The sequence below is a fragment of the Ranitomeya variabilis genome, chromosome 3 (assembly GCF_051348905.1).
Source record: "Ranitomeya variabilis isolate aRanVar5 chromosome 3, aRanVar5.hap1, whole genome shotgun sequence".
NCBI classification, from domain to species: Eukaryota; Metazoa; Chordata; class Amphibia; order Anura; family Dendrobatidae; genus Ranitomeya; species Ranitomeya variabilis.
In genome coordinates, this window is record NC_135234.1 from 617,363,707 (window position 1) to 617,507,885 (window position 144,179).

General features: G+C 45.0%; 1 protein-coding gene and 1 long non-coding RNA gene across 3 annotated transcripts; both read right to left on the reverse strand.

Moving 5' to 3' along the window:
• Nucleotides 1-8,259: 8,259 nt before the first annotated feature.
• LOC143818438 (uncharacterized) lies at nt 8,260-11,511 on the reverse strand. The gene is made up of 4 exons (XR_013224545.1): nt 11,412-11,511; nt 10,903-11,084; nt 8,900-9,085; nt 8,260-8,581 (listed from the first exon to the last, which is right to left on the reverse strand). It is a non-coding gene; the product is annotated as an uncharacterized LOC143818438 (long non-coding RNA).
• Nucleotides 11,512-31,285: 19,774 nt separating this feature from the next.
• Nucleotides 31,286-114,483, reverse strand: LCP1 (lymphocyte cytosolic protein 1). Of its 2 annotated transcripts, none has more exons than XM_077297375.1 (16): nt 114,370-114,483; nt 108,134-108,221; nt 103,321-103,484; nt 100,272-100,401; nt 98,371-98,503; nt 95,003-95,084; nt 78,521-78,686; nt 77,522-77,664; nt 70,647-70,742; nt 68,793-68,988; nt 64,610-64,688; nt 53,028-53,142; nt 49,401-49,534; nt 48,706-48,829; nt 32,502-32,626; nt 31,286-31,674 (listed from the first exon to the last, which is right to left on the reverse strand). In XM_077297375.1, exons 2-16 carry the CDS (start codon nt 108,195-108,197, stop codon nt 31,545-31,547), a joined length of 1,881 nt encoding a protein of 626 aa, XP_077153490.1. In that variant the 5' UTR covers nt 108,198-108,221; nt 114,370-114,483; the 3' UTR covers nt 31,286-31,544. The 2 variants fall into 2 exon arrangements, with proteins under 2 accessions (XP_077153490.1, XP_077153491.1); XM_077297376.1 differs by having other exon boundaries at nt 108,134-108,216; nt 114,370-114,431.
• Between the last annotated feature and the right edge of the window lie 29,696 nt (nt 114,484-144,179).

Consider the following 144,179-nt stretch of genomic DNA (forward strand, 5'->3'; position numbering starts at 1 on the left):
TTCTGGACTGAATTCTATCACATTGCATAGTCTCAGGTGCCTGTTCAGAAGACACCGCCAACTGGTGCACGGGTTTGCGCTCCCGTAAACGCCGATCAATCTGAATGGCCATAGCCATCGACTCATTCAGACCTGTAGGCGTAGGGAACCCCACCATAATATCCTTAATGGCCTCGGAAAGACCATTTCTGAAGTTAGCAGCCAGGGCGCACTCATTCCACTGAGTAAGCACCGACCATTTCCGAAATTTTTGACAATATATTTCCGCTTCATCATGCCCCTGAGAGAGGGCTAATAAAGCCTTTTCAGCCTGAATCTCCAGGTTGGGTTCCTCATAGAGCAATCCCAATGCCAGAAAAAACGCATCCACATTGAGCAATGCAGGATCCCCTGGTGCCAATGCAAATGCCCAATTCTGAGGGTCGCCCCGCAGGAAAGATATTACAATCTTGACCTGTTGAGCAGGGTCTCCAGAGGAGCGAGATTTTAAAGAAAGAAACAATTTACAATTGTTCCTGAAATTCAGGAAGGTAGATCTATCTCCAGAAAAGAACTCTGGAATAGGAATTCTAGGTTCAGACATGGGAGTGTGAACAACAAAATCCTGTATGTTTTGAACTTTTGCCGCGAGATTACTCAGGCTGGAAGCCAAACTCTGGACATCCATGTTAAACAGCTAATATCAGAGCCATTCAAGGGTTAAGAGGAGGTAAGAAGCAGCTAGACAGCAATTAAGGGCTAGGCAGCAAAACTCTGAAGGGAAAAAAAAAAAAAAAAAAAAATTTCCCTTAAACACTTCTTTTTCTCCTGCTTCAGCCCAAACAATTAACACTTTGTAGGCCGGCTATACTGTCATGAATCCCAATGGCTAGGGATAGCAAGGGACAAGCAAAGTAATACAAAATATCGGACGAGCTCTAGGGTGATGGAACCTGGGCTGACCGCTGCCCTACGCCTGACAAACGCAACTAGAGATAGCCAGGGAGCGTGCCTACGTTGGTTCTAGACGCCACGCACCAGCCTAAGAGCTAACTAGTACTGCAGAGAAAATAAGACCTCACTTGCCTCCAGAGGAATGAACCCCAAAAGGTATAGTTGCCCCCCACATGTATTGACGGTGAAATGAGAGGAAGGCACACACATAGAGATGATATATATAGGTTCAGCAAATTGAGGCCCGCTGTAAACTAGAAAGCAGAACGATACAAAAGGGGTCTGAGCGGTCAGCAAAAAACCCTAATCAAAAAAACCATCCTGAGATTACAAGAACCCATGTGCCAACTCATGGCACATGGGGAGAACCTCAGTCCACTAGAGCTACCAGCTAGCATAGAGACATAATAAGCAAGCTGGACAAAAAACCAAACAACTGAAAAGCAGCACTTAGCTTATCCTGAAAGATCTGGGAGCAGGTAGGCAGGAACCAAACAGAGCACATCTGAATACATTGATAGCCGGCAAGGGAATGACAGAAAGGCCAGGTAAAATAGGAAACACCCAGCCTCTGATGGACAGGTGGAAACCAAAGGCCGCAACCCACCAAAGTCACCCAGTACCAGCAGTAACCACCAGAGGGAGCCCACAAACAGAATCCACAACACATGAGGTGTCCCATCCCTTGCTCCCTACTGTTAGGGCTTTCCTGTCCATTTTCCATCCCGTCATATTTATGTGTTGTGTCATCCGCCGGACTTACCGTGTCCGAGCTTGACATTATTACCGACCGTACCATTTTTTATGAGATGCTATGGCTCAAGTGGAGGCTTTTGCATGCCTGATCTAGATCCTCTTGGATGAGGTTATGGAGTTTCGGTCACAGGTGGTGCAGCAGCTTCAGCTTATGTCTGGATTCTTGGTCTCGGCTCATGCCCAGGCTCAACCGGGACCTCTCCCTGACATGTTCTCTGGAGGGAAAGATAAATTTATGGTTTTTAAGGAAGCCTGGAAATTGTACCTCAGGTTCTGACCCCATTCCTCAGGGAGTGAGAAACCAGGAGTGAGGATTGTTGTCTCCTTTCTTAAAGGTGATCCCCAGTCCTGGGCCTTCACCCTGCCGACTGACTCTCCATCTTTGCGGTCGGTGGACGAGTTTTATGCAGCTTTGACGCTGGTGTATGGGGATCCTGATGGTGTCTCCGTGGTTGAGTTCAAACTCCATAAGATCAAGCAGGGGGGCTGGCCAGTTGAGGAGTACTGTTCCGGACATAGGCCACTGACACTCAGTGAAATGGCCTTGCCCTTAGGATTCATTTTTGTCAGGGTCTGTCTACATCTAGATAGGTTCCCTGAGGGGTCTAGTTTCCAAAATAGTGTCACTTGTGGGGGATTTTTACTGTTTAAGCACATCAGTGGCTCTCCAAATGCAACATGGAGTCCGCTAATTGTTCCTACAAATTTGGCATTCAAAAAGTCAAATGGCGCTCCTTCCCTTCCAAGCCCTGCAGTGCGCCAGAACAGTGGTTTCCCCCCACATCTGGGGTATCGGCATGCTCAGCATAAATTGCAGAACAAACTAAGATTTTTTTTCCTGTTTCCCTTGCAAAAATAAAACAAGTTGGATCTAAAGTAAATTTTTTGTGAGAAAAAGTTAAATGTTCATTTTTTTCTACATTGCAAATATTCCTGTGAAGCACCTGAAGTGTTAATAAACTTCTTGAATGTGGTTTTGAGCACCATGAAGAGTGCAGTTTTTAGTATGGTGTCATTTTGGAGTATTTTATGTCATATAGACCCCTCAAAGTCACTTTAAATGTAATGTGGTCCCTAAAAAAATAGCTTTGTAAATTTTGTTGGGAAAATTAGAAATCGCTCGTCAACTTTTAACCCTTATAATTTCCTAGCAAAAAAAATTTTGTTTCAAAAATTGTGCTGATGTAAAGTAAACATGTGGGAATTTGTTATTTATTAACTATTTTGTGTGACATATCTCTCTGATTGATTAAAGGGTATAAAAATTCAAAGTTTGAAAATTTTAAATTTGCACCAAATGTCCATTTTTTTCACAGACTAACACAAGTCATATCAAAGAAATTTTACCACTATCATGAAGTACAATATGTCATGAAAAAAGTTCTCAGAATAAGTGTGTTCCGTTGAAGCATTCCAGAGTTAATACAGTACCTTGCGAAAGTATTCGGCTCCCTGGAACTTTTCAACCTTTTCCCACATATCATGCTTCAAACATAAAGATACCAAATGTAAATTTTTGGTGAAGAATCAAAAACAAGTGGAACACAATTGTGAAGTTGAACGAAATGTATTGGTTATTTTAAATTTTTGTGGAAACTCAAAAACTGAAAAGTGGGGCGTGCAATATTATTCGGCCACTTTAACTTAATACTTTGCTGCGCCACCTTTTGCTGCGATTACAGCTGCAAGTCGCCTGGGGTATGTCTCTATCAGTTTTGTACATTGAGAGACTGAAATTCTTGCCCATTCTTCCTTGGCAAACAGCTCGAGCTCAGTGAGGTTTGATGGAGATCATTTGTGAAGAGCAGTTTTCAGCTCTTTCCACAGATTCTCGATTGGATTGAGGTCTGGACTTTGACTTGGCCATTCGAACACCTGGATACGTTTATTTGTGAGCCATTCCATTGTACATTTTGCTTTATGTTTGGGATCATTGTCTTGTTGGAAGACAAATCTCTGTCCCAGTCTCAGGTCTTTTGCAGACTCCAACAGGTTTTCTTCAATAATGGTCCTGTATTTGGCTCCATCCATCTTCCCATCAATTTTAACCATCTTCCCTGTACCTGCTGAAGAAAAGCAGGCCCAAACCATGATGCTGCCATCACCATGTTTGACAGTGGGGATGGTGTGTTCAGGGTGATGAGCTGTGTAGCCTTTACGCCAAACATATCATTTGGCATTGTTGCCAAAAAGTTCGATTTTCGTTTCATCTGACCAGAGCATCTTCTTCCACATGTTTAGTGTGTCTCCCAGGTGGCTTGTTGCAAACTTTAAACGCCACTCTTCCATAAAGGCCAGATTTGTGCAGTGTACGACTGATTGTTGTCCTATGGACAGACTGTCCCACCTCAGCTTTAGACCTCTGTAGTTCATCCAGAGTGATCATGGGCCTCTTGGCTGCATCTCTGATCAGTCTTCTCCTTGTTTGAGATGAAAGGTTAGAGGGACGGCTGGGTCTTGGTAGATTTGCAGTGGTATGATACTCCTTCTATTTCAATATGATTGCTTGCACAGTGCTCCTTGGGATGTTTAAAGTTTTGGAAATCATTTTGTATCCAAATCTGGCTTTAAACTTCTCCACAACAGGATCACTGACCTGCCTGTTGTGTTCCTTGGTCTTCATGATGCTCTCTGTGCTTCAAACAGAACCCCGAGACTATCACAGAGCAGGTGCATTTATACGGAGACTTGATTACACACAGGTGGATTATATTTATCATCATTAGGCATTTAGGACAACATTGGTTCATTCAGAGATCCACAATGAACTTCTGGAGTGAATTTGCTGCACTAAAAGTAAAGGGGCCGAATAATATTGCACTCCCCACTTTTCAGTTTTTGAATTTCCACAAAAATTTAAAATAACCAATAAATTTCGTCCAACTTCACAATTGTGTTTCACTTGTTGTTGATTCTTCACCAAAATTTTACATTTGGTATCTTTATGTTTGAAGCATGATATGTGGGAAAAGGTTAAAAAGTTCCAGGGAGCCGAATACTTTCGCAAGGCACTGTACCTCATAAATTGACACTGGTCAGAATTGTAAAATTTCGCCTGGTCATTAACGTGCAAACCACCATGGGGGTGAAGGGGTTAAACTTTTAAGCTATCTTAATTATATAAGTAGTCTAAAAATGGAAGCAAATGCATGCATTGCTGTTGTTTCTAGACAGGTGGCGTAAACAGACTAAGTAGTGGTATTTTTACATGGATGCAACAATTATACCTTTTTAGGGGGGCTAAACATTTTGCACTTTACTAAGTGAAGAAGTGTTAGCTTTTTCTTAAGCCATCCAAAAATTATCCATTTCATTAAGGAGACAAAAAGACTTTTTATGAAGCTGTTCAAAAATTATCCTATTTTTTCTGGAGACAAAACAGTTGCACTGTCTTGAACATAAATAAGTTATGGCTTGTTGTGACCAAACCTGTTAAAAAATTAGCCCCACATTGAGAGCTGTTTTTTGAGGATACAAAACCATGAGCTTGTTAAACCCTTGATTAGAGAAGGGGATTTGGATAGAACAATCCTTCAGAAGGAAGTCGAATGGACTTTAGGGTCCAATCCTTGAGCCCCAAGGTACTCAACAAACAGATCCTATATACATGTTTCTTGTAAAGAGTGTACCTTGCTGCTACTTTTTCTCCCATTAAATAATGGATCCTATTGTTTCACCTGAAGCTGGAATGCATCACCTCATGTGATATCTCTATTAAGAGCCTCCTATCTATATCTATTTTTGTTTTACACTACTATGTGGTATCTATGACAATGAACTGCAAGAAAACCTTGGCCCTAATAAGCTTTATTCCACCCCCTATGCTTTATTTGATAATCAATCATTAGGCTCCTCTACGACCCACCCAGTCCTGAACTAGAATGTGCTGGGAATGTTAGTGACTTGTGGCATAATCCATCGTTGCTCAGGGACTGACACCTGAGCTATGGACCTATCGCTACCCTCTAGACACCAGCACTGTATTCTGCATCTGCACGGCTTCTTTGATCGGAGTGATCACCCTCTCCGGCGCTATATACCAGGGCGCTCTCTACTATGCGTTCCAGCCTTGAACACAACTCCTTCCAACAATCAGCGGAAGTGTGAACTCCTTGTGCATGCGCAGTAAGCGTTTCAACCTGAAACACAGACACTTCTGGGTCCCGGCAGATGCTGTATACCGACACAAAAGTATGATACCATTGCATATCGCTCTGGTCCGGTGCCTTATCAAATAAATATGTGGGAGAGGTATGGGCTACCCCAGCATCGACTTTACCAGCAGGTATTTCAGTGTGTGGTTGGTACAAATATGCTATTATGATTTGGGGAAGAGGCTCATTAGACAAATCAAACCTCTCCATGTCCAACTAACCTACAGTCTTCTAGATGGTAGGATATGCATGGACGTATTATCTCACACGGTAGGTGGTTACTTAGTATGCTGGGTCTTATTTAAGAGTGTTGCATAGCCCAGGCAAACCACCATGAACCGCTAATCATCTTGTAAGCATCTATAACTCTTATGAACACACTAGCCTCCTGATGAATCACCGAAGGAGAAACGCATCAAGGCAGAAGCATAGCAGCATCTTATATCCATGTACATCAGAATTATAAGTAAACTTCTATCTTTTTCACCCCATTCCCACTTTTAGCCTAGTTGTTCATTGTCTGGTCTAGGCTCCCTGCATATACATCAGCACAGGACCTGCAGGGTGAGTGAGGGACAACCACTTGGGAGCGGGGGTTCCAAATATCCCTTTCCAAGGTGCCAAATTATGTGCTAGGCCTCTCAGTTTTTTCCTATTATCCCGAAGCAGTATTGCTATTCATATTTCATATATTTCATATTGACATGCTTTAGCACTACAGGGTGCAACTTTTTTGTTTATTGTATATGGAGATGGCTGCTCCTAGTATGCAACTGTTCACACTAACTTGGAAGTGCCAGTCAGTCTTTTGTCATCCATAATTAAAAATAGCATTAGGCTGATGGGAGGAGCTCAGGTAAATATGGAGGCAGTCACCACCTCCAATAATATGCTACAAAAAAAACTACTGACCATCACTTCAGAATAAAGCAAGTGTGAACACGTGCACTGACTGCATAATATACAAACAAAAGAATATGGAAGCACTATGTATATGATATGCATGCAAACATTGCATATATGAAATTTAGATTGCATTAGTGAACAAATTAGCCAATTCATTAAAGTCCACCATCCACAACCATAAACATGTTATAAAACATGCCTCTCCTGAGCTAACAGCCTACAAATTTACAGGGCAGTTAGGATCCAGCACCAATAAAACAGAGCCTTAGGCTGATAGGTGGTGAGCTCGGCCAAATATGAAGGCAGTCGCCAACTCCAATAGTATTTAAAAAAAAAAAACTGACCATCCCTTCAGAATAAAGCAAGTGTGAAAAGACACAAGCTGCTAAGGCTACTTTCACATTTACGTCTTTTAAAATCCGTTGCAATGCGTCGTTGGAATAAAAAAAGCATCCTGCAAAGTTGACCGCAGGATGCGTTTTTTTCACATAGACTTGTATTACCGACACATTGCGACGTATGGACACACGTTCCATGCGTTGTGCACTGGATGCGTCGGTATTTGGCGGGCCGTCGTAGCGAAAAAACGTTCAAGGGAACGTTTTTTCGTATTTCGTGTCCTGCATTTTAAACTGCGCATGCGCGGCCGGAACTCCACCCCCTCCTCCCTGGGACTTCACAATGGGCAGCGGACGCGTTGAAACACGTCCGCTGCCCACGGTGTGCAAAATATCGCCAATGTCTGTCGGTACATCGCGCCGACGCTTAGCGATGGCCGCGTACCGACTGAGGTGTGAAAGAAGCCTTAGACTGCATAATATGTACACAAAAGAAGAATACAGCAGCATAGCTGCTATCTATCTCTCTATCTATCTAATATCTATCTATCTATATATTATCTATCTATTTATCTATCTATCTCTTTATTTATCTATATATTATCTATCTATCTCTTTATCTATCTATATATTATCTATCTATCTCTTTATCTATCTATATATTATCTATCTATCTCTTTATCTATCTATATATTATCTATCTATCTCTTTATCTATCTATATATTATCTATCTATCTATCTCTTTATCTATCTATATATTATCTATCTATCTGTATTTGTACACTATATCATGTTATACATTGAAGCATGTACGCAATTAAAAACTTACATACTGTACATGGCTGTAATAATGCATTTTTAGGTAAAAAAAACGTTACATACTCCAAAGAAAGTTTTCTAGCTGGTGTTCATTTTCTGTGGATGCTGTAGTTGATATTTCAAGTGCACTCTACAGTAATAATTATCTGGCTAGAATAGTGATATTTGCAACCATCGTGATTACAGTAGCAGCAATGACTAACCTACCATTGTAGAAAATTACAACATATCAGAAGATAAGTATTCAAAATCAATTATACCTTCCTGCATCATCATTACTGACACATAATGTTCTGGAAATGTTTCTTTACTGACAATATATCTGCATTTTATAAAGAAAAAACTTACCAAATCCCTTGGAATCACTTCTATGGGCAGTCAGTTTTTTCCAGATTTCTGCTCTAAGACATCCTGTCTGAACAGTGACAATAGCTGAATACAGAGCTTTGTTTGCAATAGACTTCCATTAGGATTACATGTATAGTACGCATAGAGTTGGGCTTCAGGATTTTTCCACGGTGTTGTATGAGAGCAACATCATCCTCCATGAATTCTTCTGTCTACTATGAACAGTGCAGAACTTTCCTAGACATCTAGCAACCTGACATCCACTTTGATTGTGTTAGGGTCGATCACTGGACTTATCAGCATCGGGGTGGAGTGTATCTGTCTGCCTACAGCAATAAGAAGCCCTCCCTGTAAGTAATTTACGTAGTATGTAGTGTTCATGGATGATTCATCTGAGTGCTCAAGGAACGGTTTTTATGTCATCAATGGGGCTTTTTAAAAGAGATAGATAGTACAAGATCATTGAAGCGGAGTAATATAATAGTCTTTACTAATCACTAATTTTCTCCCTGTATGCATCGTTACAACATACCAGTACTTTACTACTTATAAGAAAATGTAAATATTTTTTCCAGGGGAACCTTTTTAAAACTTCTACCCCAAACGATATCCCTACAAAAAAGGTTCTTACAGTCAGTTCTTACCTTCCAGGAAAATGCTAGATTTTGTGGAATGCATAGGCTTAGGAGCTGCTGAAATAATGCTACTGTGTGTACAGATGCATACAGTGTAGGACTGGAGCACCAGGATGATTCTCAGTTGGGCCCCGGGTCCTTGGTGAGCCCCTTAGCAGGTCGTGGATGAAGCCCGCTGTTTTTCAACTAAATATACTGTAAGTCCAAAGATGCATATTCAGTTGAAATGTATTACTGTACAGTAGTTAACATGGCCGCTGCTGTCAGCTGCCAATCTCTGAAAGGTCAGCGGCCATTTTAACACAAACGCGCTGGATCTAAAGGAAGAGAATGCTGCACGGCGCCGGGAGCGCAGGCAGGTAAGAGAACAAGAGAGATATGGGCCAGGACAAGGGACATGGGCCCATGATGGGGACAAGTGGGCCCAGGATAAGGGACATGGGCCCAGGGCAAGGTTCATGGGTCCAGGACAAGGGACAAATTGACTTGTAGCCAGGACAAGGGACATATTGGCCAGGACAAGGAACTTGGGTCAGGACAAGGGACATGGGGCCAGAATAAGGGACATATGGGCAAGGACAAGGGACATGGCGCCAAGACAAAGGACATAGGAGCAGGACAAGGGACAAATGGGCCCAGGACATGGCTGCTGACATCAGCCGTCAGCCTCTGTAAGGTCAGCAACCATTTTAACACCAAGGAAGAGAACATCGCATGGCATCGGGAGCACAGGCAGGTAAGAGGACAAGGGATATATGGTCCAGGACAAGGGACTTGGGTCCAGAACAAGGGACAAATGGGCCAGGACAAGGAACCTATTGGCCAGGACAAGGGACATAGGGGGCAGGACAAGGGACAAATGGACCAGGACAAGGGATATATTGGCCAGGACAAGGGACATATTGGCCAGGAGAAGGGACATATTGGCCAAGACAAGGGACAAATGGGCCAGGACAAGGGACAAATGGGCCAGGACAAGAGACATATTGGCCAGGACAAGGAACAACAGGGCCATAACAAGGGACCTATGGCCAGTATAAGGTACAATGGCCCAGGACAAAGGACATATTGACCAGGACAAGGGACATAGGGGCCAGGACATAGGGGCCAGGGCAAGGGATCTATTGAGCAGGACAATGGACACATGGGCCAGGTCAAGGGACATATTGGTCAAGACGAGGGACCTATTGGCCAGGACAAGGGACATAGGGGGCAGGACAAGGGACAAATGGACCAGGACAAGGGACATTTTGGCCAGGAGAAGGGATATATGAGCCAGGAACAAGGGGCATGTGGTCAGGACAAGGGACATTTGGGCCAGGACAAGGGACAAATGGGCCAGGACAAGAGACCTATTGGACAGGACAAGGGACATAGGGGCCAGGACAAGGAACAAATGGGCCATGACAAGGGACCTATTGGCCTGTACAAGGTACATGGGGCCAGGACAAAGGACATAGGGGCCAGGACATAGGGGCCAGGACAAGGGATCTATTGACCAGGACAAGGGACACATGGGCCAGGACAAGGGACATAGGGGCCAGGACAAGGGATATATGAGCCAGGGACAAGGGACATGTGGTCAGGACAAGGGACATATGGGCTAGGACAAGGGACAAATGGGCCAGGAGAAGGGACATATTGGTCAGGACAAGGGACAATATTGGCCAGGACAAGGGATATATAAGCAAGGACAAGGAACATGGTGCCAGGACATAGGGCAAGTGCAAGGGCCAAATGGGCCAGGGCAAGTGACATGGGAGACAGGACAAGGGACATAGGGGCCAGGATGGGGCACATGGAGGCCAAGATGGAGCAACATAGGGTCCCTGGATGGGGAACATTATTAATTAAAGGGGCCATGAAGAGGGTCAAATACTGTATGAAGTCCAACATGAGGAAGATACATTATTAGTTTATTGTGGCAGGTGGGGGGACATAATTACTGTAGGGGCCAATTGTGGGACATTATTACTGCTGTAATATCATTTACTTTTAAGAATACTGTTTACCATGGGGGGAAGAAAAGAAAGGTTCTGTTACTGTAAAGGGTGGAACTATGTTGCTTTTTTCTTCATCTGGCATCATATACACAGTAAGTCCGGGAATAAGTAGGGAATGTGCTCTGGAAGCGATCATTTATTGATGACTGTGTGTTCTGAATCCTGGCTGGAAGAATTGATGGTGGTCTGTGCTAGATGAAGAAGAAAAGCAAAGATGAAGGACTTCACCTAGAGATGTCACTGGTAAGTCAGTGTGTTACCTGTATACTTGCACTATACACACAGCCCTTATGTATAATGTCACTGATGATCCTCCCTGTATTACATGTATACTATACACAGAGCCGTATTTAGAGTTTATGCTGCCCTAGGCACTTTTCGTGCTGCCTCCCCCATTGGTGAGTATGATTAATGCAGACACTGTGGCAGTGACTTAGGCTACTTTAACATCAGCGATTTTAACCATTCTCGGCAGATCCAGCAGTTTTTCCGCATTTGCCGCATAACAGATCACTTACGGCAACACTGCGTTTGGCCTCATTCATTCCCTATGGGACTTGCGGACATGTGCGGCATTGCAGTGCATTATACCTGTGCAGAAAGCTTCTTACACCATGCTCTTTGCATGGTCTAAATAGCTTTCCGTAGCTTTGTGACCCGGGGGTCACCACGGCAACGATTGGTCCCCAGCAATGATGTCACATGAGTGCCGATCTGAAGGCAGAGGGAGCTCCCATCCCTCTGCCTGCCTCCTGAATGTTGTGATCGTTCGTGATCACTGCATTTATGGAATTAACAGCTAGGGTCACCCCTCCTGGTTATCAGTGCAGGAGCAGATTAGGGCAGATTGACTGACCACAGGCCCTGAGTGAGGGGACAGACAGCATGTGTCTCTGCGCATCAGCTGTCTGCACTGAACTATCACTGCACTGCGTGTTTACACGCAGTGACAGTTCAAAGTTGAGACGGGCACATCATGGTGTGGGAACTGAAACCCTCTCATGACATGCTATGTCCATCATTGGACATAAAGGGGTTAATTAGAAAACTATGGTGAGTCTACAGTGCCCGATTACAGACATTTTTAAAATGGGAGCCCCTGTCGGGCAGAGGTAGTGCCATAGATGTAAATCAGATAAACCTCCAACGTAAATCAGGCCTCTCCATTCTTGTTCATGGAGGGGGATCCTAATTAGAGGCAAATGACCAAGATTTGCCTTCAGGATACAACGCCTTCAGTACTTGTTTTAATTCCCGGAATATAGATTTTAAGAAATAAAGCTTAAAGGGAACCTGTCATGTGAAAAAACCTGCATATAGGGGGTTAATCTACAGGTTAATGGTGTCCTGAAGCTACGCTGCCACCACACTGAAAGTCTGGCTGCTTTAAGCTTTCAGTCACGGCTCAGAACATAGCGAGCTGCGGCTATAACCATGTCCTGCCCTGACAGCTGGCTTTGCACTGATGCACTGCTGAGCTGGCTGTCAGTCACTGCAGGAGCGTGCTGTCAGCTGCCGCTCACTACATACTGAGCAGTGACTGAAGCGGAGCCTCTACAACTGAAAACCCAAGGCTGCCGGGAGGAATAAAGTTAATTTTCTCCTGGCGGCTGAGCCTTCAGTGTGGCGACTGTACGGCTTCAGAGCATTATTACCTGCAGATTACAGCACTTTTTCACAGCCAGGATCTCTTTAACCTCTTCCCCCTCATTGTCTTTTTATCCTCCCCATGTTCCAAGACATATACCTTTTTGATTTTTCCTTTTACATAGCCTTATGAGGTTTTGCTTTTGAGGGCTGAGCTGTAGTTTTGAATGACATCATTCATTTTATCATACAATGTAGTGGAAAATTGGAGAAAAAAAATTAAAGTGAAGTAGAATGGGTAAAGAAATGCAATTCTGACATTCAATGTTTTTTATTTATGGGTTTTTACCATATATATTAATTTTATATTTTGGAGTATCGGACATTTATGGACATGTTTATTTTCTTTATTTTTAAAGGGGGTTAGTTTTTTTCTGTATTTTCTAGTTTTGCTAGGGGGATTTTAATGAAAAGATGATTTGTTGGCAGCTGGATTCAAATGAACACATCACAGTTTCATTCTGTATGTAGGGGGCGTTTGCAGATATTAGAAATTAGCTCCTATTGAAGTGAATAGGAGCTAATGTGAAGTAACCTATAAAGTGGTCTTCTTGAAGACATCATACTCACCCCTACTCCAGCGATGCCTGCAACTCCGATAGTCTCAGCGCCGGCAGCTCTTCCTGTGCTCAGCGGTCATGTGGTACCACTCATTAAGGTGATGAATATGGACGTGACTCCACTCCCATAGGTGTGGAGTGCATATTCATTACTTTCGTGAGCGGTATTATGTGACTGCTCAACACTGGAAGGAGCAGCAGGCCCCGGGATGAAGCAGGGAAGTGCAGAGACCGCGCCAGGAGGGTGAGTATAATGGGGGACGGTGAGCCATGAGATATTCACTGTCCCTGTTCCACCACCGGGCTGTGTCTTTCACATCCTCTGGCTGTGATGTTCAGGTCGGAGGGTGCGATGACGTGTTTAGTGCGCACCCTCTGTCTGAACAGTCACTGCAGAGACCCAGAAGACACAGCGGCGCACGGCGGTGGAACGGGGACAAGTGAATATCGCAAGTGCCGGGGTCCTGAGCCAGTGGCAACTCCGGCACCTGGCCCCCATAGCATGCCAGTGTCCCCGCCTGCTCAGGACACCTGGCCAGGTGAGTATGTCATTTTTTTTAATCGCAGTAGCAGCATATGAAGCGGCCCCCAAAACGCAGGGCAGCGGGGTACTTGGTACCGGGTCCCTCGGTCTCGGTTCTAGGGGTGTCACAGTGGCCTGACCCGGTCCGTGGCCCTGCTAAGGGGCGCCCAAATAAAGGTGTAGGTGAAAGTTTGTCAAGTGTTCGTGACGCCACCTGTGGTATTCGGTCAGGGTGACCGACGCTGCTAAGTGTCCACTGGGGTGATGGAATGGCAGCTAGATGGTGTAACTTCCCACAGGTGAAGTGTGTCCCCAGGGCTTCCCTTGATGAGTAGATGGTAATGGTGTAGGTCGCAGTAAATGACGAGGACACAGGGTTGCAGTCTCTTTACCTTTTTACTGAAGGCTTCGGCATCCACAATCCAGAGCACTGCTAACAGGGCTGGCTGAGACCGGACGGTCCGAAGGCATATCCAGAGTTCCCTTTGCAGGTGGAAATCAGTAGCCTTCCTACTAGCGCCTGTGTGTTGTAGTATTTCCCTGCTGAGCACCACGGGATAGTCCTCACAACTGTCGTGTATGTTTCTGTTCTTTCTCTCCGTCCCCCAGATGGTTTGGATAGGACACACCCGTATGACTGGGTAGGCCTGGAGTTATTTTATAGGGACCCTAGAGACGCCCCTCTCCCACAATTGCCTCCGTTGTCTTCATTAGGTGTAAAGGTGAGACAGCCAACCTAGAGTTAATTGCCCTGCCATGGTTCAAATTAATGCGTAGAGCCTATTACTTCCTCGGCGTTCCAGCCGCCGGCTACGCGCCTCAGAAGGATGTTGCCGATCTTGGGGCATGACTCCTCCTGGTTCTATCTCTTTTGTGCTGTGATCTCGTTTCTCACTTCTCCACAATATACTTTGCTTCGTGTCCTTTCTTAGGATGCCGCCACAATGAGGTGCAGGCACGGCTCCGTAACGATCTGTCTCGTGCTAGGCCATTGTCAGGATCCCACCCCTGACAGGGACCTCCCTGAGTCTTCCCAAGCAACTCTCTCTCTCACTAGATGTTACCTGGGCAAAACCCAGTCAGAGTGTGAGGAGTGGCCTAATACATAGAACCCTTTGCTCCCCCTGGTGGCCGGAGTGTGAAGTGTAGTGTGTGACTGTGATACCTGGTCAGGTGAACTCCTTTAGTGCCAACAGACGTACCATCACTCCCCCTTGTGGAAGAGCGACAATACTGCAACGACCAGGACTCTGGGGCGCTGCACATACAGGGCATATTATTCTATGGAGCATCTTATGGGGCCATCAACCTTTATGGAGCAGCATATGGGGCATATTATTCTATGGAGCATTTTATGGGGCCATCAACCTTTATGGAGCAGCATATGGGGCATATTGTTCTATGGAGGATCTTATGGGGCCATCAACCTTTATGGAGAGCATATGGGGCATATTATTCTATGGACCATCTTATGGGGGCCATTATTAACCTTTATGCAGCATTATATGGGGCATATTATTCAATGGAGCATCTTATGGGGCCATCAACCTTTATGGAGCAACATATGGGGCATATTATTCTATGGAGCATCTTATGGGGCAATCAACCTTTATGGAGCAGCATATGAGGCATATTATTCTATGGAGCATCTTATGGGGCTATCATTAACCTTTTATGCAGCATTATATGGGGTATATTTTAATATGGGGCATCTTATGGGGCCATTGTTAACCTTTGTGCAGCATTATATGGGGCATATTTTTTGTATGGAGCATCTTATGGGGCCCATCATGAACTTTATGGAGCATTATATGGGGCGTATTTTGTATGGAGCATCTTATGGGGCCCATCATGAACTTTATGGAGCATTATATGGGGCATATTTTGTATGGAGCATCTTATGGGGCTCCTGATTCAATATGGATATTCAAAAACATTTAACCTACTGATGTCTCAATTAATTTTACTTTTATTGGCATCTATTTTTATTTTTGAAATTTACCAGTAGCTGCTGCATTTCCCACCCTAGGCTTATACTCGAGTAAATAAGTTTTCTCAGTTTTTTGTGGCAAAATTAGGGGGGTCGGCTTATACTCGGGTCGGCTTATACTTGAGTATATACTGTAAGTCTCATGTTTTTATTTATGTTAGGACTTGGAGCATTAGAGGGAATGTCCAGGTTTGTAATAAGTCTGCATTCATTCTTTATGACTGCAGGCTTCTGAATTCTCACAGTGCGCACTGCACGCTGTCAGGATTCTCTCATGCTGGCGATTTACGTACATGCAGTCATGCGCTGACTAGACATGTGTGGCCTCACTCAATGAAAATGAAATGAGTGAGGCTGGGCACGTCTAGTCGGAATGTGGTCAGACGTATACAAATCACATGCTTGTGCTGACATGACTATCCACTGGCAAGGGAGAATCCTAAAAGTGTGCAGTGCATTAGTTGTGAGAATTCAGTAGCCTGCGATGCCAGGATTCAGCTCTTATTATTCCCATATGTAATAATTATAGGGGATAACTCAGGAGACTCTTTGCATGGAACAAGACAACTACAGGACACAGTTTTATAAGTGGTAAAGTCTATATTATCACACGGTGATTCAAACAGGTGCAGAGAGAAACTCAGGTCCACAACACTTGGTGTAAATATTAAACGCAGCTTAGCAGTCTAAAGGAAACTTCAGAGGCAAATGCAATCAAGCAGAAAGTCTATGAAGCACAGTTATTCTTGAGGATACTTGACACGAATAAATCCTTGTCTTAGTCCAAACACAGATAGATAAGCTTATAAGGCAGTTTAAATCATATCTTAGCTCAACCAGGGAGGCCTGGTTAATAGTCTCAGGTTTTTGCAGAGCAGAAACAGCTTACATGTCCAGCAAATGCAGATGGAAGTAAACACGAGCAGCAGATGAAGGAGGATTACTGGAAACTGGTGTATGCAGCAGGAACTCAGAGCAGAGTAGCAGGATCACCACACAGGTTCACAGGAGCAGGTATATAGCCAGGGAGTAATCAGAGGTCAGGAGCTGGATGCAAGGCAGAATACTCTAGCACAGACTGAAGGCTGGGGTGGAGTTTTATAGCAGGAAGACACAGTGCACATGAGACCAAAGACGCCATCTTGGAAAAGGGCAGTAATGCACAAAAGGTAAAAAATGTTCAGAGTCCTGACACCATAGTCCTAATTAGAAAAGGCTGCAGTCACTTCAAAAATACAGCAATTACATATTCAAATATGGAATACCACAGAAGAAAAGAAGTGAAGAAGGAATAGTATTAAAAAATTATGTATTTATTTATAAATATTTTAAAATAAGAGTAAATTGTACAAAAAGACACCAAAAAGCGGGGGGGGGTTGAAACCACCAGACTAAGAGAGGGGATAGCACTGCACAAATCCACCAGGTTAATAAAGTAAAATTAACCAGATAATATCATAAAAAGATGAAAATTATGATGATATAGAGTGAAATCAAGAAGCAGGCAAAGGTACACAGCAATCATATACATGCACCTACAGGAAATGAATCAAAACCAAAATATCCCATTCGTTCGGTCTTCCCAGTAAGGAAAGTAGATATGGAGGGTATGCCCAGTAATACAACATATGGTTGTTAATAAACTGGGGAGTGAAAACACTATATACGCCAGAAAGGAGAAGTACCAAGAGGGGGAAAGGATCCCGTATCATAGGCTGATAACCTGCAGTGCGGATGTAAGTCTGGTGGTGCCTTGCGCTGTTTGTGGAGTGCCAATGCTATTCACCCACGCCCAACAAGCGCCGTTTCACCGTAGCTTCTTCAATAGGGGCGAGGACAAGTTAAGAAGGCATTGGGGTATTTATATAGAGGATGCCAAATGGCGCTGAATCCAGAAAATGTTACAGAGAGGTTCGTAGCCGCGTGCGCATTACAGGGCCGTCCCACCTTACCAATGGGACTTCCGGGATTTTACTTTATTTACCTGGTGGATTTGTGCAGTGCTATCCCCTCTCTTAGTCTGGTGGTTTCAAACACCCCCCCCCCCCCCCTTTTGGTGTCTTTTTGTACAATTTACTCCTATTTTAAAATATTTATAAATGCATACATCATTTTTTAATACTATTCCCTCTTCACTTCTTTTCTTCTGTGGTATTCCATATTTGAATATGTAATTGCAGGATTCAGCTCTGCAGGTTCCAGTAGTCATCACATGGACACGTCACTCATATGCAATTTTCATACTTGTGGTCCTGTGACAACGAGCTACTCTTCCTGCTTCTCTCAGTTTTTCACTGAACATTGAGAGCATTAGGGAGAGGAGCTTGTGGGTACATGACTAAGTGTGCAAATCACATATGTCCTTGGGAAGGGGCCAAAATGAATTTGTGCAAGAAAACCTAGATACTCCTCTGCAGGTACTGCGAGCGGTGATTACTGGGTCTGGTGGAGGGATGTCTGTGCACAGTGCAGCACAGGCAGTGAGGCAGGGACTGAGCGTGTGCACAGAGAGAGAATGGGGACCCGGAGACTGCCCATCCCAGTCTACACTGTAGCCTGGAGTCCTCATTATCATAGGAATATGTAAATTAATAAATTGTTTTTCTAAAGCTTTATAGTGTAGTTTTAGGTCAGGGAGGGATGGTTAGGGATGAGCTAGCAAGGTGCAGGGACAGATAGTGATGGCTACTTGCGGACTTGTGCGGCTCTTGCGGTTTTGCACTTGCGGTGAGACAAAAATACACTGCTAGCAGCATTTTTTTTCCATTGCTGCAAGTACCGCATTTGCCGGATCGCTTTGCTTTACGGCCGGCACTGACACATTCAGTGCAGGAAGCTCTGAGCAGCAGCGCGTAACCCTGTGGACGCCGGGGGACGTGACAGACATCAGAAGGTGAGTATGTACTGGTTTTTTTTTTACTTTTACAATGGTAACCAGGGTAAATATCGGGTTACTAAGCGTGGCCCTGCGCTTAGTAACCCGATATTTACCCTGGTTACCATTGTAAAACATTGCTGGCATCGTTGCTTTTGCTGTCAAACACAACGATACACGCCGATCTGACGACCAAATAAAGTTCTGGACTTCTAGCTCCGACCAGCGATATCACAGCAGGATCCAGATCGCTGCTGCGTGTCAAACACAACGATATCGCTATCCAGGACGCTGCAACGTCACGGATCGCTATCGTTATCTTTGTAAAGTTGTTCAGTGTGAAGGTACCTTTACTCTCCACTGTGGGCTCTAACACAAGCATCCGATCTCAAGGCTTAATTCGTCTCACTCAAGCCGAAAAGTTACTCCCCCTGGATTTTGCCTCTTGGGCCTTGAGGAAGTGCTCATTTACTTGGCCCCTCACTTTGGTCCCTTGACACAGCAGATCATTATGTCTGGTAAATTGAGGAAAACCATCGGCTCCCAGGGAACACTATTTAACACACTTACATTTTCCAGAATACCTTGTACCGTTAAGGTAGATGGGTAGTTCCAAGTTGTCCTGGGACTCCTCCAGGTCAAGGATATGGGTTTCAGGGGATGCTTCTTTATCATCCTTTCTAGCCAGTACAATGAAATGAAATTCACCTTTTACATCATGTGACCTTGTTACTATAGCTGACTCCTGGCGGCATACTGGACTACTTGGTGCTACAGCTTTAGCTAATAAGCCCCAGAATAAAGGAAAAACTTGTCTGATAACAATAGCGTGAAACAAGTCCTTGATCGCTCCCACTTATGGGACGCGGAAAACAGTCTATGCGTAAGTCGAACTGTGCCATGGGATACTTCTTTGTCTCCATGGATACACCTTACCCCGTCCTTTTCCCAGGGACTAGCAAATGCAGAAGTGTGTCCCTTACCAGAGTCATCAACCTGCCTGAGTCCAGAAGTCCCATCACTTGGACACCATTCACAGTCACCTGGCATGCTTGTGGCCTCTCGCCAAGATGAGGAACAGCACTGCATGAAGTATGAGTAGTGCCTATGATGCAGTTCTGAGAAACACAGACAATGGGCTGATATATGACCTGGGGCAAGACACCTCCAATAGACAATGGTACGAGATGTACCCCTTGAATCCGGCTATGACCCCTTCTGGGTCCTTGAACGCTCCTCAGATGTGGTCTTGTGCCCCTTCTTTCGCATATCCCAGGAAGGTCCACAGCCAAGTATATTTTCACAAGGCTCACAAGGTCATCTGCAATCTGTGGATCTCCTTGGGCAACCCAGGATTGCAGAGATTTAGGTGTTGAGTAGATACATTAGTCTACCTACACTCTTTCCAACATCTGTGCCAGATACCAGGTTTCAGGCTGCAACCATTTTTGTACCAGATGTAACAGGTCGAACATTTGGGACCTGGGAGGCTTGTCCCTTTGGTATTGCCAAAGGTGCCCTTGTTGCGCCCTAACAGCCAGGGTGACACTCAAACATGCCATAATTGCCACTGTCAGCTTGCCATACTCCTTGGCATCCTGCAGGGCAAGGTCATAGTACACTTTCTGCAGTTCCCCAGTAAGTTACGGAGTGAGAGCCTCAGCCCATTGGTCTGGGGAGCAGTTTCTCCCTGTCTAATACCCTCTCAAAGACAGTCAGGAAAGCCGGAAAGCCATCTTCCACAGTCATTTTCTGCCCGGCCTAAATCGTACTGCTTGCCTCACATAATTACCTTCACTTTGGCTGGTGGAAAGTGCCGTGTTCCTCACCCAGACAGCTTCTATCAAGAGAGCCATCAGCTGCTGAAACTTGCCGCTGCTGTATTTCCTGCTGCGGCTGCTGCTTCAATACCAATTGCTTAACAAGCTTGTCCATACTTTCAGACTGTATTTTCAATGTTGTAGCTGCCTTTACACAAAACATTCAAAGTTTACACTGTAATCACCTGTGCTATTTGGGACGGTGCCCGCATTCTCCACCAATTGTAGGGATTGATGGAGGTAGGCACTAAAGTTCACATGGGCACCAGATCCTTGTGTCAAACCAGTGTGTGGTTTATTGAACTTCATAAACTTGCACAACTCTTTAAATGAAAACAGCCTTTTTCTGGAACATACGTAATAACAAAAATCCCAGGCCATTTCTAATTAAGGCAAAACAATAACAGTGTCTCACCCAGATAGCAATTCAGGTCCTGCTTCGGGCTGAGTGGGCTCACATTCACTGGTGACTCAGACGTGGTTGAGCAAGTTCCAGTTCAGTCCCACAAAATGGCTGTTGTCCATAGCAACGAGTTATACTTGCAGTTTGGTGCACATGACCTCTGCAGTCTCCTCTCAGAGAGATTCTGGCTTGTCTCTCTGCAGCTCCACGACAAAACACATTCTGCTCAGCTTCCCCAGCTGACTGACTAAAAATGATCACAGGGCCTGGCTCTAGACATAGCTAGCCAAGTGCACATATTCTGGACCTCCAGTGCTAGGTTTGAACCCAGTCCCAACTGGCATTCCTACACTACTTAAATGTTTGGTACATATAAAAGATGTCACGAAGTTGTCATAAAAACTGATACATATTACGTAGTACATGGAAGATAGATAATGTGAATGGTTTTGTTCCCCTAAATGATTTTTTGTTTAACTTTTAACCCCTTTCTGACATTAGACGTACTATCCTGTCGAGGTGGCGTGGGTCCATATGATCAAACATGATCGCAGTGTTCCGGCGGTATAGGGAAGCATCGCGCAGGGAGGGGACTCCCTGTGTGCTTCGCTGAGACCCCCGGAGCAACGCGATGTGATCGCATTACTCCGAGGGTCTCTTACCTCCTCCTCCCTGCAGCAGGCCCAGATCCAAAATAGCCACTGCATCCGGGTCCTGCAGGGAGGTGGCTTCACAGCGCCCGCTCAGAGCAGGCGCCTGTAAAGCCTGGAGCTGTGCACGTCAGATCGCTGATCTGACACAGTGCACAGCAAAGTGTCAGACCAGTAGCGATCTTACACTATAACATGATGCCGCCCCCCCCCGGGGCAATGTTATAGTGTAAAAAAAAAAATATTCACATGTGTAAAAAAAATAAAAAAATAAAAATTCCCTCCCAGAAAAATATATTGCTCCTATAAATACATTTCTTTATCTAAATAAAAAAAAACAATAAAAGTACACATATTTAGTATCGCCGCGTCCGTAACGACCCGACCTATAAAACTGTCCCAATAGTTAACCCCTTCAGTGAACACCGTAAAAAAAAAGAGGCAAAAAACAACGCTTTATTATCATACCGCCAAACAAAAAGTGGAATAACACGCGATCAAAAAGACGGATATAAATAACCATGGTACCGCTGAAAACATCATGTTGTCCTGCAAAAAACGAGCTGCCATACTGCATCATCAAAGAAAAAATAAAAAAGTTATAGTCCTCAGAATAAAGTGATGCAAAAATAATCATTTTTTCTATAAAATAGTTTTCATCGTATAAAAGCGCCAAAACATAAAAAAAATGATATAATTGAGGTATCGCTGTAATCGTACTGACCCAAAGAATAAAACTGCTTTTTACATTTTACGAAACACGGAACAGTATAAACACCTCCCCAAAAGAAATTCATGAATAGCTGGTTTTTGGTCATTCTGCCTCACAAAAATCGGAATAAGAAGTGATCAAAAAATGTCACGTGCCCGAAAATTTTACCAATAAAAACGTCAACTGGTCCCGCAAAAAACAAGACCTCATATGACTCTGTGGACCAAAATATGGAAAAATTATAGCTGTCAAAATGTGGTAACGCAAAAAATATTTTTTGCAATAAAAAGCGTCTTTCAGTGTGTGACAGCTGCCAATCATAAAAATCTGCTAAAAAAAACCAGCTATAAAAGTAAATCAAACCCCCCTTCATCACCTCCTTAGTTAGGGAAAAATTAAAAAAATTTATTTATTTCCATTTTCCCATTAGGGTTAGGGTTAGGACTAGGGTTAGGGCTAGGGTTAGGGCTAGGGCAAGGGATAGGGTTAGGGCTAGGGTTAGGGCTAGGGTTGGGGCTAGGGTTGGGGTTAAGGCTACAGTTAGGGTTGCGGCTAAAGTTAGGGTTAGGGCTGGGGCTAAAGTTAGGGTTAGGGTTTGGATTACATTTACGGTTGGGAATAGGGTTGGGATTAGGGTTAGGGGTGTGTCAGGGTTAGGGGTGTGGTTAGGGTTACCGTTGGGATTAGGGTTTGGATTAGGGTTTCAGTTATAATTGGGGGGTTTCCACTGTTTAGGCACATCGGGGGCTCTCCAAACGCAACATGGCGCCCGATCTCAATTCCAGCCAATTCTGCGTTGAAAAAGTAAAACAGTGCTCCTTCCCTTCCAAGCTCTCCCGTGCGCCCAAACAGGGGTTTACCCCAACATATGGGGTATCAGCGTACTCAGGACACATTGGACAACAACTTTTAGGGTCCAATTTCAACTGTTACCCTTGGAAAAATACAAAACTGGGGGCTAAAAAATAATTTGTGGAAAAAAAAAGTTTTTTTATTTTCACGACTCTGCATTATAAACTGTAGTGAAACACTTGGGGGTTCAAAGTTCTCACACCACATCTAGATAAGTTCCTTGGGGGGTCTAGTTTCCAATATGGGGTCACTTGTGAGGGGTTTCTACTGTTTAGGCACATTAGGGGCTCTGCAAATGCAATGTGACGCCTGCAGACCAATCTATCTAAGTCTGCATTCCAAATGACGCTCCTTCCCTTCCGAGCTCTGCCATGCGCTCAAACGGTGGTTCTCCCCCACATATGGGGTATCAGCGTACTCAGGACAAATTGGACAACAACTTTTAGTGTCCAATTTCAACTGTTACCCTTGGTAAAATACAAAACTGAGGCTAAAAAATAATTTTTGTGGAAAAAAAAAGAATTTTTATTTTCACGGCTCTGCGTTATAAACTGTAATGAAACACTTGGGGGTTCAAAGCTCTCACAACACATCTAGATGAGTTCCTTAGGGGGTCTACTTTCCAAAATGGTGTCACTTGTGGGGTGTTTCAATGTTTAGGCACATCAGTGGCTCTCCAAACGCAACATGGCGTCCCATCTCAATTCCTGTCAATTTTGCATTGAAAAGTCAAACGGCGCTCCTTCCCTTCCGAGCTCTCCCATGCGCCCAAACAGTGGTTTACCCCCACATATGGGGTATCAGTGTACTCAGGACAAATTGGACAACAACTTTTGGGGTCCAATTTCTTCTCTTAGGCTGTGTGCACACATTGCTGATTTTTCGCGGTTTTTTGTGTTTTTTCGTGATAAAAACGCTATAAAACCGCAAAAAAACAGCATACAATATGCATCCCATCATTTAGAATGAATTCCGCATGTTTTGTGCACATGATGCGTTTCTTTCCAGGAAAAAAACTCATCGCGGTAAAAAACGCAGCATGTTCATTAATTTTGCGGTATTTTTGCGCATTTCCCACTATAAAATGCATTGGGAAATGCCCGGAAAAAACGCATCAAAAACGCACCGAAAATGCGGCAAAAACGCAGTAAAACGCGGCAAAAACGAGCAAAAAATGCATGCAGATTTCTTGCAGATTTCTTGCAGAAAATTTCAGGTTTTTCTCAGGAATTTTCTGCAAGAAATCCTGAACGTGTGCACATAGCCTTACCCTTGGGAAAATAAAAAATTGGTGGCGAAAAGATAATTTTTGTGAAAAAATATGATTTTTTATTTTTACGGCTCTGCATTATAAACTTCTGTGAATCACTTAGTGGGTCAAAGTGCTCACCACACATCTAGATAAGTTCCTTATGGGGTCTACTTTCCAAAATGGTGTCACTTGTGGGGGGGTTTCAATGTTTAGGCACATCAGGGGCTCTCCAAACGCAACATGGCGTCCCATTTCAATTCCAGTCAATTTTGCATTGAAAAGTTAAATGGCGCTCCTTCGCTTCCGAGCTCTGCCATGCGCCCAAACAGTGGTTTACCCCCACATATGGGGTATCGGCGTACTCAGGACAAATTGTACAACAACTTTTGGGGTCCATTTTCTCCTGTTACCCTTGGTAAAATAAAACAAATGGGAGCTGAAGTAAATTTTTTGTGAAAAAAAGTTAAATGTTTATTTTTATTTAAACATTCAAAAATTCCTGTGAAACACCTGAAGGGTTATAAACTTCTTGAATGTGGTTTTGAGCACCTTGAGGGGTGCAATTTTTAGAATGGTGTCACACTTGGTTATTTTCTATCATATAGACCCCTCAAAATGACTTCAAATGAGATGTGGTCCCTAAAAAAAATGGTGTTGTAAAAATTAGAAATTGCTGGTCAACTTTTAACCCTTATAACTCCCTAACAAAAAAAATCTTGGTTCCAAAAATGTGCTGATGTAAAGTAGACATTTGGGAATTGTTACTTTTTAAGTATTTTGTGTGACATATCTCTGTGATTTAAGGGCATGAAAATTCAAAGTTTGAAAATTGCAAAATTTTCAAAATTTTTGCCAAATTTCCGCTTTTTTCACAAATAAACTCAAGTAATGGCAAGGAAATTTTTACCACTAAGGGCTGTCCCACACGTCCAGATAATTCCGGTACCGGAATAAATCGGTACCGGAGTTATCCGTGTCCGTGTGCCTGGGAACTCACGGAGGCCATACGTGCGGCACACGTGTGCCGCCCGTATGGCGAGTGGGTACCACACGGAGCGTGTGGTACCCACTCTGCATGGTGCTGAAGCTGCTGAAGCTGCGATTCATATCCTCTCTGCAGTAGCGTTTGCTGCAGAGAAAATATGAAGAATAGTGTTAAAAATAAAGATTTAGGTGTCCGCCGCCCCCCCACCCCCTGTGCGCCCCCCCGCTGGTCAGAAAATACTTACCCGGTGTAACAGGCCAAAGTAACCCCGTCCCAGATTAACCCCGGGTATAATTTGGCCTAGGCCAGAGTATACCCCGGGGTATAAACTGGCCTAGGCCAAACTATACCCAGGCATAAAATGGCCTAGGCCAAACTATACCCCGGGGTGTAAAATAGCCTAGGCCAAACTATACCCCTCCAGGCCACATTATACCCCCCAGGGTTAAAGTGGCCTAGGCTACATTTAACCCTGGGTATATTTTGGCCTAGGCCAAACTATACCTAAGGATGTAAAACAGCCTAGGCCAAACTATAACAGGCCACACTATACCCTCAGGCCAGACTATAGCCTTTTACTGGTTGCTATGGGATTTTACATGGCCACTTTATCCTAGCAACGCCCTGGATACGGTTGGAAAAGGGGTTTATCTACCTTGGGGGGCACCCTCACAGCACTGCGGGGAAGCCGGGGAACCCTTTTACTGGTTGCTATGGGATTTTACATGACCAATTTATCCTAGCAACGCCTTGTATACGCTTGGAAAAGGGGTTAATCTACCTTGGAGGACACCCTCACAGCACTGCGGGGTGGGTGGGGATCCCTTTTACTGGTTGCTATGGGATTTTACATGGCCACTTTATCCTAGCAACGCCCTGGATACGGTTGGAAAAGGGGTTTATCTACCTTGGGGGCACCCTCACAGCACTGCGGGGAAGCCGGGGAACCCTTTTACTGGTTGCTATGGGATTTTACATGACCAATTTATCCTAGCAACGCCTTGTATACGCTTGGAAAAGGGGTTAATCTACCTTGGAGGACACCCTCACAGCACTGCGGGGTGGGTGGGGATCCCTTTTACTGGTTGCTATGGGATTTTACATGGCCACTTTATCCTAGCAACGCCCTGGATACGGTTGGAAAAGGGGTTTATCTACCTTGGGGGCACCCTCACAGCACTGCGGGGAAGCCGGGGAACCCTTTTACTGGTTGCTATGGGATTTTACATGACCAATTTATCCTAGCAACGCCTTGTATACGCTTGGAAAAGGGGTTAATCTACCTTGGAGGACACCCTCACAGCACTGCGGGGTGGGTGGGGATCCCTTTTACTGGTTGCTATGGGATTTTACATGGCCACTTTATCCTAGCAACGCCCTGGATACGGTTGGAAAAGGGGTTTATCTACCTTGGGGGCACCCTCACAGCACTGCGGGGAAGCCGGGGAACCCTTTTACTGGTTGCTATGGGATTTTACATGACCAATTTATCCTAGCAACGCCTTGTATACGCTTGGAAAAGGGGTTAATCTACCTTGGAGGACACCCTCACAGCACTGCGGGGTGGGTGGGGATCCCTTTTACTGGTTGCTATGGGATTTTACATGGCCACTTTATCCTAGCAACGCCCTGGATACGGTTGGAAAAGGGGTTTATCTACCTTGGGGGCACCCTCACAGCACTGCGGGGAAGCCGGGGAACCCTTTTACTGGTTGCTATGGGATTTTACATGGCCACTTTATCCTAGCAACGCCTTGGATACGCTTGGAAAAGGGGCTTATCTACCTTGGGGGCACTGTCGCAGCATTGCATGGAGGCTGGGGAACTCTTTTCCTGGTTGCTAAGCGATTTCAAATGATCAATCTAAGGTACTTACACCATGTAAAACCCTATAGCAAGCAGGGTGCCCCCAAGGTAGATAAACCCCTTTTCCAAGCATATACAAGGCATTGCTAGGATAAAGTGGTCATGTAAAATCCCATAGCAACCAGTAAAAGGGTTCCTCGGTGTAACAGGCCAAAGTAACCCTGTCCCAGATTAACCCCGGGTATAATTTGGTCTATGCCAGAGTATACCCGGGCATAAACTGGCCTAGGCCAAACTATACCCCGGGGTGTAAAATAGCCTAGGCCAAACTATACCCCTCCAGGCCAGATTATGTAACTAATCTGGGGTTAAAGTTGCCTAGCCCAATTTATACCTCTCAGCTCATATTATACCCCAATGAAATCATTTGCATTGAGTGATATACACAAGAATTACTTAATGCTTCAACATTTTATTGAGAAACCAAACTGACAATTCTTAAAGAGTACCTCCCACTATACAAAACTTTTGCCCATGGCAAAAGTAGTTGTAAAGGGGGGTATTTGTAATGCATATGCATTACAAATACCCCCCCATTTTATAGTTACCTTAGGGGGGCTGCCCGATTACCCCCCCTCGCTAACCGCCGCTGCCCGTCTCCTGGTAGACGGGGTCCCCCTCCTGCCGCTAGGTGGCGCTGCCTCTCCATGCGCCGACGTCACAGCCAGGCGCCATAGAGGAGAGCGGCACCTGGCTAGTGCCGTTGGAGCTTGTAGAAGCAGAGCCAGCACCACCTAGCGGTGGGAGGGGGGGCAATAATTTCTCATTAGCTATAAGTCACTTATCATGCAATGCAATTATCTGGGGCAACAAATCGCCCAACAGTCATTCTGTGTATTATGACATTTAGTCTAGCATGTCCTTGCTACCAAATTAACGTTTAAAGCTAAACACTGATAACAACATTGAAATGATCGTGCTTATTTTCAAGATACAGTGCATGTTCAGTTGTTGACTGCAGATTGAAGCTTGCAGGATATGTCAACCAATCCATGGAGTCACCGACGTTTGTGTAGATTATTATGTCGCAACTCAACAGATTCGCCGTGGTCATGATCTCTGCATCAGTTGCCCAGACTCCATCACGAGAGATTCCAGAGATGTTCACATATTCATTCACATTTTGGTTCAAGTAGTCCTGTAGTTTTTTTGTCAAGTCAGTTTTCATATGGTGGATGACTTTATCTCTGAGAAGGGAATGGTTGTCCTCTGTTCCTGTCAAGATGTAGCTGATGGCCCGGAAGAAGCAGTTTCCATCACCTTTGGTTTTATATGTACGCCGTGGTTGTTCAAGGTCTCGTCTGCATCCACAGTATACAACCTTACTAAACGTAAGGCCAAGAGTGGTGCTAAGATACTTCCTTCTTGAACTTGGTAGTAGGTTGAAAGCCTTAGTTTGCTTATTTTTCTGTGTGGCAGAGTCACTGGAATAATCATCATCGGATGGTGGAGAAGCCTCTTTATCCTGGTAAATCTTTAGGTTGCTGGTGTGGTATGTGTTGCTTAATATCTTGCCAGTTTTGTTGTTCTTAAGTTTTACTCGTCCCTTGGTCAAGGATTCCACAACTAAATAAGGTCCAATCCAGCGTGGTTCCATCTTTGAACCTATGCGTTGAATACGGCGCTGATTCTTGATATAAACTATGGTACCAGCAGTGATTTCGTTGTTGCTTTTGTGTCGGCGATCAAAGGCACACTTCTGGTGTTCTTGAGCAGAGTGGATGTTGGTACTGACGTCTGAGTGCAGCTTTTTAAGAATGCTTGACAGTGTATTTAGCACATCAGGGGTGGCATGATCTGAAATGGGCATGGGATCCACCGTATCATCTTTTGAGGGATTAAGGTCCATGGGAAGCTTGGCCTTCCGTCCATACATGACCTCAAATGGAGTAACCTTGGTTGAAGCATGCACAGATGTGTGATAGGCAAACAGAACACCAGGGATGAATTGATCCCAGTTGTTTCCTTGGTCATTGACAAGCTTACTAAGAGCTTCTTTAAGTGTCCGATTATCACGTTCCCGCTGGCCATTTGTTTGTGGGTGGTATGCAGATGAAATACGGTGATCTGTTTGAAAATGTTCCATCAGGTTGTCAATGATCGAGTTTACAAACTCTCGTCCCTGGTCGCTAATCAGAGTCTCCATACAGCCAAGGCGACAGATAACGGAGTACAAAAAATTTGCCACTGACTTGGCACTCTTATCTGGGACAGCTGTTGCTTCAGTCCATTTGGAGAAATGATCAGTGGCAGCAACTATATATTTGTTGCCATTTGATGTTTCCTGAAGAGGGCCAATCATATCAATCCCAACTAAGCTCCATACTTTTCCAGGCACTGATATACTGTTGAGTGGTGGAGCTTCCTTTGTGATTTTGGGATTTATAACAAAACATTTTTGACAGGCTTTCACATACTGGTGAACGTCATTTTTCATTCCCTTCCAGTAAAACCGGTCAGAGATTTTGGCTAAAGTTTTATCTCTGCCAAAATGGCCCCCAGATATTGGGTTGTCATGACAGGCCTTCAGGATATTTGGCAGTCGACTTTTAGTAAGAACCTCCTTTTCCCTATGATAAACAATTCCTCCTTGGGCTCGATATGGCTTTGCTGTTTGTCTAAACTGGGACTTGGCATTTGCACGTTTCTCAGGAGGTAGATCGTAGGTATACTGAGGGTACCTTTGTTCTGTTGCAGTGTAGAATCTCAAAAGCTGGTCATACAATTGATCTTCCATGGTTGTCAAAATTGGAAAAGATTTGGTGTCATAGAGAGCAGAGAGGTGTCATAGAGAACATACAAAACAAGTTATCATTAACTATGCACTGACAGGACAGCGCCATCTACTGTCAGTTCAGATCTGCACACTTTTCAACAAATAAGCAATAGGGTGAGAAAAACAGTGAAGTGATAACATTATGGCCTAGAGAAATACTATAAAAACTATTTTATACCCCCTGGTATAAAGTTTATCCCCCGGGGGTATACTATGGCCTAAGTCAGCTTTTGAATTTTTGTGCTGTTTCCTTCCTCAGTAAAAGGGTTCCCCGGCTTCCCCGCAGTGCTGCGAGGGTGCCCCCATGGTAGATAAACCCATTTTTTAAGCGTATCCAAGGCGTTGCTAGGATAGAATGGCCATGTAAAATCCCATAGCAACCAGTAAAAGGGTTCCCCACCCACCCCGCAGTGCTGTGAGGGTGCCCCCAAGGTAGATTAACCCCTTTTCCAAGCGTATACAAGGCGTTGCTAGGATAAATTGGTCATGTAAAATCCCATAGCAACCAGTAAAAGGGTTCCCCGGCTTCCCCACAGTGCTGCAAGGGTGCCCCCAAGGTAGATAAACCCCTTTTCCAAGCGTATACAAGCCGTTGCTAGGATAAAGTGGTCATGTAAAATCCCATAGCAACCACCTAAGGGGTTAACCACCTATCCTTAAGTGCTGCGAGAGTGCCCCCAAGGTAGATAAACCCCTTTTTCAAGCGTATTCAAGGCGTTGCTAGGATAGAGTGATCATGTAAAATCCCATAGCAACCAGTAAAAGGTTTCCCCACCCACCCGCAGTGCTGCAATGGTGCCCCCAAGATAGATAAACCCCTTTTCCAAGCGTATCCAAGGTGTTGCTAGGATAGAGTGATCATGCTATATCCCATAGCAACCAGTAAAGGGGTTCCCCACCCACCCCTCAGTGCTCGTCAGTGCCCCCTAGGTATACAAAGCCCTTTTCCAAGCATATCCAAGGCGCCAAGACAACGAGCTGGCACGAGCAGGGCTGAAGATTTCATGTCACATGTGACTATAGGGAGGGGGTGGGGCTTAGAAAGGGAGATCCCTGGCGTCACCAGAGGTGGAGGAGCTTGAAAAGGAGCAGTGCCCGATGGGAGGGGGAGCTGTGACCTAGAAGAATGAGCAGCTTTCCCTCAGCTTACCCTGGGGGGTATAATCTGGCCTGGAGGGGTATACTTTGGCCTAGGCTATTTTATACCCCGGGGTATAGTTTGGCCTAGGCCAAAGTATACCCGGGGTATAATCTAGCCTAGGCCACTTTAACCCCGGGTATAGTCTGGCCTGGGGGTATAATCTGGCCTGTTACACCGGGATCCGTTGAAGCGTTCCAGAGTTATAAGCTCATAAAGGGACAGTGGTCATAATTGTAAAAATTGGCCTGGTCATTAACGTGCAAACCACCCTTGGGGGTAAAGGGGTTAATATTCTAACTTACTTTAGCCATCCAGTTTCAATGTATTCAGAACTTCATAGTTAAAAAAAATTGTATTTTTAATTCGTTAATGACAAATGAATATCAGTGCTGCCATCATTAATGAAAAATACATTACTGTTCTTTTCTGACCAGGAGGTTTATATACCTAACAGCACAGAAAGTGATAATTGCCACCACATGATACCGTGTAGATAAATTCTTACAAATGTACTCAATGAAAGGACTGTTCAGTGTAGGTTAAAAGGCGGCTGGTTTATAAAAGGCAGATGTAGGCATATGACGCATGTCGCTAGCTTTTTAAACTTTAAGTCCTCTCCCCATGAGACAAGCAAACACTGTCATGACCATCTTTGGCTTCACCTCCACCAAGTCTTCAGGCAAAGCATAAACTCTTGCACCAATCTTCCTCGCCATTGATATAGCATATCTGCATTGAAAAAAACATCCTGTTAAATCCAGTGGCAATGGCAGCATATGGTCTTTAAAACAGCTTTATGACTGTTATCTTCTAAATGTGCCTCTGTTATCTGAGTTGACTATAAAACAATTTCCCCTTACGTAATTATCATTATAGTCATAAAAGGGAAAATATTGCATCTTTACAGCTTCCTCTCTGTCTTTACAAATTCCTTTGTATACAAGACATTTACTGAAAATATTGTTTCTGGGAGCTGCAAGAAATGTTTATTAAAATGAGCACCCTAGTTCACAAGTTATGGGAAATTTTTGCTGCGGATTTAATCACAAATCTGCAGACGGAATCCTGCTTGCAGATTTTCTTGTGGATTTGGCTGCAGATTTCACCCTACTCCAAGGTTAAACATTAAATAGGGTGAAATCTGCAATGAAAATTATTTTGCATTACAGTGAATGGGATTTTGAAGAACTTCTATTACTTGTACAAGAAATTGCTGTGGATTTGCAGTGCAAAATCTGCTCTGGAAATCTGTGATGAATCCATGACATGTGAACTTGGCCTTTGGGTCTAAATCCATGTGAGACCAATATTCAGATTTTCCATAATCTGATCCACTTGCTACTGAAAACATCCACAATTTAAAGTGACCTGTGGTGTGGAATGAGTTTATTCTGCACAATGTCATCATTTCACTGTAGCAACGTATACCGTAAGTCATGTGGACATACACTATATAATATAGAAATATTGTTTGCTATGAAAAGCCAGACAGACTACATAGGCAGAAAAAGATTGGAACAATTATATGAGTAGTGAAACATTCAGTTGCTGCTTACTTCGCATTATTGAGTTTCTCGTCATCAATTAGGTCTTCTGTTTTCAGAATGTCATAGTTAATGGATCCCGGCTGAATAGCATCAATTAAATCCAATACTGGCATACTGCTGCTGATCTTACTATCCTGTTTAAAGAATAAATTTTATTAATACAGTTAGCTTCATGTTAGGTGACTTTCCCACAAATATATTTTGTTTTCAATATTACATATACAGTATATATATATATATATATATATATATATATATATATATATTGCTCAAAAAAATAAAGGGAACACTAAAGTACCACATCCTAGATATCACTGAATGAAATATTCCAGTTGCAAATTTATTAATTGCATAGTGGGATGTGTTCAGTACAATAAAACATAACAATTATCAATGTAAATCAAAATGAATATCCCATGGAGGTTTGGATTTGGAATGATACTCAAAATCAAAGTGGAAAATCAAATTACAGGCTGATCCAACTTCGATGGAAATGCCTCATGACAAGTAAAAGATGCTCAGTATTGTGAGTGGCCTCCATGTGCCTGTATAACCTCCCTACTATACAATGCCTGGGCATGCTCCTGATGAGGCGGTGGATGGTCTCCTGAGGGATCTCCTCCCAGACCTATACTAAAGCATACGCCAACCCCTGGACAGTCTGTGGTGCAACGTGATGTTGATGGATGGTTGTCATGTCGGACGCTGTTCACACTAGGGCGTCCGACAGACAGCGGTAATTCCACTTACGTCCACTACACGCTCAGTGGCGTTGGCTAGACTTTATCCAGCTTGCTCGGGGTTAATCTAGCTGGTAATTTGGTTGGAGGCTGGGTCACGCCCATGGCCTTTAAAAAGTCGTGCTGGACTTTGGGCGTCGCCGAATATAGCTTGTGCTTTGTGCCTAGTGATTCCGGTCTGGAGTGGTGGTCTTGTTGTAGGAATATCGTAGCTGGTGGTGTATTATCCTTTGTCATATTCCTCCTTCCTATATTTGTATTTGTTTTGCCCTGTGCACATTATAGTGTATTCCTGTGCGTCTGCGGCGTAGTGCGTTTTTCTGTTTTCCCTGTCTGTCCTTTCTGTGGGGATTGGTGTGTGGTCTCTTCACTGGGTGGCGGGTGGTGGTTTCAGCTTAGGGCTGAAACAGGAGACAGGGTCAGGCCTGGTGGCCCAGACATGCACACCTTTAGTGTAACTTCTGGGAAAGGGACAGACAGGGTTTCCCTAGCCTGAGGGATATCGCAGGGGCCCAGGTAACCAGCCTTTGTCTACCCAGTACTCCCGTGACAATGGTGCGAGACATGATGTCCCAGATGTGTTCAATCGGATTCAGGTCTGGGGAACGGGCGGGCCAGTCTATAGCTTCAATCCCTTCATCTTGCAGGAACTGCTGACACACTCCAGCCACATGAGGTCTGGCATTGTCCTGCATTAGGAGGAACCCAGGGCCAACGGCACCAGTATATGGTCTCACAAGGGGTCTGAGGATCTCATCTCGGTACCTAATGGCAGTCAGGCTACCTCTGGCAAGCACATGGAGTGCTATGCGGCCCTAAAAAGGAATGCCACCGCAAACCATTACTGACCCACTGCCAAACCGGTCATGCTGAAGGATGTTGCAGGCAGCAGATCGCTCTCTATGGCATCTTCAGACTCTGTCACGTCTGTCACATGTGCTCAGTGTGAACCTGCTTTCATCTGTGAAGAGCACAGGGCACCAGTGGCGAATTTGCCAATCCTGGTGCTCTGTGGCAAATGCCAAGCGTCCTGCATGGTGTTGGGCTGTGAGCACAACCCCATCTGTGGACGTCGGGCACTCAGACCATCTTCATGGAGTCGGTTTCTAATCGTTTGTGCAGACACATACATATTTGTGGCCTGCTGAAGGTCATTTTGCAAGGCTCTGGCAGTGCTCCTCCTGTTCCTCCTTGCACAAAGTCAGAGGTAGCGGTCCTGCTGCTGGGCTGTTGCCCTCTTATGGCCCCCTCCACATCTCCTGGTGCACTGGCCTGTCTCCTGGTAGTGCCTCCAGCCTCTGGACACTACGCTGACACACATCAAACCTTCTTGCAACAGCTCACATTGATGTGCCATCCTGGATGAGCTGCACTACCTGAGCCACTTCTGTGGGTTGTAGAGTCCGTCTTATGCTACCTTGAGTGTAAAAGCACAACCAACATTCAAAAGTGAACAAAACATCAGCCAGAAAGCATTGGTACTGAGATGTGGTCAGTCGTCCCCACCTGCAGAACCACTCCTTTATTGAGGGTGTCTTGATAATTGCCAATAATTTCCATCTGTTGTCTATTCCATTTGCACAACAGCATGTGAAATTGATTGTCAATCAGTGTTGCTTCCTAAGTGGATAGTTTGATTTCACAGAAGTTGGATTTACTTGGAGTTATATTCTGTTGTTTAAGTGTTCCCTTCATTTTTTTGAGCAGTATATATATATATATATATATATATATATATATATATATATATATATATATATATACACACTCACTGGCCACTTTATTAGGTACACCTGTCCAACTTCTTGTTAACACTTAATTTCTAATCAGCCAATCACATGGCGGCAACTCAGTGCATTTAGGCATGTAGACATGGTCAAGACAATCTCCTGCAGTTCAAACCGAGCATCAGTATGGGGAAGAAAGGTGATTTGAGTGCCTTTGAACGTGGCATGGTTGTTGGTGCCAGAAGGGCTGGTCTGAGTATTTCAGAAACTGCTGATCTACTGGGATTTTCACGCACAACCATCTCTAGGGTTTACAGAGAATGGTCCGAAAAAGAAAAAAAATCCAGTGAGCGGCAGTTCTGTGGGCGGAAATGCCTTGTTGATGCCAGAGGTCAGAGGAGAATGGGCAGACTGGTTCGAGCTGATAGAAAGGCAACAGTGACTCAAATCGCCACCCGTTACAACCAAGGTAGGCCTAAGAGCATCTCTGAACGCACAGTGCGTCGAACTTTGAGGCAGATGGGCTACAGCAGCAGAAGACCACACCGGGTACCACTCCTTTCAGCTAAGAACAGGAAACTGAGGCTACAATTTGCACAAGCTCATCGAAATTGGACAGTAGAAGATTGGAAAAACGTTGCTTGGTCTGATGAGTCTCGATTTCTGCTGCGACATTCGGATGGTAGGGTCAGAATTTGGCGTAAACAACATGAAATCTTTGGGATGTGGTGGAACGGGAGATTCGCATCAGGGATGTGCAGCCGACAAATCTGCGGCAACTGTGTGATGCCATCATGTCAATATGGACCAAAATCTCTGAGGAATGCTTCCAGCACCTTGTTGAATCTATACCACGAAGAATTGAGGCAGTTCTGAAGGCAAAAGGGGTCCAACCCGTTACTAGCATGGTGTACCTAATAAAGTGGCCAGTGAGTGTACACAGCTCTAGCAAAAATTAAGAGACCACCACATCAAAACCCTGTAATGGGCGGCCCAATCTCCAGACCTGAACCCCACCATTGAAAACCTCAGGAATGTAATCAAGAGGATGATGGATAGTCACAAGCCATCAAACAAAGAAGAACTGCTTACATTGCTAGGAGCAGTGTGAAAGACTGAAGGAAAGCATGCCAAGACGTATGAAAGCTGTGATTAAAAATCATGGTTATTCTACAAAATATTGATTTCTGAACTCTTCCTGAGTTAAAACATTAGTATTGTTGTTTCTAAATGATTATGAACTTGTTTTCTTTGCATTATTTGAGGTCTGAAAACACTGGTTATTTTTTAAAAAATTTTGACCATTTCTTCTTTTCAGAAAAAAAAAATTATTGCTTGGAAATTCGGAGACATGTTGTCAGAAGTTTATAGAATAAAAGAACAATTTACATTTTACTCAAAAATATACCTATAAAGAGAAAAAGCAGACAAACTGAACATTTTGCAGTGGTCTCTTAATTTTTGCAAGAGCTGTATATATTTGATGTGTAATACAGAGACAATGATAATTTATGGGTCAATTGCTCTGTATCTAATATATAATTGCCTAGAATACTACTTCCTGCAATTTGTGCCAACTTCCGTGGCTTTGTCCGGAGCTAATGTCCGGAGCTAATGTCCGGAGATAATGTCCGGAGCTAATGTCCGGAGCTAATGTCCGGAGCTAATGTCCGGAGATAAGTGACGTCACCAGTATCCTACACCCAGGCAGAGCACAGGGGCCCCAGGCAGCATATGGGGCCCCAGGCAGAGCACAGTGGCCCCAGGCAGAGCACAGGGGCCCCAGGCAGCATATGGGGCCCCAGGCAGAGCACAGTGGTCCCAGGCAGAGCACAGGGGCCCCAGGCAGCCTATGGGGCCCCAGGCAGAGCACAGTGGCCCCAGGCAGAGCACAGGGGCCCCAGGCAGCATATGGGGCCCCAGGCAGAGCACAGGGGCCCCAGGCAGCATATGGGGCCCCAGGCAGAGCACAGTGGCCCCAGGCAGAGCACAGGGGCCCCAGGCAGAACATGGGGCCCCAGGCAGAGCACAGGGGCCCCAGGCAGAGCACAGGGGCCCCAGGCAGAGCACAGGGGCCCCAGGCAGCATATGGGGCCCCAGGCAGAGCACAGTGGCCCCAGGCAGCATATGGGGCCCCAGGCAGAGCACAGTGGCCCCATGCAGAGCACAGGGGCCCCAGGCAGCATATGGGGCCCCAGGCAGAGCACAGTGGTCCCAGGCAGAGCACAGGGGCCCCAGGCAGCTTATGGGGCCCCAGGCAGAGCACAGTGGCCCTAGGCAGAACATGGGGCCCCAGGCAGAGCACAGTGGCCCCAGGCAGAGCACAGGGGCCCCAGGCAGAACATGGGGCCCCAGGCAGAGCACAGGGGTCCCAGGCAGAGCACAGGGGCCCCAGGCAGCATATGGGGCCCCAGGCAGAGCACAGGGGCCCCAGGCAGCATATGGGGCCCCAGGCAGAGCACAGTGGCCCCAGGCAGAGCACAGGGGCCCCAGGCAGCATATGGGGCCCCAGGCAGAGCACAGTGGTCCCAGGCAGAGCACAGGGGCCCCAGGCAGCCTATGGGGCCCCAGGCAGAGCACAGTGGCCCCAGGCAGAACATGGGGCCCCAGGCAGAGCACAGGGGCCCCAGGCAGAGCACAGGGGCCCCAGGCAGCATATGGGGCCCCAGGCAGAGCACAGTGGTCCCAGGTAGAGCACAGGGGCCCCAGGCAGCCTATGGGGCCCCAGGCAGAGCACAGGGGCCCCAGGCAGCATATGGGGCCCCAGGCAGAGCACAGGGGCCCCAGGCAGCATATGGGGCCCCAGGCAGAGCACAGGGGCCCCAGGCAGCATATGGGGCCCCAGGCAGAGCACAGTGGCCCCAGGCAGAGCACAGGGGCCCCAGGCAGAACATGGGGCCCCAGGCAGAGCACAGGGGCCCCAGGCAGAGCACAGGGGCCCCAGGCAGCATATGGGGCCCCAGGCAGAGCACAGGGGCCCCAGGCAGCATATGGGGCCCCAGGCAGAGCACAGCGATATTTTGGACCACTGTGCGGTGTTTCAGACACCCTGTGTGATGTCTGGGGCCCTGTTCTTAAGTATATTAAAGATTAAAGTAACGTATATTAAAGTATATTATAGATCAAATTTGACACGTTTATGAGCACCATTGAGTGATATACTCAAGAATGACATAATTTTTCAACATTTTATGGTTTCAAACTGTAAACACTCAGAGTTTTTTTTACTTCAACCAGAAAACCTTAACGGTTCATAAAAAACTTGACTGTTCAGGATATGATAAAAGTCATAGTATTCTGAATCTTTAACTTATAAAGATACCTTTACATGGGGTGATTATTGGTTCCAGAGAGGCTTTCGGCCGATAATCGTACACATGGCTGGTGACAGGACAATACAATATAAACGTTCAAAGGTAAACACTGATAACATTAAAATCTAATATATAATTGCCTAGAATACTACTTCCGGCAATTTGTGCCAACTTCCGTGGCTTTGTCCGGAGATAATGTCCGGAGATAAGTGACGTCACCAGCGTCCTACACCCGCTCAGGGTGGACAAAGATATATGCCTTCGTGGTGCGCGGCACTTTTCTGATTGGTTGCCGCCTGCTGCGAGCGACCAATCAGAAATGTGCCGTACTGTCAAGAATTGTCAAGAGCTGGTGAGTGCAGCCATTTTTTGTTCTTTCTTACTATTATTTATTAATTGTATTATTCTTACATTTGAATAAATAAAGTATATATGGATTCTAGACTCCCGATTCTTTAGAATCGGGCTGCCATCTAGTAATGTATAAATGTATTGAAAACATGCATTATGCAATAACTTCATCTTCTATCTAATGAAAGACAACTCACCAGAAGATATACCTTTAAAAAATAAATCTTTATTGAATCATTTAAAAATCAACTAACTAATGCAGACGTGAATTCTTAAAATATGATTATGGAAGACGAGCATTAAAATTGTGAAAAGATTGTTAAAAGCACCACTCCAGTACTTTTTTGGAGTGGTGCTTTAAATGTAAGCCCCTTGCCCGGGGGTCATATGTGAGTACCCTTCGACATCTTCACAGTTTTTTCAGTGCTATTCCGGTCCCCCTGTACCATCTTGTGAGCACAGCTTCTGACTGGCCAGAAGTCAGAAGCTACATCAAAAGAGCACACTGTAAGCCTATGAGAGCCAGAACGAGATTCTCATAGACTTGTATTGTAAAGTGACTTCAGCGCCCCTCCATGAAACACTGCAGCTGCGGGTAGGTCACTTTTTGCTGGAGACTGACGGGAGCGGTGGCGAAAGTGGATGGAAACGCCAAGATGTATCAGACAGGTGGCATGGAACTTACATGTGAAGCGCCACTCCAGTGGTGCAATAAAAAAAATGCTGGAGTGGTGTTTTAAAATAAACATTTATCAATGTGCCTTCTGAATGCCATGAGTATGTCATCAGTATTGCATATCTATTACAAAAAGAACCGTGGTTGTTTGTTTCATCCTAGAAGACAGGCCAATATTCTTAAGGATTGATAAAATATCAACTTTCATTAATCAAAATGCTCCTCTGTAAGCAGAATTGATACTGATATGGAACAGCATACGTCTGTAATCACATTACCTGGAGTACAAGCTGATATATAAAATCTGAGCTACGTTTTAGGTCAGACCTTATTTTGAAAATGAGGTTCAAGCTACAAAAGCATAAAACAGTAAATGTAATCTGATGACAGGCTGCGGGACATCTTCTAGGGTCCTCTCATGCTAAGACGGGAAGTCCCTCCTGCCTCTATTCAGTTAAAGGAGTTTTCCTTTATTCAGATACTGATGAGCTATTCACCGGATAGCTTATCAATATCGGATTGGTGGCGGCTGTTACTCAGCATCCACACTGATCAGCCTCTAGGAGGTCTGGCAGCAGTCCGATGTGATGGATTACCTGGCAGCGACCACTAGGGTTGAGCGACTTTCATTTTTTTAAGATTGAGTCGGGTTTTGTGAAACCCGACTTTGTCCAGAGTCGAGTCGAGTGCAGTCGGCCGATTATCGCTAAAAGTCGGGGATCGACCGAAACGCGAAACCCAATGCAAGTCAATGGGGAAGCATAGTCGGCAGTGAGTGGAGGCCAGGAAAACACCTACAGTGCCGATTTTAATGCCAAAAACATCCATTCTTGTTTTCTGAAGCTTGTCAATCTTAATTAACTTTATAATAATAGTTGGGCATTGGAAATTGGGGGTCTTTTGGCAAAAGTTGTGGGGGGTAGGGCTGGTTCAAGGTTTTAGTGGGCCCAGGAAACGTGGACTACGTCACGGCGGTGGAGCAGTGAGAGGTAAGTATGTCAAGTTTGCAAGTGCTGTGATCCTAAGCAAGCAGGGGGGCCCACTCGTTGGCATTGGCACTGGCACAGGGTCCCTCAAAGTACAGCGGTGTGTTTGCACGGCGGGAGCGCCTCCCACCAGCAGCGACACTTTTGCGTACTCTGAGGAGCCCTGTGCCAGTGACGTCGCCAACGAGTATGCCCCCCCACCTGATGAAGGAACCTGCACTTTCATCTGCACCTTCCTCTTTGTCCCTGTGTAAGGTGGTATAACATGCGGGAAGGGGAACCTTACATTCAGCAGGGTCAGATTCTGGCTGTGTAGATTGCAAGGGGAATGTAGTGGTCTAGGTCAATGTACCAGCAGACTCATCTAGCAGTGGCTGGGCAATGGGCAGGATGAGGAGGAAACACAGATATAGGGTCAAAGAATAAAGTAGGCTAAATGCAGTTCAAAATTGGTAACAGGACTAAACAGGCGGCATTGCTTTGTTCAGTGGAGGAGCAAACCCAGGAGCAGCAGACACTGTTTTAAGGGTCCAACCACACTAGTAAGCCAAATGCAGTTTAATATCTGCTACTATAGGCCAAAAGCCTAAAGACTGAAGCTCAGCTTTATACAGTTGAGGACAAACACCAGGGAGGGGCAGACACCGTTAGTAGGCCCTAACCACCAAATTTTTTAAAAAACATCACTTAATGAGAGCCAGAAGGTTGAAGCTCAGATTTATTCAGTTGAGGAAAACACCAGGGAGCGGCAGACACCGTTAGTAGGCCGTAACCAAAGTTGAAGGCCAAATGCAGTTTCATATCTGATACTATAGGCCGAAAGCCAGAAGGTTGAAGCTCAGCTTTATACAGTTGAGGACAAACACCAGGGAGGGGCAGACACCGTTAGTAGGCCCTAACCACCAATTTTTTAAAAAACATCACTTAATGAGAGCCAGAAGGTTGAAGCTCAGATTTATTCAGTTGAGGACAAACACCAGGGAGGGGCAGACACCGTTAGTAGGCCCTAACCACCAATTTTTTAAAAAACAGCACTTAATGAGAGCCAGAAGGTTGAAGCTCAGATTTATTCAGTTGAGGACAAACACCAGGGAGGGGCAGACACCGTTAGTAGGCCATAACCACCATTTTTTTAAAAAAACATCACTTAATGAGAGCCAGAAGGTTGAAGCTCAGATTTAGAGAGTGGAGGACAATTTGAATTAGGGACTGCAGACAGACTTAGTAGGCTGTCCCCTGTGGACCATATATCCACCACATTAACCCATTGCGCCGTAATGGACACGTAACCTTCCGTGGCCATATCTACAGGTCCATGCGTCTGTTGTCAGGTGCACCTTTGTACTCACAGATTGCCAGAGTGCATGGACAATGCGGTCTTTTACATGCTGGTGGAGGGTTGGGATGGCTTTTCTCGCAAAAGAAGTGTCTACTGGTTAGCTTGTAGCGTGGTACAGCGTAGTCCATCATGGCTTTATTAATATTAAATAAAATATATAAATAGGCTCTATGAACTTTTAAATAGGTTCCAGGAGTACACGGGAAGCATTGGTGTGGTCAGTGGAGGAGTATTGCAAGGAGGGACCGCAGACAGGCTAACGAAGGCCTCAAATAACAAAAATTAGTCTCATGGCAGTTTTAAATCGGTTACATGGATACACAGGCAGCATTGTGGTCAGTGGAGGAGTATTGCAAGGAGGGACCGCAGACAGGCTAACGAAGGCCTAAAATAACAAAAATTAGTCTCAAGGCAGTTTTAAATCGGTTACATGGATACACAGGCAGCATTGTGGTCAGTGGAGGAGTATTGCAAGGAGGGACCGCAGACAGGCTAACGAAGGCCTCAAATAACAAAAATTAGTCTCATGGCAGTTTTAAATCGGTTACATGGATACACAGGCAGCATTGTGGTCAGTGGAGGAGTATTGCAAGGAGGGACCGCAGACAGGCTAACGAAGGCCTCAAATAACAAAAATTAGTCTCAAGGCAGTTTTAAATCAGTTACATGGATACACAGGCAGCATTGTGGTCAGTGGAGGAGTATTGCAAGGAGGGACCGCAGACAGGCTAACGAAGGCCTCAAATAACAAAAATTAGTCTCATGGCAGTTTTAAATCGGTTACATGGATACACAGGCAGCATTGTGGTCAGTGGAGGAGTATTGCAAGGAGGGACCGCAGACAGGCTAACGAAGGCCTAAAATAACAAAAATTAGTCTCAAGGCAGTTTTAAATCGGTTACATGGATACACAGGCAGCATTGTGGTCAGTGGAGGAGTATTGCAAGGAGGGACCGCAGACAGGCTAACGAAGGCCTCAAATAACAAAAATTAGTCTCATGGCAGTTTTAAATCGGTTACATGGATACACAGGCAGCATTGTGGTCAGTGGAGGAGTATTGCAAGGAGGGACCGCAGACAGGCTAACGAAGGCCTCAAATAACAAAAATTAGTCTCATGGCAGTTTTAAATCGGTTACATGGATACACAGGCAGCATTGTGGTCAGTGGAGGAGTATTGCAAGGAGGGACCGCAGACAGGCTAACGAAGGCCTAAAATAAATAAAAATAGGCTCAAGGCAGTTTAAAATCGGTTACATGGATACACAGGCAGCATTGTGGTCAGCGGAGGAGGATTGCAAGGAGTGTCTGACACAGTTAGTACTCACAAAAAATAAATAGATGTTAATGTCTCGCAAAACAAAAAAAAAAAAAGTGTGGCATACTTAGGTACAGGGGTGGGCTCATCTGCTGAGTTTCTGACAAAGTAATTTGGCAGCAAGTATTTACTGGTGTCAATATAGGACACTGACCCAGACTACTTTAACTATCATCATAGATGTCAACAAATTGGTATTGTCAGTGCCAGGCATTGAATGATGTCAGCGCATAGACTAAACATTGGTGGAGCTGAGTGAGATAATTTTGCACGTGGTAGAGCACAGTTTGAGCTTGGGGGGGAACTCTTGTGGCCGGCGGTACCGTCCCAGGGCCCCTCATGTTACAACGGTGTGTCTGACGTTGGGTGCGCACCACCACCGCCAGAGACACTTCATTGTACTATGAGGGACGCAGTGGCACTGCCGTCGACCAAAAGCGGGCACACCCACCTCTTCAGACGAACAGCACTGTAACGGGTGCTTGCACCAAGTGGCGAGACCACGGCCCCGTGGGGGGAATTTCCCATTGTGGGAGGTGTAAACATGTCGTATGCTGGACAAACAGCTGCTGCAAATTAAGAGATTGGAACACTCAGTAAGACCAGTCCACAAGCAAGACCTTTTTATAGGAAAGCTAGGTGTCAGCCGGGAAAGGTGGGGCAAAATAATTTGAAATCCAGGAGTGGTTCATTTTAATGAAGGTGAGATCATCCACATTTTGGGTAGCCAGACGAGTCCTTTTTTCGGTTAATATTGAACCAGCAGCACTGAATACTCTTTCTGATAGCACACTAGCTGCTGGGCAAGCAAGCTCCTGCAATGCATATTCTGCCAATTCAGGCCAGGTGTCTAATTTGGATGCCCAGTAATCAAATGGGAATGACGGTTGAGGGAGAACATCGATAAGGGATGAAAAATAGTTAGTAACCATACTGGACAAATGTTGTCTCCTGTCACTTTGAATAGATGCTGCAGTACCTGTCCTGTCTGCGGTCATTGCGAAATCACTCCACAACCTGGTCAGAAAACCCCTCTGTCCAACGCCACTTCTGATCTGTGCACCTCTAACACCTCTGCCCTGTAGCCCCCTGCAGCTTGTGTGAGAACCATCACCGGCGCTGTGTGCTGGGAATGCCTGAATCAAACGGTCTACAAGAGTAGCTTGTTTGGTTGCTAATATTTGTTCGAGGTTCTCATGTGGCATAATATTTTGCAATTTGCCTTTATAGCGAGGGTCAAGGATGCAGGCCAACCAGTAATCGTCATCGCTCATCATTTTAATAATGCGTGGGTCCTTTTTGAGGATACGTAAGGCATAATCCGCCATGTGGGCCAAAGTTCCAGTTGGCAAATCTGCGGTTGTGCTGGTTTGAGGGGCAGTTACAGGCAAATCTACGTCACTTGTCTCCCTTACAAAAACAGAACCCGGCCTTGCAATGCCACTAATTTCTGTTGGCCCAGGAGAAGCTTCCTCATTAAAAAAGTACTCATCCCCATCATCCTCCTCGTCCTCCTCCTCCTCTTCGCCCGCTACCACGTCCTCTACACGGCCCTGACCAGACAATGGCTGACTGTCATCAAGGCTTTCCTCTTCCTCGGCTGCAGACGCCTGCTCCTTTATGTGCATCAAACTTTGCATCAGCAGACGCATTAGGGGGATGCTCATGCTTATTATGGCGTTGTCTGCACTAACCAGCCGTGTGCATTCCTCAAAACACTGAAGGACTTGACACAGGTCTTGTAGCTTCGACCACTGCACACCTGACAACTCCATGTCTGCCATCCAACTGCCTGCCCGTGTATCCTCCCACAAATACATAACAGCACGCCTCTGTTCGCACACTCTCTGAAGCATGTGCAGTGTGGAGTTCCACCTTGTAGCAACGTCGATGATTAGGCGATGCTGAGGAAGGTTCAAAGAACGCTGATAGTTCTGCATACGGCTGGAGTGTACGGGCGAACGGCGGATATGCGAGCAAAGTCTGCGCACTTTGAGGAGCAGGTCGGGTAACCCCGGATAACTTTTCAGGAAGCACTGCACCACCAGGTTTAAGGTGTGAGCCAGGCAAGGAATGTGTTTCAGTTGGGAAAGGGCTATGGCAGCCATGAAATTCCTTCCGTTATCACTCACTACCTTGCCTGCCTCAAGATGTACAGTGCCCAGCCATGACTGAGTTTCTTTCTGCAAGAACTCGGACAGAACTTCCGCGGTGTGTCTGTTGTCGCCCAAACACTTCATTGCCAATACAGCCTGCTGACGCTTGCCACTAGCTGTCCCATAATGGCACACCTGGTGTGCAACAGTGGCAGCTGCGGATGGAGTGGATGTGCGACTGCAGTCTGTGGACGAGCTCTCACTTCTGCAGGAGGACGAGGAAGAGGAGGAGGGGGGGCGAACGCCTACAGCCAACTCTTTCCTTGACCGTGGGCTAGGCAGAACTGTCCCAATATTGCTGTCCCCTGTGGACCCTGCATCCACCACATTCACCCAGTGTGCCGTGATGGACACGTAACGTCCCTGGCCATGCCTACTGGTCCATGCATCTGTTGTCAGGTGCACCTTTGTAGTCACAGACTACCTGAGTGCATGGACGATGCGGTCTTTAACATGCTGTTGGAGGGCTGGGATGGCTTTTCTAGAAAAGAAGTGCCGACTGGGTAGCTCGTAGCGTGGTACAGCGTAGTCCATCAGCGCTTTGAAAGCTTCGCTTTCAACTAACCGGTAGGGCATCATCTCTAATGAGATTAGTCTAGCAATGTGGGCGTTCAAACCCTGTGTACGCGGATGCGAGGATGAGTACTTCCTTTTCCTAACAAGAATCTCATGTAGGGTGAGCTGGACTGGATAGCTGGAGATCGTGGAACTAGCAGTGGTGCCGGTGGACATGGGTGACTGAGAGAGGGTTGGAGATGGTATTCTTGCCGGTGCCCTACATGCAGTGTTTCCTACTGCAAACCTGGTGATTCCCTGACTGCTTTGGCCTGGCGACGAAAGCTGCACAGATACTGCAGGTGGTGCGGGAAATGGTGGGTTGACAGTGAGGGAAGGGATGTAGCGTTGCTGACTAGCTTCATTGGCCGAGGGTGCTGCAACCTTTAGGGACGTTTGGTAGTTAGTCCAGGCTTGCAAATGCATGGTGGATAAGTGTCTATGCATGCAACTTGTATTTAGACTTTTAAGATTCTGACCTCTGCTTAAGGTAGTTGAACATTTTTGACAGATGACTTTGCGCTGATCATTTGGATGTTGTTTAAAAAAAATGCCAGACTGCACTCTTTCTGCTATCGGATACCTTTTCAGGCATTGCAGACTGAGCTTCTTTAACCGGATGGCCACGCTGTCCTCCAACTGCTTTTGGTTTTGCCACGCGTTTTTTGCCAGATACGGGCCCGGCAGATGGAACCTGTTGTGATGTTGATGCCTGCTGCGGCTCCTCCTCCTCCGCTTCAGAACTACTGCCGCCTGCACCCTGTTCCCCCAATGGCTGCCAATCGGGGTCAACAACTGGGTCATCTATGACCTCCTCTTCTATGTCGTGTGCAACTTCGTCTGTGTCACCGTGTAAGCCAGTGGTATTGCGTTCGTGACGGGGCACCATAGTCTCCGCTGGGTTTGATTCTGCCTCAGTACACTGCGAGGGCAATGTTCTGGTCTGAGTCAAAGGAACAGCATAGTAATCTGGCTGTGGCTGTGCATCTGTGCACTCCATGTCCGATTCAACTTCGAATGGGCATGGCCTGTTAACTGTTTCACTGTCTAACCCAGGAACGGTATGTGTAAAGCGCTCCATGGAGTAACCTGTTCTGTCGACTGACGCATCCTTCACTGTTGTTCTGGGTGAAGGACACAAGGAAGCGACTTGTTCCTGACCGGGAGCATCCACTGACGATGCACTGCTCTGACATTTTGCACTTTCCGAGGAGGAGGCGAAAGAGCTAGAGGCAGAGTCAGCAATGAAAGCCAATACTTGTTCCTCCTGCTCCGGCTTCAAAAGTGGTTTTCCTACTCCCAGAAAAGAGAGCGTTCGAGGCCTTGTGTAGCCAGACAACGAACCTGGCTCAACAACTCGAGACTTAGGTGCTGTACTGCTTTTACCACGACCACCTGATGCTCCACCACCACTACCATCATTACCAGCTGACAATGACCGCCCACGGCCACGACCTCTTCCACTAGACTTCCTCATTGTTTGCAAAACGTAACCAAAGTAACGGTATTTGTTACTGTAAAACAACTTATAAGGTGAACTCAAACTTCTGTTGGATTTATATATACCTTTATAGGTGCCTGACACTGAAAGGAAAATCAGGCCCAATGTTACACACTAGGTTTTCTGTGCCCCAATAATTTGAGACAGATGGCACACACAGGACCAGCACTCAAGCAGAAATGCCAATCTTAATCTCCCACTATTTTTTTTTTTTATGGGAGAATGTAAAAAAAAAATAAAATAAAAAAATTACACACTAGGTTTTCGGTGGCACACAATGAGAGACAGATGCCACACACAGGACTGGCACAGCGGCAGACTTGCCAATCTTTCTCTCCCACTAATTATTTTTTTTTTTAAAAGGGAGAATTTAGAAAAAAAAAAAAAAAGGCCAGTATTACACAGTGGTTTTCGGTGGCACACAATGAGAGACAGATGCCACACACAGGACTGGCACAGAGGCAGACTTGCCAATCTTTATCTCCCACTAATTTTTTTTTTTTACAGGGAGAATTTACCCCCCCCCCAAAAAAAATGGCCAAGTATTACACAGTGGTTTTCGGTGGCACACAATGAGAGACAGATGCCGCACACAGGACTGGCACAAAGGCAGACTTGCCAATCTTTATCTCCCACTAATTATTTTTTTTTTAAAAGGGAGAATTTACCCCAAAAAATAAATGGCCAAGTATTACACAGTGGTTTTCGGTGGCACACAATGAGAGACAGATGCCGCACACAGGACTGGCACAGAGGCAGACTTGCCAATCTTTATCTCCCACTAATTTTTTTTTTTTTACAGGGAGAATTTACCCCCCCCAAAAAATGGCCAAGTATTACACAATGGTTTTCGGTGGCACACAATGAGAGACAGATGCCACACACAGGACTGGCACAGCGGCAGACTTGCCAATCTTTATCTCCCACTAATTATTTTTTTTTAAAAAGGGAGAATTTAGAAAAAAAAAAAAAGGCCAGTATTACACAGTGGTTTTCGGTGGCACACAATGAGAGACAGATGCCACACACAGGACTTTCTACAAGACCAATATTTCTAATGATACTCGTGGCCTGCTGGAGGAAGTGACGGAGTCAGCAACTTTGTGCTCCATCACAACCCTTAACAGTATGGGTATCTTGAGAATACTGATTCTGTTAGCAATGTAGCAGACAAGGCAGCCCATGACCAGACAGGCCCTTCTGGCATTTGCCAGAATTGTCAGATGGCCAGTCCGGCCCTGGTGGGATGTCAGTCGCGTTTCCCTGGACATGATCTCGGCACGCTGTAGCACAAGCATCAGACCAGGACTAGTCCACTACCCCCGGGCAGGGAGGATTTACCATCGTTTTTTATCACACACATAACATTTAGCTATAACTCATGGGTTATTACAAACATCAGTATATCAGTAGCTGTTAAAGCGTTTCTAAAGGCTCCTGAGGGTAAATCCGGATGTCAGGTTCCCTTTAATGATTTTAAATTCAAATGGATTTTTATATGCTACATTAAATGTCCATTGTGGCCTCCAATGTACAGTATGTAAGTTTTACCTTGAAGCCAGAGATGGTTGTTGACTTCCCAGCCTGTTGGAGTGTTTCATTCACCCAGCTAATAATTGTGTCATCGTTAACTTTCTGTCCTCCTCCAATGTCCTCCAGGATATTCAGTGTATATCTGAAAGATAGGTCGGTTTAGATGTTGATAAGTATACCATATTATATAGTATTAAAGATAAGACTTACCCACAATGAAATCCCCAGTCCCAGTGTCCATGTCTATCTGATTAAATATATTTTAGTCACTGCCTGATTTCTCCCCTCAGTCCCAACCTTAAAGTCACCCTCCACCCAAGACACAATGTGACCATACATTCCTAATGTATAGTTATTACAATATACATTTTGTATGATGCAGAAAGCAGCTAGCCATAAAGTGCAAGTGCAGTTAACGGCAAACTGTGCATAGGAATAAAGAGAAACCAAGGTCTGCCAATAGGTGTAAAGTAGCAAGGCATAAAAGCCTATAAAAGTGAACAGCTCATAGAGCAACACAAGCTTTGTGCATTGCGCCATAACTGGTTCACTTACCAGTTGTTTTGGTCTTTGTGGTCATGTATTAGTTTTGTGTTTGTATTTCATCACTTCTGCCAAGTGTAAGTACGCCTTGTGCTGTCATTGCAAAGTGAAGAATTTTTAACTATATTGATATTGTCCCACAAATGAACCCCAAAAATTAATTATTATACCTTCTCATTAACTGCCAGAGCAACGCAAGTGTGAGTGTTCGATTCCCCTCATGCAAGTCCTGTCCAGCAATGCCAACGAGAGAAAATTTCGCCTTGTTCTTCCCTAGGTCTACTGCATAGTTACAATTTTCAAGCTATAAAAATATGAAAAGATGACAATTATTATGGCTACAATTTCCATAAAAGGAACTATTTAGCTCACAGAGAGTAGTCACCTGGGTGTTGGGCAGAGCAGGAATTTTCCCTGTATAATGACCACAGCCTCTTCATGATGCTAACACACCCCATACTTTATAGATTAGGCCTCATAAACATGGCAAGACCATATGCACACAGCCTGTATGGCAGCATACAAATGTCTGTATCTTTGTGCTATAATAGCTACAAAACCTTATTTTTTATTTTATTTTTATACTTTTGTCCAGCATGGAAAGTAATGAAATATTGAAAACCACTTTATTAGGGAATTTATCTTCATTCATGTAAAACAAATGCATGTAAGGGTCTTCCCAACACTCCTTTTCTGAGCAATCTCCCGAAGCAGCGTATCCCTAGAGTTGGGTCTCATTCAAACATCAGTTTTTCTCATACAAGTTCTATCCATGGTTTCCACAGAGAGAACTCACACATATACTCTATGGAGCTGTTCACATTTCCATGTGTTTTTATAGACCGAGTGGTCCACACACAAAATTATGAAGATATGTCTGATTTTGATCTGAGCATCCAATCAAACTCGTCAGTGCAAGTCTATGGGTCAGTGAAAAAAATCAGACACCACTCAGATGCCACCCTAGTGTTGTCTGTTTTTCATAGACTGTTTGTTAGGAGAAGCTTGAAAAACCTCCATAACTGATGAAACTCTGACTAAACTTTGATGGTAAAAACGAAACTAAAAAACAGATCAAATTCTAATTGAATACGCTAATGAAACCTTTTTTTGTTTGTAAGTGAAAAATAACTGACGTGTGAATCCTTAGTGAGACCCAAGTGGTGATGGTTTCACTGACATCCAGTAGCGTAGCTACCGGGGGGGGTAGAGTGGATGGTCGCCCCAGGCCCTGTGCTCTGAGGGGGCCCACCTGGAGCTACGCTACTGTAACTCTATCAGCGTTCACAGCATGCTCATACAGTTCACTCTATGGCAGAGCAGGGAGAATCGATCTCTCTGCTCTGCAACCTGGCTGTTATGGGGCTCCTGAGCAGGAGGGGAGGCTCGGTACCAGCACCGGACCCCCGCCCATCATCACAAGTTCAACTGTATTGGCTGGATGCCGATACAGTTGACCGCATTGATGACAGTGGGAGCCTTACGCTCCCTCCCCATCATCCCCCTCTCAGTGTCTCATGTCCCTGACGCAGACACTGACAGCAGGTGCGTTAACATCACTACTCGGCGTCTGCTGTCTGGAGATGTGCGGGCGCTCGGAGAAGCGAAGGAATGTGGAGGAGAGGTATGTATTTTTTTATGGGGGTGATTTATATTATATAGAGTCTGCCTATGGGGGGTGCATTATTGAATATTGAGTGTGCCTATGGGGGGTGCATTATACTATATAGAGTCTGCCTATGGGGGGTGCATTCTACAATATAATGTCATCTGCCAATGGGGAGTGCATTAAATTATAGAGGCTTATGGGGGCTGTATTATACTATAGACTCTGACTATGAGGAGCGTATTATACTATATAGGGTCTGCCTATGGGGAGTGCATTATACTATATAGAGTCTGCCTATGGGGGGTGCATTATACAATGAAGAGTCTGCCTATGGGGGTGCATTATATTATATAGAGTTTGCCTATGGGGAAAGCATTATACTATATAGAGTCTGCCTATAGGGAGTGCATAATACTATATAGAATATGCCTATGGGGAATGCATTATACTATATAGAGTCAGCCTATGGGGAAAGCATTATACTATATAGAGTATGCCTATGGAGAGTAAATTATACTGTAGAAGCCTATGAGGAGTGCATTATACTGTATGGAAGCCTATAGGGACTGCATTATACTATATTGAGGACTATCTGGTGCATTATACTATATGGAGGCTATCTAGAGGGCCTTCATACAGTGTTGAGATTACATTGAGAGGGCCATCATACAGTGTTGGAACTATTAAACAGTTTTGGGATACTATGGGGTCAGTATACTGGGTGGGTGGTACTATACAGTGAAAGGGCATTATATTGTGTATAAGAGCATCATACTGTGTATAGGGGAGCTGTACAGGGGGGAGACTTGGGACAATATTAATATTTTAGAGGGTTTCTTTAGAATTTAGAGGGCACACAGAAAAACATAGCAGGTGCAGTAATACAGACACATATGGAAGCAGCGGCTCAGTATTGGGGTATCAGCAGGATGAGGAGTTTGTGCAGGCTGGGAATAGTCCTATTGGGGACAGTGCTAAAAATATGAGATGTGAATTATGTTTTTGTTGTAATCTCTGCAGCCGAGGCCTGGCTTGAAGAAATTGTCATGCCAGTCTGGGCCAGATGGAAAAGATGGGAAAAGTGAACAATTCCATCAGAAAGAACATCAGCAGTAAGTCACTATCTGTAACTGTACTGCAATCACTTATATGTACCGTAGGACAGGTATCTACCACTGACCATATGGCGGTAATATCAATATTGGTCTTTATATACAGTAGATCAGTGTTCTCCAACTTCGGTCCTCAAGAGCCACCAACAGGTCATGTTTTGAGGATTTCCTTAGTATTGCACAGGTTATTGAATGCTTGCCTGTCCTGGTGATGCAATTATCACCTGTGCAATACTAAGGAAATCCTGAAAACCTGACCTGTTGGTGGCTCTTGAGGACCAGAGTTGGGGAACACTGATATAGATATTATTTTCAGCAACAGCTCGGTCATCTGCTGAGGTTTTCCTACATCCACTATTAGGGTGCGTCACCCAGTTGTAATCAAGGTTATCTGCTTAGGGGCCCACTGAGAGGCTTCGCCCCAAACTGTATCAGTACTCCAAATATGTACATGCTATGTCAAAACAGCAAAAGGCAGGGAAATAGACCGGGAAAGTAATAAAGTAAACTGCAAAGTTTCATAATCTTTATTTCTGGACAAAATTATTTAAAAAAAGTAAGGTTTGCTTACTCTTTAAATGGGTTGTCTGGTCGAAATTGATAAGTCTGCAGTCTCACTGTGCGCAGCGGGGATTTGCCGATTTCTGAGCTGGGAGCGGAGGATATGTATGCGTTATACATACTCCTGCCAGGACCCATCTAGTGGGCGTGGCCTTGCTCCATACACTTCTATGGAGTGAGGCCACGCCCTCTAGTCAGTCGCACCCACTAGATGGGGCATAGCCTTGCTCAGTACAAGCGTATGGAACGAGGCCGCGCCCACTAGACGGGCCTTGGCCTGGAGTATGTATAGCGCATACATATCCTCCGCTCCCAGCTCAGAAATCGTCGAATCCCCGCAGCGCACAGTGCATGCTCTGGGGGAATTAATAAGTCTGCAGCCACAGAGTGACTTCAGACTTATTGATTTGGACCGGACAACCCCTTTAATGCTTTGTACTCTATTTCAAGAAAACCTTATTCATCCAAGAATACAAGCAGTAAAACAGGCATGTATATTACATAAAGGAAGATACCTTCTTCATTTTTTCTCCCAGCTTAGGGTAGGGTGGCTTATTTACTCTATTCCAATCCACAGGTACCTTTATCTTCTCATACAACTGGAATATGACCAGGGCATCTGAGAGGTCACTGGGGAAATGACAATTAATAATCAATTTAATTGGTGAACTAACAACAAAGATCAAATTGCCAACATCTCAGTAATTACTTAGTAATTTAGGGATTCTTTAAGTCATTAAAAAATAATATGCAAAGGTTTTTTTGTGCAGTAAAACTAGTCCATGACTAATGTATAGCCTGTTGGAATACCATTGTAATGCCCCCTATTCATATCAGATTAATGCTAGAAAAAACACCAGTTTGGGCAGAACTGGGTAATAATTACATGGTCAGCTAATGCCAGAGCTGCCTCAGTTCTGCCCATGAGGCTGAGCCGAGCATGCATGTCTATGACAAGGTTGCAATAGCAGAGGAAAGAGGCAATGTGTGAGAGGGCAGAGGAATTATGGGAACTGTAGTTCCTCATGTCTGTTTTTTCACCCAACCCAAGCTCTGGCATATAAGATAAGGGCGATATACTGCTATACTACTGCAGCGCCCCAGAGTCCTGGTCGTTGCAGTATCATGGCTCAGCCACTAAGGGGGGCCATGGTGCGTTCGATGGCACTGAAGGAGTTCTCTGAGCAGGTATCACAGTCACCAATACATTTCACAGCTGGGCCTCCGGGGGGAGCTAAGGGTGCTATTCATTAGGCCACTCCCCACCATAGTGGGTAAACTGGGGGTCAGGCAGGAAGTTAGAGAGAACGCTGACGGGATTGAACGGAGCAACACCCTGTGGCAGGGGGTGTTGTGAAGGGAGAGACTGTAGGGTCTCTGCCAGGGGTGGGATCCTGGCAGAGGCTTGGCATTGAAAGAACGTAACGAGTCCGCGCAGGCTCCTGGAAGCGGCGGGACTCAAGAAAGGACTAGAAGCGAGATAGATTGTGCTGAGTGAGAAACGAAGTCAAGCGAAAGGAGATACCAGTGAGGGTTGTGCTGAAAGAGGCAGCACCTTACTGAGGCGCACTACCGGTGGCCGGAACGCCGAGGAGGTAAAGAGTTTCAAGCCATACCTCAGACCTACGGCAGGGCAGTTAGCTTGAGGCGGACTGTCTCACGCATCACCCAGGAAGGCAAAGGGGGGTACCAACAGGAGAGGGGCGCAGATAGAGTCCCGGAAGATCTCCGAGCCTCCCCGTCATACGGGTGCGTTCCTACCATAGTATCTGGAGGGACGAGGAAGATCATTGCGAATTAAGTTGTTGTGAGGGAACACGAGAAACAGACACAACAGTTGTGGGGTACTTTCCGTAAGCACAGCAGGGAAGGACTGCAACACATAGCGCTAGAAGGAAGGCACCGATTTCCACCTGCAAGGAGAGCTCTGGAAGTGCCATTGGACCGGCCGGACTTGCGCAGCCTGGTGAGCCGTATTCCGGACTGAGGACCCAGAGAGCTTCAGTAAAGAGGTAAAGAGACTGCAACCTGGTGTCCTCGTTATTTACCGCGACCTGCACCCCACAACTGCACCGCTACATCGCTACCGTTACTACACCACTTACTTCACCGGACGTCCCCCACTGACGGACAGGGCCACGGACCGGGTCTAGCCACCGTGACAACCCCTGGACTGAGACCTAGAGGCCCGGCTCCGGGTACCCCTCGGCCCTGCGGCGGTGTGGGGGCGCTCCAACTTGGCGTCACGAACAGGATCTACTTAAGCCTGAAGAATCAGGTCATGTGTGCCTAGAGACTGTGATTTGTTGTGCTTGGACTGTACTTTATTGAGAGAACTGTGTGCTACTGCTTGCCGTTGAGAGTTCGCGCCAAAATCCGCCGCCATTGCAGCGCTGAGAAGAGCGCAGGAAGAGAAGAGGGGCGTGGAGTGGGCGTAGACGAGCTGCAGAGCGCGAACAACAATGGCCGCCCAGTCTAAGTATTTCTGTGCAGTGAGGACGTGTCCGTCAGCAGCAGAGATCCGCCTCCTAATCCTTAATGGGGGGCGGAGGCAGAGAAAACGAAACTGCTCACGCAGGAGAGAGCGGGAAAAAGACCAGGAAGCGACCCACGTGGAGGACGCTATGGCCAGCAGCTCCGAACCCGACAGCGGGGTTGAAGTGGAAGTCTCCTGTTGTGAATTTGGATTCTGGGCTCCCCCGGTGGCTACTGGTGGAATTGAACTGTGTCTTCATCTTCTCTGTTCACCTGTTCCCATCAAGATGTGGGAGTCGCTATATAACCTTGCTGCTCTGTTAGTTGCTTGCCGGTCAACAATGTTATCAGAAGCCTCTCTGTGCTTGTTCCTGCTCCTAGACAACTACTAGATAAGTTGGACTCTTGTCCATGTTTGTTTTTGCATTTTTGTTCCAGTTCACAGCTGTAGTTTCGTTACTGTGTCTGGAAAGCTCTTGTGAACAGGAATTGCCACTCTGGTGTTATGAGTTAATGCCAGAGTTTTAAAGTAATTTCTGGATGGTGTTTTTGATAGGGTTTTCAGCTGACCATGAAAGTGTCCTTTCTGTCTTCTGCTATGTAGTAAGTGGACCTCAAATTTGCTAAACCTATTTTCATACTACGTTTGTTATTTCATCTCAACTCACCGCCAATACATGTGGGGGGCCTCTGTCTCCTTTCGGGGTATTTCTCTAGAGGTGAGCTAGGACTAATATTTTCCTCTGCTAGCTTTATTTAGTCCTCCGGCTGGTGCTGGGCATCTAGAATCAACGTAGGCATGCTACCCGGCCACTGCTAGTTGTGCGTTAGGTTTAGTTCATGGTCAGCTCAGTTCCCATCTTCCAAGAGCTAGTTCCTATATATGCTTATGCTATGTTCTCTTGCCATTGAGATCATGACAGTTTGACCGGCCTTCAAAGTGTTAATTGTTTGGGCTGAAGCAGGAGAAAAAGAAGTGTTGAAGGGAAATTTTTTTTTTTTTTTTTTTCCCCCCCCCTCAGAGTTTTGCTGCCTAGCCCTTAATTGCTGTCTAGCTGCTTCTTACCTCCTCTTAACCCTTGAATGGCTCTGTGTCCACCTGTTTGTAATGGATCTTCAGAGTGTAACTGCAGGTTTGAATAATCTCGCCACGAAGGTACAAAATTTGCAAGATTTTGTTTGTCATGCACCTGTATCTGAGCCGAGAATTCCTTTGCCGGAATTTTTCTCGGGGAATAGATCTGGGTTTCAGAATTTTCGAAATAATTGCAAATTATTTTTGTCCTTGAAATTTCGCTCTGCCGGAGACCCTGCACAGCAGGTCAGGATTGTGATTTCCTTGCTCCGGGGCGACCCTCAAGACTGGGCTTTTTCATTGACACCAGGGGATCCTGCGTTGCTCAATGTGGATGCGTTTTTTCTGGCCTTGGGGTTGCTTTATGACGAACCTCATTTGGAGCTTCAGGCAGAAAAAACTTTGATGTCCCTATCTCAGGGGCAAGATGAAGCGGAAATTTACTGCCAAAGATTCCGTAAATGGTCTGTGCTTACTCAGTGGAATGAGTGCGCCCTGGCGGCGACTTTCAGAGAGGGTCTCTCTGATGCCATTAAGGATGTTATGGTGGGGTTCCCTGTGCCTGCGGGTCTGAATGAGTCCATGACAATGGCTATTCAGATCGATAGGCGTTTGCGGGAGCGCAAACCAGTGCACCATCTGGCGGTGGCCACTGAGAAGTCGCCAGAGAGTATGCAGTGTGATAGAATTCTGTCCCGAAGCGAGCGGCAGAATTTTAGACGGAAAAATGGGTTGTGTTTCTATTGTGGTGATTCTACTCATGTTATATCAGCATGCTCTAAGCGCACTAAAAAGCTTGGTAAATCTGTTTCCATTTGCACCTTACCGTCTAAGTTTATTCTATCTGTGACCCTGATTTGCTCTTTGTCATCTATTACCACGGACGCCTATGTCGACTCTGGCGCCGCTTTGAGTCTTATGGATTGGTCCTTTGCCAAACGCTGTGGGTATGATTTAGAGCCTTTGGAGACTTCTATTCCTCTGAAGGGGATTGACTCCACCCCATTGGCTAATAATAAACCACAATACTGGACACAAGTAACTATGCGTATTAATCCGGATCACCAGGAGATTATTCGCTTTCTGGTGTTGTATAATCTACATGATGATTTGGTGCTAGGATTGCCTTGGCTGCAATCTCACAACCCAGTCCTCGACTGGAGAGCTATGTCTGTGTTGAGCTGGGGATGTAAGGGGACTCATGGGGATGTACCTGTGGTTTCCATTTCATCATCTATTCCCTCTGAAATTCCTGAGTTCCTGTCTGACTATTATGACGTCTTTGAAGAATCCAAGCTTGGTTCGTTACCTCCGCACCGAGAGTGCGATTGTGCCATAGATTTAATTCCGGGTAGTAAATACCCAAAGGGTCGTTTATTTAATTTGTCTGTGCCTGAACATGCTGCTATGCGAGAATATATAAAGGAGTCCTTGGAAAAGGGACATATTCGTCCATCGTCATCTCCCTTAGGAGCCGGTTTTTTCTTTGTGTCAAAAAAAGACGGCTCTTTGAGACCATGTATCGATTATCGGCTTTTGAATAAGATCACTGTTAAATATCAATACCCATTGCCATTGCTGACTGATTTGTTTGCTCGCATAAAGGGGGCCAAGTGGTTCTCTAAGATTGACCTTCGTGGGGCGTATAATTTGGTGCGAATCAGGCAGGGGGATGAGTGGAAAACCGCATTTAATACGCCCGAGGGCCACTTTGAGTATTTAGTGATGCCTTTTGGTCTTTCAAATGCTCCGTCAGTTTTCCAGTCCTTTATGCATGATATTTTTCGCGATTATTTGGATAAATTTATGATTGTGTATCTGGATGATATTCTGATTTTTTCGGATGACTGGGACTCTCATGTCCAGCAAGTCAGGAGGGTTTTTCAGGTTTTGCGGTCTAATTCTTTGTGTGTGAAGGGTTCTAAGTGTGTTTTTGGGGTACAGAGGATTTCCTTTTTGGGATATATTTTTTCCCCCTCTTCCATTGAAATGGATCCTGTCAAGGTTCAAGCCATTTGTGATTGGACGCAGCCCTCTTCTCTTAAGAGTCTTCAGAAATTTTTGGGCTTTGCTAACTTTTATCGTCGATTTATTGCTGGTTTTTCGGATATTGCTAAACCATTGACCGATTTGACTAAGAAGGGTGCTGATGTTGCTGATTGGTCCCCTGATGCTGTGGAGGCCTTTCGGGAGCTTAAGCGCCGTTTTTCCTCTGCCCCTGTGTTGCGTCAGCCTGATGTTGCTCTACCTTTTCAGGTTGAGGTCGACGCTTCTGAGATCGGAGCTGGGGCAGTGTTGTCGCAGAAAAGTTCTGACTGCTCCGTGATGAGGCCTTGTGCCTTCTTTTCCCGTAAATTTTCGCCCGCTGAGCGGAATTATGATGTTGGGAATCGGGAGCTTTTGGCCATGAAGTGGGCTTTTGAGGAGTGGCGCCATTGGCTTGAGGGGGCCAGACATCAGGTGGTGGTATTGACTGACCACAAAAATTTGATTTATCTTGAGACCGCCAGGCGCCTGAATCCTAGACAGGCGCGCTGGTCATTATTTTTCTCTCGGTTTAATTTTGTGGTGTCATACCTACCGGGTTCTAAGAATCTTAAGGCGGATGCCCTTTCTAGGAGTTTTGAGCCTGACTCGCCTGGTAACTCTGAGCCCACAGGTATCCTTAAGGATGGAGTGGTATTGTCAGCCGTTTCTCCAGACCTGCGGCGGGCCTTGCAGGAGTTTCAGGCGGATAGACCTGATCGTTGCCCACCTGATAAACTGTTTGTTCCTGATGATTGGACCAGTAGAGTCATCTCTGAGGTTCATTCTTCTGCGTTGGCAGGTCATCCTGGCATTTTTGGTACCAGGGATTTGGTGGCAAGGTCCTTCTGGTGGCCTTCCCTGTCACGAGATGTGCGAGGCTTTGTGCAGTCTTGTGACGTTTGTGCTCGGGCCAAGCCTTGTTGTTCTCGGGCTAGTGGATTATTGTTGCCCTTGCCTATTCCTAAGAGGCCTTGGACGCACATCTCGATGGATTTTATTTCAGATCTGCCTGTTTCTCAGAAGATGTCTGTCATCTGGGTGGTGTGTGACCGTTTTTCTAAGATGGTCCATTTGGTTCCTCTGCCCAAGTTGCCTTCTTCTTCCGAGTTGGTTCCTCTGTTTTTTCAAAATGTTGTTCGTTTGCATGGTATTCCTGAGAATATCGTTTCTGACAGAGGGACCCAATTCGTGTCTAGATTTTGGCGGGCATTCTGTGCTAGGATGGGCATAGATTTGTCTTTTTCGTCCGCTTTCCATCCTCAGACTAATGGCCAGACCGAGCGGATTAATCAGACCCTGGAGACATATCTGAGGTGTTTTGTGTCTGCTGACCAGGATGATTGGGTTGCTTTTTTGCCATTGGCGGAGTTCGCTCTCAATAATCGGGCCAGCTCTGCCACTTTGGTGTCCCCGTTTTTCTGTAATTCGGGGTTTCATCCTCGATTTTCCTCTGGTCAGGTGGAGTCTTCGGATTGTCCTGGAGTGGATGCTGTGGTGGAGAGATTGCATCAGATCTGGGGGCAGGTGGTGGACAATTTGAGGTTGTCCCAGGAGAAGACTCAGCTTTTTGCCAACCGCCACCGTCGTGTTGGTCCTCGGCTTTGTGTTGGGGATTTGGTGTGGTTGTCTTCTCGTTTTGTCCCTATGAGGGTCTCTTCTCCTAAGTTTAAGCCTCGGTTCATCGGCCCGTATAAGATATTGGAGATTCTTAACCCTGTTTCCTTCCGTTTGGACCTCCCTGCATCCTTTTCTATTCATAACGTTTTTCATCGGTCATTATTGCGCAGGTATGAGGTACCGGTTGTGCCTTCCGTTGAGCCTCCTGCTCCGGTGTTGGTTGAGGGTGAGTTGGAGTACGTTGTGGAGAAAATCTTGGACTCTCGTGTTTCCAGACGGAGACTCCAGTATCTGGTCAAGTGGAAGGGATACGGCCAGGAGGATAATTCTTGGGTGAATGCATCTGATGTTCATGCCTCTGATCTGGTTCGTGCCTTTCATAGGGCCCATCCTGATCGCCCTGGTGGTTCTGGTGAGGGTTCGGTGCCCCCTCCTTGAGGGGGGGGTACTGTTGTGAATTTGGATTCTGGGCTCCCCCGGTGGCTACTGGTGGAATTGAACTGTGTCTTCATCTTCTCTGTTCACCTGTTCCCATCAAGATGTGGGAGTCGCTATATAACCTTGCTGCTCTGTTAGTTGCTTGCCGGTCAACAATGTTATCAGAAGCCTCTCTGTGCTTGTTCCTGCTCCTAGACAACTACTAGATAAGTTGGACTCTTGTCCATGTTTGTTTTTGCATTTTTGTTCCAGTTCACAGCTGTAGTTTCGTTACTGTGTCTGGAAAGCTCTTGTGAACAGGAATTGCCACTCTGGTGTTATGAGTTAATGCCAGAGTTTTAAAGTAATTTCTGGATGGTGTTTTTGATAGGGTTTTCAGCTGACCATGAAAGTGTCCTTTCTGTCTTCTGCTATGTAGTAAGTGGACCTCAAATTTGCTAAACCTATTTTCATACTACGTTTGTTATTTCATCTCAACTCACCGCCAATACATGTGGGGGGCCTCTGTCTCCTTTCGGGGTATTTCTCTAGAGGTGAGCTAGGACTAATATTTTCCTCTGCTAGCTTTATTTAGTCCTCCGGCTGGTGCTGGGCATCTAGAATCAACGTAGGCATGCTACCCGGCCACTGCTAGTTGTGCGTTAGGTTTAGTTCATGGTCAGCTCAGTTCCCATCTTCCAAGAGCTAGTTCCTATATATGCTTATGCTATGTTCTCTTGCCATTGAGATCATGACAGTCTCCCCTGACTACCCGGATGAGCCCAGCAGCCTGTCCTCCGTGGATAACACCAAATTCCTGAGAGCCGAGATGGAGGATTTATATAACCAGCTCCTCCAACTGCATGTGAGAGTCCAGGCCCCGCATCAGGTGGTACCGGCAGCAGATTCCCGGACATCGGAAGAACCAGCGGGACCTGTTGCGGAAAGTGGAATCGTACCAGTGGGTGAGTCCGCCGATCCTGCCCCACCAGCAGAGGGTGTGTTAGTGGGACCCGTAGCAGCACCACCTCTCCCGGGGACCCATAGACTTCAGCGCCTGTTACCATGGGAGGAAGCCACGGGCATGGAACACCGTATGCGAGCCCCTATCACCCCTACTCCCTTACCGTGCGAGGTCAGTGCGGAGCGCACGGTGTGCCGCTGGGTGAACCCTGGATCCAATCTCATGGGGTTCCCCGGGGTGGAGACCCAGAAGGGAGAAATGGTACAGGCCCTAAGCTGGGAAGAATATCAGATCCAGCTAGAACAGCGGTGGCGGGAGGAAGAGAAAGCACATCAGGCTAAACGGGAGGCCTACCATCAAAAAGATTTGGCGGTCAAGGACCGGGCCCGTAAGGACCCCACCACTCACCAGGCCCCGCGCAGGCAGGGCATCGTCACCATCTTCAAGCTCCGAGGAGGCTGGGGCTTTATCAAGGAACCGGGGCTGTATGCGGAGGTCTTTGTCAATCGCCGGGATGTGGAGTCGCACCTCAGAGAAGGTCACCCGGATCGGGACCTCTACCCGGGGGACAGCGTTACCTACACCCGGCACTTTGGAGAGAAGGGGTGGTTTGCTCTGAATGTGTACAAGCAGGAGAGGCCAGCCCCTGTAGCCAAGGTGTCACCGTGTGATCGATCTGAAGCCACTCCGGTCGCCTCCACCTGCCTGGCTGCGGAACCTGGAGCCCGCAGGTTGATCACCGCCACCACAGCAGTGGCCAAGGGGGTGCCTCTTCGGGTGGTTGAGACTCTTGAGGAGCCAGCGCAGAGAGCAGTGGGAACCCAGACCTTCATCGCTGCGCACGATCTGGTCATACAACAGACCCGAACACATGGGGTGTACCTGGCAGTAGGAGTGGATCTGAACCCTGAACTGCAGGGATCCACCTGCCGGGTGGCGCCTCGTGGAAAGTTTTGAAAGTACTATCATTGGATGGAAAATGTAAATAGTTAACTGTTCATTCCTTTAACTGTTCCTGTTTGCTACTAAACCCGTCTAGGGTTAAAGGTGACCCCTTGTTGACCCGGGGCCACTATTGTTGTTCTCAAAGTTTTGCACAAGTTTAAAAAAAAAAAAAAAAAACTGCAGAAATCATGGACTGTGCATGATTCGAACTTTCCTTTGTAAATAGTTGCACCTTCTTAAAGGTGCTCCCTACTGGTTTTAGCCAAAAGACACTTTGCGAAGATTCCTTCTCTACTGGTTTTAGTTAAAGACACTTTGCGAAGAAACCTTTCCTACTAGTCCTAGTTAAAGACACTTTGTGAAGATCCCGGGCTGGAACTTTGCATAAGACTGGTAGGCTGAGAAGACGAGCTACCTCAGAAAGACTTGGTCCCCTCTTAAAGGGGATGTGACGAAGTAAATTTGAAAGAGATACTGTTACCGAACAGTAATGTGATAATGATGCCTTGAAAAAGAAAATGTAACTGTTTTACATGCCGAGTTATATGTGTTGAAGTTGTTGAAATGTGAAATCTGAATAATGTTTTGTAGAAAGGAAAGATGCAGAGAGCCCGTAGGGGTAGATGTAGAAGCCTGCATAGTTGAAAGTAAAAGAAGTAATAATGAAGGTGAGGATAGAAGGTAAACCCCGCGTCCTCATTGAAAAGTTACTTTGTTACTAAGGACAGAGAGTGAACCCGTAGGGGTTAGAGAGTGAGTCCTTAAAGGAGCCGAGTAGAGCGGGCTCAGAGTTCTTTAAATGAAAGGAATGTTATGTCTATACTGTGTATAGTAGCGAAAGGCAGTAGGCCCTGGCTGAACAGGGCGGTCCTGTAAAAGAAAGGAGAGGCAGTAGGTCTGGTGCCGTAGGGACAGGCGGTCCTGCAGGTTCACAAGAAGGAGAATGTAAAGTTGAAATGCCTTATAATGTGATTATAGGAAGGCCTTTGATAGACTAAGAGTGTGAGTTTCTTAAAGGCAATGTTAAGTTATTGTTCCAAAAATTGCACTAAGTAGAATACCCGGTTGGGTAACAGAAGTTATTTATGCTCTGTAATTTATAATGTTGATTATGTTTGTAACGTTAAAAGTGTCCTCACCTCCCATAAAGGGAAGCTTACTTAAGTATACTTACTGTTATTTGCACTCAACAAAATTGTATGTCTTTTTGCTAACCTGTATTGTTGTTTTTCTTCCCAGTCCCGGAGTACTGTGTTTAACCAGGGGGGAGTGCAGCGCCCCAGAGTCCTGGTCGTTGCAGTATCATGGCTCAGCCACTAAGGGGGGCCATGGTGCGTTCGATGGCACTGAAGGAGTTCTCTGAGCAGGTATCACAGTCACCAATACATTTCACAGCTGGGCCTCCGGGGGGAGCTAAGGGTGCTATTCATTAGGCCACTCCCCACCATAGTGGGTAAACTGGGGGTCAGGCAGGAAGTTAGAGAGAACGCTGACGGGATTGAACGGAGCAACACCCTGTGGCAGGGGGTGTTGTGAAGGGAGAGACTGTAGGGTCTCTGCCAGGGGTGGGATCCTGGCAGAGGCTTGGCATTGAAAGAACGTAACGAGTCCGCGCAGGCTCCTGGAAGCGGCGGGACTCAAGAAAGGACTAGAAGCGAGATAGATTGTGCTGAGTGAGAAACGAAGTCAAGCGAAAGGAGATACCAGTGAGGGTTGTGCTGAAAGAGGCAGCACCTTACTGAGGCGCACTACCGGTGGCCGGAACGCCGAGGAGGTAAAGAGTTTCAAGCCATACCTCAGACCTACGGCAGGGCAGTTAGCTTGAGGCGGACTGTCTCACGCATCACCCAGGAAGGCAAAGGGGGGTACCAACAGGAGAGGGGCGCAGATAGAGTCCCGGAAGATCTCCGAGCCTCCCCGTCATACGGGTGCGTTCCTACCATAGTATCTGGAGGGACGAGGAAGATCATTGCGAATTAAGTTGTTGTGAGGGAACACGAGAAACAGACACAACAGTTGTGGGGTACTTTCCGTAAGCACAGCAGGGAAGGACTGCAACACATAGCGCTAGAAGGAAGGCACCGATTTCCACCTGCAAGGAGAGCTCTGGAAGTGCCATTGGACCGGCCGGACTTGCGCAGCCTGGTGAGCCGTATTCCGGACTGAGGACCCAGAGAGCTTCAGTAAAGAGGTAAAGAGACTGCAACCTGGTGTCCTCGTTATTTACCGCGACCTGCACCCCACAACTGCACCGCTACATCGCTACCGTTACTACACCACTTACTTCACCGGACGTCCCCCACTGACGGACAGGGCCACGGACCGGGTCTAGCCACCGTGACAACCCCTGGACTGAGACCTAGAGGCCCGGCTCCGGGTACCCCTCGGCCCTGCGGCGGTGTGGGGGCGCTCCACTACTTCTGATCTATGGCTGTGTGATAATTTTTAGACACAGCATACATTGTGCATTTTTTTAATAAACTCCCCAAAAAACCTTTTTAAAATGTTTCCATCTGTACCTTCACCCAGATGTTGCCTGTTCTGAGCGCTACCATTATGTCCTCTACAGATCTTACCTGTACAAATGATTAACTCGCGGATTAACTCCCAGTGAGTTCATCCAGTTCCTGAACGTTCTCTCTTCTCTTGTTTCACCTGCATGAATAATACAATTTCTTTTATGAGAGATAATAATTAACATGAGGTCTCATTGTTATTCCCACTTTTGGCAGGTATATCTGCCTCTACAGTTTTTATTTTACAGTTGCTTAAAATGGCGCATCAGCTGGTTAGTGCTAAATGAACTGAGCCATTGCTGTATAAGGTACCGGGTGCCTTCACATTGCATTTAGGGACACGCTCAGTGGCCCTGTCGGGGCTTACGTCGGACCACCCCACAAAAAGGGATTCAGACATACAGTACAGACCAAAAGTTTGGACACACCTTCTTATTTAAAGATTTTTCTGTATTTTCATGACTATGAAAATTGTACATTCACATTGAAGGCATCAAAACTATGAATTAACACATGTGGAATTATATACTTAACAAAAAAGTGTGAAACATCTGAAAATATGTCTTATATTCTAGGTTCTTCAAAGTAGCCACCTTTTGCTTTGGTGACTGCTTTGCACACTCTTGGCATTCTCTTGATGAGCTTCAAAAGGTAGTCACCGGGAATGGTTTTCACTTCACAGGTGTGCCCTGTCAGGTTTAATAAGTGGGATTTCTTGCCTTATAAATGGGGTTGTGCAGAAGTCTGGTGGATACACAGCTGATAGTCCTACTGAATAGACTGTTAGAATTTGTATTATGGCAAGAAAAAAGCAGCTAAGTAAAGAAAAACGAGTGGCGATCATTACTTTAAGAAATGAAGGTCAGTCAGTTTGAAAAATTGGGAAAACTTTGAAAGTCTCCCCAAGTGCAGTGGCAAAAAACATCAAGCATTACAAAGAGACTGGCTGACATGAGGACTGCCCCAGGAAAGGAAGACCAAGAGTCACCTCTGCTTCTGAGGATAAGTTTATCCGAGTCAACAGCCTCAGAAAACGCAGGTTAACAGCAGCTCAGATTGGAGACCAGGTCAATGCCACACAGAGTTCTAGCAGCAGACACATCTCTACAACAACTGTTAAGAGGAGACTTTGTGCAGCAGGCCTTCATGGTAAAATAACTGCTAGGAAACCATTGCTAAGGACAGGCAACAAGCAGAAGAGACTTGTTTGGGCTAAAGAACACAAGGAATGGACATTAGACCAGTGGAAATCTGTGCTTTGGTCTGATGAGTCCAAATTTGAGATCTTTGGTTCAAATTACCATGTCTTTGTGGGACGCAGAAAAGGTGAACAGATGGACTCTACATGCCTGGTTCCCACCGTGAAACATGGAGGAGGAGGTGTGATGGTGTGGGGGTGCTTTGCTGGTGACACTGTTGGGGATTTATTCAAAATTGAAGGCATACTGAACCAGCATGGCTACCACAGCATCTTTCAGCGGCATGCTATTCCATCTGGTTTGCGTTTAGTTGGACCATCATTTATTTTTCAACAGGACAATGACCCCAAACACACCTCCAGGCTGTGTAAGGGCTATTTGACCAAGAGGGAGAGTGATGGGGTGCTACGCCAGATGACCTGGCCTCCACAGTCACCAGACCTGAACCCAATCGAGATGGTTTGGGGTGAGCTGGACCGCAGAGTGAAGGCAAAAGGGCCAACAAGGGCTAAGCATCTCTGGGAACTCCTTCAAGATTGTTGGAAGACCATTCCCGGTGACTACCTCTTGAAGCTCATCAAGAGAATGCCAAGAGTGTGCAAAGCAGTCATCAAAGCAAAAGGTGGCTACTTTGAAGAACCTAGAATATAAGACATAATTTCAGTTGTTTCACACTTTTTTGTTAAGTATATAATTCCACATGTGTTAATTCATAGTTTTGATGCCTTCAGTGTGAATGTACAATTTTCATAGTCATGAAAATACAGAAAAATCTTTAAATCAGAAAGCGTGTCCAAACTTTTGGTCTGTACTGTATGCGCCGATGGGGCCATTGATGTAGCAGACTGCGTCTGGGTGTCCGCTCCACCTCCAGTAGGCGTACACTCCCAATAATGGCGCACATCAGAGCGCACCTTTGCTCCACCAGCATCATTACAGTTTATGGCCCCGTCAGTGCACATGTCCAAATTCCGTTATGTGGGGGGGTTTGGACATATGCCCCAATGGGGCCACCGAGCGTATCCTTAAACGCAGTGTGAAAGCACCCTAACTGTGTCACTTTCAAATACTGAATATATTGTGTGCCAGATCTTTTGCATTATCTTAGACATGTTTCAAGTCTATGGCCCTGATTCATCAAAACTGGAGTTCTTTACTTCAGTCTTGATGAGGAGTGTACTGGAGTAAGACACGTTTGCATGTATTTCAGCCACCCTGTGCCAGAAATGTATTGTGACTGGAGTCCATCGCTGCCGTAATATATGACACTTTTTTAAAAATTTGGATAAACTCGTTAGCTGCACTTGGCCATGCCCCCTGCCATCCACGCTCCGCGCACTTGCTGAAGATGGCAGGGTCTGTCATAGTAATGGCCCATAACCCACAAATCTGTTCAGCTGCAGATGTTTGCTACTTAAGATGCAAGACTAAGCAAAGTGCCTCCGAAACTGACTCCCTGATGTAATTTACAGACTTGTTTTTATAGTCCATGAAAGCATGCACTTTGGGTGGATTTTACCTTTAAATGGAAACCGTCATCAGGTTTTTGCTACTCCATCTGAGAGCCTCATGATTTAGGTGCAGAGACCCTAATTCCGGCGATGTATCACTTACTGCGCTGCTTGCTGTCATTTTTATAAAATCACTGTTTTATCTGCTGCATATCTGTCAGTTCTCTGAATGTTGATGTGTGTATAACCCTGCCAACACTAGTGATTAGCAGCTTGCTATGTACACTGTGCATAGGCAGAAAATTGCCAATCAGTGGTGAGAGCAGAAATTTACAGAGCTCAGGAATATGGAGGAATACATGGTAGCTGGTTTACTAGTCCACTCGTGATCATCTCCTGCCGATAAAACATTGATTTTATCAAAACTACATCAAGCAGCCCAGCTGTAATCAGGGTCTCTATCTCTATGTTATGATTCTCTTAGATTAGGTGACAAAATCCTTGTGACAAATTCTGCCGACACCCAATAGTTTTCCTTTCATTCTTCCCTTTGATCTACAAAATTTTCAGATTTGTCACTTATAAAACTATTTGCTTTGGAGTAGTGTCACTGCACTATGGCACCATCGCTGCTGGTCAGACACTTTGCACTTGCACTATCCAGAGTATAAAGTATCACTTCAAAAGGGTTCTCCTATGATTAAATGTTACATTATGCAAAACTAATATCACAAATATGTGAATTTACCAATTGTCATTGCTGTTTCATTTTTATTATGGCGCCCCCTAGACGGTAAGCAGGGAAATGCTGCTTCTAGTGCACCATGTACAACAACTACTGAGCATGTATGACCGTAGACAATGGACACATTAGGTGGACAATCAGTGAGGGAAAGAAAAGACCAGTAGGGCCACCATGACAAGCATCTAAGGCTGGTTTCACACTTGCATAGGGCAGAGCTGCGGGGGACTGCGTAGTTCCTCCATTAAGCCCCGCCCACCGCCGCACCTCTTCCATTTAGCTCCGCCTACGTCTGCATGCGTCCTGCGTACCTATCTTTGACAATGGGTACACAGGCCATGCGAATGTATGTGGATGCCTCCACATGCGTCTTTTGATGCTGCGCCGACCACAACAAAATGCAACATGTTGTGGTCAGCGCAGTTCAACATAGCGTCAAAATGACGCATGCGGAGGCATCCACATACATTCGCATGGCCTGTGTACCCAATGTTAAAGATAGGTACGCAGGATGCATGCAGACGTAGGCGGAGCTAAATGGAAGAGGTGCGGCGGTGGGCGGGGCTTAACGGAGGAACTACGCAGTCCTCCGCAAGTGTGAAACCAGCCTAACAACAATATCTAGAAATAACAGCATTTATTTTTAATTAATGCAAATATGAAGTGCTATGTTTTACATCTTCTATCAGAAAAATGTCATATTTTGTGGGACAATCCTTCAAATGCTTAGTATTTTAAAAAAAATAATGCTGCACCACCTTGTCAATATCTCAACTACGTCAACTTTTAATATATTCCTTTGAAATTAAGTATTAGTGAATATCAGAAACCATCACAACTGCCATATTTACCTTCAATAGAGCTCCAGTCAATGTCCTGGTTTTCTGGTTTCTTCAGGGCAGGGTACTTGTTAAACAAATTTGCAATGAAAGCCAAGTTCAGCTTTGGATTTCCACGCACAACATCTGTAGCTGTCACAAACTGGCGACAGCCTAGTCTGTCCGCCTGTACCAGCATGGCCTCTGCTCGCTTTAGGTCTTCTTTCTCCTGGGATCAGAAAATGTGGATGCACCAAAATGAATGCAGAAAAATTAAAGGGGTATTCCTGCTCCATTCACTTTTAGCAGGTTTGCCTTTAATCTATTAAGGGAACCTGTCACCCCCAAAATCGAAGGTGAGCTAAGCCCACCAGCATCAGGGGCTTATCTACAGCATTCTGCAATGCTGTAGATAAGTCCCCGATGTATCCTGAAAGATGAGAAAAAGAGGTTAGATTATACTCTCCCAGGGGCGGTCTCGTTCCGGTTCTGGTCCGATGGGCATCGCGGTCCGGTCCGGGGCCGGGAAAGGTCAGAGAGGCCCGGCGCCTGCACACTGCACTACTTTGCTCTGCCCTCAACAGGGCGGACAAAGTACGCCTGCGCCTGCGCCGCAGGCGTGATCTCAAGAAGACGACGTCATCCTAAGAAGATGGGAGGCCCCGGACCGGACCACGACGCCCATCCAACCGGTCCGCCCCCACCCCGGTGAGTATAATCTAACCTCTTCTTCTCATCTTGTAGGATACATCCGGTATTCCAGAATGCTGTAGATAAGCCCCTGATGCTGGTGGGCTTAGCTCACCTTCGATTTTGGGGGTGACAGGTTCCCTTTAATGACTAGGCAACATGGTGGCTCAGTAGTTAACACTGCTGCTTTACACCACTGTTGTCCTGGATTCAAATCCCATGCAGGACAACATCTTAAAGGAATGTATATGCTCTCTATAATCCTACAATACAAACTGAACAGTTGTCATTGTAGGCACGGAGTAACCACTAAACCATGCTATCAAGGTACCAAATTAAACATCTGTAAATCTTTATTTATACATTGTTAAAATAGAACATATCAGAAAAAAAAGATGCCATGCCAAATCAGAGGCCGCAAATCCAATAACAGACTAGGGAGACCTTAATTCACCTTAAGCTCATAAGTAAAGTCCTAATTGGAATAGGCATATATTAAATGATGGAAGATTTATAAATATAGACTGCTGCTAGAAAGCATGCGAAAATAATTGCATTCAATATAATACAAAGTGCTGTAGCATTCATATGCATGTCAAAATAAGCATGATTAAATAGAGGGAACGTACATACAAATGCAAGGCCTGATGTAGGTACTCCCGCCACCCCACTTTGTATTACATTGAATGCACAATTATTTTTGCATGCTTTCTAGCAGCAGTCTATATTTATAAAGCACCTTTCATCATTAAATATATACTTAATCATGTCATTGCAAGCTATAGCACTTTATTTTGGAAAAAGCACTTTATAGGATTATATTGTATGCATTATTTATTTGCATCCTTTTAGTAGCTATATAAATTGTCTTAAAGTATCTTCCAGCATTCAATATATGCCTCTGCCAATTAGGACTTTACTTATGAGCTAAAGGTGAATTAAGGTCTCCCTAGACTGTTATTGAATTTGCGGCCTCTGATTTGGCATTAGTATCTTTTTTTCCGATATGTTCTATTTTACCAAAGTATAAATAAAGATTTACAATTTTCTTACTTTGGCACCTAAGCTCCTTTTTTTCTGAGGTTATTAGTATTTTCAGAGTTGTGTCCATCATTGTTCTATTTGGGTATTTGCATAATAGAATATGATGTGGTTGCCATATTTGTACAAGATATAATGATTTTGGAAAAGATTTACCCTCAGTCCACTCATCTCAATGACTACAGCTGGTATTCCTTCTTCATCACCTTTGGGGGCAACTTGATTAAGCAAGTTGTAATAAGCTTTGGAGTCCTAAAAGATCAAGAAAATAATGTTTCAGAAATATTCATACAGAATTATGTTCCTTACAATATTCCTACTGACAATATTCCTTACAATAAACACACAATACAACTGTACAAAATAAAAAATCATGCATACAGTATATCCAAGCAGTGTACGAGAATACATTTTGTGTGTTTCACCCATCAGTATATGTCAGTGCTATAGGTAGAATAGAAATGTGGGCCCCCCAAAAAAAGTCTCCCCTTCTATTACACCGCCCATGAGCTACACAGTTCTTACTTATTTAGGAGGTGACAATGCCATAATAAGCTGCAATCATTGTTTGTGCTCCCCATCATTATATGTATGTATGTGTAACACAGAATAGTTTATTGTAAGTAGGACATAGAGAAGATGCCATCAGCATTAAAGGGGTCGGCCACTACTTTACACGTCCCTTTCATGTAAACTACCGTAGTTTCGGACTATAAGACGCACCAGACCATAAGACGCACCCCAAATTTGGGGTGAAAATTGCAGATAAAAAGATTTTTTATAAGATGGGGGTCCGTCTTATTGTCCGAATTTACAGTATCTTACCTGAGGGCTGGTGGTGGCAGAGCAGGGTCACAGGAGGCATGGTGTCGGCAGAGGTGCGGTGATGCGGTGGGCGATATGGCGTGCACCTGAGCAGGGTCCCTTCCTGTTTAGGTGGGCAACGCCACGGCCTGGTGTCCATGGGGGGTTGCAGCAGTGCTGTGGCAGCGGCAGAGGTGCGGGGATGATGAGGCGCAGTGAGCGGTATGGCGTGAGCAGGGTCCCTTCCAAAGGTGAGGTGACGCAGCGGCCCGGTATCCAAGGTAAGCAGCAGAGCCGGGTGAATCATGGTTTTATCGGTGGTGACGGCCATCTTCCTGAGGCCGTGCGTGCGCAAATGAAGTGCTCTGCTTCCCAGGGCTTCTTCCTGAGGCCGCGCGTGCGCAGGTGGAGATCGCGGCGGCCATTTTCCTGAAGCCGAGTTTGCAAATTTAGATCTCGGCTTCAGGAAAATGCTATACCGCTCACTACGCCTCATCATCCCCGCACCTCTGCCGATGCAGCACCTCTGCCGCCGCCACACCACTGCCAGTAAGCCTGCATTCCAACTATAAGACGCACCCCCCATTTTCCTCACATTTTTGGGGGGGAAAAAGTGCATTTTATAGTGCAAAAAATACGGTAATTGCCACAGATAATCCCTTCACTAAAAACCTTACTTTGACAAACTCTTCTATTACCCGAGCTGCTCTCCTGATCTTATGATCTGTGGCTGAGAATCTTCTGGCCTCCTGTGTTGTCACATCAGAATCTCCTACAGTTCAGAGAGCTGTAAGGCTACATGCACACGCTGTGGAAAGTCCTGCAGATTTTTTCGGACTGATTTTGGTAAATCCGCAGGTAAACGGCACTGTTGATTACCTGCGGAATTACCGCGTTTTTTTTTGCGGATTTCACCTGCGGTTTTACACCTGCGGATTCCTATTATGGAGCAGGTGTAAACCGCTGCGCAATCCGCACAAAGAATTGACATGCTGCGGAATAAACAACGCTACGTTTCCGCACATTTTTTTCCGCAGCATGGGCACTGCGGATTTTGTTTTCCATAGATTTACATTGTACTGTAAATGCATGGAAAGCTGCTGTGAATCCGCAGCGGCCAATCCGTTGCGGATCTGCAGCAAAATCCGCAGCGTGGTGGGCGGGGCTTGTCACATAGGGGGAGAGGCTGTAGTCAGCAGAGCTCACTCAGTTTCTGTGAATACTGCTAGCTCTTCCCTGTATCTGTATGTATACAGCAGGGTGTATATACAATCAATGCTGTATATCCTTTGCAACGTATATACCGCCTGCTGTAGTTTGTGAATACATTCAGATCTCTCCCCATCCATTGATAGATCCCATCATCCAGGTCAGTGAAGGGGATATGGGATAATCTTTATTGTCAAGATTGCTGTTCTTGCGCTTTGTGCATTGCTTCTATTCCCTGCAGTGTCCTGTACAGGAGATCATGCTGATTGTTATGGCGATAACTCGCATGCCTCCTCAGTGTTCCTCTACTCAGCATGCGGTTTCTCCTCGCATCAGCCGGTTCCGCTAGTCTGCTTCTTGCTGCATTTGCTTGTGACATTCATTTTTCCTTAAGGGGAGTGGCCGGTCCCTGCAGCAATTTAACCCTGATGGGTCCTGAAGAGAATACATTCCCCGGCCTATCCTATGCTAGCAGGGTCTTTATTAGGCAGCTCTGCCTACGACTTCCCACCCGAACACTGGTTCCTATTCTGGTAGCACATGTTTATGCTTCATTCTGTGTTCTGCTTCCCATTAATGACCAGACCTGTTTACCCATCCTGATTGACCTCTCCGCTCCTGTCCTTGGCTACATTTACTGATCCTGTGTTGCCTGCTCCGACCTCGGACAGTCTGACTACTCCTCTGTCTTGCCCCCCTAAATGAGTACTTGTCACCTGCTGTAGACCTGGGGACAGACTGCCCTGGACTGGTACCTGGTGACTACCGGTGGCAAAGCCTATCCTCACCATCAGAGGTTCTAGCAAATACCTGGTGGTCACTTAGTTACGCCCCTTCAAAGTAAGCCCACTCCACACCCACTAGCGTTACACTGATACTGTGTGTCACATAAAGAGTGGGTGGGATTTAGGTGGAGTTACTCATCTGTGCTCAATAAAACGAAGAAGTGATCGTTATGACAGCAGAGCTGGTGGTAGGTCACAAGAAGTGAACCACAAAGGCATAAACAACATGAAACGTGGCAGAAAAGGTATATGGGGTTATGGCCTTATCCTTAAGCATTTATGGCAAAATCCAGTAACTGAGTCAAAGAAGTGGTGACATTTCCCAAATAGGGCAGCTCATCACAAATTAAATTTAATGCCATATCTGACATTTAGGTCACTAAACATTAGCACTGAAGTAAAACAAATATTGGAACACAGCTCCTAATGTTCCTCACTATAAATCCATGCTCCATCACCTCCGGTCCAGAGTGACACACCACAGTAATGTCTAAGAACAAACCTTAATATTTAGCTTGTAATGATAATCATACAACAGAAAGTTTTGTAACCCAAATAAATGTTTATCTCGTCCAACTAATATTTTAAAACAATTGAATTTTGATGGCTTTCTCAAGGGATGAATGGTAATTGTACTATATAGATTACTATGAGTAATATCTGAAAAGGAAAGATAAGTATACTTTACCATATAATAGCTTTATACAGCAATACATTTAAAAAAAATAGTTTTGTGCTCCACTTCTTATGTGTAACTACTGACTAAGGTACAGATGTGATGTGACATGTGGTCATGCCATTTTATCTGAGGACCTTGTGCCATCTACATAACTCAGATATTCCCTTATTTCAGTGGTGTCCTCTTTAAAGTCAGCGAGACTATAACATGCACTCTTTACAAGCTACGGCTTCCCAATGATTGTGCCTTCAATAATTTCTCATCAGCATTTTAGATTATAACGTGAGAATTTACATTAAAGCACCACTCCAGCTTTATTTTTTTTTTACTGCTGGAATGGTGTATCAATCAAATCTAAGTGCTCTGCCCCGTGTCTTATACTCATTTAATGACTTCTTTATCTGTTATCACGACCGCTTCCGTCGGTCTCCATCGATTTGTGACTTGCCGGCTGCTCCAGTGTTTCATGGAGTTGGAGACCACAACTCAATACAAGTCTATGAGAATCTTGTTCCGGCTCTCAGACTTGCAATGAGTTCTTGTGACGTAATTTCTGACTGTCAGCCAATCAGAAGTTGTGGTCACAAGATGGCAACGCGAGACCGGAGCGACACCGAGAAAAGGTGAAGACGCCGGAGGATGTGAATAAGAGTAGGGGCAGGGACTTTAGGTTTAACCCCTTTCTGACATTAGACATACTATCCCGTTGAGGTGGGGTGGGCCCGTATGACCACCGACGGGATAGTGCGTCTAACGCGATCAGCCGCGCTCACGGGGGGAGCGCGGCCGATCGCGGCCGGGTGTCAGCTGACTATCACAGCTGACATCCGGCACTATGTGCCTGGAGCGGTCACGGACCGCTCCCGACACATTAACCCCCGGAACACTGCGATTGTGATTTTTTGTTTTTAAAGCTTGAGAAATTTGCACAAATTAGTATGACTATTACTGATAGTGATACATATTTTTATTATTATTACTGTTATTATTTCACAGATCACAATAAATGCAGCTAATGTCTTCTTATCAGAATAATGACATGTAGACACATATTACTTAAAATGTTAATGATTTTTATGTTTAATCTGGTTTTTATTGAAAAGAACTTCAAAACAAACAAAGAACAAAGGATTCAACAACATAAAAAGTATTGAGTACAAAAAGGAATCTCATATATAACTGTATATCAAGACCTGTAACCAACAAGTCCCGAAATAGTATAACTTTCAGGTCAAAATCATTTTCGATCAAGTCCAACAAGATCTGAAAAGAAAAAAAAAAAATCCTTGGCGGATGTAGGTATCCCCTATCCAGGGAGACTGTAGGACCTTTGGACCTTTGGTGATACATATGAGGTATCCTCTGAAAGAGAGCGACCAAAACAAGAAGAACTAGGTCACTCCAAGTAATAATGGTATAAACACGAACGGAAAGAATGAGACTAAGAAGAGGAATATGGGAGAGGAGAGAGGATGAAAAAAAAAGGGGGAGGGGGAGGAACCATGGAGTCTGATATAGAAGGGGGCAACTTGCACCCCTATAATGACGTCCATCTAACCCGTATTGTTCAATCTATCTTCCTTATGGCTCAGGAAAGAGGGATTGAAAGTCCTGAGAGTCCATAAGCAAAATCCAAGGACTCCAGACCTGCAGATATTTCTCCATTGAACCGTTAACCTCAGCGGACAATTCCTCCATACTTTGAAGGCTGGTCATCTCCTTGACCCATTCAGACACACTAGGAGATTGGGAGGATTTCCAATGTCTCGAGATCACAGTGCGCGCAGCAGTTAAGCAGAATCTTAGGAGCCCGGGAGGATAGATAATAAAGCCACCTGGGGGGAGTTGGTCATCAAATGACCGCTAATGGCTTGATAAGCGGAAAAGACAGAATCCCAAAATGGCTTAATAAGCTTACATCCCCACCAAATGTGTAGCATGGTACCTCTCTCTACTCCACAACGCCAGCACCTATCGGAGACGGAGGGAAAAGCGGCGTGTAAGACATCAGGACAGCGATACCACCTTGTGAGAATTTTGTAATTCTTTTCCTGTGCAGCACAGGCAATAGAGAATTTATGTGAATATACGAACGCCTTCCTCCACTCCGCCTCCGATATGGCAACTCCCAACTCACCCCGCCACCTCTCCACATACTTGGGGAACTTGTCTTTGGTATTTTGGTTCAAAAGAGCATATATTAAGGAGACAGCATGTGCAGGCGGCGACCCCAACAGGAAAAGCTTTTCAAACAGCGTAGGAAGGGAGGAGTATGAGCCTGTGCCCTCTGGAGACGAGAGGAAGGATTTTAGTTGGAGGTATTCCAACCAATCAGAAGGGCCCCCTCCCTCTAATGGCTGCACTGATTCGAAAGCGGGCATGGCCGAACCCTTGAGGACATGAAAGCATCTGGTATTGTCCCCTCTCTCCCACCCAAGAAAACGATCCCTCTCCACCCCCGGGGGAAACTCCGGATTAGAGAAGAGAGGCGTAAGCGGTCCACTGCCTAAGGACAGAGAGCCTCTGCGGGTCTCCAGATCCCATCCTCTAAGTGTATCTTTAAGGAGGTCAGCTTCAGAACTGAATTGACCTGTACTTTTAGGGCTGATCCAGAGAAGGTTATGGAGTGGAATTGTAGAGCTAATTTGTTCTATTCAAACCCATTGTTTGTCTGAACTGTGGAACTGCCAGTCTAGCATGCGTGTCAATAGCGCTGCTCTGTGATACAATTTGAAATTCGGAAGACCCGTGCCCCTGAGCCTAATGCGATAAAAATGGATGTTTCCTGTATGTTAATGATTTTTTATGACTTTCTAATGTGTCAGCAGAAAAAAAAAGTTGTCTGTCCGTGATTTTATTTCTTTTTGAGAAATCATCCAGAGGAAAAAAAAAAAAAGTTGGCGACGCTGATCTCCAGCAGTGTTTTGCGGTGTTTATATAGTTGCGAAAAAAGTGTCCATAGCAAATGGTGAAACTTACACCTACATTCGCAGCACGTATTGACATGCTCCTGTCAATTTATGCTGCAAATATATTTTGCAACATGTGCATGAGATTTCTTAAAATGTCATGCACTGTAAAATGAAGCAGTTTTTCCACAAGTAATTATGTAGTGAAAAATCCGTGGGAACCTATGCCTTGAAATGAAAGTGAAATCTCAAGTGGTCCACCCGACTGCTTCAAATATTGTCCTGGGGTCCTTATTTCAGGGGAGGAGGTTGGGGAAAGAGAACAGGACCACAGAAGCTACCAGACAGTGGAGTTAAAAACCTTTTGGCATCATTCTGAGCTCCAGCAGCCGAGCATAAAGAAGGCGATAAAGCAATTATATCTCTGTACAGTCTTCTGTATATCCTGCTCTCCACTAATCTCTATGATCAGTGCAGAGCCGGAAATGAAAGCTGATCATGATTAGCTTAACTTTGACTAGTCAGATTACTGTCAGGATGATGCTGGAGGCCCTCTTTGATTGTAACAACGATGATGCTTTTGCTCGAATTGTATTTCTTGAAAACAGCTCTTATTTATTCCCGTGACTTACATACAGAACATACCTTGATATCTGAACTGAAGTTATTAATTTTGCTGCATCCAGCGCTCTCCAGATGGTAGTTAGCCCACCTTAGGAGCAGCTCCTCTGGGGAAAGCTTCATGAGATCTTCTAAGCTCTCTCCGTCCCGTAACAAGGCTATTAAAGCTGGACACAATATGGTAGATTTTTAGATTACGGCAGAATGATAATGTTCTACATCACATAAGCTGGCCATACACATGAAAGGAAACAAGCTAGCTGAGACCACTTATACCAACAAGGTCGGCCTAGGAGGTCTAGTCAACTTTCAAGGAAGAGGGACATGGTGCATTGGATTGAAACGTGCCCGATCCTATGTTGTTACGTTACATTTGCCACGTCCAGAAGTACTGTATCTGTTTAATTGCTCGCTCGGACTACCGTATAAATCAGAGGAGCACGATCTGTTATTGGAGAGCATGCTGACCTATGGTATTCAATGGCACAGCGTAGATGGCCATTTTTTTCACTGACAGAATCTGTTATCGCAGCATGCTGCACTTTCACTCAGAAATCGGATGAGACTCACCCATTCATCCGATTTTTATGGATACATTGCAAATTTAGAATTTAGGAATTTGTAAAATGGTCTTGTAAGTGATTAATAGCTACGAGTGTAAAAAAAACAAAAAAACAGATAGCATATGGACTGCACATGGATGACAAGTGAGAAAAAATCCGACCACTTTATAGGATGGGAATGGGACCGATTTTTCTTTATATGGTCATGTGACCTCGGCCTAAGTCTTACTGTGTATTCTGATGGTGGGACCAACCTCGTGTGTATACAGCCAGCTAAACTTTTTGAATGAGACAATATTCAATTTTGATGAAACGTCAAACTAAAAAAATTTACATTTTGTAAACGTTTTCTCTTTCATATGCTCACAATGACATTAAAAAGATCATGACTTAATAATAATATTATTAATAATAATGATAATAATTTATTTTCATGACTAGAACTCAAAAGTTATTGCACCTTCATTCCTGCTCAGCTCAATGTCTGCAAACAGCCCAATCTTGATAACTTGCCACAGGAGTCCCAGCACCAAGTATGGCTTTCCTTCCTTTAAATCTTCTGCACCAATGTTGACCACGTGACACCCAATGGCAGATGCGGAGTTCAAAGCTAAATTTAAATTTTCCTAAACACAAATTTAAATACAAAGAAGGAAAAAGTTAATTAAATTCAGCACATTTTTTGAAGGGGTCGTACTAAGTAAAAACTTTATCCCCTATGACTACCAATCCCAAGAATGGAGCTCTGAAGAGTGTAGAACACAGTGTAAATAAAATATACATAGTATTGTGTACAGTATATGCAGTATATTTATATGCCTTGTACATACACATACTACCTGACCCTGCTATTATGTCTGTCTTTCATACCTATGGCTGACAAGTAGATTGTAAGCGCTGTTTGAATCTATGGTGATGCTCAAACAGAAAGTTTATCAAATATGAAATCACTATCTGACGCATTAAAAAAAACCTGTTATTGACTTGTTGTGCCTGAACCATGGACAGCATGAATCGGAGACAAGTTTTGTAATTACAGATACAGTGGCTTGCAAAAGTATTCACCCCCTTGGCAATTTTCCTGTTTTGCTACCTCACAAATTTCACTCTTTTTTGAGGGTTTGCATTAGTTCATGTAAAGAACATGCCTACAACTGTGAACATTTGGTTCTCTTGTTATTGTGAAGCAAACAACAAATAGGACAAAATAACGTAAAACTTCAGTGTGCATAACTATTCACCCCCCTAAAGTCAGTACTTTGCCTAGCCTCCTTTTGTGAAAATTACAGCTGCAAGTCACTTTGGATAACTCTCTATGAGCTTTCCATATCTTGCCACTGAGATTTTTGTCCATAACTCAAGACAAAACTGCTCCATCTCCTTCAAGTTAGATGTTTCCTCTAGTGAACAGCAATCTTCAAGTCTGACCACAGATTCTGAATTGGATTAAGGTCCGGGCTTTGTCTAGGCCACGCCAAAAGATTTACACATTTCCATTTCAACCACTCAAGCGTTGCTTTAGCAGTATGCTTTGGGTCATTGTATTGTTGGAAGGTGAACCTCCGTCCCAGTCTCAAATCACTGACTGAAACAGGTTTTTTTCAAGAATATCCCTGTATTTCACATAATCCATCTTCCTCTCAACTCAGACCAACTTCCCTTTCCCTGTAGTCGAAAAATATCCCCTCAGCATGATGCTGCCACCACCATGTTTCACTGTGGTGATAATGTTCTTAGGGTGATGAGCTGTGTTGGTTTGGCGCCAGATATAGCATTTACCTAGGTGGCTAAAAAGTAAAATTTTGGTCTCATCTGACCTCAGCGCCTTCCTTAAAACATTTGAGGACTCTCCCACATGTCTTTTAGCAAACTCAAAATGAGCCTTACAAGTTTTGGGTATAAGTAAAGGTTTTTCTTTGCCCATTCTTCCATAAAGACCACCTCTATGGAGTTTATTTATCTGGTGATAGGAATCGGTCGCAGGAGCGCTGAAAGGAAACTCCAACACAGGAGTGTGTGGGAGTTTCCCACCTGATGAAGACGGCACGTCTGTCGAAACGCGTTGTGGTTTAACTCTATCCTGTGTCAGAGTTTCCTTTCAGCGCTCCTGCAACCGATTCCTATCACCAGATCCTGCTTCCTTCCTCCCTTGGAGGTGTTTGGCTGTAGCTGCGGCGGTACTCATCACTTTTTTCATCCTTTGGGCTGCCTCCTCAGCACTCCTACATGACCGCCATATACTGACTTTGATTCTATGCAGTTTATGGCTTATTGTGATCATATGGACAGATACTGCTGTCTCTGCTTAGGAACTCTGCAGATCCTTCAGGGTTACCTTTGGTCTCTTTGCTGCCTCTCTGATTAATGCCCTTCTTGCCTGGGCTAAGATTTTGGTGGGCTGCCCTCTCTTGGCAGGTTTGTTGTGATATTATGTTCTTTCCATTTGATGATAATGGATTTAATGGGAGATTGGGATATGTTTTTATAACCCAACCCTGACTTCTACTTCTAAACAACTTTGTCCCTTACTTGTTGGAGATCTCCTTGCTCTTCATGGTGTTTGGTTAGTGATATCTCTTGCTAACTGGTGTTGCAAACTCTGTGGTCTTTCAGAATAGGTGTGTGTATACTTACAGACCATGTGACACTTAGATTGCACACAGGTGGACTTCCTTTCACTAAGCATGTGAAAGTAATTGCTTGCACCAGAAATTTTTAGGGGCTTTGTAGCAAAAGGGGTGAATTCATATGCACATCCCAATTTTTACTTATTTGATCCCATAAATTTTATTTATGCTTATATTTTACTCACTTCACCAACTTAGACTATTTATTGCTGATGCATCACAAAGAAATCAGTAGATAGTGAGCAGTGCCTGTAACCACACCCCGGCACTGACTGACAGCCTGCTCAGCAGTGTATTAGTGCTTAGCTAACCTGTCCCTCACTATGTGCTGAGCAGTGAATGAAGCTGCGCCTTTATGACTGAAAGCCGGAGGCTGTCGGGAGTAATAAAGTTCATTTACTCCCGGTAGCCCGGCTATCAGTGCAGGAACCGAACGGATTTAGAGTGCTATTAACCTGAAAATTAATTTTACATCTGCAGGTTAATAGTGTTTTGGGACATGACAGATTCCATTTAAGAAGGAGACAGGAACAGGGGGCGATTAGACAATCTGTAATTAGGACACCTTCCTTGATTCATGCTGCTAATGGTTCTGAATCACCTGACTTATTTGCCTGAGTTTGCCAATATTTCCAATATATAGAGACATAATAGAGAGCGATTACTTACTCAGAACCCCCTCTAGTAACCAGAGAGCAGCTGGATTCAATGCATTTGGTTGCAACGCGAGGCATCTTTAGGCTAGGATCACCCTATAGTATTTTCTCTCATCTGTGAGAATCGGGCCAATTATGCAACTCACACTCTGATCAAAGCCTGATCAGCGTATGAACATAGTATGAGCGGATTCTATCGAATGAGGAGAGAATGGAGAAAAAAAGTCTCTGTTTTCTCCTTTGTCAGTACATGGAAATGAGATGTCATCTGAGTGCAGTCCGATGTTTTCCATGCACTCATTAACTTGCACGGCTGAGTTCAATCTGAATATCTGGTAAAACTCCTGCATGCCTCGACTTTTCCCACTGACAGTCTTTTCACAAGGAAAAAAAAAAATCAAACATGTGCACGGCCCCATAGAATAACATAGGGTTGAGCCCTATCGGTCAAAACGATGGATAGCACGTGTCCAGTTATTATGGTTCTCTGTATGAGCCTTTTACTTTATAAACCATTTAGGCCAAGTTCTCAGGTCTAAGGGCTAACATTACTCTTTGTGGAGTGTGACATAACGACCCAGGCAAGCCAATGTAAGGAGGTTAATTTGACATGCAATGCTCCTCTGGGAGATTTAGGCCGGCGTCACACTTGGCGTAAGACAATACGCCACGTATTATACGTCCGTACTACGGCCGTAATATGGAGAAATGTTCCCAAAATAGTGATCCGTAGTCAGGGTGTGTCAGCGTATTTTGCGCATGGCATCCTCCGTATGTAATCCGTATGGCATCCGTACTGCGAGATTTTCGCGCAGGCTTGCAAAACCGACATCTAATGGATTTATGTGCTCAAATGTTCATTAAAACATATATACAGTATATATATATATATATATACAGTGGGGCAAAAAAGTATTTAGTCATTCAGCAATAGTGCAAGTTCCACCACTTAAAAAGATGAGAGGCGTCTGTAATTTACATCATAGGTAGACCTCAACTATGGGAGACAAACTGAGAAATAAAAATCCAGAAAATCACATTGTCTGTTTTTTTATCATTTTATTTGCATATTATGGTGGAAAATAAGTATTTGGTCAGAAACAAACAATCAAGATTTCTGGCTCTCACAGACCTGTAACTTCTTCTTTAAGAGTCTCCTCTTTCCTCCACTCATTACCTCTAGTAATGGCACCTGTTTAAACTTGTTATCAGTATAAAAAGACACCTGTGCACACCCTCAAACAGTCTGACTCCAAACTCCACTACGGTGAAGACCAAAGAGCTGTCAAAGGACACCAGAAACAAAATTGTAGCCCCGCACCAGGCTGGGAAGACTGAATCTGCAATAGCCAACCAGCTCGGAGTGAAGAAATCAACAGTGGGAGCAATAATTAGAAAATGGAAGACATTCAAGACCACTGATAATCTCCCTCGATCTGGGGCTCCACGCAAAATCCCACCCCGTGGGGTCAGAATGATCACAAGAACGGTGAGCAAAAATCCCAGAACCACGCGGGGGGACCTAGTGAATGAACTGCAGAGAGCTGGGACCAATGTAACAAGGCCTACCATAAGTAACACACTATGCCACCATGGACTCAGATCCTGCAGTGCCAGACGTGTCCCACTGCTTAAGCCAGTACATGTCCGGGCCCGTCTGAAGTTTGCTAGAGAGCATTTGGATGATCCAGAGGAGTTTTGGGAGAATGTCCTATGGTCTGATGAAACCAAACTGGAACTGTTTGGTAGAAACACAACTTGTCGTGTTTGAAGGAAAAAGAATACTGAGTTGCATCCATCAAACACCATACCTACTGTAAAGCATGGTGGTGGAAACATCATGCTTTGGGGCTGTTTCTCTGCAAAGGGGCCAGGACGACTGATCCGGGTACATGAAAGAATGAATGGTGCCATGTATCGTGAGATTTTGAGTGCAAACCTCCTTCCATCAGCAAAGGCATTGAAGATGAAACGTGGCTGGCTCTTTCAACATGATAATGATCCAAAGCACACCGCCAGGGCAACGAAGGAGTGGCTTCGTAAGAAGCATTTCAAGGTCCTGGAGTGGCCTAGCTAGTCTCCAGATCTCAACCCTATAGAAAACCTTTGGAGGGAGATGAAAGTCCGTGTTGCCAAGCGAAAAGCCAAAAACATCACTGCTCTAGAGGAGATCTGCATGGAGGAATGGGCCAACATACCAACAACAGTGTGCGGCAACCTTGTGAAGACTTACAGAAAATGTTTGACCTCTGTCATTGCCAACAAAGGATATATTACAAAGTATTGAGATGAAATTTTGTTTCTGACCAAATACTTATTTTCCACCATAATATGCAAATAAAATGATAAAAAAACAGACAATGTGATTTTCAGGATATTTTTTTCTCAGTTTGTCTCCCATAGTTGAGGTCTACCTATGATGTAAATTACAGACGCCTCTCATCTTTTTAAGTGGTGGAACTTGCACTATTGCTGAATGACTAAATACTTTTTTGCCCCACTGTATATGTCATTGAGACACATATATATATATTCTGTATTTAGATTTCATTCAGCGCGATATCTGTGAACAGCCGGTAATTCAATTGCCGGCTTTTCATTTCTCCTGCACAAACCCGACAGGATATGAGACATGGTTTACATACAGTAAACCATCTCATATCCCCTTTTTTTTTTGCATATTCCACACTACTAATGTTAGTAGTGTGTATGTGCAAAATTTCAGCGCTGTAGCTGCTAAAATAAAGGGTTAAATGGCGGAAAAAATTGGCGTGGGCTCCCGCGCAATTTTCTCCGCCAGAGTGGTAAAGCCAGTGACTGAGGGCAGATATTAATAGCCAGGAGAGGGTCCATGGTTATTGGCCCCCCTGGCTACAAATATCTGCCCCCAGCCACCCCAGAAAAGGCACATCTGGAAGATGCGCCTATTCTGGCACTTGGCCACTCTCTTCCCACTCCCTGTAGCGGTGGGATATGGGGTAATGAAGGGTTAATGCCACCTTGCTATTGTAAGGTGACATTAAGCCAGATTAATAATGGAGAGGCGTCAATTATGTCACCTATCCATTATTAATCCAATTGTTGGAAAGGGTTAAAAAACACACACACACATTATTAAAAAGGATTTTAATGAAATAAACACAGCGGTTGTTGTAATAATTTATTGTTCTCGCAATCCATTTCCAGGCCCTCGCTTGGCAAAATAATTAACGCACAAGATACATACCTTCTGATGTCCGATCACGTCCCACGAAGTAATCCATCTGAAGGGGTTAACTAATATTACAGGCACGAGCTGCGATAAACCACTCGCTCGTGCCTGTAATCCCCGGGTGCTGAAAGGAAAGCTGGATCTGTACTTACATTGAGTTGCGGTGAGGCGCCCTCTGGTGGATGTTCTCATGAACTGCAGCCTGGGAACTTTTTCCCACGCTCCAGGTCATATGAGGACATCCACCAGAGGGCGCATCACCGCGACTGAAGGAAATGTAGGTCAATGACCTACATTTCATTCATTCGCCGGGGATTACAGGCACGGAGCACAGCTGCATTTGCAGGGCTCCTGCCTGTAATATTAGTTAACCCCTTCAGATGGATTACATCGTGGGACGTGATCTGACATCAGAAGGTATGTATATTGTGCGTTTATTATTTTGCCAAGCGAGGGTTTGCAAATGGATTGCGAGAACAATAAATTATTACAACAACCGCTGTGTTTATTTCATTAAAATCCTTTTTAATCATGTGTGTGTGTGTTTTTTAACCCTTTCCTACAATTGGATTAATAATGGATAGGTGTCAGAATTGACGCCTCTCCATTATTAATCTGGCTTAATGTCACCTTACAATAGCAAGGTGGCATTAGCCCTTCATTACCCCATATCCCACCGCTACAGGGAGTGGGAAGAGAGTGGCCAAGTGCCAGAATAGGCGCATCTTCCAGATGTGCCTTTTCTGGGGTGGCTGGGGGCAGATGTTTGTAGCCAGGGGGGGCAATAACCATGGACCCTCTATAGGCTATTAATATCTGCCCTCAGTCACTGGCTTTACCACTCTGGCGGAGAAAATTGCGCGGGAGCCCACGCCAATTTTTTCCGCCATTTAACCCTTTATTTTAGCAGCTACAGTGCACAAATTTTGCACATACACACTACTAACATTAGTAGTGTGGAATATGCAAAAAAAATGGGGATATGAGATGGTTTACTGTATGTAAACCATGTCTCATATCCTGTCGGGTTTGTGAAGGAGAAGGAAAAAGCCGGCAATTGAATTACCGACTTTTCACTAACACCGCTGCGTATTTCTCGCAAGTCACACTGCAGGTCCGTGTGGAATCCGTATTTTTCTCGCCCCCATAGACTTTCATTGGCGTATTATTTGCGCAATACGCTGACAAACGCAGCATGCTGCGATTTTGTACGGCCGTAGAAAGCCGTATAATACTGAACCGTAATATACGGCTAATAGGAGCAGCCCCATTGAGAATAATTGTGCCGTATGTAATGCGAGTTTTACGGACGTAGTTTCTGCGCTCTTACGTCCGTAAAACTCGCCAGTGTGACGCCGGCCTAAGGGTAAGATCACACAGGGCGTTTTTGGTGCGTTTTTTTTTGCTGCTTTTTTATGGTCATTTTCAGCTGCTTTTTACAATACCAGCAAAGCCTATGAGATTTCAGAAATCTCATGCACACACATTGTTTTTTTGTTTGCTCAGTATTTTGTGCTTTGCTGCGTTTTTTGGACATAGAGCATGTCACTTCTTTCAGCGCTTTTGCAGCGTTTTTTCACCCATTGAATTGAATGGGTGTTCAAAAAAACGCAGCAAAAACGCGGGTAACATTATTTCCTGCGTTTTTGCTGGTGAAAATCCAAGGACATTAGCATGGACAAAGAGAAAAAAATGCACCAAAAAACGCACCAAAAACGCACCTAAACAGCTTTCCTGCAGAAAAAAAGCAGCAAAAACGCCCAGTGTGAACTTACCTTTAATATGCAAACAGCCTCTTCAGAGAGGAAGAGGACTAGAACTCTGTAGCACCACCTGTTGGAAGTAGCAATCCTACAACGCTAAGTTCTCAGAATGAGTATTTTCTTCTGCACAAAAATGCAGCATACTATAGTTCCAGCACAGTTGAAGAGGTTTATGTAAGGCCGGCATCACACTAGAGAATTTTACGGACGTATGAGAGGCGCAAAAACTACGCATTGCACACGGACCAATGTTTCTCTATGGGGCAGCTCCTATCTGCCGTATATTTCTCAGCCGTATTTTACGGGCGTAGAAAATCGCAGCATGCTGCGTTTGTCAGCGTTTTGCGCAAAAAATCCATCTATGAAAGTCTATGGGGGCAAGAAAAATACGGATTACACACGGACCATCAGTGTGATTACACACGGACCATCAGTGTGACTTGCGAGAAATACGCAGCGGTGTTCTATAGAAAAGCCGCCAATTCAGTGGACAAAGAGAAAAAAACAATTGTCACGTATCCCCACTCCGAGGTGTCACTTATTCGTCACGTGCCTGCTCTCACACGTGACTTGGGGTTGTGTTGTGAATTAGACTTTTTGGCTCCCTCTTGTGGTCACTAGTGGTATGACTCTGGGATTGTCTTTTTTCTGTTTGGCACTCACCTGGGTCGTTAGTCCAGGGGTGTCCCTATATTAACTTCCTGGATCCTTAGTCCAGTGCCTGGCATCGTTGTATCAGATCCTTCTGTTGCTCCTGTCTGCTGGTCCTGGCTCTTGCTAAATTAAGCTAAGTCTTGCTTCTTTGTTTTTTGAGTTACTTGCTTGCTATTATTTTTGTTCAGCTTGTACTAAATGTGATTTCTTACCTTGCTGGAAGCTCTAGGGGGCTGGTGTTCTCCCCCCGGCCGTTAGACGGTTCGGGGGTTCTTGAATATCCAGTGTGGATATTTTAATAGGGTTTTTGCTGACCATATAAGTCATCTTACTATATTCTGCTATTAGCTAGTGGGCCTCTCTTTGCTAAATACCTAGCTCATTCTTATGTTTGTCTTTTCCTCTTACCTCACCGTTATTATTTGTTGGGGGCTTGTATCCAACTTTTGGGGTCTTTTCTCTGGAGGCAAGAAAGGTCTTTCTTTTCCCTTCTAGGGTTAGTTAGTTCTCCGGCTGGCGCGAGACGTCTAGAACCAACGTAGGCACGTTCCCCGGCTACTTCTATTTGTGGTGCTAGGATTAGATATATGGTCAGCCCAGTTACCATTGCCCTATGAGCTGTTTTTTTGTGTTTGCAGACTTGGTATTGATTCCTGAGACCCTCTGCCATTGGGGTCATAACAGTATGCCAGGCCTACATTGAATGTTTAATGCATTGCAGAAGTGGGATAATAAGAAAGGAAATTCTGTTTTTTTTTTTTTTTTTTCCTCTCTTCCTCCCCTTTACCTCTGAGTGGCTTGAGCTTGCTGCAGACATGAATGTCCAGACCTTGATTACAAGTGTGGACCAGCTTGCTGCTCGTGTGCAAAGCATACAAGATTTTGTTACCAGTAGTTCTATGTCTGAACCTAAAATACCTATTCCTGAACTTTTTTCTGGAGACCGATTTAAGTTTAGGAATTTCAGGGATAATTGTAAATTGTTTCTATCTCTGAGACCCCGTTCATCTGGAGACTCAGCTCAGCAAGTTAAAATTGTTATCTCTTTTTTACGGGTCGACCCCCAGGATTGGGCTTTCTCACTAGCGCCAGGAGATCCGGCATTGGCAAATATTGATGCGTTTTTTCTGGCGCTCGGATTGCTTTACGAGGAACCCAATCTTGAGGTTCAGGCAGAAAAAGCCTTGCTGGCTATTTCTCAGGGCCAGGATGAAGCTGTAGTGTATTGCCAAAAATTTCGGAAATGGTCCGTGCTTACTCAGTGGAATGAGTGTGCTCTGGCCGCAAATTTCAGAAATGGCCTTTCTGAAGCCATTAAGAATGTGATGGTGGGTTTCTCCATTCCTACAAGTCTGAATGATTCCATGGCGCTGGCTATTCAAATTGACCGATGTTTGCGGGAGCGCAAAACCGCTAATCCTCTGGTGGTGTTGTCTGAACAAGCACCTGATTTGATGCAATGTGATAGAATTCAGACCAGAAATGAGCGGAAAAATCATAGACGTCAGAATGGGTTGTGTTTTTACTGTGGTGATTCTACACATGTTATATCAGCATGCTCTAAATGCCTAACAAGGGTTGTTAGTCCTGTCGCCATTGGTAATTTGCAACCTAAATTTATTTTGTCTGTGACTTTAATTTGCTCATTGTCCTCTTACCCTGTTATGGTGTTTGTGGATTCAGGTGCTGCCCTGAGTCTTATGGATCTGTCATTTGCCAAGCGCTGTGGTTTTGTTCTTGAGCCGTTGGTTAATCCTATCCCTCTGAGGGGTATTGATGCTACGCCATTGGCGGAAAATAAACCGCAGTTTTGGACACAGGTAACCATGTGCATGACTCCTGAACATCGGGAGGTGATTCGTTTTCTTGTTCTGCATAAAATGCATGATTTGGTCGTTTTGGGTTTGCCATGGTTACAGACTCATAATCCAGTCTTGGATTGGAAGGCAATGTCTGTGTCAAGTTGGGGCTGTCAGGGTATTCATGGTGATTCCCCGCCGGTGTCTATTGCTTCCTCTACTCCTTCGGAAGTTCCTGAGTATTTGTCTGATTATCAGGATGTGTTCAGCGAGTCCAGGTCCAGTGTTCTGCCTCCTCATAGGGACTGTGACTGTGCCATAGATTTGATTCCAGGTAGCAAATTTCCTAAGGGAAGACTATTTAATCTGTCTGTACCTGAGCATACCGCAATGCGTTCGTATATCAAGGAATCTCTGGAGAAGGGACATATCCGTCCTTCCTCTTCCCCTCTTGGTGCGGGATTCTTTTTTGTGGCCAAGAAGGACGGATCTTTGAGACCTTGTATTGACTATCGGCTTTTGAATAGAATCACTGTTAAATTTCAGTATCCTTTGCCTCTGTTGTCAGACTTGTTTGCCCGAATTAAAGGTGCCAAGTGGTTCACCAAGATAGATCTTCGTGGTGCGTACAACCTTGTGCGCATTAAAAGAGGAGATGAATGGAAAACCGCGTTTAATACGCCCGAAGGTCATTTTGAGTACTTGGTGATGCCTTTTGGGCTCTCTAATGCTCCTTCAGTGTTTCAGTCCTTTATGCATGATATTTTCCGGAAGTATCTGGATAAATTTATGATCGTTTATCTGGATAATATTCTGTTTTTTTCTGATGACTGGGACTCGCATGTAGAGCAGGTCAGGATGGTGTTTCAGGTTTTGCGTGAGAATGCTTTATTTGTTAAGGGCTCAAAGTGTCTCTTTGGAGTACAGAAGGTTCCCTTTTTGGGGTTTATTTTTTCCCCTTCTGCGGTGGAGATGGACCCAGTCAAGGTCCGTGCTATTCATGATTGGACTCAACCCACGTCAGTTAAGAGTCTTCAGAAGTTCTTGGGTTTTGCTAACTTGTACCGTCGTTTTATTGCTAATTTTTCTAGCATTGCTAAACCTTTGACGGATATGACCAAGAAAGGTTCTGATGTTGCTAACTGGGCTCCTGCAGCCGTGGAGGCTTTCCAGGAGTTGAAGCGCCGGTTTACTTCGGTGCCTGTTTTGTGCCAGCCTGATGTCTCACTTCCCTTTCAGGTTGAAGTGGATGCTTCTGAGATTGGGGCAGGGGCCGTTTTGTCGCAGAGAGGCCCTGGTTGCTCTGTGATGAGACCTTGTGCCTTTTTCTCGAGGAAGTTTTCGCCTGCTGAGCGGAATTATGATGTTGGCAATCGGGAGTTGTTGGCCATGAAGTGGGCATTTGAGGAGTGGCGTCAATGGCTCGAGGGTGCTAAGCATCGTGTGGTGGTCTTGACTGATCACAAAAATTTGATGTATCTCGAGTCTGCTAAACGCCTGAATCCTAGACAGGCCCGCTGGTCATTGTTTTTCTCCCGTTTTGACTTTGTGGTCTCGTATTTACCAGGTTCAAAGAATGTGAAGGCTGATGCTCTTTCAAGGAGCTTTGTGCCTGACTCTCCGGGAGTCGCAGAACCAGTTGGTATTCTTAAAGAGGGAGTTATCTTGTCAGCCATTTCTCCGGATTTGCGACGTGTGTTGCAGAGATTTCAGGCTGGTAGACCTGACTCTTGTCCACCTGACAGACTGTTTGTTCCTGATAAGTGGACCAGCAGAGTCATTTCCGAGGTTCATTCCTCGGTGTTGGCAGGGCATCCGGAATTTTTTGGCACCAGAGATCTGGTGGCTAGGTCCTTTTGGTGGCCTTCCTTGTCACGGGATGTGCGGTCGTTCGTGCAGTCCTGTGGGACGTGCTCGAGCTAAGCCTTGCTGTTCACGTGCCAGCGGGTTGCTCTTGCCCTTGCCTGTCCCGAAGAGGCCTTGGACACACATTTCCATGGATTTCATTTCAGATCTCCCGGTGTCTCAGGGCATGTCTGTCATCTGGGTGGTATGTGATCGCTTTTCTAAGATGGTCCATTTGGTACCTTTGCCTAAGCTGCCTTCCTCTTCCGATCTGGTTCCTGTGTTCTTTCAGAATGTGGTTCGTTTACACGGCATTCCTGAGAATATTGTGTCTGACAGAGGATCCCAGTTTGTTTCCAGGTTCTGGCGATCCTTTTGTGCTAGGATGGGCATTGAGTTGTCGTTTTCGTCTGCCTTTCATCCTCAGACTAATGGACAAACGGAGCGAACTAATCAGACTCTGGAGGCTTATTTGAGGTGTTTTGTTTCTGCGGATCAGGATGATTGGGTGACCTTCTTGCCGTTGGCTGAGTTTGCCCTTAATAATCGGGCTAGTTCCGCTACATTGGTTTCGCCATTTTTCTGCAACTCTGGTTTCCATCCTCATTTTTCCTCGGGACATGTGGAGCCTTCTAACTGTCCTGGGGTAGATTCTGTGGTGGATAGGTTGCAGCAGATCTGGATTCATGTGGTGGACAACTTAAAGTTGTCACAAGAGAAGGCTCAGCGTTTTGCCAACCGCCGCCGCGGTGTGGGTCCCCGACTTCGTGTTGGGGATTTGGTATGGCTGTCTTCTCGATTTGTTCCTATGAAGGTCTCCTCTCCTAAATTTAAGCCTCGCTTCATCGGTCCTTACAAGATATTGGAAATCCTTAATCCTGTGTCCTTTCGCTTGGATCTTCCTGTGTCGTTTGCCATTCACAACGTGTTCCATAGGTCTTTGTTGCGGCGGTACGTTGTACCTGTGGTTCCTTCTGTTGAGCCTCCTGCTCCGGTGTTGGTTGAGGGCGAGTTGGAGTACGTGGTGGAGAAGATCTTGGATTCTCGTCTCTCCAGGCGGAGGCTTCAGTATCTGGTCAAGTGGAAGGGCTATGGTCAGGAGGATAATTCCTGGGTGGTTGCCTCTGATGTGCATGCGGCCGATTTAGTTCGTGCCTTTCACGCTGCTCATCCTGATCGCCCTGGTGGTCTTGGTGAGGGTTCGGTGAACCCTCCTTAAGGGGGGGGTACTGTTGTGAATTAGACTTTTTGGCTCCCTCTTGTGGTCACTAGTGGTATGACTCTGGGATTGTCTTTTTTCTGTTGGGCACTCACCTGGGTCGTTAGTCCAGGGGTGTCCCTATATTAACTTCCTGGATCCTTAGTCCAGTGCCTGGCATCGTTGTATCAGATCCTTCTGTTGCTCCTGTCTGCTGGTCCTGGCTCTTGCTATATTAAGCTAAGTCTTGCTTCTTTGTTTTTTGAGTTACTTGCTTGCTATTATTTTTGTTCAGCTTGTACTAAATGTGATTTCTTACCTTGCTGGAAGCTCTAGGGGGCTGGTGTTCTCCCCCCGGCCATTAAACGGTTCGGGGGTTCTTGAATATCCAGTGTGGATATTTTAATAGGGTTTTTGCTGACCATATAAGTCATCTTACTATATTCTGCTATTAGCTAGTGGGCCTCTCTTTGCTAAATACCTAGCTCATTCTTATGTTTGTCTTTTCCTCTTACCTCACCGTTATTATTTGTTGGGGGCTTGTATCCAACTTTTGGGGTCTTTTCTCTGGAGGCAAGAAAGGTCTTTCTTTTCCCTTCTAGGGTTAGTTAGTTCTCCGGCTGGCGCGAGACGTCTAGAACCAACGTAGGCACGTTCCCCGGCTACTTCTATTTGTGGTGCTAGGATTAGATATATGGTCAGCCCAGTTACCACTGCCCTATGAGCTGGTTTTTTGTGTTTGCAGACTTGGTATTGATTCCTGAGACCCTCTGCCATTGGGGTCATAACAGGGTTGTGCCTGCAAGGGTTAATCTATCTCCCCTCTCTCAGTCCAGCATTCAACCTCTGTCCTATGCTGTAATGGGAGCATAAATCACACACCGACCCAGGCCACACACCAGCTCATACACGCTGCCACCACTCATCGAATACACGGGCGATGAGTCCCGGAAATAATAATACTAATAAAAATATGTCTATCACTCATAAGGCTCACACACCTTTAGGCTATGGATTCTTTAGAACATTCTATTGATATTGATAATTCTAATTGACATTCTATTGCTGCTGTGATACCATAATTTCCCACGGGATCAATAAAGTGTATCGTATCGTATCGTATCGTATCGTATTGATAACATATTATTATTATTATTATTATTATTATTATTATATGTTTACTATATGTAAACCATGTCTCATATCCTGTCGGGTTAGATAAGGAGATAGCAAAAGCCGGCAATTGAATTACCGGCTTTTATGCTATCTAGCGCTGTATGAAATATAAATATATATATTTGTCTCACATATATATATAGATATATATATATATATATATATGACTGTATATATGTTTTCACGAATATTTGAGCCCATGGATCCATTATATGTCCACTTTGCAAGGTTGCGAGAAAATAATGCAGTACGGATGCCATACGTATTATATACGGAGGATGACATGCGTAAAATACGCTGCCACACCCTGCCTACGGATGACATACGGATCACTGTTTGGGATCATTTCTGCGTATTACGCCTGTAAAAAACGGACCGTATTTTTATACACCAAGTGTGGCGCCGGCCTAAAACTCGCATCCACTGTACTGTTTTTCTAAAGCTGTGGAAACTGACCTGCGGCATGATTTTTAAATCCATAACATGTCAATTTTATTTTGCATTAAAAATGTATTTTATTTGAAGATTTTCTCTATAGACTTTAATAAGATGCAGAAAATCAGCAGATAAATAAGCATATGCATTTTTAGTGCATTTCTGCTGTGGAACAGCAGTGAAAATGCACATAATAAAAATTGTATCAAATTGAATAATACGAAATTTCCTAAATAAAGCAGTGCTATTTAACATGACATTTCAAGAAAAGACAAAAAAACGCACGTTAAAAAAGCAAATCTAAAATAAAGTCACAAAAAAGACTAAATTAGCTAATTGATGCAGAAAAGCTGCAGAAAACCTGCAACATCAAATTGCACCAAATATTCATCATGGGAAATTAGCCTTAAAGGGCATCTTACACCAGCTTATTGCTACCCCATTTAAGAGCAGCATGATGTAGGGGCAGAGACCATAGGCGTAGCTAGGGGTTCAGCTCAGGGGGGAAGGGGGGGGCGAAACATCTTAGTGGGCCCCTAACCAGTAATACAATATATTGTACTCCCATAGTCCTCCATACAGTATACTGCACTCACCATAGTACTGCATACAGTTTACTGCACTCTCCATATTCCCCAATACAGTGTAATGCTCTCCTCATAGTCCTCCATAAAATATACTGCACTCCTCATAGTCTTCCATACAATACGCAGCACTCCTCATAGTCCTCCATGCAGTTTAATGCTCTGTTCACAGTCCTCCATACAGTATACTGCACTTCCCATAGTCCTTTATATAGTATAATATAGGAAAAAAAACATATTCATTCTCTAACACGTCTTTAACCGATATTCTATGACTAAGGGATTTGGTCAGAAACACGTCAGAAAATGGACAATGTTTTAATTGTTATGGATATCCTATTTTTTTGATTGGATGGAATAAAGATTGTGATTTTTACATTCTTACTATGTGGATCCTCCTTTTTCCTTTATATTGACTACCGGTGGTCAACAGTTTTGAATCCATGCAAATCTAATGAGAACAACCATACTGCATATTACACTGTGAGGCTTTTTCCATGTACTTTTTCTGTTGCACTCCCCATAGTCCTCCATAAAGTATAATGCAATCTCCACAGTCCTCCATACAGTAGACTGCACTCCCCACAGTTCTTCTTATAGTATAATGCACTCCCCATGGTCTTCCATACAATATACTGCAGATCCCATAGTCCACCTTATAGTATAATGTGCTGCCCATAGTACAAACAGTATAATGCACTCTCTGCCTTCCTGCGTGTACACTGCACCTTCGGTCCCCCCAGTAGCTACACCCTTGGCAGAGACCCTGATTCCAGTGATGCAGCATTTACTGGGCTGCTTACTGCAATTTTGGCAAAATCTCTGTTTTATCTGCTGGAGATTGACCAGTTCTCTGAATGCTTAGCTCTGTATAACCCCACCTACACCAGTTATTGGCAGCTTTCTCTGTACACTGCACATAGGCAGAAAGCTGCTAATTACTAGAGGGTGATACAAAATGAATACAAGGATTAGTGGTGCATTTCTATTTTACCTGGATAGTGAAAGGAGTTAACTTCTTCTTGTTGATGGCTCGTTCATCAATTGTGTCTGGAACCGAGAGGTTGATCATTTTGCTTAGAAAAAAGAATATTATATTAGAATGTTTTGTCCCAAGCATGAGAATTGACCTAGAAATACCTAACTGACACACACACACACTCCTTAAAGGGAACCTGTCACCTCCCCCCCCCCCCCCAGGCTTTTGTAACTAAAAGAGCCACATTGTGCTGCAGTAATGCTGCATTCTGACAAGGTGGCTCTTTCAGTTTGGGTCCCTGGCACTGCTGAAAGAATCGTTTTTTAAATTTGTCCCTCATACCGTGAAATCGGCAGGGGGGCAGGTATTTTCCCCCCTAATCCAGACGCACCACAGCCGTCACTCATGGCCTCTGCACGCCAGGCGCCACCTCCTCTTCCTTCAGTAGCATTCCCGGCATTCCTTCGAACTTACAGCGCAGGTGCCGGGGACGCAACTGAAGGAAGAGGAGGAGGCGCCCGGCGTGCAGAGGCCATGAGTGAAGGCATCTGGATTAGGGAGGAAAGACCTGCCCCCTGGCGATTTCACGGTATGATGGACAAATTTAAAAAACGATTCTTTCAGCGGTGCCAGGGACCCGAACTAAAAGAGCCACCCTGTCAGAATGCAGCATTAGTGCTGCACAAGGTGGCTCTTTTAGTTACGAAAGCCTGGGGGGGTGACAGGTTCCCTTTAAATAGTACTATTAATATTATAAATATATATATTTTTTTATTAGTACTAATAATTAGTAAATAATAATTACTAGTATTCATACAGTACAGACCAAACGTTTTGACACACCTTCTCATTTAAACATTTTTCTGTATTTTCATGACTATGAAAATTGTACATTCACACTGAAGGCATCAAAACTATGAATTAACACATGTGGAATTATATACTTGACAAAAAAGTGTGAAACCACTGAAAATATGTCTTATATTCTAGGTTCTTCAAAGTAGCCACCTTTCGCTTTGATGACTGCTTTGCACACTCTTGGCATTCTCTTGATGAGCTTCAAGAGGTAGTCACCGGGAATGGTTTTCACTTCATAGGTGTGCCCTGTCAGGTTTAATAAGTGGGATTTCTTGCCTTAAAAATTGTGTTGGGACCATCAGTTGTGTTGTGCAGAAGTCTGGTGGATACACAGCTGATAGTTCTACTGAATAGACTGTTAGAATTTGTATTATGGCAAGAAAAAAAGCAGCTAAGTAAAGAAAAACGAGTGGCCATCATTACTTTAAGAAATGAAGGTCAGTCAGTCCGTAAAATTGGGAAAACTTTGAAAATATCCCCAAGTGCAGTTGCAAAAACCATCAAGCGCTACAAAGAAACTGGCTCACATGAGGACTGCCAGAGGAAAGTGTGCACGTGTGCCCCGACGCGTGTTTCGGTTAAGCTTCCTTCATCCTTAACTGTTAAGAGGTGACTTTGTGCAGCAGGCCTCCATGGTAAAATAGCTGCTAGGAAACCACTGCTAAGGGCAGGCAACACGCAAAAGAGACTTGTTTGGGCTAAAGAACACAAGGAATGGACATTAGACAAGTGGAAATCTGTGCTTTGGTCTGATGAGTCCAAATTTGAGATCTTTGGTTCCAACCACTGTGTCTTTGTGCAACGCAGAAAAGGTGAACGGATTCACTCTACATGCCTGGTTCCCACCGTGAAGCATGGAGGAGGAGGTATGATGGTGTGGGGGTGCTTTGCTGGTGACACTGTTGGGAATTTATTCAAAATTGAAGGCATACTGAACCTGCATGGCTACCACAGCATCTTGCAGCGGCATGCTATTCCATCCGGTTTGCGTTTAGTTGGACCATCATTTATTTTTCAACAGGACAATGACCCCAAACACACCTTCAGGCTGTGTAAGGGCTATTTGACCAAGAAAGAGAGTGATGGGGTGCTACGCCAGATGACCTGGCCTCCACAGTCACCAGACCTGAACCCAATCGAGATGGTTTGGGGTGAGCTGGACCGCAGAGTGAAGGCAAAAGGGCCAACAAGTGCTAAGCATCTCTGGGAACTCCTTCAAGATTGTTGGAAGACCATTCCCGGTGACCACCTCTTGAAGCTCATCAAGAGAATGCCAAGAGTGTGCAAAGCAGTCATCAAAGCAAAAGGTGGCTACTTTGAAGAACCTAGAATATAAGACATAATTTCAGTTGTTTCACACTTTTTTTGTTAAATATATAATTCCACATAGGTTAATTCATAGTTTTGATGTCTTCAGAGTGAATGTACAATTTTCATAGTCATGAAAATACAGAAAAATCTTTAAATGAGAAGGTGTGTCCAAACTTTTGGTCTGTACTGTATATATATACACTGTGCAAATGCTGCTGTTCTGAATTTGGCGATTTCTCTCTTGACTTTAGTTCTTGAACCTCTTCGTTCATGAGATATCTTTGTGTCCATGTGGGTGTGGACATCAGCTCCTCAATGGTAGTCTTACTGAGGACCACACCCAACTGGCTAAACCGACCAGCATTATATACAATAAGAGGGGTCACGTCTCAGGAACATAGAAGCAAATGAACAAACACTAAATAAGGCGAGAGTCAGGAGAATAGCAACATTTAAACCTGATAGAAAATACACATGTATGGCAAGTGAGAGGTTCTCTATAAAAGCATTGTCTCATCAGAAAAAAAATTGAGGCTGCCTGATTATCCCAGGTGATCCTGGCACCCCCGGTAAACAGGTAATTTTGCCAAGGTAATACATAGCCATCCAGGCTTTTCAGTACACATTGCAGGGGAATCTAGCATTACATGAAGCCCCCTCATAGGGTAAATGAACATGGGGCTGTTCTTCATGAGACATTCTATTTAAACAACATATGTACAATATAAAAAAATATCAATGGATTGTCCTTCTATTTTTCCATGCTGAACATGCCAGAAAGCAAATACTTTGATGTTCGGCGTGTGCTGAATGTTAAGGCCAAGATGGCACTACTTTGCACTTTTTTCCATTTATAAGCTCTAAGGGTATGTGCACACGTCTGGATTTCTTGCAGAAATTTACCTGACAAAAACCGGACATTTCTGCCAGAAATCCGCATGCGTTTTTTTTGCGTTTTTTCATGCGTTTTTTACGCGTTTTTGTGCGTTTTTTTCCAAATGCATAGAATTGCGGGAAAAACGCGGAAAATCCGCAAAATTAATGAACGTGCTGCTTTTTTTTACCACGATGCGCTTTTCTAAATGATAGGATGCATAATGTATGCGTTTTTAATGAGTTTTTATAGCGTTTTTATCGCGAGAAAAACATGAAAAAACATGAACGTGTGCACATAGCCTTATGTATACAGGAGTAAAGGAAACAAAGAAACCTACCAGAGGACAATCCCATCCCCCACTGCTTTGAACAGGTCATCTGTGTCTGGGTTCATGGGAATTACATGTTTGCAGTCTGGATCTTTTTCTAATGCCTTATTAATCCAGTTCACAAAAGCATATTTTTCCTCTTCTGTAATGGGGAAATGAAGATATAAAGTATGTTAATATATGTACTTAAATAGATATTCCGATGTTTTATGATCAAAGTATCTGTTTCCATATTCCTCTTCAGTGCTTTGCTTAGCTGGGTCAAGAATTGACTGTGCTGTGGGAGAACATCATACTGTGTGAGGGCCTGTGGGAGGATATCATACTGTGTGAGGGCCTGTGGGAGGACATCATACTGTGTGAGGGCCTGTGGGAGGACATCATACTGTGTGAGGGCCTGTGGGAGGACATCATACTGTGTGAGGGCCTGTGGGAGGACAACATATTCTGTGCGTAGCTATGTGCGAACATCATACTCTGTGTGGGGCTTTGTGGCAACATCATGGGCTGCACGGTGGCTCAGTAATTGGCACTGTACAATTGCAGCGCTGGAGTCCTCCTGGGTTCAAATTCAGCAAAGGACAACATCTGCAAGGAGTCGGCATGTTCACCTCATGTTTGCGTGGGTTTTCTCAGGATACGCCCACACTCACGAGTTTCCTCCCAAGCTTCAAATACCTAATAATAGGGAATCTAGATTGTGACTCCCAATCTGAATACTGATGATAATTTCTGTAAAGTGCTGTGGAAATTAATTTCTCTATATACGTGAGAACAATAAATCATATTGTGTGGGGGACTTTGCAGGGACGGTATACTGTTTGAGGGTCTGTGTGGGGATATCATACATAGGTACAAGGGCTGAATAACAGGTGCACTAAACTTTATAAAAAGCTGTAAATTACATGATTTTGATTAGCTGCTACTGATAAGAATAAGCCCTATTGTATGTATTAGGCCAGGATCACACATGCGAGAAATACGTCCGAGTCTCGCATGGTAATACCCGGCATTGCCGCCGTCACTCAGGAGCAGAGCGTGCGGCCGCATAGCAATACATGCGGCCGCACGCTCCGCTCCAGAGAGATGGTGGCAATGCCGGGTATTACCATGCGAGACTCGGACGTATTTCTCACATCTGTGATCCCGGCCTTAGCAGTAAATGCTAGTCAACATATTAAAAGGGGTTGTCCACCACTAGAACAAGCCCTTCTCAATCTGAATGTTTTCCCCCCTCATAATAATATACTTATTCTCACCTCCCGCGCCGGCGCAGTTCCAGTGGTGTTAACACTCGCTCTCCCAAGGTTCATGTAAGGCATACGTCACATGATCCCTGCGCCCAATCAGTGCCAGCTTCTCACTCCCCGCCTTTGGACAATTAAGTAAATCACAGGAAGTAGGCAGCCGCAGTTCTGACTTCCTGTTAATTCCTAAACGGTTAAGTAATTAACAAAGAACCAGAACTGCAGCTGCCGCCGCTCACTTCCTGTCATTTACTTAATTGTCCGAAGGCAGGGAGTGAGAAGCTGGCACTGATTGGGCACAGGGATCATGTGACATATACCTCACGTGAGTCTTGAGAGAAGTTTCTACACCGCTGGGAGATGATGGCGGGGGAAAACACTCAGATTGAAAAGGGGCCATCCTAGTTGTGGACAACCCCTTGAATTCTGTTCAATATTAAGTGATAAAAATGAATATAATAATAATAAGCAGAATTGCCCGTTGGCTCAGCCCTCCACAATTGTAACAATCTCTCATGCTGCCCCTTAGGAAAATGAATTGCCTATTCCTGCCCTACACCATAATAACCAACTAAAGGAACTCGATATTACATATGGATTTACCTCTACTGTGCTGAAGATTATTATGAGTGAAATAAGAAAATAATCCAGAAATGCAGCTACCTGAATAGGAATGCTGAGTGCCCGCACTGGACTGCTCAGATGTGCCACCAATGGCACAAATACCTTCTTTCTTGTTTATAGCCTTTCTGAAGGTTTTGGCCACGTCTGAGCTTTTGAGGTCATGAATAACCTACACAAAGAGAAAATACTTTGTAAATCTATTATTAGCGGAATAAATCTAGCATATACTGTGCACTGCAAAAAGGAATGACATAAAAACACTTATCTCTTGCAAGACAGATCTGTACATTGAAGTCGCATCGCTTTTTTTTAATAAGTCTGTGGCTACAGTGCAACATGTGTTCACGTGACAGCAATTCTCAGACAAATCGCACAACCAAAAACACCGGAGGAACTTGTTACGCTACTATTGTACAGCTGCAAAAAAAAAATGGCCAAGTGGCAGATAAGTTTCAAGCAAATTGTAGTCGCCTGTGACATGCAGTGAAGTCTATGGCAAGTCAGTCTCTTGTGACTTGCAAGCCACAAAAGAACAGAACGTACAAGTCTGGTTTTAGGCCGGGGTCATATGAACGTATAATATCCAATGCGAGAGCATCAGATGTGAGATACTAATGCTCTGCTCTGCTGCGAGCGTGAGCCGACCCACTCGCATACGAGAATCACATCATAGGTGAGGAGAAGAAGGGCAGATTAATCTCTCCATCTTCTCCATTGCCTGTCTCAGCGTATAATCGGACTGCACTCGGATGGCCCGTTAACTTGAATGAGTGCGGGACAGTGTCGGATTGGGGTGACAAGGGCCCACCAGTAATATTGACTTTGGGGGGCCCACTTTTCACCTGCATGCAAATGTCATACTACCTTCGTTCGCCATTTTATCTATATCTCTATATACGGTAATAATAAACTGGGCAGCGGGGTTAATGAATGATGAGATGCTGCTTTTTTCTGTACAGAGTGAATTATGCCAAGTACTGCCCATACAGTGGGGTTGGGGGCCCAGATCTACACAGGGGCCCACTGGGGGATTCCCCTGTTACCCTGTGGGCCAGTCCAAGTCTGGTGCGGGATACTCTGCCAATTGCAGCAAGCTGTGATATTCTTCTCATGCCGAATCGCCATGAGAAAAAAAATCACAGATTGGCTCTGCCGCAAGATCCTATCCCAATATATAGTAGGTGTAACAATAATGATATTAATAAATACCTCCAATTAGAAATATAGTATAGTTTTTCTGATTCGCCATTTCTCTTTCCTCCTGCAGACATTGCAGGACCTCAGGTATCCATGGTTAAGTCTACTGATAAAGTGACAGTTAGTTAGTTGATAGTGGTCGTAACCATGGATACCTAAGGTCCTACAATGCCTGTACATGAGGAAAGACATAGCGAATCAGAAAAACTATACTATATTTCTAATTGGAGGTATTTGTTAATATTATTATTACACCTACCAGATATTGGGATAGGATTGTAGAGATGGGAATACCCCTTTAAACTTAGTAACCAGTGTGAAAATTCCCGGATTGCTCTTTTTTCTTTCATAGATATAGTAAAATGGAAAATTAAAAGTAAGAATAGTCAAAAATAAAAAAATAAAACTTTTTATAGGAAAACCTTATTTTAATTGGCTCTCCCTACTTTTACAGTTATTGTCAATAGGCGTGGGTGGGGTAAGAAAACATCCTGTACCCACCTTCCAAGTGGAAGAAGCCAGCATAGGCAGAATGTGAAACCTGCAGCGAATTAGTGGTCACTAGGGTTGAGCGACCTTAGCTTTTTTAGGATCGAGGTGGGTTTTGTGAAACCCGACCTTCTCGGATGTCGGATCGTATGGAATCGGCCGATTCTACTGTAAAGTCGGGTTCCGGACCCGGAACACGAAACCCAATGTATGTCAATGAAATTATTTTTTTTTTTATTCTCTCTCTCTCTCTCTCTCTCTCTCTCTCTCTCCCTCTCCCTCTCCCTCTCCCTCTCCCTCTCCCTCTCCCTCTCCCTCTCCCTCTCCCTCTCCCTCTCCCTCTCTCTCCCTCTCTCTCTCTCTCCCTCTCTCTCTCTCTCTCTCTCTCTCTCTCTCTCTCTCTCTCTCTCTCTCTCTCCTCCGTGCAAGGCATATGTTATTTTTTGACTCCGGAAATTACTACGTCCGAAAACGTAACATAGCACTATGATGCCGCAGGAGCCGGAACCTATGTCATCACGCTGCCCACAATTAATTGGCTCAAAAAAATGGCGGAGAAGGCGTCATTCGAAACGCGACTTTGGCGCCAAGTTCGCGTTCCACGTGGCCGACCCACACTGGGATCGGATCGGGTTTCATGAGACGCCGACTTTGCCAAAAGTCGGCGACTTATGAAAATGAACGACCCGTTTCGCTCAACCCTAGTGGTCACATAACACCCCCTCTGTATGATGGTGCCCGAGACCGGACACATTAGTGAGTGAAGAGCAGAACTGGTTCAGAAGGAAAGTGTAGAAGTGGTTTTTTTTCTTACCCCACCCATTCATAATAACGTTTAAAGCAGGGTAAAATCCATTTAAACAGTGGGTCATTTTCTGAAGACACAGATCCGGATAACCCCTGTAGTAAAGCTTATTGGGGTGTTGTGTTAATAAGCTATTCTATTTACACAAAATGCAAAGGAAGCATTTAAGTTCCATGTAAAAAAATAAGATGATAGCGAGGATTATGATGATGAAGTATAACAATGATGACATTTGGCAGCTGGTCCTTTTATCACAACATAAATACCATAATTTGGAAACCATTTAAGATTCTATGAATTTACATCCAACCAACAGTGAGAAATAGTAATGAATATTAACAATAGTAAATCACGTATCACTTGGCACCTATACTGATGAAAGATGGCGTGATGCCATGTGATACAAACATAGAAGAAACATTAAGTAATGATTTGTACAAAATACCTAATTCTTAGTGATGGTTACACAGTCAAGAGATACTCGTGCATTTGCTTATAGCCACTCGTTCACTACAAAGAATACAGGCTGCACACAGAAAAACCTCAATCAAATATATTAGAATTTATACTTTCTCCAATGATTCAGGATAAACTTACTGTGATAAATTCATCAAAACTGATCTTGCCATCTCTGTTCTTATCTCCTGTTTCCATAAGGCTTTGGATTATCTCTCGTAGTTTATACCCAGGGAGGGGCAGATTAGCAGCTCTGAACAGGTCATTTAATTCATTAGGGCTTATGTAACCATTTCCATCAGTATCTAAATGGGAAAATAAAGATGTTACCAGGGACTACAAGACGGTGGGCATATTTATGTAGGAGGATATTAATAGTATATAAATTAATGGAATACTGAGTACAATTTCAGGCTCTAGTGGGACATACCTGAGCAGGAGTGGGTGCAGAGAAGAGCGACCACGGTTATTACCAGAATTCAGGGTTATTCAGTTTGGAATAATGATGGTTTGGGGGCGATCTTATTACAATGTACAGGTATATGAAGGGACAGTACAGAGACCTTTCTAATGATCTTGTCACAAATGCTGACAAGGGGGCATCCTCTACATTTAGAGAAAATAAGGTTTACCCATCATTACAGACTGGGATTCTTTTACTGTAAGAGCAGTGAGAATATGGAACTATCTGACACTTGATGTGTAATGGTTGATTCATTAAAAAATACGAGATCCTGGATGCCTGTCTTGAAAAATATAATATTACAGGTGATGGGAACTAAATTATGTGATGGGACATTCATCCAGGGAACTAGTCTGATTGGCATATATGGAGTCAGGAAGGATTTTTTTTTCCTTAATATGTGGCAATGCCTCATGGGGTTTTTGCCTTCCTTTGGATCAACATATTAGGTTATAGGTTGAAATTGATGTCTATTTTCAACTTTTAAAACTATGAAACTATAGCATATAAATATATAATATAATAAGTTAAATATAAGCAAGCATAATCAATAAATATCTGATTCTGAAAGTTATTTGACAGGCATTTAGCCTTATTAGCTAAAGGGGTGCTTTCAAGTTTGATAGCTATTGCCTATCCAATGAATAGGGGATAATTGTACAATCACTGAGGGTCCAACAGCTGTGGCCCCCTCAGATCCCGAGATCCTCTGAAGAGTCCCGGCTGAATGGAGTGGAGGTCGATTATATACAGTGTCTCTCAGGTCCTCGGGATCAGCCGTTTTATCCTGGGTTTTTTTCAGGCATACACTTCTGACTGCTCTAAAAAAAATTCTCCTTTAGATATAAAAATTATTTTTGATGCTTCTTTTCGCAATACGTGGGGCTTAATTTTTATGTCATGTAATTTGTTTTGCTTATCAGGGAAAATTGTAAACAAAAATAGGAAATGCATGTCTATTTTTCACATTTTATTTCTACATTTTTTACGACCTCAAAGGATCTCTAAGAAAAACATTTTTCATATGTATTAGATACATTTGGTTTTGTTTTTTTGTTTTTTTAGAATGGCAGGGCTATAAACAGTGACTAGGACTTACAGTTTTGCAGGGTTTTTTTTGTTTTGTTTTATTGATTTACTTTTTAGTCTTGCTTTTTTATTTATTTATTGTTTTCATTTATTTTGCACAATGTCACCCTATGGGAGGGGGTATTTTAACATAGTAATAGATTTTTTTTTATTATTGATTTCCCCAGTATCTTGGGATTGTATACTTGCCCCAGTTAGGCCGGCGTCACACTTGGCGTAAGACAATACGCCACGTATTATACGTCCGTACTACGGCCGTAATACGGAGAAATGTTCCCAAAATAGTGATCCGTAGTCAGGGTGTGTCAGCGTATTTTGCGCATGGCATCCTCCGTATGTAATCCGTATGGCATCCGTACTGCGAGATTTTCGCGCAGGCTTGCAAAACCGACATCTAATGGATTTATGTGCTCAAATGTTCGGGAAAACATATATGCAGTATATATATATATATATGTCATTGTGACACATATATATATATTCTGTATTTAGATTTCATTCAGCGCGATATCTGTGAAAAGTCGGTAATTCAATTGCCGGCTTTTCATTTCTCCTGCACAAACCCGACAGGATATGAGACATGGTTTTCATACAGTAAACCATCTCATATCCCCTTTTTTTTGCATATTCCACACTACTAATGTTAGTAGTGTGTATGTGCAAAATTTCAGCGCTGTAGCTGCTAAAATAAAGGGTTAAATGGCGGAAAAAATTGGCGTGGGCTCCCGCGCAATTTTCTCCGCCAGAGTGGTAAAGCCAGTGACTGAGGGCAGATATTAATAGCCAGGAGAAGGTCCATGGTTATTGGCCCCCCCGTGGCTAAAAACATCTGCCCCCAGCCACCCCAGAAAAGGCACATCTGGAAGATGCGCCTATTCTGGCACTTGGCCACTCTCTTCCCACTCCCTGTAGCGGTGGGCTATGGGGTAATGAAGGGTTAATGCCACCTTGCTATTGGAAGGTGACATTAAGCCAGATTAATGATGGAGAGGCGTCAATTATGACACTTATCCATTATTAATCCAATTGTAGGAAAGGGTTAAAAAACACACACACACATGATTGAAAAGTATTTTAATGAAATAAACACAGCGGTTGTTGTAATAATTTATTGTTCTCTCAAATCCATTTGCAGTCCCTCGCTTGGCAACATAATAAACGCACAAGATACATACCTTCTGATGTACTGTCAGGTCCAACGATGTAATCCATCTGAAGGGGTTAACTAATATTACAGGCAGGAGCCCTGCTATAATGCAGCTGTGCTCCGTGCCTGTAATTCCCCTGCGAATGAATGAAATGTAGGTCATTGACCTACATTTCATTCATTCGCGGTGAGGCGCCCTCTGGTGGATGTTCTCATGAACTGCAGCCTGGGAACTTTTTCCCACGCTCCAGGTCATATGAGGACATCCACCAGGGGGCGCATCACCGCGACTGAAGGAAATGTAGGTCAATGACCTAGATTTCATTCATTCGCCGGGGATTACAGGCACGGAGCACAGCTGCATTATAGCAGGGCTCCTGCCTGTAATATTAGTTAACCCCTTCAGATGGATTACATCGTTGGACCTGACAGTACATCAGAAGGTATGTATCTTGTGCGTTTATTATGTTGCCAAGCGAGGGACTGCAAATGGATTTGAGAGAACAATAAATTATTACAACAACCGCTGTGTTTATTTCATTAAAATACTTTTCAATCATGTGTGTGTGTGTTTTTTAACCCTTTCCTACAATTGGATTAATAATGGATAGGTGTCATAATTGACGCCTCTCCATCATTAATCTGGCTTAATGTCACCTTCCAATAGCAAGGTGGCATTAACCCTTCATTACCCCATAGCCCACCGCTACAGGGAGTGGGAAGAGAGTGGCCAAGTGCCAGAATAGGCGCATCTTCCAGATGTGCCTTTTCTGGGGTGGCTGGGGGCAGATGTTTTTAGCCACGGGGGGGCCAATATCCATGGACCCTCTCCTGGCTATTAATATCTGCCCTCAGTCACTGGCTTTACCGGTCTGGCGGAGAAAATTGCGCGGGAGCCCATGCCAATTTTTTCCGCCATTTAACCCTTTATTTTAGCAGCTACAGCGCTGAAATTTTGCACATACACACTACTAACATTAGTAGTGTGGAATATGCAAAAAAAAGGGGGATATGAGATGGTTTACTGTATGTAAACCATGTCTCATATCATGTCGGGTTTGTGCAGGAGAAATGAAAAGCTGGCAATTGAATTACCGACTTTTCACTAACACCGCTGCGTATTTCTCGCAAGTCACACTGCTGGTCCGTGTGGAATCCGTATTTTTCTCGCCCCCATAGACTTTCATTGGCGATTTTTTTGCGCAATACGCTGACAAACGCAGCATGCTGCGATTTTGTACGGCCGTAGAAAGCCGTATAATACTGAACCGTAATATACGGCTAATAGGAGCAGCCCCATTGAGAATAATTGTGCCGTATGTTATGCGAGTTTTACGGACGTAGTTTCTGCGCTCTTACGTCCGTAAAACTCGCCAGTGTGACGCCGGCCTAAAAAGTGGAAATTCAGCCACATAGCACAGCTGACTTGGACCCAGCAGTTCCTGCTCCCTCCCTACATCCAGCGATCACATGATAGCTGGGTCTTGAAGAGGGAGCACTAACAAGGCTTCCTAATCTTGTTATGAATAGAGTGATCAGGAAGGCAGAGAGTACTAAACTCTCACTTTCTCTATTGGGAGTCTGTATGTGTCTGACAGCTGTCACCTCAACTCTGCCCCTGAACAATCTCCTACAAGCTATTATCTTTGCACTGACATTTTAGAATGTCAGTACAGAGCAAAATAGGAGGACTGTCCAGATTTATAAAGTCTATGGGTGGTCCAGAAGTAGTTAAAAATCACTGACCAGTGGATCTAGTATAGATGGTGATCAACCAAACATTGAAAAAAATATTTTTTTTGTTTTGCTTTAAAAAGTGTAACTTTAAGGTGGCTTTATAGCTAAAAAATAGCAAATAATTTTTCGAGTGGAGTCAAACTATATAATTTTCCTTTTGTGTTTGTTCAGTCAATAACAAACAATATTTCTGGATTCTAATGCTTTGTCCTGGAACAGGATTGACAAATTCCCCAACATATAACATTGCTATGACAGAAGTCCCCAATATATGCCGTTGTATAGGCATACAATGACCTGGAAAACTCATAGGATTATGCTTTCCTATACAAGAAAAAAAATACGCTGACACATTGGCTAAGCGTATGCACTGAATGCATGGAAACCTATGGATACTTTCGGCATATGTGTTGAGAAAGAAACAGAGCCTTAAAGCCATACAGGTATTTCTATAAGAATCAGTAGAATATTCTTCCAGTATTTGTGGTTTTGCTGTTTATAACGAAGAAACATCTTACCAATCTTGCTAAACTCTTCTCTGAGCTCCTCCATTTCCTCATCTGTGATTGGCCTTGATTCCATGTTGTCCTTTTATTCAGTTCTGCCCTTGATACAATATATAAGTAGATATTTCATGTAATAATTTGCACGGTGGTTCAGTGGTTAGCAGCGTTTACTTGCAGCATTGGGATCTTTATGTAGAACTAGAAATCTAACCAAGGAAGCCATCATGTTCTCTGAGGTCATGGATTTAACCTGAATAATCATACACTCAAAAACATACTGATGGGTTTAGTTGGCTTCTGATGAAATTGGCTATCATCTTAAGATGTGCATTTAGGATTGGACATTTTTATTGATTCAAACAAATAGAGTGATGGCAAGGTACAAGTGATTGTTTTATACAATGGGTCAGCTATCCTTTAAAAACACATGGTGGTACACATAACGCAGCATGAGCCAGTGATATCGTAGGCACAAATATGATGGGTACAATGGCGCAAGGACTGTGGGGGTTACTGTTGAATAAAGGGGTCAGATTCTGATTAATAAGTGTGGGAGTAAAAGTAAATGAGTGGTGGAGTCAAAATAGGCGGCAATATAACTAGGCTGTCAAAAATGTGGTTTAGGGCAATCTTAAAACTGTCTGGGGTAGTGCATTCCAGAGAACTGGTGCAGCAGGAAAAAAGTTTTGGAAACATGAGTGGATTATGGTGAGTTTTAGTCTGCGATTGGTGGCAGAATGTAGGATTAGATGGTAGACAGAAATGATGTAGTGCAAAGCTGTACTACTTAAACAACAGAGGTACACTACATACAGTATAGTCATACTTGCAGGATTACTACACAATCTTGCATGTAAATACTGAAAAAATGCAGCAAATAATTTACACTTTTGCTATTTAAATTTTTATCTAAAACCCATGGATGTTCATGTTTATATGCTAACAGGAAAACCACCTAACCATTTTCCTGACTATGCTTTATTTCCTGCATTTAACTAAGGCGCGTTGTAAAAACTGCAAATCTTACCACTATACAAATACATTTTGTGGGGCCGGTTAATACACTGGAACCTCACACATTCAATATAAAACCACAGATAACAGTCTTAGAACGTGCATGAGACTAGCAATGATGAGGCATAGAAAAAGGAAGTGTTAAGAGTGACTTTTTCTACAGAAAAAAAATATAGTATATCAGTGTGAAGAATCAGATCTGTCAAATGAACTTTTTCTAATAGAATAAGGGGCAACATTTGTAAGTAGGTTATAGGTAAGTCCATGATCAATATATTTTAATAGACAGTTTGTTGTTCCACAAACCATAATGCTCCATTCCATGTTCTATGCCGGTTTATGGTATAGTCATTTCCTCTGTAACTTCTCAGTCTTGCTTCTGGTTTGGTTTTTCCCTCCCTAAGACGAGAGCTACTTCCCTGTTACAGTTCTGCTTTTCTCTGACTCACAAAAATGAGCTGTTTCAGCCTAAATCCCGTCCTGTTTACAGCATCTCCTTGTTTGCTGCTTTATATATCTATCACATGGCAAATGCCCACATTCTTGGCAGAGATCCACAGACTGAATTGTGGGATGCACAATCTGGTCTCCCATACACATATAAGTCAATTCGAAAGTTTACACGGGGCAATGTACCGCCAAAAACTGTGATCTTTAGCGCTGCACAAAAGATCATTTCACCTGATGAACAAGCATTCTGCTTGTTCATCGCGTGATCGTCAACCTGTTTACATGGCAAGATACCATGAAACAAGCATTTTTAAAATTCGTTCATGATTATCTTGCAGTGTAAATGCCCCTTTAGGCCGGTTTCACACGTCAGTGGCTCCGGTACGTGAGGTGACAGTTTCCTCTCGTACCGGAGACACTGACACACATAGACACATTAAAATCAATGTGTCTCTGCACATGTCAGCGTGTTTTCGCGGACCGTGTGTCCGTTTGGAAAACACGGAGACATGTCAGTGTTTGTGGGAGCGCACGGATTACACGGACCCATTAAAGTCAATGGGTCCGTGTAAAACACGTACCGCACACGGATGTTTTCCATGTGCAGTCCGTGTGCCGTGCTGGAGACAGCGCTTACAGTAAGCGCTGTCCCCCCAGCATGGTGCTGAAGCTGCCATTCATCCGTTCTCTCCAGCGCTCGCTGGGGAGAAGTGATGAAAAACCTTTTTTTCTTTTTTTTGTGTGTTTAAAATAAACTTTAGGGCATCCTCCCCCCTCCCACCCCCTGTGCGCCCGGCCGCCAGCATTAAAATACTCACCCGCCTCCCTCGACGCTTGCTCTCCGCCCCGCAGCTTCTCCTGTATGAGCGGTCACGTGGTGCCGCTCATTACAGTGATGAATATGCGGCTCCACCCCTATGGGAGGTGGAGCCGCATATTCATCAACTGTAATGAGCGGCACCACGTGACCGCTCATACAGGAAAAGCTGCGGGGCGGAGAGCAAGCGTCGAGGGAGGCGGGTTAGTATTTTAATGCCGGCGGCCGGGCGCACAGGGGGTGGGAGGGGGGAGGATGCCCTAAAGTTTATTTTAAACACACAAAAACAAAAAAAAAAAGATTTTTCATCCCTTCTCCCCAGCGAGCGCTGGAGAGAACGGATGAATGGCGGCTTCAGCACCATGCTGGGGGGACAGCGCTTACTGTAGCGCTGTCTCTCCTGCACGGTCCGTGTGGTACCTAGGCGGCACACGGCTGCCGCACGTGTGCCGCACGGATGGCCTACGTGAGCTCACGGACACAGATAACTGCGGTACCGATTTTTCCGGTACCGGAATTATCTGGACTGGCCTTAGAGAACAAAAAGATCAGCAGTCCGAAATCAGGCACATCGGATCCCTATCTCCGGGGGTCTCCAAACACATTAGACTGTCAGCCAAACCCATCAATATCGGCAGGTTTGGCCGACGTTATGCTAATGTGGATAAGGGCCTTACAATGTGACCTAATAATAATAATAGTGATAATAATAAAGTGGCATGAAATAAATGGTGCTATAATAAATAATAATAATACACAGCTAGATTTAGTAAAAATCCTTGTTGATCTATTTGTACATCCATGTTGACCAATGGTTACTCCCTGATGTTGTCACAGAGCTATTGTGGCAATTGTGTGTGGCAATGTTACATCATCTCTGTCTTTGTACTAATGAAAGCAAAAATGCAATACCTCCACCACAATTCATTAGCAGAACTCAGCAGCAAGAGAGAGGTTAATGCAGAAAGGATAACGATGACCAGTCCAAAGTTATCATCACCCATGGGTGATCAGCCAGCTGCATTGTCAGTGGCTACCTCCTGATTTCAGACACTTTGCATAGAACAGGATCCTGGTTTTGGCTTACAAATACTGATGTAAAATACTGACCAAATACTGCTAGTGTGACGGCAGCCTAAGGCTATGTACACACGTTCAGGAAAGTTTGCTGAATTTTCCTGAGCAAATCCAGACTACTTTCGCAGGAAATCCGCTAGCGTTTTTTTTCAACGTTTTTTTTTTTTTTTGCTGATTTTTCATGGATTTTTCTGGAGGTTCCCAATGCAATAATATAGTGGCAAATCTGCAAAAAATCCGCAAAATTAATGAACATGCTGCGTTTTTTCTGCGATGCGGTTTTTTCACTAAAAAAAAACGCAACATGGGCACAAAAATTGCGGAATTCATGAAAATTGATGGGATGCTTAATGTAAGCGTTTTCTAAGCATTTTTGCAGTGGAAAACTGCTGAAAAAACGTGAAAAATCCAGAACGTGTGCACATAGCCTAAACCATTACATGTGGAAAGCAATGCATTTCAAAAGTTTTTTAACGTCGTATATAAAGTAAAAGATATTTCAAAAGAGTAAAATGTCTAAAGGATTGCAGCATAAAGGTATGTGCACACGCTGAGGATTACTCTGCGGATTTTTCCAGACTGATCTTGGTAAATCCACAGGTAAACCGCACTGCGGATTTCCTGGGGAATTACAGCAATTTTTTTGCGGATTTTGTGCGGATTCCACCTGCGGTTTTACACCTGTGGATTCCTATTATGGAGCAGGTGTAAACCACTGCAGAATCCACACAAAGAATTGACATGCTGCGGAATAAACAACGCTACGTTTCCGCATGTTTTTTTTCCGCAGCATGTGCACTGCGGATTTTGTTTTCCATAGGTTTGCATGGTACTGTAAACTCATGGAAAACTGCTGCGAATCCGCAGCGGCCAATCCGCTGCAGATCCGCAGCAAAATCTGCAATGTGTGCACATGCCCTAAAATGGTATTTCACACGCCTCAGATTTGTTGCAGAAATTTCTGCAGCTGGAAATAAGTTCCATTCTACTGAATGGTGTTGTTTCTGCAGCATATGTATGGATTCAGATGAATGGGACCATTGCAAACGGCCATTTGTGAATATACTGAGGGACACTTCACCTGAATATTTAGGTAATTTCTCACTCTGTGATGTTAGAGGACCGATTGAAGGTAATGGTCAGATTTGTAACTTGAAGCTCTTACAATCTGCTGTCTATGCGCATCAACATGGAAATTGCAACACCAGAATGATAAGCTCTTGGAATTTTGAAAATCACAGGATGGATAGACATATTAGTGATCATCTTGATTTATTCAGTACCAAGAATGAGCGCCATATGCAGGAATACCGCACTTACATGACTTTGCATACTATCAACAGTTATCTGAGGAAAGTTCTGCCAAGCTGAGTGCACTTGGGCATGCAAATCATTGAGATCCGCTACTGGCAGCTCTCTTTGCATTTTTCAATTAACGATGTCCCAAATGTGCTCGATGGGAGACAAGTCTGGAGACATTGCAGGCCTTGGTAGCCCGTGTAGGCCATGAAGAATGCTCACAGTAGCATAAGCAACATGCCGCCTAGTGTTGTTGTGTTGAAGATTGGCTCATAGGACACTTTGGAGAAATGAATGTTCCACTGGTTCTCTAACCAAATTAATTTACCCACCAAACTTTTCGTGTACCTGAAATGAAGACTAGAGGGGTGCGGCTACCATACATTATGTCCATATGGAGATCTCGGAACTAAGATCTCAGGAGATGAGATCTCAGCGGCCAAGATCTCATATGCGTATGTGCCACCCCCGGAAGCCATTTTCCCAGAGTCCACCGCATAATAAACCATGTAAGTTCGGGGGCTCTGGGCTTTCACAAAATGTTGGCGGAGCCCCCACACCACCAAACACCCACAGAGGCGCACATCCGTTCACCCCCTCATCCCAGCCTGCGGCCTGCAGCAACTCTTCACTCTTGCCTCCTCCAGCAGCGACCCTGGGACCATGCTTCACCGCAGCCACCACCCCCGGTAAGCAATAAGACGCATGGAATGTAAGAAGCACCACTATTCTATTAAAAAAGTTTGTGATGCGTCTTGTAATCCGGTGAGTCTTATAAACCGCAAAATATGGTACATTAAATAGGTCGCTCAGAAAGGCTATTGAGCCACTGAGCAGCTGGATCCTTGGTGCAACTGCTACCTCTGCACCCTCAAAAGTTACGCCCTTCCTAATAGCTGCTTTTGTACTAATTGTAGATTGTTTTTCCAAACAACTTTAATAACATTTTCAACCAAAACAAGACAACTAATTGGTAGATTATAACCTTTTAAGTAAAACCCTGTCCCCTTATGTTTTTTAATGCAATATTGTGCCTCATGGTAATGTTGTCATTGTACCCTGTAACCTATTGTATCTCTCTGCAAAACACATATGGTGCCTCGGTTAGGCATTATACATTATCTCATATTTTAGGGTTGAATAACTATGGAATTTCCAAAGTTTTAACAATGCAGTTACCCAGTAGACTCACAAATCACCACGTTTTCCCACTATAACTAATCATGTGGCCATACTCTTTTTGGGGGGATTAACTTTCCACTCTTAAGCTTATTACATGCTTAGAGGGTCAGCATCAAATGTCATTCTCCAGACTCTTGTTCCACCAATGGATTTTATAACAATTCAATTTTTTATTTTTATGTGGTGATTTAAAAAGGCTTAAAATGGTGATTGCTCTTTGATTACGTTTGCTCTGACCGCAAGCTTCCTGTGTAGCTGTACAGCTCAGGGCTCGGTGCTTACAGCTATAGTAGGATTACTATCGGGGTGGGGGGTACAAATGATAATTCACCATTGGACAGTTACTCATGATAAATTAGTACATTAGAAAATTAATTGTGAGTACAGAGTTAAGAAAACAATAACTTACCTCTTTCAATACGTGGCTGGTCACGGGCAATGCAACAGGGATGTCTTTAAAGAAGTTTGGTGCACTGAGAAACACTAGTAAAGCTTTATTTTGTGGTTAGTAGAAGGAAGTGACTGATGTGAAATTATGACTTTATAAGGAAATGTCAGCCGTTTTAACCCTTCCTCTATTTCCAGAACCACCTGATTAGTCAAAAAGATGTTAACACCATTACCCACTTCCTAGCCTATTGTGTGGCGTGCTTTAGCAATGCTAGGTGCCATTTCTATCTCTTGCACTGCATTGCTCAGTCATTTTTTACAGGCTAAACATCCACTTGCGTATAATGTGAAATATAGGCAGAGTCCCATTGGTCGCCCAAAGATTCCTTAGTTGAACCTAGCATCTAACACAATATTTAGTATCCAATAGAACCAAATCTAAAAGGTTGGCAACACCATTTGGAGCTGACACAGGAGTCCATTGCTTGCCACTAGGGTACATTTTTATGAGTTGATCCTTAAATAACCTATTAGATCTAGTTGATGATACATCTTTAGTGTGCAATTATATATACTGTGGTAATACCACTCACTTGTCTGCTACTGAGGTAGAGACAGGAACACTTGGGGTTAAAGTCTGTGGCTGGCTTATTTCTTCATAAACCCACACACAAAAAAAAAGTCCTCAAAAAAATATGGACCAGCTCTCGGGCTATACTTTTGGCAGAAGAGTTTCTTAGTGGTACTGCTTCTGGGTAATGGATCGCATAGTCCATGACCACCAGGATGTATTGATGCCCCCATGTAAACTTATCTAGTGGACCTATTAGGTCCATGGCAATTCTCTCAAATGGGACCTCGATAACAACGGGACTAGGTGGATTCAAAAGTGAGAAGGAGTAGTTATCTGGCAGGTGGGGCAGGACCTACAATAGTTTAGGGTCTCCAGGTAGCATCAGGGCCAACAGAACCTCCACATTATCTTCTCCTGCATTTTTTCCACACTGATATGTCCCCCCAGAATATGCGAATGGGTCATGTCTAAAACTCTCCTCCAATAGGGCCCTGGAACCAACAGCTGTTCCACTATTTCCCCTCCCCTAGGTTTAGTCACCTGATATAATAACTCCCCATTGCATGCAAAGTGTGGTAACTTGATGTCTTTCCCCAGCTCTTGAGCAACCCCGTTACTGACGGTAACACTGTCGAACGTCCACTTTAGGGTAAGGTCCCTAATTAGAACAGTCCAAAAGTTCTCTCTGGATGCTCTCAACTTTTGGAGGTTTGTCTCTTCAGTCACCGTCTCATTCTCCTCTCAGGCAAGGACATACAGGGGAAACTCATCCACCTTTAATTCTGACGGGTTTCTTCCCGAAGGATCTGGCTTTTGTCCGAGACACTTGGTACGGCCCCCTTTTGCCATAAATCCTAAAATAATGAAATATCTTGCCCCAATATGACTGGATGTATCAAGTCCTTGACTACTCAACTTCATGTGACTTGGTACCGCAACCTGTTCTCATGGTCACTCTTGCCACTGGGTAGTCCTTAGTGTCTCCGTGTACACACATGAACTGGTCAGGGATCAACTGGTGTAGTACTGATCAGAGTAACCAGACTTCCTGAGTCCAAAAGTCCAGGTACCCCATTAACTGATATGGCACACGCCTGCGGCCCCTCGCTAGGTTGACAGTCCACTCTACAGGCCAGATAGGCATAATAGGAACCATGCCATCCTAGGCTGCAATCCATCGGTTCAGGGAACATACAGTACAGACCAAAAGTTTGGACACACCTTCACATTTAAAGATTTTTCTGTATTTTCATGACTATGAAAATTGTACATTCACACTGAAGGCATCAAAACTATGAATTAACACATGTGGAATTATATACTTAACAAAAAAAGTGTGAAACAACTGAAATTACATCTTATAGGGTCTTCAAAGTAGCAACCTTTTGCTTTGATGACTGCTTTGCACACTGTTGGCATTCTCTTGATGAGCTTCAAGAGGTAGTCACCGTGAATGGTCTTCAAACAATCTTGAAGGAGTTCCCAGAGAAGCTTAGCATTTGTTGGCCCTTTTGCCTCTGCGGTCCACCTCACCCCAAACCGTCTCGATTGGGTTCAGGTCTGGTGACTGTGGAGGCCAGGTCATCTGACTTTAGCGCCCCATTACTCTCCTTCTTGGTCAAATAGCCTTCACACAGAGTGGAGGTGTGTTTGAGGTCATTGTCCTGTTGAAAAATAAATGATGGTCCAACTAAACGCAAACCGGATGGAATAGCATGCCGCTGCAAGATGCTGTGGTAGCCATGCTGGTTCAGTATGCCTTCAATTTTGAATAAATCCCCAATAGTGTTACCAGCAAAGCACCCCCACACCATCACACCTCCTTCCTCTATGCTTCACGGTGGCAACCTGGCATTTAGAGTCCATCCGTTCACCTTTTCTGCATCGCACAAAGATACAGTGGTTGGAACCAAAGATCTCAAATTTGTATTCATCAGACCAAAGCACAGATTTCCACTGGTCTAATGTCCATTCCTTGTGTTCTTTAGCCAAAACAAGTCTCTTCTGCTTGTTGCCTGTCCTTAGCAGTCGTTTCCTAGCAGCTATTTTACCATGAAGGCCTGCTGCACAAAGTCTCCTCTTAACAGTTGCTGTAGAGATGTGTCTGCTGCTAGAACTCTGTGTGGCATTGACCTGGTCTCTAATCTGAGCTGCTGTTAACCTGCAATTTCTGAGGCTGGTGACTCAGATAAACTTATCCTTAGAAGCAGAGGTGACTCTTGGTCTTCCTTTCCTGGCACGGTCCTGATGTGAGCCAGTTTCTTTGTAGCGCTTGATGTTTTTTGCCACTGCACTTGGGGATACTTTCAAAGTTTTCCCAATTTTTCGGACTGACTGACCTTTATTTCTTAAAGTAATGATGGACACTCGTTTTTCTTTACTTAGCTGCTTTTTCTTGCCATAATACAAAATCTAAGAGTCTATTCAGCTGTGTATCCACCAGACTTCTGCACAACTCAAATGATGGGCCCAACCCTGTTTATAAGGCAAGAAATCCCACTTATTAAACCTGACAGGGCACCCCTGTGGAGTGAAAACCATTTCCTGTGACTACCTCTTGAAGCCCATCAAGAGAATGCCAAGAGTGTGCAAAGCAGTCATCAAAGTAAAAGGTGGCTACTTTGAAGAACCCAGAATATAAGACATATTTTCAGTTGTTTCACACTTTTTTGTTAAGTATATAATTCCACATGTGTTAATTCATAGTTTTGATGCCTTCAGTGTGAATGTACAATTTTCATAGTCATGAAAATACTGAAAAATCTTTAAATGAGAAGGTGTGTCCAAACTTTTGGTCTGTACTGTATAACACCAGGCAGCTACGTGTCCAGGATTATGACATCGCCAACAGACCATGTTCTTAACAAGAGCCTTTGGCGGACCTTTAGTGGAATTTGAATGCCCCCCGTTTGTGGCTCTAGACCACATCTGTGGTGAGCCCGCCCTCTTTTGGGTATTTCAGTACAGAGAAGTGACGATGTCCTGCTTCCGTAGGGATTTCTCGACAACCTGGTACCTCTCCACTAGGCCAACCACGTTGTCCCCATTTCAAGGGTCACCCTGGGCAATCCAAGCCTGCACCGGCCTGGGAAGAGAATGAATGAATCTGTCCATCACCACATGCTCAACCATTTTGGCAGGAGTGAAAGACTCTGGCTACAACCACTTCTGGACTAGATGTAGCAAGTCAAACATATGCGAGCCAGGGGGTTTGTCGGCGGCATAAGCCCAGTGGTGGACTCGTTGGGCTCTAACCAACATAGTTACTCCTAGGTGTGCGAATATTTCAGCCTTTAACTTGACATATTCCTTGGCATCCTGCAGTGCTAAGTCATGATATGCCTTTTGGGGTTCATCTGTCAAATATGATGCCAGAATCTCCGCTCATTGCTCTGGCATAAGTCTCTCCCAATCAGGCACCCTCTTGAAAACTGTGAGAAAGGCTTCCACATGATCCACCGGGTCATCTTCTGCAAGGCCCGTCTTACTGTCTTCCAGATGTGTGAGTCATCAGCCGGACCTGGGGGTGGGACGGTCGGCCTGCCCTAGATGGCACGTGCCAAAAGCTGCATATGTTGCCACTACTCCTGGTGGTACTGCTGCACTGCATTTGATGCTGCTGTTGTATCTCCTGTAGTAGTAGCTTGTTCATCTCCTGCTGCTGCTGGTGTCTGGACCAGGTGTTTGATTAAGTCCTCCATGCTGCTGGATGTCTCTTGCAGGCTGGTGGCTTTTACCCAGGACATATAATGTTCCCTGTAGCAGCTACACGTGTTCTTGGAACGCTGCCCACATTCGAAACATCAACTGTGTTAAAACCATTGACATACCTGCTACTGAGGTAGATACAGGAACACTTTGGGTTAAAATCTGTTGCTGGTTTATTCCTTCATAAATCCGCAAAAACAAAACAGTAACACAAAAGTCCTTTTTGACATAACTGAAAATAAATAGCATGTGGAAAGTCTTTTCCACTGCTGCTTCAGCCTTGTGGAAAATAACAAATTTCAGCTCACACTTGAGCTCCAGTCTGTTGACTTCATTCTCCAAACATACAGAACTTTCTAACCAACTCTGTGGTCAAACATTTACCTGCCAAATCACACTCTCGGGGTGGAGATATGGTGATTAGCTATTCCGCCTATCTCTTCCAGCTACTCACAAAAAAACCCAACCATGTCATGGCCGATAAACCCTTCAGTGCATAACATTAGATAGAAACTTCTGGGTTTAACATCACGGAGGATAGCAACATTCGTGACACACATCTCCCCTCAAATACATTTCCAGTGACCCTATCACAATACATAGAACATTTGTATACATGATAGGTGGGCTTCCAGAATAATTTTCTTTAGGAAAGCAAGACTGACCTAATATGACTGACCGAGATGGCTCATGCTAGCATGCCAGTCCAGAACAGTGCGCTTCTTGTCCTTTTCAACATCACGAGAAGAAAAGCATAAACCTATGTCGGTTTTCTTCTTGGCTAATTGATATCATTGGTATTACTATATATTGAAGAAGAGTCTTTGCAGGTTAAGGGAAATGTATCTCTAAAATAACTCCTTAAATAGTAACCGTCATTTAAATTTTTCTTTCATAAATTCATTCTACACATGAAAATAAGCAACTGTGTAATATATTTCAGAGAAATCGGCTTCTTTCTCCAACAGGACTGAGAAGTCAATTCTCAAAATTCTCAGTTCCGGGGTACAATCTGTGCTCAGTGAAGTCTAAATACTTATGCAGCGCCCCAGAGACCTGGTCGTTGCAGTAACGTCGCTCTGCCGCTAAGGGAAGTGATGGTACGTCTGATTGCACTAAAAGAGTTCACCTGACCAGGTATCACAGTCACACATTACACTTCACACTCTGGCCTCCAGGGGGAGCAAAAGGTGCTATGTATTAGGCCATTCCTCACACTCTGGTAAAACTGGGGGTTGGATAGGAAGTTGGAGAGAAGCTGACTGGGTTTTGCCCAGGTAACATCTAGTGAGAGGAGAGCGTTACTTGGGAATATTCAGGGGGGTCCCTGTCAGGGTTGGGATCCTGGCAGAGGCCTAGCAAAGGACAGATCGTTACGGAGCTGTGCCTGCACCTCATTGCGGTGGCATATTAAGAAAGGACGCAAAGCAAAGTATATTGTGGAGAAGTGAGAAACGAGATCACAGCACAAAGGTGATGGAACCAGAAGGAGTCGTGCCTTGAGATCGGCAACATCCTTCTGAGGCGCGTAGCCGGCGGCCGGAATGCCGAGGAAGTAAGAGACTCTATGCATTACTTTAAACTACGGCAGGGCAGTTAACTTTAGGTTGGCTGTCTCACCTTTTTACCTAATGAAGACAACGGAGGCAATTGTGGGAGAGGGGCGCCTCTAGGTTCCCTATAAAATAACTCCAGGCCTACCCCGTCATACGGATGCGTCCTATCCAAACCATCTGGGGGACGGAGAGAAAGAACAGAAACATACACGACAGTTGTGAGGACTATCCCGTGGTGCTCAGCAGGGAAGTACTACAACACCCAGGCGCTAGTAGGTAGGCTACTGATTTCCACCTGTAAAGGGAACTCTGGATGTGCCTTCGGACTGGCCGGTCTCAGCCAGCCCTGTTAGCAGTGCTCTGGATTGCGGATGCCGAAGCCTTCAGTAAAAGGGTAAAGAGACTGCAACCCTGTGTCCTCGTTATTTACTGCGACCTACACCGTCACCTACATCCTTAATTGGGCGCCCCTTAACAGGATCACGGACCGGGTCAGGCCACTGTGACATCCCCAGAACCGAGAGACCCGGTACCGAGTACCCCGCTGCCCTGCGCTTGGGGGCCGCTCCACTTATAAATGATGAAATTTTATTTAGAGGGAGAGAGAGAAGGAGGGAGGCACTAGAGGCAGAGCTACTCCACCCTCTGGTCTACATAAAATCTTATAAAACCAGCTGTCACCTCCTATCTCAGTAATGTAACAATCTGTCTTCTCTTAATACAGATTTTACCTAAGAGCTGATAATTTTGAGAATTCTGAGAATGAATGATCAGTCCTGAAGGAGAAAGAAGCAGATTTTTGTGATCAGATAGATTACAAACTTTGTTATATTCATGTGTACAATTAATTTATGAAATAAAAATTAAAACAACAGTTAGGGTATGTGCACACGTCCGGATTTCTTGCAGAAATTTCCTGAAGAAAACCGGAAATTTTCTGCAAGAAATCCGCATTTTTTTTGCGTTTTTTTTCCGTTTTTTTTTTTCTCGTTTTTTTTAGCATTCTGCAAGCGTAATTAGCTATAGTAAAAGATAGCATGTTTAAAAATAATAATAAAAAAAAAAAAATGGTTATACTCACCTGCAGACAGCCAATCTCCTCAGCGGCGTCCGTTCCTATAGATGTCGGTGTGGTTCAGGACCTTCGATGACGTCGCTGCTTGTGATTGGTCGTGTGAGTCACATGAGCGGTCATGCGACCAATCACAAGACAGCAAGTCATCATAGGTCCTGAACCACACCATCTATAGGAACGGAAGAGAGAGCATGCACCGGAGAGGCGGGAACACTTCGGGGGCCATCAGAGGGTGAGTATAGGACTATTTTTTATTTTAATTCTTTTTTTTTTACCAATTATGTGGTGCCCAGTCCGTGGAGGAGAGTCTCCTCTCCTCCACCCTGGGTACCAACAGCACATAATCTGCTTACTTCCCGCATGGTGTGCACAGCCCCGTGCGGGAAGTAAGCAGATCAATGCACTCCTAGGTGTGCGGAATCCCCGCAATTCCGCATTTTTAATGAACATGTTGCTTTTTTTTCCGCGATGCGATTTTTTTCGCAGAAAAAATCGCAACATTTGCACAAAAAATGCGGAATACCCTGTAAATAATAGAAGGCATATGTAAGCGTTTTTTTCACGTTTTTATCACGTTTTTATAGCGAAAAAACGCGAAAAAAACACGAAAAATCCTAAACGTGTGCACATGGCCTTACTGTTTAAATCAAGTTTTTTAACCCCTTAATCCCATATGACGTACTATCCCGTCGAGATGACCTGGGACTTAATTCCTAGTGATGTAATAGTACGTCATATGCAATCGGCCGCGCTCACGCGGGGAGCGCAGCCGATCGCGGCCGGGGGTTAGCTGACTATCACAGCTGATGTCCGGCACTATGTGCCAGGAGCGGTCACGGACCGCCCCTTGAACATTAATCCCCGGATCACTGCGATCAAACATGATCTCAGCGTTCTGGGAGCATAGGGAAGCATCGCGCAGGGAGGTGGCTCCCTGCGGGCTTCCCTGAGACCCTCGGTACAAGGCGATGTGCTCACCTTGTACCGAGCGTCTCATCCCTGCAGGCCCCGGATCCAAAATGGCCGGATCCAAAATAATAATAATTCCTAAATAAAGAAAAAAAAAATATTGTTCCCATAAGAACATTTCTTTATCTACAGTAAATAAAAAAAACAATTAAAGTACACATATTTAGTATCGCCGCGTCCGTAACGACCCGACCTATAAAACTGTCCCACTAGTTAACCCCTTCAGTGAACACCGTAAAAAAAAAAAAAAAACAAGGCAAAAAAATCCCCGCTTTATTATCATATTGCCGAACAAAAAGTGAAATAACACGCGATCAAAAAGACGGATATAAATAACCATGGTACCGCTGAAAACGTCATTTTCTTCTGCAAAAAACGAGCTGCCATACAGCATCATCAGCAAAAAAATAAAAAAGTTATAGTCCTCAGAATAAAGCAATGCAAAAATAATTATTTTTTCTATAAAATAGTTTTTATGGTATAAAAGCGCCAAAACATAAAAAAATGATATAAATGAGTTATCGCTGTAATTGTACTGACCCGAAGAATAAAACTGCTTTATCAATTTTACAAAACGTGGAACAGTATAAACGCACCCCACAAAAGAAATTAATGAATAGCTGGTTTTTGGTCACTCTGCCTCACAAAAATCGGAATAAAAAGCGATCAAAAATGTCACGTGCCCGAAAATGTTACCAATAAAATATCAACTCGTCCCGCAAAAAACAAGACCTCACATGACTCTGTGGACCAAAATATGGAAAAATATAGCTCTCAAAATGTGGAGACACAAAAACTATTTTTTGAAATAAAAGGCGTCTTTTAGTGTGTGACAGCTGCCAATCATAAAACTCCGCTAAAAAACCCGCTATAAAAGTAAATCAAACCCCCCTTCATCACCCCCTTAGTTAGGGAAAAATAATAATATTAAAAAAAGGTATTTATTTCCATTTTCCCATTAGGGTTAGGGCTAGGATTAGGGCTAGGGTTAGGGCTAGGATTAGGGCTAGGGTGTCATGCGGGTACTGGGTAGACTAAGGCTGGTTACCCGGGCCCCTGCAATATCCCTCAGACTAGGGAAACCCTATCTATCCCTTTCCCAGAAGTTACACTAAAGGTGTGCATGTCTGGGCCGCCAGGCCTGACCCTGTCTCTTGTTTCAGCCCTAAGCTGAAACCACCACCCACCACCCAGTGATGAGACGACACACCAATCCTCACAGAAAGCACAGACAGGGAAAACTGAAAAATGCACCACGCCGCAGACACACAGGATAACACTATAATGTGCACAGGGCAAAACAAATACAAATATAGGAAGGAGAAATATGACAAAGGATAATACACCACCAGATACGATATTCCTACAACAAGACCACCACACCAGACCGGAATCACTAGGCACAAAGCACAAGCTATAATCGGCGATGCCCACAGTCCAGCACGACTATTTAAAGGCCGTGGGCGTGACCCAGCCTCCAACCAAATTACCAGCTAGATTAACCCCGAGCAAGCTGGATAAAGTCTAGCCGACGCCACTGAGCGTGTAGTGGACATATGTGGAATTACCGCTGTCTGTCGGACGCCCTAGTGTGAACAGCGTCCGACATGACAGTACCCCGCCTTCTACGAGGGACCCCAGGGCCCTCACGACTTATAGGACCCGGCTTGTCCGGATGGCGGCGGTGAAACATACTGACCAGCCGGTCCGCATGTATGTCCGAAGCTGGTACCCAAGACCTCTCCTCTGGCCCATAACCACGCCAGTGTACCAGGTACTGTAATGTGCGGCGCACTACTCGAGAGTCAACCACCTTGGAGACTTCAAATTCCAAATTGCCATCCACCAAGACTGGAGGTGGCATAGGCGCCGTGTCCACAGAACCCACCACCTTTTTTAATAAAGATCTGTGGAACACGTTGTGTAATTTATATACCGTAGGGAGCGCCAAACGGTAGGCTACCGGGTTAATGATGGCGGCAACCCTAAATGGACCAATAAACCTTGGACCCAATTTCAAGGATGGAATCTTGAGTTTTATGTTTTTTGTGGACAACCACACCCAGTCACCCACACTCAGGTCCAGACCTGTCACACGTTTACTGTCAGTCACTCGTTTGTACCTTGCACCTACGCTTAACAAGCGCTGTTTCACTCTCGTCATAAACGGATGCCAGTTGTGCTCCCAAGTGGTCCTCCTCCGGGACGCCAGTAGAAGCCCCCTGATGCAGAGTACAAAACTGAGGATGGAGCCCGTAAACACAAAAGAATGGGGACTCCCCAGACGATTCCTGACTATGATTATTTATAGCAAACTCAGCCGAAGGAAGGAACGTCGACCACTCCTCCTGATTGTCAGAAACAAAACAGCGTAAGTACTGCTCCAAATTCTGGTTCATACGCTCGGTCTGACCATTTGACTGAGGATGAAACGCAGAAGAATGCGACAACTTGATCCCCAGCCGTGAGCAAAAAGCTATCCAAAATTTTGCCACAAACTGAGTACCCCTATCAGACACGATGTCAGATGGGACCCTGTGAAGTCTGACCACCTCCTGCACAAATACCTGAGCCAGAGTCTTAGCGTTAGGCAACGAAGGCAAAGACACAAAGTGCGACATCTTAGAGAACTGATCAACAACCACCAGAATGACCGTGTTCCCAGCAGAGGAGGGCAAATCTGTGATAAAATCCATGGAAATCTCCGTCCATGACCTACTGGGTACCCCGAGAGGATGTAGTGTGCCAGCAGGATGAGAGCGGGACGTCTTAGCCCTAGCACACGTGGTACATGCTGATACGTACGAGACCACATCCTGTCGGATTTTGGGCCACCAAAACCGACGTGACACCAACTCCAAGGTACCCCTAGCCCCTGGTTGACCAGCCAGAACAGCATCATGATGCTCACCCAACACTTTTAGGCAAAGATGGAGTGGTACAAATGATTTATTAATGGGAAGCTCTGGTGGTACCTCCTCCTGAGCCTCGGCAATCTCAGCCTCAACCTCTGTCGTGAGAGCCGAGACCACTACACCCTTTTGGAGGATGGGTACCGGATCTTCCCAAGGTTCTCCCCCCGGAAAACACCTGGACAAAGCATCCGCCTTAGTGTTTTTAGACCCAGGTCGGTACGTAACAAAAAAGTTGAACCGCGTGAAAAACAATGCCCAGCGAGCCTGCCTGGGGGACAGACACTTGGCTGACTTCAAATACAGCAGATTTTTATGGTCGGTGATAACTGTAACCTGATGGACCGACCCCTCCAAAAAGTGTCACAATTCCTCAAAAGCCAATTTTATAGCCAACAACTCCCTATTGCCGATATCGTAATTACGTTCGGCAGACGACAGCTTCTTGGAAAAGAAGGCGCAAGGACGCAACTCGCCCAAGGATGAGCCTTGTGACAGCACCGCCCCCACTCCAACCTCAGACGCATCAACTTCCACGGTAAATGGTTTTGATACGTCCGGTTGCACCAGATTGAGGGCCGAAGCAAAACTGTTCTTCAGAAATTCAAATGCGCGCACAGCAGCCTGAGGCCAGGCGGAGAAATTGGTACCCTTTTTCGTCATGTCAGTAAGAGGCTTAGCAATGGTAGAGAAATCCTTGATTAAACTTTCTATAATAGTTGGAAAACCCAAGGAACCGCTGGAGTGCTTTTAGGTTATCAGGTCGTTCCCAATGCAGCACCGCTTGCACCTTAGCGGCGTCCATTGTAAACCCGGAAGCAGACACAATATAACCCAAGAAAGGCAACTCCTGAACCAAAAATACACATTTCTCAAGTTTAGCATAGAGCTTATGTTCCCTGAGAAGCTGTAATACCTGCCTCACATGCTCTAAATGAGTAGCACGGTCGCATGAATAAATGAGAATGTCATCTAGATACACAATAACGAATTTCTCCAGAACATGCGAGAATACATCATTTATGAAATGTTGAAAAACTGCAGGCGCGTTTGTCAACCCAAATGGCATCACCAAATTTTCAAAATGACCCTCATAAGTATTAAAAGCCGCCTTCCACTCATCACCTTGACGGACTCTTGACCTTGACTCAGACCTTGACGGACTCTAGGTCTGAGGTCAAGCTTGGAAAACCACTTAGCACCAGCCACTTGGTTGAACAAATCAGGTATCAATAGCATAAGGTATGGATCACGAACCGTAATCTGGTTTAACTCCCTGAAATCCAGACACGGACGTAGTCCGCCATCTTTCTTCTTAACGAAGAAGAACCCCGCTGCCACCGGCGAGGACGAAGGCCTGATGTGCCCTTTGCTCAGACTCTCAGCAATGTAGTCTTTTAACACTTGCCTCTCAGGACCAGAGATGTTGAACATCCTAGCTTTTGGCAATTTTGCCCCTGGTTTAAACCTAATAGTACAGTCATAGGGGCGATGTGGTGGCAATTCTGAGCAACCCTTCTCTGAGAACACATCTGCAAAATCCAACAGTGACTCAGGAATGCTTGGAGTCACAGCGGACACACATGTGGCCAGGCAATTCTCCTGGTAAAATCCGCTCCACTGAATTATGTCCTGAGTTTTCCAGTGAATAACCGGGTTGTGCATAGCTGACCATGGAAAACCCAGAACCATTTGTGCAGGAAGATTACTGAGCACCCTACATGTAACCTGCTCAGAATGTAGGACCCCAATGTGGAGTTTCACCTCAGCCACAAACTCAGTAATCTCCCCCTGAGGGAGAGGGGTAGAATTGATGATGACCACCCGTATAGGATGAGGCAATATTTCGACCGTGAACCCGGCCGTGCGCGCAAATTCCTCATCTATGAGATTAGTGGCTGAACCACTATCCACAAAACAGTGATTGGAAGCTCTCTGCCAGCGACCATAACTCTGTCAGGGAGCATACATTGTGAGACCACCATGGAGGATATGCATAAGCTCAGATTGGCCTCCTCCACACCCTCTGAGCTTAGTAGTTTTCCGCCGTTGCATTTTTCTTAGAAAACAGAGGACAAGCATTTACATAATGCCCCTTTTTACCACAGCAAAAACAGGCTCCCTGCTTCCTGAGCGAGGGGGCTTGCTGACGTGACACCCCTGCGATTTGCATAGGCTCCGTGGGCTCACCTGCAGCAACCTCATGTGCACCTACGACCTCCCCATAAGCGGCGTCTCTGACGCCCCCTGACGCAAACGGCGATCAGTGCGGACAACAAGACTCATGGCAGACTTTAGAGAAGCAGGAGTCTCATACATCAGAAGGGCTTGTTTAACCCTTCTCGAAAACCCATATACAAACTGACTCCGCAGCGCCGGGTCATTCCATTGTGTGTCCACAGCCCAGCGGCGAAATTCAGAACAGAAATCCTCCACCATTCGCTCCCCCTGGCGGAGAGCGCGTATTTTAGGTTCTGCTAGAGCCAATCTGTCAGGATCATCATATATGAGTCCAAGAGCAGAAAAAAAAACTCTCCACTGAGTTAAATTATTATTATTATTATTATTATTATTTATTATTATAGCGCCATTTTTTCCATGGCGCTTTACATGTGAGGAGGGGTGTACATAATAAAAACAAGTACAATAATCTTGAACAATACAAGTCACAACTGGAACAGGAGGAGAGAGGACCCTGCCCGTGAGGGCTCACAATCTACAAGGGATGGGTGAGAATACAGTAGGTGAGGATAGAGCTGGTCGTGCAGCGGTCTGGTTGATCGGTGGTTACTGCAGGTTGTAGGCTTGTCGGAAGAGGTGGGTCTTCAGGTTCTTTTTGAAGGTTTCGATGGTAGGCGAGAGTCTGATATGTTGTGGTAGAGAGTTCCAGAGTAGGGGGGATGCAGCTGAATCAGAAGGTAATGAAAACGCCCATGCTTGGGGATCTCTGTTCAGTAAAGACAAAACCAAGCCCACACACTGAGCTTCATTACCTGAGGAAAGCGGGCGCATACGAAAATATAATTTGCAAGCTTCACGGAAAACAACAAATTTACTGCGTTCCCCAGCAAACTTCTCAGGTAAAGGGATTTTTGGCTCTGCAACTCTACCTGCAGTTTCCACTTGCACATTAGACACCACTAGACCCTGTTGCTGAACTGCCCTCTTCAATTCAGTGACCTGTAAGGACAGCGCCTCCAACTGGCGGGATATGGAAGTCATGGGATCCATGACATAAAAATATATACCGTATATACTCGAGTATAAGCCGAGATTTTCAGCCCAAATTTTTGGGCTGAAAGTGCCCCTCTCGGCTTATACTCGAGTCATGATCGGTGGTGGGGTCGGCGGGTGAGCACTGTCATATACTTACCTGCTTCCGGGGCTCCTGTCGCTCCCCCTGCACGTCACACTGTCTCCGGGTGCTGCAGCCTCTTCCCCTGAGCGGTCACATGGGACCGCTCATTAGAGAAATGAATAGGCTACTCCACCTCCCATAGGGGTGGAGCCGCCTATTCATTTCTCTAATCAGCGGTGCCGGTGACTGCTGATAGAGAAAGAGGCTGCGGCACCGAAGACAGGCAGGGGGAAGGAGCGGGACGCCGGGAGCAGGTAAGTATCGCATATTCACCTGTCCGCGTTCCACACGCCGGGCGTCGCGCCATCTTCCCGGTGTCTCTCCGCACTGACTGTGCAGGTCAGAGGGCGCGATGATGCATATAGTGTGCGCGCCGCCCTCTGCCTGATCAGTCAGTGCAGAGAGACGCCGGGAAGATGGCGCCGAGGAGCTGCAAGCAAGACAGGTGAGTATGTGTTTTTTTTTTTTTTATTGCAGCAGCAGCAGCAGCAGCACAGATTTATGTGGAACATCTATGGGGCAATGGTGCAGAGCACTATATGGCAGAGCTATGGGGCAACGGTGCAGAGTACTATATGGCAGAGCTATGGGGCAACAGTGCAGAGCACTATATGGCACAGCTATGGGGCAACAGTGCAGAGCTCTATATGGCACAGCTATGGGGCAACAGTGCAGAGCACTATATGGCAGAGCTATAAGGGAACGGTGCAGAGCACTATATGGCAGAGCTATAAGGGAACGGTGCAGAGCACTATATGGCACAGCTATGGGGCAACAGTGCAGAGCACTATATGGCACAGCTATGGGGCAACAGTGCAGAGCACTATATGGCAGAGCTATAAGGGAACGGTGCAGAGCACTATATGGCAGAGCTATGGGGCAACGGTGCAGAGCACTATATGGCAGAGCTATGGGGCAACGGTGCAGAGCACTATATGGCACAGCTATGGGGCAACAGTGCAGAGCACTATATGGCACAGCTATGGGGCAACAGTGCAGAGCACTATATGGCAGAGCTATAAGGGAACGGTGCAGAGCACTATATGGCAGAGCTATGGGGCAACGGTGCAGAGCACTATATGGCACAGCTATGGGGCAACAGTGCAGAGCACTATATGGCACAGCTATGGGGCAACAGTGCAGAGCACTATATGGCACAGCTATGGGGCAACAGTGCAGAGCACTATATGGCAGAGCTATAAGGGAACGGTGCAGAGCACTATATGGCAGAGCTATGGGGCAACGGTGCAGAGCACTATATGGCAGAGCTATAAGGGAACGGTGCAGAGCACTATATGGCACAGCTATGGGGCAACAGTGCAGAGCACTATATGGCAGAGCTATAAGGGAACGGTGCAGAGCACTATATGGCACAGCTATGGGGCAACGGTGCAGAGCACTATATGGCACAGCTATGGGGCAACGGTGCAGAGCACTATATATATGGCACAGCTATGGGGCAACGGTGCAGAGCATTATATATATGGCACCGCTATCTATGGGGCAACGGTGCAGAGCCTTGTATATATGGCACAGCTTTCTATGGAGCATCTATGGGGCCATAATGAACGGTGCAGAGCATTATATATGGCACAGCTTTATGTGGAGCATCTATGGGGCCATAATGAATGGTATGGAGTATCTATTTCTAATTTTGAAATTCAGCGGTACCTGCTGCATTTTCCACCCTAGGCTTATACTCGAGTCAATAAGTTTTCCCAGTTTTTTGTGGCAAAATTAGGGGGGTCGGCTTATACTCGGGTCGGCTTATACTCGAGTATATACGGTATATATTTTTTCTTTTTCTTTTTGGGAGGATTATGATGTCACAGGGGTGCTGGGTAGACTAAGGCTGGTTACCCGGCCCCTGCGATATCCCTCAGACTAGGGAAACCCTGTCTGTCCCTTTCCCAGAAGTTACACTAAAGGTGTGCATGTCTGGACTGCCAGGCCTGACCCTGTCTCCTGTTTCAGCCCTAAGCTGAAACCACCACCCACCACCCAGTGATGAGACGACACACCAATCCTCACAGAAAGCACAGACAGGGAAAACTGAAAAACGCACCACGCCGCAGACACACAGGATAACACTATAATGTGCACGGGGCAAAACAAATACAAATATAGGAAGGAGAAATATGACAAAGGATAATACACCACCAGATACGATATTCCTACAACAAGACCACCACACCAGACCGGAATCACTAGGCACAAAGCACAAGCTATAATCGGCGACGCCCACAGTCCAGCATGACTATTTAAAGGCCATGGGCGTGACCCAGCCTCCAAACTAATTACCAGCTAGATTAACCCCGAGCAAGCTGGATAAAGTCTAGCCGACGCCACAGAGAGTGTAGTGGACGTATGTGGAATTACCGATGTCTGTCGGATGCCCTAGTGTGAACAACATCCGACATGACATAGGGTTAGGGCTAGGGTTAGGGTTGGGGTTAGGGTTGGGGCTAGGGTTACGATTGGAGCTAGGGTTAGGGTTGGGGCTAAAGTTGGGGTTAGGGTTTGGATTACATTTACGGTTGGGACTAGGGTTAGGGGTGTGTCAGGGTTAGGGGTGTGGTTAGGGTTATAGTTGGGATTAGGGTTAGGGGTGTGTAGGAGTTAGGGGTGTTGTTAGGGTTGGAATTAGGGTTAGGGGTGTGGTTGGGGTTAGGGGTGTGGTTGGGATTAGGGGTAGGGGTGTGTTTGGGTTAGGGTTTCAGTTACAATTGGGGGTTTCCACTGTTTAGGCACATCAGGGGCTCTCCAAACGCGACATGGTGTCCGATCTCAATTCCAGCCAATTCTGCGTTGAAAAAGTAAAACAGTGCTCCTTCCCTTCCAAGCTCTCCTGTGCGCCCAAACAGGTGTTTACTCCAACATATGGGGTGTCAGCGTACTCAGGACAAATTGGACAACAAATTTTGGGGTCCAATTTCTCTTGTTACACTTGGGAAAATAAAAATTTGGGGGCTAGAAAACCATTTTTGTGGGAAAAAATGTTTTTTTATATTCACGGCTCTGCGTTATAAACTGTAGTGAAACACTTGGGGGTTCAAAGTTCTCACAACATATCTAGATAAGTTCCTTGGGGGGTCAAGTTTCCAAGATGGGGTCAATTGTGGGAGGTTTCTACTGTTTAGGTACATTAGGGGCTCTGCAAATGCAACGTGACGCCTGCAGACCAATCCATCTAAGTCTGCATTCCAAATGGCGCTCCTTCCCTTTCGAGTTCTGCCATGCGCCCAAATGGTGGTTCCCCCCACATATGGGGTATCGGCGTACTCAGGACAAATTGGAAAACAACTTTTGGGGTACAATTTCTCCTGTTACCCTTGTGAAAATACAAAACTGGGGGCTAAAAAATATTTTTGATGGAAAGAAAAATAATTTTTATTTTCACGGTTCTGCGTTATAAACTGTAATGAAACACTTGGGGGTTCAAAGCTCTCACAACATATCTAGATAAATTCCTTAGTGGTTTTACTTTCCAAAATGGTATCACTTGTGGGGGGTTTCAATTTTTAGGCACATCAGTGGCTCTCCAAATGCAACATGGCGTCCCATCTCAATTCCTGTCAATTTTGCATTGAAAAGTCAAACGGCGCTCCTTCCCTTCTGAGCTCTGCCATGCGCCCAAACAGTGGTTTACTCCCACATATGGGGTATCAGCGTACTCAGGACAAATTGTACAACAACTTTTGGGGTCCATTTTCTCCTGTTACCCTTGGTAAAATAAAACAAATTGGAGCTGAAGTAAATGTTTTGTGAAAAAAGTTAAATGTTATTTTTTTTTTTAAACATTCCAAAAATTCCTGTGAAACACCTGAAGGGTTAATAAACTTCTTGAATGTGGTTTTGAGCACCTTGAGTTGTGCAGTTTTTAGAATGGTGTCACACTTGGGTATTTTCTATCATATACAGGTCCTTCTCAAAAAATTAGCATATAGTGTTAAATTTCATTATTTACCATAATGTAATGATTACAATTAAACTTTCATATATTATAGATTCATTATCCACCAACTGAAATTTGTCAGGTCTTTTATTGTTTTAATACTGATGATTTTGGCATACAACTCCTGATAACCCAAAAAACCTGTCTCAATAAATTAGCATATCAAGAAAAGGTTCTCTAAACGACCTATTACCCTAATCTTCTGAATCAACTAATTAACTCTAAACACATGCAAAAGATACCTGAGGCTTTTAAAAACTCCCTGCCTGGTTCATTACTCAAAACCCCCATCATGGGTAAGACTAGCGACCTGACAGATGTCAAGAAGGCCATCATTGACACCCTCAAGCAAGAGGGTAAGACCCAGAAAGAAATTTCTCAACAAATAGGCTGTTCCCAGAGTGCTGTATCAAGGCACCTCAATGGTAAGTCTGTTGGAAGGAAACAATGTGGCAGAAAACGCTGTACAACGAGAAGAGGTGACCGGACCCTGAGGAAGATTGTGGAGAAGGACCGATTCCAGACCTTGGGGAACCTGAGGAAGCAGTGGACTGAGTCTGGTGTGGAAACATCCAGAGCCACCGTGCACAGGCGTGTGCAGGAAATGGGCTACAGGTGCCGCATTCCCCAGGTAAAGCCACTTTTGAACCATAAACAGCGGCAGAAGCGCCTGACCTGGGCTACAGAGAAGCAGCACTGGACTGTTGCTAAGTGGTCCCAAGTACTTTTTTCTGATGAAAGCAAATTTTGCATGTCATTCGGAAATCAAGGTGCCAGAGTCTGGAGGAAGACTGGGGAGAAGGAAATGCCAAAATGCCTGAAGTCCAGTGTCAAGTACCCACAGTCAGTGATGGTGTGGGGTGCCATGTCAGCTGCTGGTGTTGGTCCACTGTGTTTCATCAAGGGCAGGGTCAATGCAGCTAGCTATCAGGAGATTTTGGAGCACTTCATGCTTCCATCGGCTGAAATGCTTTATGGAGATGAAGATTTCATTTTTCAGCACGACCTGGCACCTGCTCACAGTGCCAAAACCACTGGTAAATGGTTTACTGACCATGGTATTACTGTGCTCAATTGGCCTGCCAACTCTCCTGACCTGAACCCCATAGAGAATCTGTGGGATATTGTGAAGAGAAAGTTGAGAGACGCAAGACCCAACACTCTGGATGAGCTTAAGGCCGCTATTGAAGCATCCTGGGCCTCCATAACATCTCAGCAGTGTCACAGGCTGATTGCCTCCATGCCACGCCGCATTGAAGCAGTCATTTCTGCCAAAGGATTCCCGACCAAGTATTGAGTGCATAACTGAACATTATTATTTGATGTTTTTTTTGTTTGTTATTAAAAAACACTTTTATTTGATTGGACGGGTGAAATATGCTAATTTATTGAGACAGTTTTTTTGGGTTATCAGGAGTTGTATGCCAAAATCATCAGTATTAAAACAATAAAAGACCTGACAAATTTCAGTTGGTGGATAATGAATCTATAATATATGAAAGTTTAATTGTAATCATTACATTATGGTAAATAATGAAATTTAACACTATATGCTAATTTTTTGAGAAGGACCTGTAGACCCCTCAAAGTGACTTCGAATGTGATGTCGTCCCTAAAAAAAATGGTGTTGTAAAAATGAGAAATTGCTGGCCAACTTTTAACCCTTATAACTCTCTAACAAAAAAAAATTTTGTTTCAAAATTGTGCTGATGTAAAGTAGACATGTGGGAAATGTTACTTATTAAGTATTTTGTGTGACATATCTCTGTGATTTAAGGGCATAAAAATTCAAAGTTGGAAAATTGTGAAATTTTCAAAATTTTCGCCAAATATTCATTTTTTTCACAAATAAACGCAAGTTATATTGAAGAAATTTTACTACTATCATGAAGTACAATATGTCACGAGAAAACAATGTCAGAATCGCCAAGATCCGTTGAAGCGTTCCAGAGTTATAACCTCATAAAGGGACAGTGGTCAGAATTGTAAAAATTTGGCCCGGTCATTAACGTGCATACCACCCTTGGGGCTTAAGGCCGGCGTCACACATGCGTGTTTTACGGACGTAAGAGCGCAGAAACTACATCCGTAAAACTCGCATAACATACGGCACAATGATTCTCAATGGGTCTAGTCCTATCAGCCGTATATTACGGATCCGTAATATACGGCGTTCTACGGCCGTACAAAATCGCAGCATGCTGCGTTTGTCAGCGTATTGCGCAAAAAAATCGCCAATGAAAGTCTATGGGGGCGAGAAAAATACGGATTCCACACGGACCAGCAGTGTGACTTGCGAGAAATACGCAGCGGTGTTAGTGAAAAGTCGGTAATTCAATTGCCGGCTTTTCATTTCTCCTGCCTAAACCCGACAGGATATGAGATATGGTTTACATACAGTAAACCATCTCATATCCCCTTTTTTTTTGCATATTCCACACTACTAATGTTAGTAGTGTGTATGTGCAAAATTTCAGCGCTGTAGCTGCTAAAATAAAGGGTTAAATGGCGGAAAAAATTGGCGTGGGCTCCCGCGCAATTTTCTCCGCCAGAATGGTAAAGCCAGTGACTGACGGCAGATATTAATAGCCAGGAGAGGGACTATGGTTATTGGCCCCTCGTGGCTAAAAACATCTGCCCCCAGCCACCCCAGAAAAGGCACATCTGGAAGATGCGCCTATTCTGGCACTTGGCCACTCTCTTCCCACTCCCTGTAGCTGTGGGATATGGGGTAATGAAGGGTTAATGCCACCTTGCTATTGTAAGGTGACATTAAGCCAGATTAATAATGGAGAGGCGTCAATTATGACACCTTTTCCATTATTAATCCAATTGTCTGAAAGGGTTAAAAAACACACACACACATGATTTAAAAGTATTTTAATGAAAGAAACAAACAGGTTGTTTTAATAATTTATTTCTCTCTCAATCCATCAGCAACACCCTCGCTTGGCAAAATAATAAACACACAATATACATACCTTCTGATGTCCTATCACGTCCAACGAGGTAATCCATCTGAAGGGGTTAACTAATATTACAGGCACGAGCTGCGATAAACCACTCGCTCGTGCCTGTAATCCCCGGGTGCTGAAAGGAAAGTGTAGCGCCCCAGAGTCCTGGTCGTTGCAGTACTGTGGCTATGCCACTATGGGGAGCCATGGTGCGTCCGATGGCACTGAAGGAGTTCATCTGATCAGGTATCACAGACACCAATAGATTTCACAGCTGGGCCTCCGGGGGGAGCTAAGGGTTCTATTCATTAGGCCACTCCCCACCATAGTGGGTAAACTGGGGGTCAGGCAGGAAGTTAGAGCAGAAAGCTGACTGGATTGGACGAAGCAACACCTAGTGGCAGAGGGTGTTGTGGAGGAAGAGACAGTAGGGTCTCTGTCAGGGGTGGGATCCTGACAGAGGCTTGGCATTGAAAAGAACGTAACGGGTCCGCGCCAGCTCCGGGAAGCGGCGGGACCCAAGAAAGGACTAGAAGCGAGATAGATTGTGCTGAGTGAGAAACGAGATCAAGCAATAGGAGAATACCAGTAGGGGTCGTGCTGTAAGACCGGAGCAACATCCTACTGAGGCGCACTACCGGCGGCCGGAACGCCGAGGGAGTATTTCATTAGACAGCTTCAAGCAATACTCTAAACAGCGGCAGGACAGTCAGTCTCAGGCGGGCTGTCTCACCTAAATCACCTATGAAGTCTTGGGAGGCAATTGCGGGAGAGGGGCGTCTCTAGGGTCCCGGAAGAACTCCAGGCCTACCCGACAAACGGGTGCCGTTCTAACTGTAACATCAGGAAGGGACGGAAGATTAGCAGAAGATCAGTTAATCGAGTTGTGAGGGAACACGAGAAACAGACACAACGGTTGTGGGGTACTTTCCGTAAGCATAGCAGGGAAGGACTACAACACATAGCGCTAAGAAGGAAGGCACCGATTTCCACCTGTGAAGTGAACTCTGGAGGTGCCATTGGACCGGCCGGACTTGCGCAGCCTGGTGAACCGTATTCTGGACTGAGGACTCAGAGATCTCCAGTAAAGAGGTAAAGAGACTGCAACCTGGTGTCCTCGTTATTTACCGCGACCTGCACCCCACAACTGCACCACCAACATCCACACCTATCATTCACTGTGCGCCCCACGGCAGGGTCACGGGCCGGGGCCTAGCCGCCGTGACAACCCCAGAAGCAGAGACTCAGAGGCCCGGTACCGGATACCCCTCGGCCCTGCGGCAGTGGGGGCGCTACAACTTGGCGTCACGAACAGGATCTACTTAAGCCTGAAGAATCGGGTCATGTGTGCCTTGGAACTGTAATTTGTTGTGCTTGGACTGTACTTTATTGAGAGACTGTGTACTGCCATTGACCAAGAGAAGTTCCCGCCAAAAGCCGCCGCCATTGCTACGCCAGAGAAGAAGGAGGGCGTGCCATGGAAGAAGACTATCAGAGTGGCGCGAGAAATGGCTACCGCCCCCTGTGTTTCTGGCTGCAAAGCGATGACCTGCCTCGGAGTACAAGACCACCCCCTGATTTGCAACGGCGGGAAGCAGGAGATGGAGAAGCCCGGCCCAGGAGAAATGGCGGAGTCAGGTGCATGCACTGCCACCGACTATCAGGCAGCGATGACGAGCAGCAAGTACCTGAACGAGGAAGAAGCGATTCCGGCTTGCCCTCCTTCACCAGAGGCGGACCTATGTCCACTGCAGCGGAAAGATCCGAATTCTTTGGAACCGGCCGCGGAGCTGAGCTTACCCATCCCGTCCTCGGAGCCAGCGGAGGAGGAACCATGGTGGGCGGAGCCGCACCCGGGGACCCCATTGGAGGAGCCGCGGTCCGGGCTGCGGCCGACTCCAGCGTTCTCGTCAATGGACCGGATCGACATCGGTGGAACCACATCAGGCGCAGGTATGGGAGATGCCCCTGCTCCCCTGCTCGATCCCGCTCCCGCGACCGGTCCTCACCCCAGTAAAAGCCGCCTACTATCGGCAGAGCTAGTGGTGTTACCCCCCGATGCAATGGGGAAGCTGGTGCCACCGCTGCCGACTAGGATGGGGGAACCCGTAGACGTAGGCCCAGATGGGGTGACCCTCCAGTGGGACACCCCCTGGGTTGGGCCAGATGGGGTTCGGGAAGAAGGATTCACCCTTGCTGTGCTTACCTGGGAGCAATACAAACAATGCCTGATCCTACATTGGAAAAGGCAGAAAGAGGCAGAGCTGACTGCCCCACCGAGGGTACGACAACCACCGCCTGCATGTGATGACCGGGACATGGTGAGGCGGGGCACTGTATTGGCCTTCCACCCGAAGAGAGGATGGGGCTCCATACAGGAACCGGGACTGCCAACCGACGTCTTCGTTGCCAGTTGCAACGTGAGGGCCCCCTGCTGTGGCCGAAGGGGTGATCCGCTACAAAGGGGAGATCCGGTGACTTACACCCGTCATCGGAATGCATACGGGTGGTATGCCCGGGACGTGCGCCGTTGTGAGCTTGGGGGAGCGTCGTCTGGTACTTCCACCATGATGGAACCAGACGTAACGGATCTTACCAACATTGCCGCCGTACGTCTCATTGCAGCGACTGAGCTGGCGGCTAGAGTCCGCCTTCGGGTCCAGACATCGGGTGGTCTGACTGCACCAGGGAAATCCATTGGTGATACTGGTGCAGCATCAGCTGCTGACCTAGGATCACAGTCTGCACAGTCGGAAGGTACCCACTTTCGGCTGATGTCTTGTGATTTACTATGAAGATAAACCTCGATACCATGAGTATGTATATAGTTACTATTTCCTGCTGCTAAACCCGCTCAGGGTAAACTCTTAAAGGGATCCCTTTGTTGACCCGGGATCCCTATTGTTTTTGGTTATTTTCTATTTTTCTACGTTACTTCAAAAACTGTGAAATCATGAACAGTGCATGATCCGAACTTTTTTTGTAAATAGTTTGCACCTTATTAAAGGCGCTCCCTACTGGTTTTATTTAAAGACTCTTTGCGAAGATACCGCACTGGAACCTTTGCTGAGCATGGACTGGTAGTCTGAGAAGACGAACTACCTCAGAAAGACTTGATCCCCTCTTAAAGGGGATGTTCATTTGCCGCATTTTGATAGTAATATTGCTTAAGACAAGTAGCAATAACGTTGATGAAGAGAAAAGTGATGATAATGTTGTACGAGAAAAGTTATATGTGTTTAATTAGTTAAATGTGAAGAAATACTGATGATGTGCTCTGAGAATTAAAAGGTGAAAGATAGAAGAAGGATGCAGTGGGCCCGTAGAGATAGATGTGGTGTCCAGCATGCAAGAAAGGAAGAAAGATAATGAGAAGGCTTAATGTTCTAAAGAAAATGTTTAGATAATGTTGATAGATAGTTAGGATAGAAGGTAAACCCTGAGTCCTCATAGGAGTCATGTAGAGATGACTTAGTGCTCTTAAACTGAAAGTAATGTTATGTTCTATACTGTGTATAGTAGTTGAAAAGGCAGTAGGCCCTGGCTGAACGGGGCGGTCCTGTAACAGAAAGGAGAGGCAGTAGGTCTGGTGCCGATAGGACAGGCGGTCCTGCAGATTTAAAGAAGGCGAATGGGAAAGTTAAAATACCTTATAATGTGATTATAGGAAGGTCTTTAGTGGATTTAGAGTGTGAGTCCTTAAAGGCAATGTTAAATTATTGTTCAACAATTTTGTACTTAGTAGAATACCCGGTTGGGTAACAGGAGTTATTTATAGCCTGTAATTTATAATGTTAACCATGTTTGTAACGTTCAAGTGTCCTCACCTCCCATAAAGGGAAGCTCTGTTCAAGTATACTTATTATTATTTGCACTCAACAAAAATTGTATGTCTTTTTGCTAACCTGTATTGTTGTTTTCTTCCCAGTCCCGGAGTACTGTGTTTAACCAGGGGGGAGTGCAGCGCCCCAGAGTCCTGGTCGTTGCAGTACTGTGGCTCCGCCACTATGGGGAGCCATGGTGCGTCCGATGGCACTGAAGGAGTTCATCTGATCAGGTATCACAGACACCAATAGATTTCACAGCTGGGCCTCCGGGGGGAGCTAAGGGTTCTATTCATTAGGCCACTCCCCACCATAGTGGGTAAACTGGGGGTCAGGCAGGAAGTTAGAGCAGAAAGCTGACTGGATTGGACGAAGCAACACCTAGTGGCAGAGGGTGTTGTGGAGGAAGAGACAGTAGGGTCTCTGTCAGGGGTGGGATCCTGACAGAGGCTTGGCATTGAAAAGAACGTAACGGGTCCGCGCCAGCTCCGGGAAGTGGCGGGACCCAAGAAAGGACTAGAAGCGAGATAGATTGTGCTGAGTGAGAAACGAGATCAAGCAATAGGAGAATACCAGTAGGGGTCGTGCTGTAAGACCGGAGCAACATCCTACTGAGGCGCACTACCGGCGGCCGGAACGCCGAGGGAGTATTTCATTAGACAGCTTCAAGCAATACTCTAAACAGCGGCAGGACAGTCAGTCTCAGGCGGGCTGTCTCACCTAAATCACCTATGAAGTCTTGGGAGGCAATTGCGGGAGAGGGGCGTCTCTAGGGTCCCGGAAGAACTCCAGGCCTACCCGACAAATGGGTGCCGTTCTAACTGTAACATCAGGAAGGGACGGAAGATTAGCAGAAGATCAGTTAATCGAGTTGTGAGGGAACACGAGAAACAGACACAACGGTTGTGGGGTACTTTCCGTAAGCATAGCAGGGAAGGACTACAACACATAGCGCTAAGAAGGAAGGCACCGATTTCCACCTGTGAAGTGAACTCTGGAGGTGCCATTGGACCGGCCGGACTTGCGCAGCCTGGTGAACCGTATTCTGGACTGAGGACTCAGAGATCTCCAGTAAAGAGGTAAAGAGACTGCAACCTGGTGTCCTCGTTATTTACCGCGACCTGCACCCCACAACTGCACCACCAACATCCACACCTATCATTCACTGTGCGCCCCACGGCAGGGTCACGGGCCGGGGCCTAGCCGCCGTGACAACCCCAGAAGCAGAGACTCAGAGGCCCGGTACCGGGTACCCCTCGGCCCTGCGGCAGTGGGGGCGCTGTTGTGAATTTACCTTTTGGCTCCCTCTAGTGGCTACTAGTGATTTTACTCTGGGTATGTCTATCATCCCTTGTATGCTCACCTGGGTCGTTAGGTCAGGGGTGTTGCTATATAAGTTCCCTGGACCTTCAGTTCTATGCCTGGCAACGTTGATATCAGAGCTAATCTGTAGTGCTCTTGTCTACTGATCCTGGTTCCTGCTTGATTAAGCTAAGTCTGCTTTTTGCTTTTTGCTATTTGTTTTTGTTTGCATTTTTGTCCAGCTTGTACATAATCTGTATCCTATCCTTGCTGGAAGCTCTAGGGAGGCTGGAGTTCTCCCCCCGGGCCGTTAGACGGTTCGGGGGTTCTTGAATCTCCAGTGTGGATTTTTGTTAGGGTTTTCGTTGACCATATAAGTTATCTTACTACATTCTGCTATTAGTAAGTGGGCCTCTCTTTGCTAAACCTAGTTCATCTCTGTGTTTGTCATTTCCTCTTACCTCACCGTTATTATTTGTGGGGGGCTTGTATCCTACTTTTGGGGTCCATTCTCTGGAGGCAAGAGAGGTCTTTGTTTTCCTCTTCTAGGGGTAGTTAGTCCTCCGGCTGGCGCGAGACATCTAGCGACCAACGTAGGCATGTTCCCCGGCTACTTCTAGTGTTGGCGTTAGGAGTAGATATATGGTCAATCCAGTTACCACTGCCCTATGAGCTGGATTTTTGTACTTCGCAGACTTGCTGATATCTCTGAGACCCTCGCCATTGGGGTCATAACAGTTTGCCAGGCCAGTATTAAATGTTAAATGCATTGCAGAAGCGGGATCATAAGAAAGAAAGTTCTGAGTTTTTTTTTCTCTCTCTCATTTTTTTTTTTTTTTCTTTTCCCCTTTACCTCTGAGTGGCTTGTGATTGCTGCAGACATGAATGTCCAGACCTTGATTACAAGTGTGGACCAGCTTGCTGCTCGTGTGCAGGGCATACAAGATCATGTTATCAGAAATCCTATGTCAGAACCTAAGATACCGATTCCTGAACTGTTTTCCGGAGACCGATTTAAATTTAGAAATTTCAGGAATAATTGTAAATTGTTTTTGTCCCTGAGACCCTGTTCATCTGGAGACTCCGCTCAGCAGGTAAAAATTGTTATTTCTTTTTTACGGGGCGACCCTCAGGATTGGGCTTTCTCGCTGGCGCCAGGAGATCCGGCATTGGCTGACATTGATGCGTTTTTTCTGGCGCTCGGTTTGCTTTATGAGGAACCCAATCTTGAGATTCAGGCAGAAAAAGCCTTGCTGGCGATGTCTCAGGGCCAGGACGAGGCTGAAGTGTATTGCCAAAAATTTCGGAAATGGTCCGTGCTGACCCAGTGGAACGAGTGTGCATTGGCTGCAAATTTTAGAAATGGCCTTTCTGAAGCCATTAAGAATGTGATGGTGGGTTTTCCCATTCCCACAGGTCTGAATGATTCTATGGCCCTGGCTATTCAAATCGACCGGCGGTTGCGGGAGCGCAAAACCGCAAATTCCCTCATGGTGTTGTCTGAACAGGCACCTGATTTAATGCAATGTGATAGAATCCTGACTAGAAATGAGCGGAAAATTCATAGACGCCAGAATGGCTTGTGTTACTACTGTGGTGATTCTACACATGTTATCTCAGCATGCTCTAAACGTCTTACTAAGGTTGTTAGTCCGGTCGCCATTGGTAATTTGCAACCTAAATTTATTCTATCTGTAACTTTGATTTGCTCACTGTCATCGTATCCTGTCATGGCGTTTGTGGACTCAGGTGCCGCCCTGAGCCTTATGGATCTGTCATTTGCCAAGCGCTGCGGATTTGTTCTTGAGCCATTGGAAAATCCTATCCCTCTTAGGGGTATTGATTCTACGCCATTGGCAAAAAATAAACCGCAGTTTTGGACACAGGTTACCATGTGCATGACTCCCGAACATCGGGAGGTAATACGTTTTCTTGTTCTGCATAAAATGCATGATTTGGTTGTTTTGGGTTTGCCATGGTTACAGACCCATAATCCAGTCTTGGACTGGAAGGCTATGTCAGTGTCAAGTTGGGGCTGCCATGGAATTCATGGAGATTCCCTGCCCTTGTCTATTGCTTCTTCTACGCCTTCGGAAGTTCCGGCGTATTTGTCTGATTATCAGGATGTCTTCAGCGAGTCTAAGTCCAGTGCACTGCCTCCTCATAGGGAATGTGACTGTGCTATAGATTTGATTCCTGGCAGTAAGTTTCCTAAGGGGAGACTGTTTAATCTGTCGGTACCTGAACATACCGCGATGCGTTCATATATCAAGGAGTCTCTTGAGAAGGGGCATATCCGTCCTTCTTCTTCCCCTCTTGGTGCGGGATTCTTTTTTGTGGCCAAAAAGGACGGATCTTTGAGGCCTTGTATTGACTATCGGCTTTTAAATAAGATCACTGTCAAATTTCAGTATCCTTTGCCGCTATTGTCAGATTTGTTTGCCCGGATTAAAGGTGCCAAGTGGTTCACCAAGATAGACCTTCGTGGTGCGTACAACCTTGTGCGCATTAGGCAGGGCGATGAATGGAAAACCGCATTCAATACGCCCGAAGGTCATTTTGAGTACTTGGTGATGCCATTTGGGCTCTCTAATGCACCTTCAGTTTTTCAGTCCTTCATGCATGACATTTTCCGGAAGTATCTGGATAAATTTTTGATTGTTTATCTGGATGATATTCTGGTTTTTTCTGATGATTGGGACTCGCATGTGGAGCAGGTCAGGATGGTTTTTGAGATTCTGCGTGAAAATTCTTTGTTTGTAAAAGGCTCAAAGTGTCTCTTTGGTGTACAGAAGGTTCCCTTTTTGGGGTTCATTTTTTCCCCTTCTGCTGTGGAGATGGATCCAGTCAAGGTCCGAGCTATTCATGATTGGACTCAACCCTCGTCAGTTAAGAGTCTTCAGAAGTTCTTGGGTTTTGCTAACTTCTACCGTCGTTTTATCGCAAATTTCTCTAGCGTTGTTAAACCGCTGACGGATATGACCAAGAAAGGCTCTGATGTAGCTAACTGGGCTCCTGCTGCCGTGGAGGCTTTCCAGGAGTTGAAACGCCGGTTTACTTCGGCGCCTGTTTTGTGCCAGCCTGACGTCTTACTTCCCTTTCAGGTTGAGGTGGATGCTTCGGAGATTGGGGCAGGGGCCGTTTTGTCGCAGAGAGGCCCTGGTTGCTCTACTATGAGACCTTGTGCCTTTTTCTCTAGGAAGTTTTCGCCGGCAGAGCGAAATTATGATGTGGGCAATCGGGAGTTGTTGGCCATGAAGTGGGCATTTGAGGAGTGGCGTCATTGGCTCGAGGGTGCTAAGCATCGTGTGGTGGTCTTGACTGATCACAAAAATTTGATGTATCTCGAGTCTGCTAAACGCCTGAATCCTAGACAGGCCCGCTGGTCATTGTTTTTCTCCCGTTTTGACTTTGTGGTCTCGTATTTACCAGGTTCTAAGAATGTGAAGGCCGATGCTCTGTCTAGGAGCTTTGTGCCTGATGCTCCTGGAGTCGCTGAACCTGAGGGTATTCTTAAGGAGGGAGTTATCTTGTCAGCTATTTCTCCTGATCTGCGACGTGTGTTGCAGAGATTTCAGGCTGGTAGGCCTGACTCTTGTCCACCTGACAGATTGTTTGTGCCTGCTAAATGGACCAGCAGAG

Excerpts from the sequence above, each read along its gene's own strand:
- LCP1 (XM_077297375.1), bottom strand. The coding sequence starts at position 108,197 with ATGGAATCAAGGCCAATCACAGATGAGGAAATGGAGGAGCTCAGAGAA. Across the intron at positions 78,687-95,002 it reads TAACTCCTTTCACTATCCAG|GAAAATTTAAATTTAGCTTT; the intron begins GTAAAATAGAAA and ends ATTTGTGTTTAG. Across the intron at positions 68,989-70,646 it reads TTGAGATGAGTGGACTGAGG|GAGAAAGAAGACCTAAAGCG; the intron begins GTAAATCTTTTC and ends TTCTGATCCCAG.